The sequence below is a fragment of the Melospiza georgiana genome, chromosome 8 (genome assembly GCF_028018845.1).
Source record: "Melospiza georgiana isolate bMelGeo1 chromosome 8, bMelGeo1.pri, whole genome shotgun sequence".
Classification (NCBI taxonomy): Eukaryota; Metazoa; Chordata; class Aves; order Passeriformes; family Passerellidae; genus Melospiza; species Melospiza georgiana.
The window spans coordinates 18,894,688-19,037,658 of record NC_080437.1 but is presented as its reverse complement, the minus strand read 5'-3'; the positions used below and the strand labels follow the sequence as shown (position 1 = coordinate 19,037,658).

General features: G+C 41.3%; 3 protein-coding genes across 6 annotated transcripts in view; all 3 read left to right on the top strand.

The window, feature by feature from the left end:
* Positions 1–18,888, top strand: part of LOC131086405 (WASH complex subunit 2A-like) — a 34,150-nt gene extending 15,262 nt beyond the window's left edge. For 2 of the 3 annotated variants that reach the window (XM_058029409.1, XM_058029407.1), the window contains 12 exons: positions 401–517; positions 1,903–2,066; positions 2,501–2,612; positions 3,344–3,439; positions 4,552–4,734; positions 6,848–6,976; positions 7,187–7,282; positions 9,417–9,533; positions 11,885–12,097; positions 13,833–14,435; positions 15,071–15,245; positions 18,400–18,888. In XM_058029409.1, the coding sequence (XP_057885392.1) occupies positions 401–517; positions 1,903–2,066; positions 2,501–2,612; positions 3,344–3,439; positions 4,552–4,734; positions 6,848–6,976; positions 7,187–7,282; positions 9,417–9,533; positions 11,885–12,097; positions 13,833–14,435; positions 15,071–15,245; positions 18,400–18,536 (2,142 nt within the window). In that variant the 3' untranslated portion in view covers positions 18,537–18,888. The remainder of the gene's footprint in view (positions 1–400; positions 518–1,902; positions 2,067–2,500; positions 2,613–3,343; positions 3,440–4,551; positions 4,735–6,847; positions 6,977–7,186; positions 7,283–9,416; positions 9,534–11,884; positions 12,098–13,832; positions 14,436–15,070; positions 15,246–18,399) is intronic. The other variant, XM_058029408.1, reaches the window with a different exon arrangement.
* Positions 18,889–22,156: 3,268 nt separating this feature from the next.
* Positions 22,157–41,767, top strand: ZFAND4 (zinc finger AN1-type containing 4). The gene is made up of 10 exons (XM_058029682.1): positions 22,157–22,290; positions 22,488–22,790; positions 29,894–29,969; positions 30,071–30,138; positions 30,680–30,866; positions 34,006–34,195; positions 35,013–36,191; positions 36,808–36,862; positions 39,133–39,247; positions 40,875–41,767. The coding sequence occupies exons 2-10, from the start codon at positions 22,607–22,609 to the stop codon at positions 41,008–41,010; spliced, it is 2,190 nt and encodes a 729-aa protein (XP_057885665.1). The 5' UTR covers positions 22,157–22,290; positions 22,488–22,606; the 3' UTR covers positions 41,011–41,767.
* An 8,678-nt stretch (positions 41,768–50,445) lies between these two features.
* MARCHF8 (membrane associated ring-CH-type finger 8) lies at positions 50,446–138,974 on the top strand. 2 transcript variants are annotated; one of them, XM_058029546.1, is made up of 8 exons: positions 50,446–50,508; positions 72,003–72,181; positions 114,451–114,501; positions 124,134–124,213; positions 124,522–125,367; positions 127,291–127,471; positions 131,087–131,234; positions 133,905–138,974. In XM_058029546.1, the coding sequence occupies exons 2-8, from the start codon at positions 72,086–72,088 to the stop codon at positions 134,207–134,209; spliced, it is 1,707 nt and encodes a 568-aa protein (XP_057885529.1). In that variant the 5' UTR covers positions 50,446–50,508; positions 72,003–72,085; the 3' UTR covers positions 134,210–138,974. The 2 variants fall into 2 exon arrangements, with proteins under 2 accessions (XP_057885529.1, XP_057885530.1); XM_058029547.1 differs by lacking the exon at positions 124,522–125,367.
* The last annotated feature ends 3,997 nt before the right edge of the window (positions 138,975–142,971 follow it).

The window sequence follows — 142,971 nt, the reverse complement described above, 5'->3', positions numbered from 1 at the left end:
AGTTGTTCAGCTCACTTAATGCCTGTCTTCAGAACAGGATTCATTCTCCATTTCATTATACATGTTAGAGACAGTGCCCCATTATGTTGGCTGCTGTGCTACACAATTGCTGAGTGGTGGTTTTTGGCTGCCGGTCACGTCTTGTGGTGGAGAATCTGTGAGCCAGAACCAGGCTATGTGCTAACAGGCTTCTGGTCTATCAAATGCAGTATATGTAGAATTCCTTGTACCAGAATATGGTGTTAAACTTGAATTTATCTTCAAAAAACACCATTTCTGTATCCTACTTACATGAGAAGTGAATGGCAACAGTATCTTATGTGCTGATGATTTCTCAATGAGCTTTTAATTGTGGCTTTGGCTTTTGATTTTTTTATACTATATTTTATTTTGTTTTAAGGATCTCTTTGCTGTGGGACCTGCCAAGAAGGACCAGGAAAAGACCCCAGAAGCAAGAGCAAAACAGTCAGGGTCTCTCAAGAAAGCTTCCAGCTTATTGTTCAGCAGTGATGAGGAGGTACTGAGGAATGAGATTTGGTTGAAAATAGTTACTGGGCTTTATGCTTTATAAAACTTTTGAGAAGGGAACCACAGACCAACTCTGCTGTGTCCACATGCCATGCCTGCCCAACCCCGTGACTTGTTTGCAGCTAAGGAGGCTGATCCTTGATCCAAATTTTCACAGGATCTAGGAAACAGAAGTCATGTGGAAGAGAAAATCAGTATTTTCAATGTAATTTATAGAAGATTTTATAGCAAATGAAGACTGTTGCAAACAAATCTGACTTAAAAACACTAAAAGGGAAAAATTAGTTTGTTCTTATTGCTTTAAATTCTATAAGGAAAGTTTAGCAGTTCTAGATAGATGTGTTGAGGTTTTCTTTGTTTTGACGTGAGTTTCTTTTGTATGTGGTTTTGTTTATTGGAATTTTTATTTGCTTAAGTGTTGGTGGATTTTTTCTTTGTTTGGATGTTTTGCTTTTTTAAATCTAGGGATGGGAAAATGATACATAAATAATTAGGCTTTCCATAGAGCAGCCCTCTTCTAGGGATGGGCTAGGTATTGTCCTCCATCTTAAATGAAAGCCAGGGACACTAAAGTAAATTAAAAACTTAAAAATTAAAAACTTTTCTGGAAACCTCTGAATTAGTTCATATGAATAGGATCCAGACTCTTCTTAGTCCTCCTACCTCTCAAAATTACTCTGTTGCATAGACTTTATTACTTGTCCTAAATTGCTTGTTTAGTAGGCAACAGTAATATCTTTAGATGTATTTTTATATTAATGTAGAATAAGCCAAGTTCAAACTTTGTCATGCCTGTAATCCCTTTCACAAAGAGATCAAACAAAGGTGAGAAACTGGGGAAAACCACTTGAAATGCTGGGAATAGCAAAACAAACAAGCAGAAGTATCTTGTTTAGTGTGTAGGCTTGAATAAGTGGTAGATGTGGGAGGAGGTGGGTGCCTGGGGCAGAACTGTTGTGAAGGAAGTAAGTGCAGCATTGAGCACTCTACTAAAGGTGTCTTGGGTGTATATGTGGTGGAGCTTTTCTCTTTTTTCTTGTGTTTTCCCATACATCAAACTTGCTAACTATTTAAGTGGCTCCAGTGAGGTTGTATGGAGTGGCCCTACTCTTGTGACACTGCAGTTGACACTGACCTCAGTTGTCAAGAGCAGCTGTAACAAAATGTGTGTACTGTATTTTGCTGGATTAATATTGTGTGACCAGGCCCTTTGCAAAGCCTGAGCAATGTCCCATTGTAGTGGCTAAAATGTAGGCAGCTAAATCAGCTAGTAGAGAGATGAAAGGACTGTCAAGATGACAAAGTGTTCCTTATAAAGAAGATTGCAAAGTGGCTTTGACCAAGACAAAAGAAAACTTGTTCCTTCTTTTTAAGGAACATTGGAATGTCTCCAAGCCAGCTAAGCCTCCTTCTGAGGATGGCCGAAAAGAAGATCCTGCAAAACCAGCAAGCACTGTCAGTCAGGCTAAAGATGTGAAGACAACAAGTCTCTTTGAGGAAGAAGATGAGGAGGATTTATTTGCAATCACTAAAGAGAGGTGACAGTCCTTGGGAGGGGAATGGGGAGGCATTTATTCACAACAGCCCAGCAGTCCTTCCAAAACCAGATGGACCCAGGCATATTGCAAGTGTTGGTTCCTGGTACTGTTGCTGAGGAGGAAGCAGGGGTGTGTGAGTAGGAAGGGACAGTGCTGGGCTCTTTTGTAGCTGTGGTGGGTCATTCTCCTTGCCACCACTGAACTGGCCTTTCCATTTCTATGCCAGTGATATAAAATCCTCTTGACCTTTTTTTATTTCTACTTCTGCAGAAAGCTTTGTAGACAAGAAAGAGTGTGTTAGAATTATTGGGACAGTGAGGAAGCCAAGTGCTATATCTGGGAACACTTGCTGCAAATGATGGTCCTAAGTGATGCTTTTAAACAGATGCAGTGCATGGCCACTGAATTTTCCACTTTCTTCCCTCTCACTGCAGCCAAAGAAAGCCACAGAAGCCATCATTGTTATTTGAAGATGATGATATTAATGGAGAATCACTCTTCAGCTCCCAATCAGTGCTACTCCCTTCAGCTGCCAAGGTTGCAGTGGTAACTCCTCATTCTTTTAAAACTAACATGGAACACTCAGTCATTTTACAGTCTATCATAGTTGTTAGGTACTGAATATTAAGTCTAACTCATTTCACACAATGGTAACTAGCAAATTGGGAATGGGAACAGGGAAGACTGAACTCTTACATGTACACTCATACTGCTATTAGCCTAATGGAGACTTCAATATTTTCTTGACCACTTACCCTAAATTTGTTTGGTTTATGCTGAAAGCCCTTCCTAAGGATGTCCTGAAAGCTCTCAACATTAAATAACAGTAAAAGGAGCAAACAGCTTACTGCTGACTCAGTAGCCAGGGTTACCCTTTCATGTTACCCTACCCAAGATGATTGAGATGTGTAAACAGGCTTCTTACTGACCCTCCCTATTGTGTGCTCCTGCCATCCTCTGTCTTACAAGCTTAGCCTGGCTGTGCTTTGGAACTGAGAGTATGAGATGCAAGGGATTAATAGAGCTGTATCTGTAGTAGGGATTCATGTCCATGTGCTTCCTGGCACTCTTCAGCCAGATTCAAAAACTCATAGTACTGGAAGTTAAAAGTTACAAACCAGAATGTCCCATGGGAGGAAAATAAGAGAAGTCAAGCATGTTGCCAGTGTCCTAGACCTCTGTAGTAGGCAAACTGAGACTCTGCTATCCCACAGCAACATACACATTTTATATATAACCACCAATTCTGTATCATCAACATTCTCCTGATTTTGCAGGAGAAAGTAAAACCAGCTCACACACCACCTACCTTTAATGAAGAAGAAAAGGAGGAAAAGGAAGATCTGCCAGATGAAGCAGTGAAGTCTAACCAGGTAGAAGATACATTGTGGTATTCAAAAAAGCCTAGACCAGCTCCTGTGCCTCAAGGAACAGATGTTGCAGGGCAGCAAATAAAGGAAAAAGTGAGGGATTTTCTTACATTAATCTGAAGTTTGGTAAAGATTCAGTTAAAAAAAACCACAATCAAGTATTGCTGCTCTGGCACGGAATTATTTTTCTGGATTGGAGGAAAAAGTTCCTTTGTCTCCATTTAGAAAAATCACTTGTCAGCCAAACAGCAAATTGATTAAATGACATTTAAAAGTTGTTTCTTAACTGATGTCCTTGAGAGGGATTGAGTTTTTTGGTGGGGAAGGAGGTAGGCAGAATCTGTTTCCATTTTCCCTCCAGAGTGGGTTGGGTAATCTTCATTTACATGAACAAAGCTTTCCTTTAAAACATAGCCTATATTAATATACAGATTTTTCTTCAAGCTCAGTAACTTTATTTCACCATAATGAGTGATGATTTATAAAGTGATGAGTGTTATTGTGGCCTTCAGGATTGTGAATTTCTGCTGGGCAATACTGTTACAGAACAGTGTTGATGAGTATTGAGTGTATTTTTGCAGCGGCTTCAGCAGAACTGATCTTGGGCATAGTCTTAGTGAGTGATTGTTGAGGAATCACCAGCTGATGAATTTCCCTTGCAGTTCTTACTCTTCACACTTTTCCTGAGCACATTTAAGGTTCTGGTAGTGCTGTTCACTCTGAAGTATCCCAAGTGGTATGAGCTAGGTAACTCAGGGATAGTGGTAAAGCTATTAGTGCAGTCTTGTGGTGCACATGCAGCCTGACACAGAGAGGAGGAAAAAGCCTTACACAGGAAGCTGCTTATCAGTAGTGCCATGGGGTAGGGTACAGGAGGAAATTTGTCTTCCTTTCAGAGCTGAAAGGTGTTTTCTTTATCAACTGTCTCTTGGTAAGCTGCATATTGATATTCTGTCTGCTTGGGGAAAAATTAGTTGAATACAGGTACCTGCTTGGTAATGATTGCAGAACTCTGACCACTGGTGGTGTTCAACCAAGAAAGCTTAGCAGGACTTTTGGGCCAACCAGAAATAAATAACAGGCTGATGTGTTACTTTTGTTTTCCTTTGGTGGAGCCTTTTACAGTAATATCTTCAGAGCCAGCTGACAATTCAGATTTGTTTGCAACATCACCACCAGCTCTGGAGAAAGATGTGAAAAGCCAAGCTAAGAAAGTGTTAAGCTTATTTGAGGAGGAAGAAGAGGAGAGACTGGAAGATGATGATGGCATAAAAAATGCACAGAAAGGAGTTGATGTGGTGAGTGTAAGGATGTTCTTGAACACTGAGAAATGGTATTTCCATCTCTGCTTTTCTAGGCAAGGTTTTGTTTACATTTCTATATAGATGTTTCAGTGCAGCTACTTGATTTTTGCTTTGCAGAACTGACTCTTCAGTTACTCCTCAAGGTCAAATACACTAGGAAGTAAAATAATGTGGAGTTTTTAGCCTTATGGTTTATCTCCCTTTTTTTTTAACGTTGTTACAGTTTGGTATATGCCTTCAGACTTAGGTTCAACAATAATTACCTTAATCCTATGTTTTCTTCTGTTTTTGAGGTATGTGTATTCATTTTTTTAAAAAGCTTCCAGCAACCGTATTATTACTCTGGCTTTTCTGCTATAGTGTGTACCATCAAGAGGTGCACTTGGAATTTTCAGCAGCAATATCCTTGAATCCATGGCAATATTCTTGTTTCTACTTGATGCAAATGAACTGAAATTTTTTCTGTAAGTTTAAAGTAGGGTGACAAGTTATATACTATATACCACAGTGTACCACAAGGTTTTGTCATCTTAGTGTGACCATGTAAAGTAAGCAGCCAGTCCTAAAACCTATGTACACTTTACTCAGAAGCCCTTGGAACTTAATGAAATAGATGACTGTTGTAGAAAAACCAGTTTAGAGCAGCTTCTGAGTTAAAATGGATTATTAAGCTTGGGCCCTTGTTTATCACTTGTGAATGAATACTGTGTTTGGTTTTTTGTGGGGAGCACACTGGGAGATGATTGAAAGAAGTCACACCTGTCTTATGAATTTGGAAAAACAGAAATCTATTCAAATCTTTCCTTCAAAGTTCTCATCTTTCAGCATATAATAGTCACAAAGTGATTAAGGTGCTGAAGTGCAAAAATCAGAACAGTAATTTATGAATTTAACCTTTTTGATAGGCAAATCTGAAAGGTGCTTTTCTGGCTTATTTCAACTTGTGTGTGGATAATTCTAGATTTGCATTAGGTTTTCACATATCTGGGCATAAACAGTAGTTCTGGTGCTCTAAAAATGTTACCTGGCTTTTGATACGAAATTAAAGCTGGGGCAGAGAGAGACTGAGAATGTAATAAAGAAATTGCAGTAGTAAAAATCATAGGAGAGGTTGTATGGATGAAAAGTGGTGTACTGGAAATTAAATTTAGGCAGCCCCTTGGGGTTCATGGAGACTTAAATAGGAATGGGTAGAATCAGGCTTTACTCCTATAAGACCGCTCTTGCTGCCTGGATTTTGTCTGATGTCATAGTATTGGACAGCCAGTCGTGCTCTGAAGAGGCATCCTTTAATTTGAGTTGTTTTAATAGGGACAAATGAGTGGTAAAACCCAGATATGGGCCTTTACCTGGACATTTGAGTGGGGCCTTTGCCTTTGCACCTGGGTGCCTGCAATGAGCACGGTCATACACAGGCATTGGTTTTGGTGCTGGAGCTGATATTCATTACCTTTGCCAGGTAAAGGAGGACTTACAGGGTGATGTGGGTAACTGCAATCTTCCCCACAGCAGCAAATTTGAAAGTACAAGTTCTTGCCAAAGGCAGTATGTTCTGTTCCTCCATGTGGGTGTTTGCTTGCTTGCACAGGAGAAGAACGGGGAGTCTAGCAACAATAATAGCTTTACTGGCCTTTTGTTAAAAAAAAATCTATATTTTTATTCTTCTTTGAAAATATCACTTAGGAAGATAACCAAGAGATTCTGTTGCTTTTGCTACTGTGTCCTGCATCCTTAACTGAAAATTTTGAGAGATAAAAGTCTTACTGGAATATAAATCTTACTGTACAGTTATGATAACATACTGAAAAGTTTTTGTTTTCCTTTTGAAGGGAGCTTTAAAGTAAATAGTAGCAGCTGGATCTTAGATCAGCAGACACAGATATTGTGGTGAATGGCTTCTCATTAAATTGAACTGTAAATACAAATATTTACATTGTAAGTTTTGCAAATTTGGTCAAAATAAAACAACCAGCAGTTAAAGTTGTATTTTTGTTAGCAGTACAGGGCTGTAGTGTAGCCTCAGGGAATTGTAACCTGCCTTATCGTGAGGCAAATAACCTCCTCACAGAGGGAGTTTCTCACTGTGTGGACCTTCCCCTCCTTCCAGGCTTCTGAGAAAAGTACTGGGCCCAAAAGCACTGGGGTCTTTCAAGATGAAGAGCTTCTCTTCAGTCACAAACTTCAGAAGGACAATGACCCAGATGTTGACCTCTTTGCCAGCCCCAAGAAGTCAATGGTGAGTTCAAAGCCCTCCTCTGAACCTCCTGTTTAAAAACAGTCTTTGGAGTGCTCAGTGTGCTGATGTTCCTTGTTTGGACACAGCTTAGAGGTCACTGATTTCCAGGGAGGGCCAAATGCTAATGTCAGTTATATTCTGGCATCATGGGCTGAAAGGGATGAGCTTTGGGTCTGTGACACACCTTTTCTTTGTCCTGTGTTTCTTTAGTCTGCAAACCGTATCCTGAAGCCGTCACCTGGAGGAGGGCTGTTTGGGGATGATGATGAGGATGATCTCTTCAGTACTGCTAAAACAAACATTCCGGTACCTGTTTCTCTATTGTAAATGGCATAAATAAAAGAGATGGGAAAGAAGTGTGGGGAAGGGATTTTCTCCATTTGTATACCCACAAGAAATTAAGTGACTTTTCAAATCTTTTTGAGAGAACAGAAATGGTCATTGTGACCCTGAAGACATAGGGAGCAAACAGATGATGCCTTGGGTCTCTCAAAGCTGGGATGAAATAATTGGATTCTGTTTCCTTTTATGCACACCTGGGACTGGCTTAGGTGTAAGACAGCACACCTGAGCAGAAATCAGAGTAGTAGAGTTTGTTTTGTTTAATTGCTTAACTTGCTGATATTACTTCCCTGTGCTTTATGCATGACTGATGAGCTGTGCTTTGAGAGTTGTGTAATTCAAGTTTCTGCAGGTTTGATCTCAGGTAATGATGCAGTGTTAAAATCCTCATGGTCACCCAATTGTTTTTAAAGGGTGAGTAGGTGCAGTAATGAGCTAGACTGTGTTACTGGTGATCTGAGGTCAAAGTCCTAACATACATTTTAAACTGCTACTTCTAAATACAGTTATCTTAATTAAATTGAAACTAACTTTTACTTTAGTCTATATTCATGTCTATAGCTGGAAGTTTATCTAGAAAACTGACAATAGTTCCTGAAAACTATTTCTTTGAGGACTCTGGACAGAGTAGTCTTAAGTAATTAGTGCTTGGGAGACTATATATAGAGCCTGGTTGCTCCATAAAATATAAAAATAGCACAATTCCTTAGCTAGTGTTGTGCTTTTATTTTCTCTGCTGTTTTGTTCATGAGGAAATATGAGAGTTTATTGAAACTCTCATTATTAATTGTTAGCACAGACAGCAAAGGTTGAGGTAGACTAAAGGAATGGAAGGCCCTTGCTTTGCAGAGCCATAAATCAATGACTATTGTTGTAGTCAGCTGACCTTGGCAAGATGCCAGACACTGACAAAGCCCCTCACTCCTCTCTGCAGCTGGACAGGGGAGAAAAAATATAACAAAGTTATATATTTTATATAAATGAGTTGTGATAAGGACTGGGAGAGATTATGCACAAAATACTTACACAGGCAAAACAGATTTGAATTAGAGCTATTAATTAAATTTATTTCTATCAAAATCAAAGTGGAATAATGAGAAGTAAGATAAGACCTTAAAAACACCTTTCTCCCATCTGTCTCTCTTTCCCAGCTCTACCTCCTATCCCCCCTGTGCAGGGAGATGGGAAATGGGAGTTTAGGTCAACTCATCACACCTTGTTTCTGCCACTGCTCAGAGAGGGGAGTCCTTCCCCTGGTCCAGCATGGGGTCCTTCCCACAGGAGACAGTTCTCCATGAACTTTCCCAGCCTGAGTCCATCCCATCTCTTTCATGGGGTGCAGTCCTTTGGGCATAGCCTGGCCCAACCTGGATCCCCCACAGGGTCACAAGTCCTATCAGGAAACCTGCTCCAGTGTGGGCTCCTCTCCCACAGTTCTGCAGGTCCCTGCCAGGACCCAGACCTCCTTTGGGTTCCCAGCCTCCTCTCAGGTACCCACCTTCTCTGGCTGGGTCTCCTCCACAGGCTGTGAGTGAATTTCTGCACCTGTGTGGATCTCCATGGGCTACAGGGGCACAGCTGCCTCACCATGGTCTGCACCACAGGCTGCAGGGGAATCTCAGCTGCAGTGCCTGGAGCACCTTCTCTCCCTCCTTCTGCACTGACCTTGGTGTCTGCAGGGCGGTTCCTCTCCCGTGTTCTCATCCCGCTCTTTTCTGGCTGCAATTACATCTATGCAATAACTTTTTTTTTTCTTAAGTATGTTATAATGGAGGGGTTACCACTGTTCCTGATTGGCTCAGCCTAGGCCAGCAGCACATCCATCTTTGGAGCCACCAGGGATTAGCACTGCTAGATATGGAAAAAGCTTCTACCAGTTTCTCACAAAATCCACCCCTATAGCTCCCCACCACCGCTACCAAAACCTGGCCATGCAAACCAAATACAACTATGCACAGCAGGATCAAAAGATGTGGCCAGTTTTCTGTTTAAAGATTTTTGCCTGTGTTCTTTTGGGGTTTTGGGTTTGGTTTTTTTTGGATCTGCACAGCATGCTTTTTACCCCTTTCATGTTGACTTGTGCCCATAATGCTTTCAGAAAATGGCCGAGAAGAAAACTCTTCAGACCAGTGTTGGCCCTTCCTCAGTGAGCAGTAACTTAGAAAATGCTTTAAGTGCCAAGCAAGATGAGACTCTGAAGGCAGCAACTACAGAGGCAAGTACTTAAATCTTGTGTCTTGAACAGCATGCAAAGAAAAAGGAGATGTATAATCCTGTTTTAATTGTCTTGGAAAGATGAAAAGTAATGCCTGGATTCACTGGCTGCCAGGCAGCAGTGTGTGACCAAACTGCTCAGCTTATCACCAGATGCATTGTTAGTAGCAAGAAGTTTAAATGTTATTGATGTTTTATTCATTGTACATGCACATTTCACTTTAAAAAGTGAAATGACAGTGAAGAGCTACACCCTAGGTACTGAAAATTAGTTGTTTCTTCTTCTCTGAAGTGCCAGTGTCTGTTGGTGTGAATGTGGTCTTTAAAGGCAGCCTTTCTCAGAAAGGAGATCAGGGCATGCAGCACAAATCTGTGTCAGTTGAGACTCCTATCTTGGAGTCTCTTTGGTGAGTAAACAAGACTCCTGTCCTTAATCTTGCAGAATCAAGAGTCTCTGGGAGAGGTGATCTGGACCAGAGTTCTGGTCTGTGTCTCACCAGAGCTGCTTGATGGATTCTCATGTGTATAAGATTAGCTTTTTGTTGTAGGGAGTGAGAGTTTCTTTTTTTCCCCTGGGCTGAAGAACACAGAGCACATCTGTAGAGTTAGTAATTAGCATGTCTTCCCTTTTTGTAAAGTGTTCCTTGAAGTTTAAAACCACGCTCATCTTCCTGGTTTTTGTAGCTACTGTAGCTACAGCCAGCTTAGGAATGGTTTCAGCCTGTCTGAGGTTAAGCTGAACACCACATGCAGTTAAGTAGAGAACAATCTCCTCAGATGCTAGGATTCCTCTGTCATGCTCTCAAGCCCTTCAAACTAGTGTTATAACTCTTGCAAAGTCTCAGTTACTTCAACATAGCTGAAGGAGCTCTGACTGCCCAGTCATACCAACAGCACTATTACCTAACTCACAGAACTATGCAGACTCCAAACTTGTGGAGAGCAAGCCATGGGAAGTGCACCTTAGCTGATTTGATTCATTCCTTGAGTCCTAGGATTGGCCCACGTCTTCAGACCAAACAGCTGCTCCTGTAGCCTAGTCTTCTTTCTAGCACTACTGGCCTGGGTTTTTTTAGAGGAACGCTCACTTCTCTGAAGCTGGTTTTTTTTGAAGTCTGAGTGGAACAATTTTGAAGCTCTCTTGGCTTCCATGTGGGCTTCATTGAAGTCTGTAGCCCTGTTACAGCCAGTCACAAAGAGAAAAGTTAGATCATTGCCTGGCAATATGGCTTCATATCACCAGGGGACAGAATAAGCAAGGAGAGGGAAGGTAGCTGTCCTGCCTGAGGGCAGCTGTCCTAACTGTCCTAGTGATGGCAGTGACCTGGAGAAGATGGATGCTGTTCAGTTACCATGGCAAAGTGTAATATTGGGTAGAAGGATGGGTGAATGAAATGTAATGAAGATGGGGCCATCGCATGTGGGAAGCTGAAGCTGAAAACTTTGTGACTATAGCTATAATGGTAGAATGTTATGATAACAAGGTATCTTCAGAAAAAATTGGTAAGCAATTAGCTACTTTCTATACATGTATTAAAATGAAAACTATGGTTGGTTGATAACAACTTGTCAACTTGTTTAATCCAATGTAATTTTGTGCAGAAATCTACAGGTCCTGTTCCCATTAAAATCAAAGAGCCTTCATCTCGGATTGGAAAGCTACAAGTAATTAACTTTACTGGCACTTTAACTTTCAAAATAAAAAAGAAAATCTTCCTTGCCTCACTGATAGCTTTCCCTGAACCAAAATCTTATTGCTTCCTTACCTTATTCTTGCAACATTATTATTTTTTTTCAGATGGCATATTTTTGATTGCTTTTTCTGTATCGCATGTTTAATATTATTTCCTCCTTCTGTTTCAGTCCTGACTCTAAGCAGCACTATTTACTCATGCTGGGGGGGCAGAGGGTGGGCTCCACTTTGAACTGCTATTGTTCTTAGCACTATTAAGTAGGTTTAGAGACTCTTAGGGGGGCACGATGGTTACATCCCTCTTCTGACACAAAATGACGAATAACTGTCTATATCACAGTACCATTCAAAGTCAGAATCATTGTCTCCTCAGACAGAATATTGATCTACGTAGGTGTTTGGTCTGGCATAACTTGACCCTGCTGTTCCTGAAGCTCTTACACAGAATAATAGTGTTGACCACTCCACAATTTTAGTGAGACTGAGCTTGTGGGAGACACAGAAGTTCTTAGGTCTGAGAAAAGCCAGGTACTTTAGAAGTAGAACTTGTTTACCGAGATACACTAGTTCTTGCTGCTTCTCTGGGGCAATGCCTGCTCTGGAGCAGTAGTAATGTGATCTCTCTCTGTGTGTATGTTTTTGTTGTCCCTGTTTTGTAGGCTAACTTAGCTATTAACCCTTCAGCCTTACTACCTGGTGCAATGCCTAAGGTTTCCAATCTCAAGTCCCCCTTATCAGTGCTGGACACTCCATTACATGAGCCCAAGGAGGTGCAGAACAGCGAAACCTTCTCTGCCACAGGAAGCAATGAAGAGATGGGTGTAAGCTTTGATCAGCCCATGCAAGCAGACACCTTGCACAACGCCAATAAGGTAACCTTGGTATTTAGGATAAGAGGAAGGGGGGTTATAAACACAGTCTGTCCTCGTGCAGGAGTTTGTTTTGGTATGCAAGTTCTGCTAACAGTGTGGTTTATCTGAATCTAAATGGGACTGTGAAAATCTAATCCCTTCTCACTTCCGTGGATCACTGAAGAGAAAGTCTAGCTTAGCACCTATACTTAGCTCAGTGAGGGGCTTATGCATATACCTGGTGCCTTTTAAGGTACATGAGTACCTTTTCCAAATACTGGATTTCCCTGTTGGTTGAAGGTATGTTAGCATAACATCTTGTCCCATCCCAGGAGACACCAACCCAAAAAAATATTTAAAAGACATCTTGCTAGGCTAACTATAAAACAGGCAGCTGCTTTCACAAGCTATCCAGAACACATCACTGATGTAGGGTGACTTTTAACTCCTCTGTGGATAAAAATGTCATACTGTCCTGAACTGTAAGTCTCACTTCTTTTTCAAGGAAAACTTTTGTTTTCACACAAAGGAAAACAAAAAGAAGTGTTACAGCTTTTGATGTGGCACATCTCTGCCTCCTGACTCACTTGTTTTTCACTCATACTTTCTACTTTATGGACTGCAAAAGGCATATTCTAATTAGAGACTTAGTTGTTCTTTTAAAAAATGGAAGTGTCAGCCATGTAGTTAAGATTTCATCTAGGTGCCTATGATTTTGTAAGTCTGGCGTTTCCTGACAGCAGCAGTTTGAGTAAGATAACTTAAGATTTTAACTTTGATTCTTTCTTCCTCTGATGCTGATGAGGCTGTTCATTACTAGATGAGTAGCAGAGATGACTTGGAAAGATACAGCAGCCACCAACAACCAGGGCTGACATGACCCCTTAGTGACAGGGTTTGAAGCTTGTACATCAGCCTGGTGCATTACTATGTAGGCATAGTTGTTTCCAATAGCAGCGTGTTCCAACAGACAAAGCTCTCTATTATGATACTTTTAAATAGATAGGCCTGCAAAGAATAGACTGCCTGTAGCTGCATATTATCAACCATGAATGCTGATTTTTAGTGTAGTGATGATGCATGTTTTTTTACATAAGTAATCTGAGAAGAAGCATCTTGGTAACTATAGAGTGAATGTGCTTTGTGGCTCAGGTTAGATGCTATAATTTTGGCATAACATTGCTTCTTCAGCCTTTCAACTTTGAGTGTAAATATATCCAGTCAAATGCACTTTTTTTCCAATGGCTGGAACAAAGCAACCTGCCCAGCATTCTGCCCTTTCAAAGAACAGTGCATGAAGCAATTAACAAAAGGGAAGAAGTTGTAGTGATCTATTTCCTACCCATGTAAATACTCCTGTCCATGTGGGATAGGGGAGAGGCTGTAATGGAAACTTGCAGGGGGCTTCCTTAAAAGCGGCAATTAACTGCAACAGGCTACACATAAAATGAAATTGCGTGGAAAATACAATTAGTCATGGCTTGAACTGCACTGTAAAAGCCCCTAGATTAGCAAGGTAACAGGCTGACTAAGGTATTACCTAAAGCCAAGGGGCTAGAGTGGCTTGCTGACCTGTTGTGACTCCATTTGCAAGTGCTATTGCTTTTGTACACCAGTTCCATCGCTGTGGAAAGGGCAGCAAATCAGAAATCCTAGGTTATATTTCTAAATCTTTCTCCTAACTACTCCAAGCTTGAATGTCCTGTGGGGCTTTTTCCTTATGTATGACCTGCTTTGCTTTTCTCCTTCCTTGCAGACCAGGATCAGGGTTCCAGGGAAGCGCAGACCCCCGAGCAGAATGGCACGGCGTCTGGCTGCCCAAGAGGCTGAAGTGAGTGAGGACATGGACTCTAATAAAGAGCCACAATTCTCTCTACCAAAACAGATGTCAGCAGTAGAGAGCATAAAGGAGCCTCTTGCTGCTGAAGCAGAGTCCAAGGAAAATGGCTTTCTCTCTAGCTTGTCACTACCAGCTCACAGCAGTGTTTTGTCTGCTGGGACAAACAAACTCCTTCCTCCAGAATCCACAGAAAATGGGGATGATCTGTTTGAATCTGAAGACCTTTTTGCAAGCAGCTCAACATCCAGACCAGTTACACAACCAAAGCTGAAGGATGGAATGCCAGACAGTATGGCTAACAAACCCATAAAGGGCAGGGAGAAAAAGCCTGATCTGGGTGACCAGGACAGCAATGATCTCTTCCAGCCTGTACAACAAAAGTCTTCAACAAAAAGCAGCCCTATACCTTTTTTGGAGGAAGAGGAAGATTCTCTCTTCACCTCTCAAAAAACTGGAAAAAAGGAGTTAAAATCTGCTGTCCACCAAGCAGTTGACCCTACTGCCCAAGATATCTTTGAGGTAATGTCTGAATCTGCCACGTTGTTTTTTGTTTCCCAGGTTCATATGTAGACCCCTCTAAATTAGACTTAATGGAGGCTGCTGAATAGGATGGGGTGTGCAGGATAAGGGAGTGAAGTAAACTCTCAATCCTGCTCCACTGCTGGGATATAAAAACTCTTTGGTTGTTCAGCCCCTGACTAGCAGCACCAGTAGTTTAAAAGGTAGAGTGTTAACACAGAGCTGGCATGCACTGAATGTGCTGTGACAGCATACCTTTTTCAGAATAATAAGGTATTTGGTTCTTATTTATTAACTGTCTGTTCAATTCCCAGCAACTAAATAACACTTTAAAAAAAGGAATAAAATTGGTGGGCTGGGCACTTGATACAGGCCTCTGTGAGCGGTACTTGACCTGTGTACAATCCACTACTAAGGCACTTTTGCCAAGTCCCCCATGAGGAAAAGGGTCTCACACTTCTTGCTAGTTAGGTTGACAGATTGAAAGACCTCTCAGATTGCTGAGTTCAACCTTTGTCTGATAAGCCCAGGAAACCCAAGCCTTCTAAACATCTCAGCTGCTGTGTACAGATAATTTGAGTATTCTCTTGAAGTGTGTTGTGAATTGATGAGATCTTTCTCTATTTTTCTTCAAGGATGATATATTTGCTACTGAGGCAATTAAGCCAGTGACCAAAATTAAAGAGAAGATACCAGAGACAAACCTGTTTGATGATAACATTGATATTTTTGCGGATCTAACTGCAAAACCAAAAGAAAAGAAGACCAAGAAGAAGGTGGAACAAAAATCCATATTTGACGATGATATGGGTAAGTGTATGCATAAGCAAAATCTTGCTAGTAGTCTTGTACTATTGTCCTGAATTGCATTAATCTCAGATGTTTTAGGACCTTCTGCTTTTCAACTTCTCTGAAATCTCTGGTCATCTTTGGATTTTAATCTTGGATGAGAATTTTCTAGATTTGTAGAGCTAGCATGGCATTAAAGTAGTTTAGGAGAGAGTATAAAATTGTTCTGAGAAAAAGTTTAATTCCTGCAGGGAATTACTCCAGAGAAGTTTCTAAGAGACTCATCTCACGTTATGGCTCTGAGACAGATTCCGTATTTCAATTTGCTCAGCTTTTTGTATTGCATTTTCAGATGAATCACTGTTACAAGCAAACTATCATCTCTGTCTATCCCACCTTCACTATTGTGTTAACTACCTTGGAGCCCATAAGCTTTTGTTTACATTCATGTACCCAGGACAATTTACAGATACTACACCTGAAACCAAATGTTTGCTATGTAAAATTTGTTGAAAAAACAGTGAGTAGTAATGTGAAATGATGCACAAAGCATGCTCCTTTCTTCTCCATCAGCAGAGATACTGAAAGTAATGTGATTCTCAGCTCTGTCTCTTCTCAGACTCATCATGTTCATAGCTCTTTGAGATTGCATGTATTTCTTTTCAAAGACAAAATTTCTTCCCCAGCTTTGGTTCTTGTCAAGTCTTCATTCCCTCTGACTTACTCAAATTGAATCTGACTTACCACTGTTCTACTTGGACTGCTGCTAAGCACTCTAGCCTGATGGCTGAAGTCTGTAAATGTGCTAGAAAACTTGCTGGAGAATGAGCATCTTGAGATTTCAAAATCTTCTTGATTGATATAAAAAATAAGACTTAAAGGTTTGTTAGAAAGGTATTTGAAATACATATTGGATGAATTTTTTTTTAAATCTTGTTTTAATAACTTATATTTTTTCATGTAGTCTGTAGTAAGTGAAAAAAAATTTGCCAAGCAGTTACCCCTTCCAAATATTCAACAGAAAAATCTGAACTGAATGTTGAAAAAAACAGTTGTAGAGTCCCACTTGAAAGTTAGCCACAAAAGAACCTGTTGTTTGTACTTCCACTTTTGTCATCAACTCTGGTGCTAGAGCTTTGTGTTCGATGCCTAGCTGATCTTGATGCCTATTGCACCTAAAGTACCTGCATCTGGTGGACTTCATCTTCCTGTAGAGTGGTGACTATTCAGTGGTACAGCCATAGGTATGCAGCTCCTTAATGCCCATGGAGCTCCACCACACCCACAAGAGTGCAGGGGGATGCCTGAAGATGTGAGTGTTCTGCACTAGAATTGTGGAACTGGCACTTGCCTACATTTCATGTTAAGGGCTGGCTTAAGTGATGGTGGTAGCACTTTTACAGAGCTGTGTGTGTTTGTCTTAGGAGAACCTTTCTGCTGCAAATGAAACAGTAAATTTCAGCTGCAGTTTGAGAGGGGATGAAGGCTGCAGGCTGTTTTCTTTCATCCTACCACACCTTTCAGTCACTAGAGTCCTTAATCACCTTATAGCTGATGTCACCTCTGCCTGTCTTCAAAATGGTCACTGAGTTTTCTTGCACTCTGACAAATACTGTTTTCCCTGGGCAAAATGTTTGTATTCTTTAAGCCTCTTTATTAAAAATAGGAGTGATACCTCTACAGCTTATGGCAGTCTCTGTACTTCCCCTGTGCTGTAAAGCTAATCCATGGAATAGCTTCTTGCTTTGGAGTGATGCCAGTAGGGGATTACTCTGTTTTGCTGCCTTTCTAAACTGCTCTTGTGCTGAAATGTGGTCCTGGATTATTCCTGTGTAATCCCTGTGATCAGCACAGTAGCAGACACATGCTGAATTGGAAGTAGTGAGAAGAGACAGGGAAACACTTTTTGATAGACCACATTGTGCTTGGCCTCTGCTCAAGGTTAGGCTGCGGGCTGAAGATTGAAATACTATACTCTGGGTTTCTATACTCTGGATTAGTAATTCATAAAATATTCTGAGTTGGAAGGGACTCACAAGGATCATCAAGTCTGACTCTTACATGAATGGCCCATATGGGGATCAAACCCACAACTTTGCTGTTATTAGAGCTATGCTCTGACCAGTTAGACTCAGTGGCTATATTAACCTCTATATAACACCCATATTTTCTTCATAGGGATTCAAGACCAGTTATGTGCTATTTACACTGGCCTTGTGAATCACTAGTGATCCTCATATCTAAGGCTTGTAATTTTTTTGGTTTTATACTCCGACTGCCTAATCTGAGTATCCTAAATTTCTTAGTTTAGAGTACAAGAGACACTGTTGTGTACACTCAGGAAACCTCGTGGTAACCCCTCAGCATGTGTATGGTAGCAGCTTCATCTCTTTCATGAGCACAGTCCTGAACACAATCAGTTCTAGCCACAGCAGGACTGTGAGCTCTGCAGCTGACACAGGCTGTCTGTGTTGGGTGATTTAATTTCTACGTATTGTTGTCCTGTGCCTTAATGGCAGTGTGATATTTGTCCACTTTGTGATCCTGGTTATTCACAAGAGATATGCTTGTATTGAGGGAGGCGGTGCAAGACCTTGATTCAAAACTGTACAGACTTCTTGAATGTTCATCAGGATAGTGGTTATAGCTGTCTGCCTCATTGCATCTTAGCAATGGTCTGTTCTCAGGGGATTTATATTATGTTCTTACTGTGCTGTACACTAGACTCACGGTTAGTGAATATCACCACAGTAGTTGCTAGCAACCACCATCTTTTCCTCTTTGGATTTTCTTTAGCAACAACCTCACAGCTCTTGGATCTCTCAGGTTCCTCAGACACTAATGTTGTAGATAAAGAGGGATGTTATCTGGCACTTGCATGGTAGAATTTATTGTGGAGCTTTAATTTATTAGTACTTTACAAATGCTTATGAGAACCCAAACATGTTATAAAATACAAGTATTATGGTGTCTACTAAGAAGAAAAAAAAAAATCTTAACAGCTCCCACATATGTCCTTACAAATGCATTCAGAATTGCAAGTAGCAGGAAAGCATTTGTTTATCACAGAATGTCCTTGGCAGTCACTGCTGTGTGATGGAGTCTCTTGTGTACAATGTTGCTTCTGTTTAATAGTCACTTCTCATTAAAATCTATTTTTTGTTCCCCTCTTTAGATGATATCTTCTCTAGCAGCCAAGTCAAGATACCTACTCCTAAACCCAGATCTTCCCAAGCAGCCTCAGAACCAAAATCTGAAAGCAAGATCCTGAGCACATTTGATGACCCGCTGAATGCCTTTGGAGGCCAGTAGTCAAGGGGATGTGTTGCAGAGAAGCAGCCTTCCTTAGCCCTGTCCAGTACTAATACTCTGGATTCTCTAATTCACTAGAACTGGAATGAGATGGACGTGGATATTTAAATGAGATTACCCATTTAAAATGGTTAGTATTCTCTTGTGCTAGTCTAATTCTGCTAAATTATATATTTTTTAAAAAATACAGTAACCTCCTGCTATCATGTTTCCATGGTGCCGAGATGAATACAGCCTGTGCAATACCTGCAATGAAGTAATCTATACTATAAACTATAAAGTATAGTTTGTTTTATTGAACAGATCTATAGATAAAATAATTGATAAATAGTAAATGGAGTCTGTTAAACTTGATCTGTCTGCACGTCTTACTTTCCTCTTTACTTCTTGCTTAGAATGTGTGCATCATGACTTGAATGCTACCAAAACCATTACTGTGCCTTGTCTGGGTCAGCTGCCACCTACTGAGCTAGTGGGAGGGTAAGGCTGGGTTCAGTACCAGGTACAGCTTCTCTTACAGATGGAGCAGTTAGGAAATCTCAGAGCAGGACTTGACACCAGCTCTAATGAGGTATTTCATATAGGCAGCTAATGAGGGTTGTAAAAATAACAACAGTTAATGCTGCTTTGCCAGGGAGAGTGTGTTACAAATGAGCACCAAGCGGTCCATGAAGACAACAGAAACCTAAGTGTCTTCTGTTCAAGCTGTAGGCCATTAAATGAGATTTTTCACCTGGCAGCATGGAGCTGCCAGAGTTTTGCAAATAAGTGTTTTCACAAAGTCCATCTGTCCAGAGCACGCTTGGTCACTTACAGGCTGACAGGCTGACTTTGTGGAAAGACTCTTTTGTGCCTAAAGGTCTGCTTTCCCCTCTCCTCCATAACACAGTGTAGGCTGTATACAGGAGGTTGCTGCTCTGGAATCCCTCTAACCATGGAATGTATTTGGTCTAACTTTGCTCCCTGTATTTTCTAGATTGCCTTCTGAAACAGATGCCATTAACTGTACTTGATACCCAGTGGTAGACACTTGCTCTCCTGCATGCATACAAGGAGAGCAAATGCATACATGCAGGAGGATCAAATGTTTATTTTATTGTACAAGTGACTGCCTGCAATTCTGACTAGATTCACTGCTTTTATGATAGTGACTACTTTATCTTGGACTCTTTAAGACTGTTGTGCTGTGAATTTAAAGCATGTGCTCAGAGGACTTCTTTGAGATCAACTCCCACTTGCACTGCAGTCCCCATTCTGAGACACCTGCTTCAGTCCCTTGTTTCTCAAGTTGAATTTCCTTTATCAGGCACAGTAAATACTACAGCTGAAACATCTAGCACTAATGAGGGTAAAGCAGAAGGAAAGGCTGGAAGGGATAAAGGAGAAACATGATGTATTGATTTGCACCATAGGTGGGCCTGGCAATGATTCATGTTAAGTGGGGATTAAGCTGAGAGTAGCAGCTTGAAAAAGAGTGTGGGGGCTATTTGCAAATGGGTGTCTGCAGTGAAAGCACTTGAACTTTTATTTATAGGCATTACATCTGCTACATATGCCTTGTATGTGATCTGGACTGCTTCTTTACTGCTTTCTTCTGTGCTTAGAAGGGCTTCAAAGATATGATGACTAAGAAAAAGATGGTAAACTCTTCTGTTTCTTTTCTGCATCTTTCTTCTTGGCCCTTCACATTAATAACTTCCATTAACATTGCAGAGAGGGCTGTTCACAATCTTAAGAACCCTGAGGGCTAAAAGACCTTGGAGTAGGAAAAAAAAGCTCCTGCCTTAGTGTTTCTTAAACTTTCATGTGAAAGCTCAGCAGAGAAAAGCTCTTCATAGTGCAAGTTTCTATGATGTAGATCAGAACCTTTGTTCCCACCTAGTCTTTCTAAACTGGCAGACGGAGAGTGTTTGTGCCTTTCCTGGTCTCTCTTCACATATTAAAATGAGGTCTAGGCACTTCACTTCTGGGAGGGCTTGGTCTGAGAGGTGATAATTTTGAACTGGGTTTTGGCTAGACGGTTTGGTTTTGGGTTGTGTTGGTTTTCTGGTGATTTGGGGGTTTTTTGTATGTTGCTTTTCAGGTTTGGTTTTTGGCTTTTTATGCAAATTTGATAAACCACAGCTGCATATTTCTGGAAGGGCAGAGCTGAAGGCTCAGTATTACAGCACCCAGAAGCTCTGACAGGTTCCCATACCTGCTACGTGCTTCTCAAAAGTCATCATTTTAACTGGGCCTGAAACCAAACAGTGAGTCAGGGTAGGTCTTGCATATTTTAAAACCTAAATGGAAAGTAAAGTGGTTAATGTAATTAGCACCTGCTAATAGGATGAGCTTGTTTTCTCTAGCCTGTGATCATCCACGGGCCCGCTGCTTCTGGAGCTTGGCCTGGCCCGCCTCACGCTGAACTGGGAGCGCAGTGGAGCGCTGCCCTTCAGTGACGGTGCCCCAGAGCAGTGCCTGGCCCTGCTAGGGGCAGTGTTCGTGTCCTGGCTGGGAGCAGCGGGGCGGCTGCCCGGGCTGGGAGTCGGCCCCGTCCCTGCCGCCCGGGGCCAGCGCTGCGCTCCGACACAGCGGCAATGGCTGGGAGCCGCTCGGCCGGAGCGCAAGGGCTCGCTGCTGCCTCTGCGGCTCGGCCCTGAGCCGGGGCCGCCGGAGACACCTTAGCCTTAACCTGCCCGGGCCGCCTTCCGGCCCCGCCGCACTCCGTGTCCCAGAGGGCAGCGCGGCCCCCGCCGCTATCACGTGTCCACTGGTAGCGCTGGGGGCGTTGCACAGACTCACGGAGCGGTTTGGGGCGGAAGGCACCTGAAGGCCCATCCCGTTCCCCCCGGCCCTGAGCAGGGACACCTCCCACCGGAGCGGGCTGCCCGAGCCCCCGTCCAGCCCGGCCTTTCACACTGCTGGCGATGGGGAAGTGGATCCGGGTCCTTCCCTGCGCACGCGCTGCCGCCCCGCGTCTTAACGACCACAACAAGCGGCCCGGCGGGCGCCCGCCCCTGAGGCGCCGGGAGCCCCGCCCCCTGCGGGCGCTGATTGGCCGAGGTTCGTGAGAGCGGCCGTCCCATTGGTCCGCGGGAGGAGCTGTCACAGGGCGGGGCGGCGCGGGGGCTGCCGGGCGGCTCCTCCCAGTCGTGCCCCCGGCGGCTCCGGCTGCGCTCCCGGACCGAGCGTCCCGCCGGGCCCGGCCGGCTCCGGCAGCTGCGGCGGGCGGGGCGGCGCGGGGGGAGAGGAACCGCGTCTCCCCCCGAGCGGGCCCGGCGGTGGCAGGTGAGGTGAGACCCACCTTCGCTCGGCGGGTTCCGGGCCCTCTGGAGCGCCGCCGCTGCGGGGACCCTGCGGCGGCAGCGGCGGGGCAGGGGGCCGTGCTCGAAGCGCCCCGGGCCCGGCCCCACCGGCGGGGCGCGCGTCCCGGGAGGAAGCGGGGCCGGGGCAGCGGTGGTGGGGCCCGCGGCCAGCCCGGCGTGCGAGGCCGCCCCGAGGCGCGGCGGGGGCTCGGCAGCTGCTCGCCGTCCTTTGTTCGCCGGCGCTCCGCTCGGCTGCCGGGGCCCGGCCCTGCTCCGCTGCGGCGATGGACGCCGCTGGCACGGCCGAGCTGCCGCCGCCAACTGCCTTTCCTGAGGCCGGAGCAGTCCCTGTTCGTACGCCTTGCTGGAGTTCTACTCGAGCTCTGACACTGCGGAGGGCTCAGCTCTTATCAGGAGGCATTGGGCGTCTGGTTGTCACGTCGCTTGTGGAAACAAAAATAACAAAGGTAGTGGGTTGCGTCTGGAATGCTGACTGGAACTAGAGCCCTAAAACTACAATGTTGGTAATATAATTTGAGGTTATCTTGCCCTGCCTAGGTAATAACTTCATGTTTCTTAACGTCCATTTTAGACAAAGTGAATTTAAATTATCTTTAGCAGTTACGTTTAGATGTTGTCAGAACTATATTTGTTTGCTTTATAGGTGAAAAATCCTAAAGATGAACAGCAATGCACTACACGTGTCTTCAAAGCTGCCTTGGCTAGAAGTGGAATGTAGTTTCCTGACAGATCTTCTTACAAGGAAGTTGTAAATCCGTTCTAATGGCCAACAAGAAAGAGCCTCCTTTTTTTAATAAAGATAATATGGGACCATTTCACTACAAACTTCCTTTCTATGAAACTATGGAGCTCTTCATTGAAACGCTTACAGGAACCTGCTTTGAACTGCGAGTTTCCCCCTTTGAAACAGTTATTTCTGTGAAAGCTAAAATTCAAAGACTGGAAGGTACTATTCTCTCTTATTTCAGTGTAAACTTTATCGCTTTAGAAAAAGTCCTGTTTTAAAAAGCATAATTGCTGAAATCAAACCAGAAAACTTAAATGTCATGTTTAGCAATATGTATGAAAACTAGGTGCTTAGGTTTAATTGAAGTTGAGTTGTTTTTCTGTTCTTTCTGTTTGCTATAAGTTCATGGCTTAGGCTTCACTGCAGTTGGTATGTATGCGGTGGGCTGGTTGGGATTTTTTTTATGTACAATTATTAAGGTAAATTGTAAAACGTCTGTGGATTCTCTGACCCAGGTTGTTTGTTAACTAGGAAGGTTATGATTTGAGCCATTGAATATATGTATATTGTAACTGAGCATACTTTAGATTTGCTGCTCTGTTTGTTGCTGGTCAGGTTAGTCAGTTTATGGTTTTTTTATGATACTGCAGTCACAAGAGCAACTGCAGTGCAGGCAATTCCCAAAGGCAGCTTTAAGTTACTTATTTGAATTTTGTTTAGGTGAGTGATCTTTTGCTGGTAGACATCTGGCTGAGCAATGCTTTGTCTTAAAGTGATAAACTTGACACGTTTTGCAAAGTGAAAATCACCTTTAAGTCATGAGGCCAGTCCTGATGCTTATGCAAGAAGAGTAAGTGTAGGTTACCTCTCTTACCTCTTTTCCTCTATGGTGAGGATGACCTTGCATGAGAGAATGTGATTTGAAATATTTGTGTTCATACTCTTAAGTATTGCATCCTCTTATCTTCTTTTTCACTTTGGAAGGGTTAAAGAACTGTACAGCTGTAGAAGCTGAGAGTATCAGAGTTGCTAATTTTAAGAAAAGGGATCCTCTCCTTCCCTAGTCCAGCTGTGTGTGTTTTTCATCCTTCTGTCTGTGTGGAACCCATCCTCTGGGAGATGTAATATAATACTGTTGACTGGAATCTAAGATAACTCTCCTCCTCTTATGGAAATCTGCTCTGGTGGATGAAAAAAAACCCAGACAGCTGGCACAAGTGTTAAAACACACAAGCATTGCAACAACAGAGGAGACTGTTTACTGGTAGGATGCACACAGCAGAAGCTGCACTGTGCAGTGACTGGATCTTACATCTGTGGAGGTGCAGCAGTGCAGCTCTGGGGGTGGTCTTTTGTTTGCTGTGGACAAAGCTGTAATTAATCACAAGTCAGAGAACGTGTCAAGATGTTCCTGGAGGCTGGAGGTGACACAAGAAAAGGAAAGGGGTTTTCCTGCCTGTAATTGAATATAGGTGCAGGAGGCATGGGTAGAACGCTGACTAGCAGTGAATTAATAGGTAGCATAGGCAGTAGAGAACAGAAGGCAGGCTATCTGGGCAGGATCAGTGGTGCTTTAAGAGATCACTGGGATATGCGAGGAAGAGAGATTTGAATTCCTTGCAGTCCAAAATGTGAGACTGTGATAGCCATATTCAGTTATACCTACAGCTTACAAAAGTATCCTCATTTCTTAATAGAAGACGAGCTCAGTAATGAAGTTATAATCATGCTTATCTGGAATTTCGTTTGCATGTTGTAGTTCATAGGATGGTAAAGTAATTATGGCTTGGCTGCCTGCTGTATAGAATTAATAGTAAGTAAATTCCATTAAACATGGGAGATGTGTTCACTGGTGCTTATCGTTGAATTGTCAGCAGTCAGTTGAAATACTTTGATACTTCATAGTAGAGTTAAAATATTTGTATTGCCCTGATTAACGATTTGTGGAAGGCAGAGTGAAAACAAATTGATCAGTTACGTCTGGACAAAACAGATACACAATGACAAATTAATTTTATGTTGCATTTGGGGTTGCTATTGCATGTAAAATAATAATTAACAATTTTTCAGTGACAAAGTTCCTATTATAGTGCACAAGTTCAAGCAGTAAATCACCCAGATGGAGCAAAAATTCAAAAGTAATTTTGTTGTAGTTTAGCATGGGAAGGAGAAAGCTTATATCTGTTCCTGTTTCTGCTGCTGGTTTTCACTTTTTATTATTGTATTGTCTCACCTTTCATGGGATGTGAATCTCTCTTACTTAAGCTGCACTTCTGGTTGGAGAATGCCTCCTACAGTGCTGAAAGACTGCATGAGGTCCCTAGTTACGCATATTTTCTATATTTGTTTGTTGGATATGATAGTATATAAGCTAGGGGAAAAAAAAGAGACATTTTGAAAAAATGAGCTGAAACCTGAAAGCTCCAAGAAAAAAAATCTTGAATTGTGTCAGAAGTTAACAAATTGTTGAAATATTACCGATGCCTCTAATTGTAAGAGGCTAATAATAAAATTAAAGAAAGACAAAATTATCTTTGCCAACAGCTAGAAAATCAGTATATGTAGACTGTCTTCACTGTAATAAAAAAAGCATAATATGGATGGCATGTTAGGAATTTTGTCTGCTTCAGATACTGTTTGTCATTCTTGATGCCTGCTAGTGATCTGATATGGAAAGGCTTTGTTTAGACAGCTGTGCTAGACATTGGTACCTTACTAAGAAAGAGCTCCATGTTTTCAATGGTTTTAGTCAGTAAAGAATATACATAAAACTTACGGGTTCTAACACATCTGAAATTTCAGTGCAAGTCTTCTACTCATAAAATGAAGTTCTAGCATATCTGATGTGTGTGATGTGTGATTATAGCATATCTGAGTGTTATTGCATATCAGATCCAGGTATTTGTCCTCAGATATGTCCTGTGTGAAGTAAGCAGATTTGTTATAGTGCTGGCTTTGGAGCCCAGGGGTAAATCACTCCTAGTCTCAGATTCACTGACTGAGCCCTTTAAAAAGGTTACCTGAGAAGAAATAGCTCCCTTTGTCTCTGCTGGTCCATAAAAGCTGGAATACACTCCCAGTGCTGCTAGCAGTGCTACCTACTCCATCGGTTTTACTTGTTAATCAGTGTTGATGGACATGGAGAGGATGGTATCTGACTTTCAAGGTGGCATGAAAGACTGAGCTTTAACATGGGTACTTCTTGAAAAAATCAATGTTTCGTTGAAAGAGGAAGTAATGGGGCTTTTAAACTGAGTTCTCTTTGCTTTCTCCATTGCACAAGTCCTTGTAGCTGCTGGGCTGGGTAGAGTTTAGTATTCATTTGGAAACACGGTTATTACAGTGTTTTATAGACAGAGCATTCAGGTGGCATATTTGTAGTAATGGTTAATTAATCTGTTAAAGAATCATAGATAATACCTGTAAGCATGTTTATTGGGAAAGATAGGATTGAGTCTCAAGGGAGGAGGTGGACTTTGGATTTGGTAATGGCAGTGGTGGTATTATTGTTGTTAGCTTGCAGGAATTTTAATTCTTTGGTATGGAGTGTTAAGGCATTCATTTATGTAGTTAGCTTTAAAATAAAAAACAACTTGGTCATGGTTTGTTAGGTGAGTACTTGCAACTGAATTTTATGAATTTTATGATCTATGTACATTGAAACATTGACCTTGTTAGATGAAAATTTAGATGGTCTCTTTTTCTTATATTATTGTAAAGGGGAAAAAGAGAACGAGCTTTCATAGCACACCTTGATTTCAGTGTTCAGTAGGTGTTCCCTTGTGTTCAGCAGGGAATGCTGAACAGATGCAGCAGTAATTTTGTTGTGTATGTGTGTACTCAGTTCATCATGTCAGTTGTTATTTTTCTTTGGTCTTTTTGCTGTCATTATTTTGCTGCCTGTGTACAGCAGCTTCGCGTTAAAAAAAAGGAACTAGAAGAATGTCAAGCAGACTTCATATGGATGTTGTAATTTCTTTCAATATTCTGTGAATTCAGAGTATGTCATAATGACATTTGTCACTGTTTGCATTAGAGAAAATAGCTGTGCTTCTGCCAGGACTGGAGTAAGTGGATTGCACAAGTGTCATGAATTTTTAACGGAACCAATCCTGCTTTTGTCTGTTACTTTTCCCCTACATCTTCTCTTTGCTTTATGATTTGCCTGTTTACTGTGCTGATAGAGAAGTTCATGAAGCATTTTTAAGCTTGTACCTTGTCTGAGCTGGGGAAACATTTCTGTGAGTGCAAGACTGCTCATAGCAAATGGCTACCCAGAGCAGCACCTGGAAGCTGTAAAGTAAGGTCACCATTGTCAGGAAATTTTGTTGGCCTGAATTCAGTTACTGGTGATTTGCTGTCTGTAGTCTGTTCTTAGTCCCTTTGACAAAGAGTAGGTCAGACTAACTCTGTTTATGCTGCCATAGTTACTGTCATTCAAGTTAATGCTGGGGGATGTAACAATTAGGAAAATGGTCTTGCCACTCTAAGTTGTGGGCTTTTGCACCTCTTACTAATATAGCCAGTTTGTGGGGGAAATAAGACAGTCAGCCCAGCCTCTCTGTAAACAGAGGCTTCATCAATTTCAGCATTGAATGAAAGATAAGTGCAGTTTGAATTTTTACAGTGAAATATATGTGGCATTTTTAAACATAGGAACTTTATACCCACAGCATAAAATCAAGGGTTTTTTTCTGAAATCTACAGGGATTTTTTTTCCTGTGTCAGACTTGACAATATCAGTTTCTGTGGTGAACCTGCTTAGAATGCCAAAAAGAAGAGTAAGGGAGGGAAGCTTAAGGCTGTATGTGATATGCTGATTCAGAGACAGGATAGGGTAGCTGCTTCTCTCCTCTCCTTCCCCTGTGTTGGTAGGTCACATTGTCAGTGCACCTGCAGCCATTTCAGTAGGTACTCTGCAGACTCTTCTGTCTCCTGTAGCATCAGCTGGCCAGCTCATTTCCATTTGGGCATTGAGATGTAGCTTATTGCCATGCTTACCTCTCAGTATGATTTGGGGCAGGCCAGTGATACCATCATGTGCTGCTTAGGGAGAGGGTATAGTGGATGGGTATCTCACAGTTCTCATTATTGTTGGCAGTTGTACATGATGATCTCATGTGCAAATGCCTCCTCAAGAAATCTTACTATGATCCAGAAAAGGGTGATGAATATTTTGCTGCCTCTGAAGCTATAAAGCACATACTATTTCCTCAGTGTATAAATACAGAATTCTAAGAAAGCAGTATAAAAGGGAATAAGTAATAAAGATGTGTCTGTTTCCAATTACAGCGGAGTATCCTCTTTTCATCTGTTCATTTCATCAAAAATACATTGTCATTGTTGAATGAGCAAAACCATGTTTCACTCCAGTACTGCCAGCTGCAAGCCAGCCTTTTTAACAAATGCTCTCTCAGTTTATCACAGTAATTGGAAATTGCTCCTTGGAGACTGCTGAAACCATAACAAATGCAGACAGTAATCAGATTGTTTGTAATCAGAAGAGAGCAAAACAACACAAAAAACTTTAATGGAGACTCACTGGCTATTGCCAGCTTGTTCTTTTGCTTACACTGCTGACTTGTAACATAACCAATAACCAGCTACTAAATAGCCAGCAGTGTAGTAGCAATTATGTTTGTCTACTGTATGAGCATTCTCCTTACAAGTGTTCTGTGGACTTCAGAGGGTATAAGATTCCTGTTAAATGCAGTCAGGGGGAGTAAAGTTGTCTTGGTTGGTCAGAACAGGGAAGATCTGGATATAAGCTGTGGTGAGAAGAGGAAATTGTCATCTTCTGTAAAGCCTAAAGAAAAACAATGACAGTTCTTCCAAAGTGCACTCCCCCTTCTGCACTGGGGTGTCTGCTGCTTGTCTGTTAATTGTGCTTGGACTTTGATCCCCTCTTCTTCCTTGCCATTGATGGGTATTGGGAGCTTTGTGCCCTTCCTCTGCCTAGCAAGGGACTACTTTTCTGATCCCTGCCACAGGGAATGCTTGCTGAGCATTCTCACAGGCCTTCAAAAGCTTAGATGTTTTTGGGAACTACCTGAAGGACTCTGATCTTTGTGTTCCCTTCCTGCCAGATGTATTTAGGGAAGTCTTACTGTGTAGCACTGCCACTTGCATTTCCTTTTAGTATCTGAACATGAAATGAATAAAAATATAGGATAGGATTATTTTAATGTAACCTTTAGGAAAATACATTTATAGATTTTGTTTCTTAGTATGAAAAATAGTGTTTAGGACTTCTTGAAAAAGTAGTTCTTGATCTTTATAGATATAGATTTTAATTAATATTTGTCATGAATATACAGTGACATCCTAATTACTTGGGTTTCTCTAGACAAATTGAGCAACTTCCTTGTGATGCTGGATGCTGACTTTTTTTTGGTGGTCTGACATGTCCCATCGTTTTGTAACTGTGTTCATTTTTATTCTCTGCAAAATTTGGAACATGGATGTAAAAATGTGAAGACCTCAAGTTGTACCGGCTTTTGCTTATTATCTTTAATGTGTATTACATCTGTATCTAACTGAATTGACTATGCAGGCAAAAATTGTGTAGAATTTGAATTCTATTTGTATAGAACACAGATTTTTAATAAGAACAAATAGTCAGTGTGCTTACTTTCTTTTAACAAAAATAGCCAGATCATCCCAGAATTTGAGTTGAAAGTGAGTATTACTGGACATTAGTAATAACATTCTGATGGCTTGAAAAAACACCCAGAACAAAACAAAAGTGTTTGTAAGATGAAGCTTAATTAACTGCTGTGGTACTAAACTGTACATGCCAACTTTGAGGTCCCAAACCAAGCAGGGATAAGAACAGATTTGCACTTCCTACCAGTGTAATAGAGCTGGCACCAGTCACCTTAATGTGATTATGTCTGTGCTGTGAGTAATACAGAATACCAGTCTGTGATTAAATTATTCAGCAGTTTTGTAGGTAGAATTTTATCCTGTTTTTTCCATCAGTAGACATAAAGTTCTGAAGTTCAGATAACAGGAAAAAACCTTCCTTATCTGATGACTGAAAAAAGCAGGTGTTCAGTGAGCCTGAAGCAGTTGAACACTTCTACACACTGTGCTGAGCCAAAAGGTTGAACTTTGTGTGTGAGCTAAAGCCTTCTGAAAATCTTCGGTTTTAATAACTATATGGAGGTTGGATGTCATGGCTGAAGACTGCTCAAGTGCCTGTCCTTGTCCTGCTTCTTCTCTTCTTTCTCCTGTAATCCAGTTTCAATCAGCCCCACACTCTTCAAAAATCCACAGAAGTCTTCTTGCCAAGACTTAAGTCATTTGTTTCCTTTGTTTAGGTATTCCTGTCTCTCAGCAGCACTTAATTTGGAACAATATGGAACTAAAGGATGACTATTGTTTGGATGATTATAAGTAAGTATAGAATAAAATTATGTTTCTAAATAATGTTTCTAAATAATTGTTAGCATGAACAACAGCAAATGCTATAAAAATTTGTTTGTTTTTATTTATAGCATTTCAGAAGGCTGCACTGTGAAGTTGGTTCTGGCTATGCGAGGTGGACCTGTTAACACCAGAAGAGGTAGGTGTTAAGGAAGTTAAAGGTAGTGATTTTCATGCATTGTCTCATAACTGTAAAGAGCTTAGGTAAGCATTCTCTTAGGTGAGCATTTTGGACAATGAGACTTCAGTTCCAGATGGAAAAATACTTAACAAAAATGGGGGGATTTTTTTTTGCCATCTTCTCTTAGAATATAAAGTTCACTTTGTTTACTCTTAAATTAAGTATATTTGTATGTACAAAATTGTCAAGTCATAAAATCAGCAATTCTTCACTTGAAGAAAAAATTATCCTGCAATGTCATTGTACAAATATTTTTTAAAATATGGTCATAAGAATTAGACTTTGCTACAGTCAGATGATAGACTTGGTTACGTGGGCCATCTGCATAGGAGTAAAAATGAAGAAATTCCCTTGATAATTTTCTTGGGAAAAATTAGGAAAAAACCCAGCCTATCTTCTAGGTTGGGAATTCCTATTATAAACTGAGCTGAGCACTCAGAGATGATCAAAAGAACAACAATAATACTTTGGGTTCATTTTGGTTTTTTTATGTCCTTAGTTCCTGTGAAAGATCCTATCAGGGAAATGGCTGAATACATGGATCCTGCTAGAGACAAGGTCTGGGAGAAAGGGCCGTCCAACAAACAAGTCACCTTCCTCGTGTATCGCGAAGGAGATCGCTTGAATTTTTTCCGTGTGGTTGACCGGGGCGATGGCACTTTAACACCACTGTCTGAATCTTTGAGGTAAAGTTCATTTTAATCTTTGCATTATTCTTCAAGAGTGGATTGCTGTGTAATTTTCAGCTGTATTTGTTGGTTTTATCAGAAGAGTATCTGGCATATTGAAAGGATTATTCCCTAAGGGCTATTAAATTGTTGTAACTGTCTGAGAGCACAGTAGTGCTTTGTGGTCAGTGGTTGTGCTGATGGTTCTCTTATCACTGTGTGCATTAATATAGTGAGATAAAACTTACTTCATACTTCAGGCAATTCTCAACATTCCAGCCCTTTCTGAAAAGGAACATGTTGCAGGAGAGTCAAATCAATATTTTATTAGATATTAAAAACTTCCATTAAGCACTTTCTCTAACATCTTAATGCATTTGTTTAGTTTTTTAAACATTTCCCCGTTCGCATAACAATTTTTTTTTCCTATGAGTATGACTGGACTAAATAATTAGTCAGGAAAATAGTATTTACCAATACAGCCAGATTTTGGATGTAATTAGGCCTCAGGTTAGCTAGTGTTGACGTGCCAAGCTTGTGTCAATTGCTGTCAGAATCCAGTGATCTTATCATCAGAAGGACAGGTGTATCACTTTACCTACTACATTATAATTGTAGTAGACAGCTGGGTAGTCTTTTTTCCTAAAACTATCAAAATGGATACCTTTTAAAAATTATTGCATTCTATTTGTATACTGCAGCTTTTGGGTAGGTACTTTTATCCACTCAAGAACTTAACATTTGTACAGCTGTGAGGAAAGGAGTCCCTTTTCTGGAAACTAGCTGTGTTTTCTGCAAGGCTAAGGCTCAAGCTTCTTTAAGTGACTATTCTTGTTTCTGTATGCAAAGGGAAAGCAAGAGCTTTGTGCTGGGATTTAATTTTTTGTGTTCAGTGATACTACTCTTAAAGATTTTTATAAGACATCTATACCTAAAAACTACCAATGGAAAAAAATACCAAAGCTGAATTCCCACATTCAGTCAAATACATTGGGTTTAAGAAATGAGCTGGTCAAGTGAACCAGTTGGGTTGGAAGCCACCTGAGTTGAAAACATTCAGCTTGAGTTGTTTCTGTTTTTCTGTGCTTGCTATGGGAGTTCACTTATTAGCTTTTCTAGTAAGGCAGATAGTAATTTGGAGGGGAAGGAAATCCTAATTCTTGAGTTGGTTACCATGGCTGGGTGAGACTGTGGGAAATGGAAAAGTAGCAAAGGGAAGAGAGAATGGAAGCAAATCAGACCTTTTTGTTTGATCTTTATAGACTAAAGCTGTGGGTCACTCTGAATACTGCTGAACACTGCTAGTTTTCCATGCTGACAGGTGTGTTCATATGTGTGGGTATATTGGAGACTAAGCATTTTGAAGCACATGTTTATCATCCTTTCTCACATTGCTGATACCTGCAGCAGAATTCGACTGAAATTTAGAAATGAGAAGTTGATTTTGGTCTTGGTTTTTACAGTTCTTCAGATAATTTTATTTTATCTGTGCTTGAGTTACTGGGTCAAACTTAACAAAAGTATAAATGCATACAGTGACCATTGTCACTAGGTAAGAAGAGCATTGAAGCATTGGTGGAGGACTGGTGCCAAAAGGGTTTCAGCAAGCTAATCATTTTTGAGACATGCATTTTATTTTGTCACTTTTTTTTTTTTTTTTTTTGGTGTGTGTTTTTGGCCCCTGTTTGTCAGAAAGTGGAACAAAAAGATAACAATGATTTTTGCATTAAAAAAATCAAAAACCAACCAAACATGAGACATACTGCTTTGCTTTCTGTCCTTACCTAGCAGGAAGGGACATTCAACAAATTATTTTGACTTGGTGATGTAAACCTTTGTGAAGATAAAATTTTGAAATTATTTTTTAGTGTTGGGTTTTTACCAGGAGAAATATGTATATGTAATAGATATGCTAACTGTTCCCGTTTGGAATTGCTCTGGTTTTGGTAAGAAATGTCTGGTCTATTTTGCTGATTCTTGGTTTGAATTTGCTGCTTTCTTGCTCTTCACACCATCTCCCAGTGTCTCACTGTCTCTCCATTCCAAAATGCCTTTGGAATTTTGTTACATTTTAGGAACTGGATTTGGAGAGTCAGTGCAAAAAATGCTGGCTCTAAAGGCAGCAGAATATTTCTAAGGATCAGGTAAGATGCCAGCTCTAATTAGTGATATTTTCTTTTTCCACATGACTTTTAGTTCTTCCTTGATCTCTTTTGGACAGTAGAAACTTAAGCTAAATCTACTAAGACATATGTATGAATGCAGGAGAATTAGGGGAATTGCCTGATTGTCATGATTTCTAGGTGCTGACAATGTAATGGAAGAACTATAACACTCTTTGAAATGTACTGCCTACAGTGTTGAAAATGCATCAGTTTGTACTGAATTGGACAATCCTAATGGTTCTTTCATTTCACTGTCATATGTTGAATGTGTTACTGATCAATGCTTTGTTGCTTCATAGGAAAAACAATTAGATGCTGATTTTTTAACCTTGAGGTTTAGCATTCTGTTCAAATGCGGAATGGAAGAAGGAAATATCATGCTGTAAACTTCCCGTGATTACTGACTTAAAATATTTTGTCTTGGGACTAGCAATTCTAATCTATTTATTTTTTTTTCCAAATGTGAGACTCTTTGGAATCTTTGGGAACCTAAACTGATCTTTTTTTTCTTTTTTTTTTCTTTTTTTTTTTTTATTTTGAAAAGGAGAAATAGAATATCACATCCACATGGGTGAGCCCTCCATTTCCATTTATGGTGAGAACACCCCTCAGGATGGATAGAAATTTGGACTTTTCCTTCCATGCCAGTGTCTGGTTAATTGGAAAACTGATCAGCTTGTTGTCTGAGTCACACACTTAACAGCTTTGGCCATATCTTCAGGAGACATTTGTGGAACTGGATATCCCCTCTGTGGGGAAAATATATAGTGAGTGTGAACCAACTGTATATGCTATAACAACTTCCCAGAAGCGTGGCTGTGTACAGATTTCAGCGACATGTCAGCAACTTTGCCCTAATAAGGGATGCTTATGTGGAGAAATGGATTTGAAATATCTTTGCATACAGTTTTACATAATGTTTTGTCAACAGATCAACTACGGATATGACTTCCTAGTTGTGAGAATACTCTACATTGAAAATGTAATTAAATTACTTCATTAGAGGGTGAATACAAACTTTCTTTTATTTTCAGCGGTGGTTCAGTTTATAATTTATATGCTGATGATGAAGATGAGACAGAGGCATCACCTTCTGGCCAACAGATTATTGAGAATTCAATTACTATGAACAAAATGAAACTGCTCAAGGCAAAGATGGAGAACATGAATCTGAGTAAAAAGGTGAAATTGTGATTTCAGTTTTTCTGTCATGAAATGGAGTGGGCTTTCCTTGTGCTGCCTTTTCTAAAAACTAGACCAGATACTCTGCCATACTGAGAAGTCAAGTTATCATGGGTAGATGATTTCTCAGCTATTGTTTATGTAAATACTGTTGTGTAAACATTTTGCTGAGGGACATTGGCATTCCTTGAACCTACCTGCCTTCATTCAAAGAATTGATTACTAGTCCTGAATTTATTTGCAAGGGTAGATTTTTTGGGTTGGTGGGTGGGTTTTGTGGGTTTTTTTCTTCCGATACTTTAAGTAGCATTGTTTTGCAGTACTGCTCTGGTAAAAGTCAATGTTTCTCTTAAAATGAAATTTCATTAGATATACTCTAACTGAAAAGCCTATAAAGTGAAATATGGAAATTATATTATCTTGAAAATAAAACATTAAACTGGTGCTCACATGTGACTAGGTTACCTAGATGTAAAATGAAGAGATTATACTTCCTTACATTTTTTGTTCTGTTTGAGACCTGAAGCTCCTCTGGATAACTTTGATGGCTTTCTGGTTTCCTTTTTCTGTTTCTCTGATATATCACCTATTCAATGAAAATATTTCCTGATTATAATCTTTGATTTTATTACTCAGATGTTGGGGTGAAGTCTTGAATGGCTAGTAACATATGAGGGAGTAGAAAGAATGGCTTACAGTGTCTGAATTCCTCAGAATATATTTTCAGTCAGGTCTTTTCAGTGCAACTGGAATTCAAATACTAATTGTTGTTTTGTCTGTGATTTTTGATTTTGCTTGGGCTTTTTTTTTTTAATAGCCTAAGAAAACTGTCAAGGTGAAGCCTCGGCCTCCCATGACTCCTCGACCATCGAGTGGCTCGGTGGCTGCTGCCCGTCACCGCTTCCTCAGAGTGCTGCCCCACATCGGACAGTCGTGCCTACCTCCTCCCGGGCATTTGCATCAGTCAGAGTCTCCCCAAAACGCACTTTCAGCACTGGCTACCTTGGCCACTGCTGGTAGAACAATGCCAGCCACTGCTAATCACTTCCTTAAGGAAGATGACACTTGGCAGAGCAGCTCTTGGTCTCAGCCAGTCAATAGCATCAGGTTACCACCGAAAATATCTCGTGTTGAACTAGAAAATGCAAAGCTACCTACAAATAGTATTCTGACTCCTGTTTCATCCCTCCCTGCAAATTCAGAAAAAGCACCTGAAAATCCAACCTCAGCGAGTGAGGAGGATGCTGTTTTGTTTCCAAACCTAACAAACGTGGAACTATATGGAAAAGAAGAACATCTACCTGAACCAGATGGTTATGCTTTTTTAACAGAAGGAAGTACTGCTGAACAGTGTAGTGAGATATATGACATAGGAAAGGTGAACCCAGAGCTTGAACTGCCTGATGGAGACAAAGATTCTAAGGTTGTAGAGCAGCATAGCAAACCTCTTGGCAAAGTGCTGAGCACTGCAGCAATGGAGACTGGTCTTCTCAGTACTCGTGAATTAGGTCCTCAGAAGAATCTGCTGTTGTCTCCCCTGCGGTATTCAGCGCAAGTGGCACATCACAGTGCCCTGAAGCCACAAGCACAGCCCAGGTGCTTTGAGGCTGGTAACTTGAGATCTGCAGCCTCCCCAAATGTGCTTCGATCGTTGGAAGTACGTAGTATAGCAGACTCCTCTTTTCCTAGGACCACTAGATTTTGTAGTGTGAAAGTAGAGTCACTTGGCAAAAGACCTGATGGAATTTCTAAAGCAGAGACTAGGGACATCACAGATGTGGCTAGCAAGGCACCCAAAGAACCTGCGAGTTCTGTAAGTAACTTAGGATTTCTGGCTTCGCTGGCCCGAAGCACAAACAGGGAAAGTTTACAGAGTTCCTGTGGGACTGACAGCTTTCGGACTTCTGGTATTGCACTACCTGCAAGCCTGCAGCATTTTCAGGAAGAAAGCTTTAGGAAAACTGCTCCTCCAAATGAAGCTGCTGAATATATTCTAGTGAGTATGCGCATGTCCAAAGAAATCAAAGTTTTCCTGTTTCTGTGATACTGATGTTACAAAATTACTGTGTGTGTGTTTGTGTCTTGTCAGGAGAGGCAGATGGATTGTAGGAGGTGTATTTAAATCTCTGAGTGTCCTAAACTGTTTTCTGAATGGCTTATGGTATCTAAACAGCCTGTTTGTCTAAACAGGTCCTAGAACTAATTTTTCATTAAGATTAAAGTGGTTATTCAGTTCACAACTGAAATTATGAGTTACTGTACTGATAGATTTATGAGTGTGTGTGTTAGAAGCATCATCTGGCTTCTGCTGCTCACTAATTGTCATTTATTCCAAAGTGTGCCCAGTGACTGGCACCATATGTGCCAAGCTTCTGCTCTCTAATGTACTTTGTTGTTTCGGTGTATTTTGGAGTGTGGGGATGTTTATTAAATAGCCATTGATTGTAAGGCTTTATGTTACAGAGTTGTACCTATGTGTGCAGAAGTTGTCTTGGACTCTATGTGGGCAGATTGATAAAACATTGATATCATATAAGCTGATAACAGACTACCTACTTTGCCATTTAATTTCCATGTCCTAGTAATTTCCTTGTGGACATTTTTTTTTTTAGTCTGCGCATGGGCTTGGAATGAATGGAAGTATGGCAGCTGTAGGGAAAAGAGTAGGTAAGTAACGTATAATAATTAAAAATGACTCTTTAATTTTTCCTGGTACATCACACATATAGAGGACAAAAATAATTTATCTTTGTAAGGCATTTGGCTTCTGGAGTCCTTGCTGTATTATGCTTCTATAGTTTGGTTAGTCTTTTAATATTTTAAGCACTTCTTAAACAAGCAGATGGGATCCAGATCTTAGATGGACCATAACTACAATTCTTCCTTTTTAATACTTAGTGAATCCTGCATATCATCTGTAGATCTAAATGGGAGCTTCTGTGCTGAAGTTTCCAAATTGTCAGTTCTCTGAATACTTCTGAGTCTGTTAAAATCAGAGCCAAATTTATCAGTAGCATTGTCTTTAGTACAAAAACAGTGGGGAGGAAGCAATAAGGGCATGGATGCTGCAGAACACTGATACAGTGCAGAAATTTTACTGGTTTTTGTGCTTGTCATTCTTTCCACCCTAGCCTTGGTAACTGTGGAGTGCTTAATGTTTGACATCTACTGAAAAAGAATGTGTTATGCATAGATATTAACTGCTTGTGTGATTAATTCTACTGGGAGAAAAGGAATTGTCTAAATTAATGCTTTAAAAGCTCTGAAGACAATGAGCTAAGAATTTTCAGCACATTTAATTTTTCTTCTATGTATCCTTGACTTGCAGTTAGCAATTTTTTTTTCTTTCTGTATGACCTTAAGAAGAGGTAGGCATGTATTGCAGATCCAGGTGTAGAAAATGAGCTAGACAGTAGCTGTTCAAATAGCAGCTGCAACAGAAAAAATTATGTAATTGTAATGCTGGAGCAAAAGCTGCTAACAGAGTAGGTTGTGCTGTTGTTTCACAGCTGTGGGTGCAGCTTGGACTTGGCAGTCAGTAGACAGGTCTGTCCTTTTGCTCCAGAGGTGCTACCCTGAGAGCCTTGTCTGCATATGGGGAAGCCTGCTAATACCCAAGTCACTTTGGATAGGACTGTGAAGAAGACGCTCCTCTGGTGAATCTTGTGTTGAACAAAAGTGTATTTTCCAAAAGATGCCAGATATGAGTTAGTGTGGTCATATCATGCCGGCTCTTGAGAGAGATGTGGTAATGATCTGTTAGAACTGGCCAAAGAACAGATCACTTTTCACTGCAGTTGCTGTGGGGATGTAAGTGTGAAGACAGGTGTATTGTTTTTCCTGTCCAAGTAGGTCCACAGGGCCAGCTGTCCTCAAGCTCTGTCTCTTTCACAAACTGGGCTAGCCAATGCTTCTGAAATTGTGTGCTTTTAGATGAAGAAATTGTTAGCGTGGACAAATGTTGCCTGGAAATTTCAATGCTAAATAGGAATGGGGTGGGAGTGGTTGGTAGTGATGGCTGTCATGTGTAGTGACTGCCTGGGGCTACTATTGAGTGTAGTCTGCTGCATTTCAACTAAGAAATGACTGTTGGGATTAAAGCTGTGCTGGACAAAAAATACTTGAGAATTCATGAGATAACTTTCTGGGAACATCTTGCCAATAGAGCAATAGAAACACTGAAAGAATTTTTGAGAGGCTGCATCACTCACTTTACTGATCCAGATGTGGGAAATATGCTTAAGCAAGTTGTGGAGAATGAACTTAATTCCACAGAAAGAAGGGAGGAGAATAAGAAAGGAGAAGCCTTTTCTTTACATGATCTCCAGTTAATAAAACAACAGCCAAGAATTACATGGCAAAAAGTAAAAATTAAGTAAATTTTTTAAATGTAGAAAATTTACAAACATCTGCAAAGTGTCTAATGTAACCATATGGCTAAGTAGAGGCCTGTAGTCTAATACTATACTTTTCTTGCAATTATGGAGTACCAGCAAGATTTTAAAATGTTGCAGTACTTATTTGGCAAATTAGTATACTGAATATATTGGATGCTAGGTACTGGAGTGCCCAGTTGATTCTTTGTAAAGCCATTTTGTACAGTGCTTTCCCAGTGACACTCTGTTCATTTTACACCTGGGAAGACCATTAAGAGATGTGTTTCTTGATTTGTTCTGTAACTTCTTGCTTATGTGAACTTTTGATTCTTGTTCAGAATAACAGTTCTGCACATTGTGATGCCTCTTCCAGGGTTGGCTTGAAGTGTGTTTCCTGTTTTGGCTTTCAGGGTTTATTTTTCTCCTCTCCTTTTAGACTTTGGGTTTCCCACCTGAAGTATCCTAAGAAATGCAAAATAAATTTTCATTTCAAAAGATAACATTTAACTAGTTTGTGAATAAGTTAAAATGTCTTTGCTGTCTTTCTACTTCTGAAAGCAGGTGAAGCAACCCATCTTCCACCTGTGAATGGCTTAATTCAAGCAAAAAAGAAAATTTCAAAGCACTGCTTTCTTTGTGGCAAGAAAACTGGATTGGCAACCAGCTATGAGTGCAGGTAGGCTGAGTATATAACCAGATGTTACTTAAAATTGATAGCTGAGTTAACCAAGAAGTTTTCTTTCCTGCATTGTATTCCTTAAACATAGCAAATCAAAAGGCAACCTTCAAAAAAGTTGCAATTCTCAGTTCAGCAAAACTGCAGGAATTAGAAGTCAGGAATGTTGCCCCTCTTCTGCTCTTGAGGTGTATGTTCTTCCAGGAAGGTCAAGAAATAGAAGGTAATAGAATGAAAGATAGCAGGAAATTAATAAGATTACAAAAACAATGACACCTTTTACTGGTTGGAGAAGAACTTGTTACAGATACACATTCTGCAAAGTTTCTCATCAATAATGACACAAAAACCACAGGGAAAAAAACAGATCTCTCTGTTAATCTTAGTTTTCAAGGTATTTTTTGCCCACAAGGTATTTTTTTCTTAGTATTCTTTCCTGTGGGCTAGTCAGTGTTGGGAACTGCTGCACTGTGTGGGCTGCATTTGGAGTTGATCTTGGTTCATGCCAACAACAGCAAAATGAAAAAGAACTTCTGCCACTGGGGAATCGTATAGAGAGTTTCAGGGTGAGGAATTGTCTCCTTACTGACTCTTCAATCTCTGATTTTGAAACAGTTTTGTACACTGCTCACTTTCCTGATGAGCAAATAGCTGCAACCTCTTCTAAAAGTAACTAAGCAGCTTGCTTAAAGTTAAAAATGAAGGGGGTAATGGCTCATCTCCAAGAATAGCATTTATTTTGGTTTCAAAAGGAGCAACCATAGAACCTTTTACTAGAAAGCAGGGTAAACCAAATAAAGAATGCAGTCATACGAGAAAAGTTGTGACTATGGGATCAAGAACCAAAGGAAAGCAAATTTATTTCCAGGCACACAAAGCATCAGGAACAGCTGCAGAGTTAATTATGAACCTAGATAGATAAATAAATAGGGGATTATAGTATACAACGTCCAAAGTATGCTTTTCTCCTGGTAAGACTCTTAGCTGGAGAACTGTCAAGTTTAAAGCAAAAATCCTGATCTTAACTCATCAAAATTGCAACTGATACTGGGTAGATGAACCCTATTAAAGTCCTCCAGGAAATTATGTTCCCTGTAGTTTGTCTGATGCCTTAACAGCTGACTAAATCTGTATTTATTAATCTTAAATGGCTAATTTGAGTTTATGCCAGACAGAATTGAGCTGAAAACATCTGTTTTGATTGTCTGAGTGATGCAGCAGTTTTGAATTGAAATGCATTATATGGATTTCACCTGAGGGAATTACTGTCCGTGGTTTTGTCCTCTGAATTCTACCAAATAATATTGTGTGAGGTCCTTAAAAAAGAAAGAAAGTAAAACAAAGCTCATTATTCTTAAATTATAAGTGTATTTGACTCCTTACCAGCTGGTTCCTGGAGCACTGATCCTGCTTAGCTTCCCAGCTGAAGAGAATGTTGGGTCAAAACTAAAACATTGTGTGAAAAATGTCCTTCTGTGTACCCCACCAGTTAATGTTACCAGTCAAGGATGGTAACAATTCAGACAGCTCTGTCATCTAAGACATGATTAACCAAAATGGCTCCCAGCATGTCAGAGTATTAAAAGCTTCTAAAAGCTTGTAACTTGTAATATTCTTGATTCTTCAGATGTGGAAACAACTTCTGTGCAACACACCGCTATGCAGAGACTCACACTTGCACCTATGACTACAAGAGTGCAGGACGGAGGTATTTACAGGAGACCAACCCCATCATTAGTGCACCAAAGCTTCCCAAAATTTGACATGGTTGTGCTGCATGTGGCCGCTCTGCTGTTGAGGAATTGTACTGAATTGAGAGAAGCACTTGCTTAAACTGCATCATTTTGCCATGCTCCGTATTTAAAGATTTGCCAAGTAACAAAAGCACATGAGGATGCATCGAAGAATAATGTGAACACTACTGCAGTTAAAACTTTTCTTCTTGAGTGAATGAAAGGTTAAAAATTAGTTTCTGAAAACTTACACTATGATTTAACTGTTACTGCACGTGTTGTGTTTTATATTTGGAAAAGCTATTTCACTAGACAAGTCTTTAAAGATGCACTTTACTAACTTTACTGTATAACCAGAGTTGAGGGGGTGTTGTAATGAGGGTGTCACGTAATGTCTTCTGTACTCTTGTTTTTGTCCATTGTGTGGTATCTTCTAAGTTATTTCACTAGAAAGATCCTCCTCCCTCCCCTTTCTTCAAACAGCCTGTTTTGAGATTTTAAGGGGATAGTGTGTTCCACCCCTCTGTTTCATTCTGATTGATATTTGTACATTGTGTGTCCATTCTGAAAATTACATATCATCTTAATCACATTTTCTTAAAATAATGCTGTTTATATGACAAGTTTGTTTTTAAATAGAAGGTTCCCTGTTTGTTGCCATTAAATATAAGAAACAACTTATTTTAACTTTTTTTGTAATCCTAGATTTTTTTAAGACTTCACAACTTGCTTTGTTAAGATGTTGAATGCTGTTACTGGAAGAAATTCTAATAAATATTAAATTTTATTCTTGTTTATGCTGTCATAAATGCAAAAAATAACTTCCCTCTTACAGTGTGTTCCTAAATTAAAAGCTGGGTTCTGTTGGGAGGGTATATCTATTTTCTTTTTTAGTGTGACCAACACTGTGTGCTTTAAATAAACCTGAAGTCTTACAGGTGTACCAGCAAAGACTAAAGGGATGCACAACAAAGGGCTTGTATTAACCTTTCTCCCCTCCAGCTGATAAGAGTATACCAGCAGTTCAGTAAATGCATGAGACACTTCTAGTGATTATGTAGCCTCTGCAGAAACTGCTTTTGGAGGAATATACCTACTGAAATACTTTCTTCTTTCATCCCCTTAATGCTTGTGAAATATTTTTATAAGCATAAGTTGCATTAAGTGTTCCAGTATAAAAATATTAATAAAAATCCTACGACAAACCACCAAAACAAAAGAAATACCCCCCATTTTATCTAGGTAGTCAAATGTCATTGTCCCTGTCTCGTCAAAATCCTCAGCTACTAAGTTGGTATTAAAATGATCTGTGCTGCATTCCAGTCAAAGGGTAGCAGCTTTAGAAGAATGATATTCAAAAGGTGGACAAAAAAAGAAGAAAGATGACCACTGAAAGAGGGAGAAGTAACTTGTAGAATCTGATCTTTGGAGGAAATCCATTTTGTGTAGCCCACTTCATACTTCTTAAACCTGAAGTTTTCAGAGTGATGAGCTTGGAAAAAAATGTTCACAATCATTCTTCTGGGTATTGATAAGATAAAAATATCATTCTGTGTGTGTGACTTCTGTGCTTGTTATAGCTGGAGGAAGTTCCCCTGATAGCACCATTGTGTTGTTACTGAGCCATGCTGTGTACCATGAACTGCCTGCAGTTTTTTCATCTCCAGCAAGGGACAGTGTTTGATGCCAAAAGAAGAGAATAAGGAACATGACAAATGCACAAGTGTTTTCACAACAATGACAGCAACATTCTTGAGACAGAGATATTGCACTTCTTGTAGGTACAGTATAGATTTGGTAAGAAGTGGAATTAAACTTTGGTCTCTGATCACTTAATCTGATTTTGCATAATTGTCAGGAAATTGTTTTGCAGTATATTGGAATAGCCATACTCAAGTTTTAGTACAACTACACAACAGATGTGTGGTTGGAAGTCACATCTCAATTTTGACTCTCCCTTTCTGCACATGTGTAATGAAGTGCACATCAATGCTTTTTGAGAATATGCAATGCACTAATAGTCTAATTTCCCCGTGTATAGCTTCTTATCATTTTTATTATATCTCATTTTAGTTATACTTAAAACAAATCCTTCTTGTTCAGAATTCTACTGGTTTTGTTCCCATGAAGTGTTACAGGCATTAATTTCCAACCAGTAGTACAGCCGCAAGAGAACTTTAATTTGAAATTAACTGTTTCAGTCATTAATTCAGATTATTGGCTTTTGCCAAGTCCTGTGTTAGTTTCTGCTATGGATTAATTACTGTTTACTGTGTAAACTTACCTAAATGGTTTGGGGTTTGAGTACTGGTGTACCATGCTGCTGTGCATCTGCTGAACACAAATGTTTAGCTTTTCTGTGTTCGTGTAATTAGATTATTGTATTATAAAGAGTTTACATAGTGGAAGTTGAACAGTTACTTTGGTGTGTGCTCTTCTATACCTTCCTGCCAATTTTTTTTTGCTTGTTTCTTTTATGTGTGAGGCAAAACTAGGCTGGTCTCTTGTTGAATGCTCTCCAGGATTCTGGTGTCAAATTGATAGGCACCACAGAGGTGTCAGAAATGATTTTGGAAATACTTCCTTTCTCTGGAATCTCTAGAAGCCCATGGTGATAAAAACCTGTCTGCTTACAATTTATTTCTGTCTATTCACTTTGCAATCCCCTGGGATGTAATTGCAGTGATGCCTTCTGCTCACAGTCTTCAGTTGTAGACAAGGCCAGAATTGTTAATTCATATTACAAAATTTTTTTTTGCGCACAATGAATTATGCACTTTGTTTCCTTTCAAGTCCTTCCAGCTTTCATAATGGGGCACCATCTTTTGGGTGTGAATAATGGCTTTGGCATTGCTTCTGCCCATAAGGAGTTGCTTCCACCTGCAGCTTTTGTGTTGGGTCATGTTTTTCCAATCTTTATGTAAATCAGGTTCATCTTGAGATGCATTTGACAGTTTTTCTGGTATCTACATTAGCACTGAGCCACAGCTGCTTACATGAGAACATTTATGGAGCTGAGAACCACATCTGGAAGAGAATCCACTCGTTCGTGCATAACTCCTCCTACACAGGGACGTTGAGGCAGATTTTGCTGGATTTCTCTTGCGTTCGTTTTGTGTGTGAAGCTACAGAGAAGCAACACCAGAGGGCAGCAGAGGCATTTAACAATGCCAAAAAGTTTTGGGTTTTTCCAATAACGAGAAATAAAGTGTGTTTAGTTGTTTATGACCCTTACTCAGCCTGCTCTGAACAGATCTGAGGAGGTCAGCAATAGCATACATTCCTTTTCCTAATTCCAAAGGTTTTTTTTAAAAAATCTGAATGGAAGAGTACCTCAAAAACTTGTTTCTATGCTGGGTTTCATGCTGCAATTGATTAGGTAATGTTAATGTATTGAAGACTAGACAGCCTTCCTCCCTTCCCACTAACCCTGCAAGAGTGGATTTCAGAGGTGTCTGTTAGCCAAGCCTGTTGGATGGTATGTTTAGCTAGGTTTACCAGATATGTCTGGTAAAAATACTGCATGTCCCTATAATTTCTTACTTTAAAAAGACAAGTGTTGCTGTTTTTGTTCTTATGGGTTCAGAATGAGGATATCAAAGCATAAATTCAGTGGTGTGTGAGGAAGGTATGCCAGTAACTGCTCAAGTGACCACTCTTTACTGTCTTGCCTAGCCTTGCAATTCAAAAAGCTTTACAGTGGCAGAAATTTATTTCTAAACCACACTTTAAGGCTGTTTCAATCCTTTTTAATCCAATCTTCAGAAAGACTGATTACTATGTACCATATATATAGGAAGTGTGTATATATACCTCAATAAGAATTACATTCTAATCACATCTGGATGGTGAATTATTGCTGAAATTAGGTGTTCTGCCCAGTACCAGAAATTCAAAACAGTACCTAATCACAAAAATAGTATTATTTACATGCTATGTGATTAAGAGTGTTAATGAGCAGGAAATGAAAACACTGAAGTTTTCTAAAAGGAAAAATTGGGGGGTTCAAAATGCCCTCTCTTCTTTCTCTCTTTGTGAGGAGTTTTTTTAGCAAATGCATATGATTTTTAAAAAGTGAATAACTTTTTATCTCTCCCTTCTATTCATAAACTTTATTTTGCTTGAATCTTGTACTTAAGTGCTGGAACCATTGCCCATAATGGGCCTTGTTTACTAAAAGCCTGCACTGGCTGATGCCAAGTTACAACACAGATATATAATGAAATACCTTTGGTTTTATATGTGGTCTTGAGATTGAGAGTTGAGTGACAGTTTCTTCTTAGCATCTCCTGTCTTGCCAGCAATTACAGATCGTTTGTTTTGGGGAGACATAGGACTCATCAAAATAGACTGGATTAGCCTGAGATAATCCAGCCCCCCATCTGTCTCTGGGAATAGGAGGTAACAGGCACTTCAGAAGGTGCAAAAATTCCCTAACCAAGTATTCAGGAACAGGACACTGGATCCTATGCTAATGACTAGTCTGAATAGTGAAGAACTTCCTATCTCAGTGTGATATTAATTTGGAGGTCCATAAAGATCTAAAACTATTTTTGAATCTTGATAGATTCATACTTTCACCTATTTATATAGGTGATGTGAAAGGAATTTTCTTTCACTGCAGTTTTGAATTTCCTACTGTTTTTAAATTGAAATTCATTTGGTCCAGTGTTATGAGAAAGAGAGAACGGTGACTCCTGAATATTCAGTATGTTCTGTCTTTGAATCACATCCCCTCTTACTCATCTTTTTTATGGTAGCAATTCACTGTCTTTACTATTTCAGAGTCTTAATTATGCTTGCTGTCCTCCAGATCTCCTCTAATTTTGCATTATACTTTGTCATCTACAGTTCTCTGGTTCCCATTTTCTTGTATTGTTTGTTCAGCTATAAGCTGCTCAAGGCACTGTTACAAAGGAAGCCTCTAAAATTGTGATTAAAACAATACCAGGTGAAATATGCCCAGGGTTCTTCCAAGGAGGTCCCATAGAAATGCTTAGGATTATTAATCTCCATCTAGTCTGGACAGGATGCAAACAGCATTTGTATGAGGAGGAGGGCAGGAAAGCACTGTAGGGGGAACATGTGGCTGAGTTCAGCACAAAAGCTGTGCTGCTGAGGGAGATGCTGTATGGGGACTGTTAGACTGAACCACACTGCCTATTTTTATACCTGCACCATATCTGCATGTCGGTGGCATGCAATCTGTTAATTGCAGCAGGGAGAGCCAGAGCTGAGTATTGGCTGCTAAGAGGTAGACTTGGAAAATGGCATTCCTCCTCTGCATATTTGGGATAAATGACTTTCTATACATTCCTTAATGGTCTGAGTAACAAATGTGAAAGTGAAGCAAACTGGCCAGATCCTTTTTCCAAATTCTTGTCAGTAGAGGAGAAAGCTTTATTTTTTCTGTCTTTTTCAAAGCAGGGGAAGAACATGGTGAGCCCTAGACCAAGTTGCAGTACCACCTGACTTCTGGAGAATAATTACTTGTCCCTGAACTTCACTTTTTTTCTAGTAAAGCATATCCAGCCTTGAATAAGCATTAAATTGACTGGGATACAAAGAAAGGGCCAATGTACCTTCTGCTCTTTTTTATTTGGATACTAAATGACAATGACTTGCAGGGCTATAAGCTTGAATTGAGTGTGACTGCTTAACATTATGGATTGGATTTCTCTCAAGCCAGTTCACCCATACCCAGATGACTACTTTTACCTAGACAAATCACTTCAAAAGGTCAGTTTGTTGTTTTTGCCAGCCTTTAGTTTTGAGGCTCAGAAAGCTTCTACAGAGAACAGTGTTTTTGAGGCCTGGGTTAGGCTTTATTACTTTGAAAGCTTATCTGCTCTGAGACAGATTCAAAGCTGAATCCAGTCTTTTCAGCCTTCAAAGGCACCCTCACATGGCTGCTGAAGAGTTGCTGAAGTCTGTCCTAGGCCTGTTTGTCACACACCGTGCCATTAAACCTGCTGTGTGTGGGGCTGGCTGCAGCCACTGTCTGCTGCACCCACCGTGCACCTCTCAGCACTGCACTGGCAGAGGCTGCGGTTTGCTCTGCAGGCAGGGATGCTCTTTTCTCCTGCTCTTTTCCATGTGAGACCTTAATGGCACAGGCCACTCTGTCCCTGAGATGGGTTCCACATCATCATAGTGATTTTCAAAGGCCAGATTTTGGTAACATGTATTTGCTATAGTGCTGATTTATAGTACTGCATCTGAGGTTGAAGAAAGTTTAATAAATTTCAGGCACTTTGAAAAAGCATTTGTTAAGATGTCTCCAAAATCATCTTCTTGGTGCTCTGGCAACATTTTTGTTAAAGGTGATTTAACCTTAGAAATCTGGTGCTTTTCTGATAAAAGCTGATTCCTTAATCAGTCAGGAAGGATGTAAACTTTATTTTTATATCCTTTCATCTTTCTACTTGAATTCCCATCAGTTCTGTTCACCTTCCCTAATGACTCCACTTTTGCCTTCACCTACCAGAATCTGTTTTATTCACCTAGCACAGGAAGGAATGAACCCTGGGCTCACCTTCAGTAAAACATAAGGTCATTGGAGAACTTTTGGAGAAATACCGCTTTATTTTGGCCAGTAATGTGCATACAGGAGAGTGAACAGATGGGAGAACACACAGCTCAGGATATGCAGCTTGAAAGAACTAGAAAACTGAGCTGGCTTGGAGAAAAACTAGATCCAAAACACGGTGGAATTACAAAGTAATCCCTGAAATATTGTGGAGTTGCTATGGAGACAGGCAGGTGCTCAGACCAACACTGTAGACTAAAAAGATCATTTATAATTATCTGGGGAAAATGAATTATGCTTTTCCACATAACTACTGTATGTATTGTAATAACTAAGGAGGAAAAAGGACACAGTTATACAACAGTTGTTACTATTCAGGGTTTCTGCCCCATACCCCTTTCCAGGTCTTTGTGCTAAAAGGAGCAAAAGTATTTCTAAAAAAATATAGACTTAGAACCATATGCTAGATCTGTGCTGCTTCTAGAGAGGATTGGAGTCTCCTGGGCATAGAGAAATTTTGCTTTGTCTTTTTAAATAAATTCAATATAATTGTGTTTATTGTTGATGCCAAGTAAGGCCACGTGTGTGCTCACAGATCAGATCTCATGTGCAGGGCATTGGGGCAGCTCTCTGTGCAGATCAATCAGTTCTTCAGCTAAGTGTGATGTGCATTTCTAGGCACATATTCTCAAACTATGTTTTTTCTGTAACTCTGAGCTAGAGCTATTCAATTAGCAAAATTGAACTGTTCCGTTCTGTTCCCGTAATTTTTTAAAGCCTTGTATCTTCTACTCAGGTTTCAAACAGCAACACTAGCTGGAAGAATTTAATATTTCCATTTGACTAATGGCCTTTAGCTTAAGCTTGCTCATTCTTTCCTATTTCTGAAATTAGCAGCAAGTTTGAGGGGGAGAACATTTGCAACAGCTTAGGTTTGTATTTTCTACTGAGGGCTGAGAGACATTCAGGATATTCCACAGTAGTGCTTGCCCTTCAGTATCGAGGCTTTAGTCTCAGTTCTGCAGTCCTGTATTCAGGAGGCTGCTGCTGAGACTTTAAGCCAAGAACAACAATGTGTTAAAATACTAGACAATAAAATACTTTCTGGGGAAACGGAGACCATGGAGTAAGAATTGCAAAACACAGGGAAAGCTTAGATCTGCAAAGTGGTTTACTGTGGATTCTTTCATTTCAGGCCTAATCCTTAGTTATTCTACTTTGCCGGGAAAAGCTCTGTTTTGTGCAACCATTTTTCTGTATAATATCTACTTCTATTCCAGTGGTGTCTACAGGCCCTTCTCCTAGTCTGGCACACAGCACTGTGTGTGAGCTATGCTGTTCCCAAAGCGGAATACATTCCTAACCCGAAAAATGTTTAAAAACCCAAACAAATCACACAACAAAATGGATTGAGAGCATGAAGGAAAAAAAAATCCTCCCTTAAGAAATCCCAGTGGCCTCAAGATAAGCCAGCAGTACTGGTTCTCTTTACAAACCTATGCTGCCTATCAAGAGGACAGTGGTTATCATCACATATGCATGTTTCCATACCCTATTTTATGAAGGGATACAATCTAAGGTTCTTGACTTCAATCTACATAGGACTAAACTGGAGTTCTGCACACTCTCCTCTTCCCAGGAAGACACACCATACACGCTGGGTGGTGCTTCTCCCACCTTCACTACATGGGAGTGCTGGGTACCAACTCTGCGGTGTAATGAGAGTATTTCAGCCCAGCTTCTCTGTGCTCTGCAAACCTGATGTAACATTTCATTTTTCTGTAGGGAGTGATCTTTGCATGAAAAGGGGTTACCTTACTCATCTTTCGCTTTTTGCACTGTTCTCAGTGGGTACGTGTAATCTCCATGGAGCCCTGTAAATTATTGTGAAAAAGTGCAGATTCAGGAGATGAAAAATTCAACTTAGGTTTAGTGAATGAATTTTCATGTCAAGTCAGGAGATTTCTTTGTTTTCTCTTTTATTCTTTGAATAATATCTGCTTTCTTGTCCATGCTTCAGTGACAGAAACTGTTCAGTGAAGATGCCTACTTTCCTGGTTTTTTTCACTTATTCCCAAGTGGGATAGATATCATGTCTGAACACAGAAAACTCTCCCTTGACTTATTCTCATTCACTTTGCTTTTTCCTCCTGTAAATTTCCCCTCAGTATAGTTCACCTATTCCAGCATATCTCAGGAGATATCTTTGGGAAGAAGAGATTAAAGCATCCTGCTTGCATAACAAAAGTGTAAAATGGCAAGAGTGTATGGCACCCAGACATGGGTATGGGGCAAACGCGAAGCTTTTCGTTGACATATTTTTTTTTGCTGATAAATCAATAAGTGCAGGTGAGCCATGAATACAAAACACCTTACGACGATAGCTATTAGCCATCTTCAGGCTTTCAACATCCCTGCATTTTAAAAAGTTAAATGGCACCCTGTGAAGTTAAGATGCTTTATTCTATGTACTAAAGCGCGACCCGTTTTACCCTGAGCCCAGTGACAGCAGCATCCCCGCCTGCGGCTGCGGGAGGCAGGGCTGAGCCCGGGACAGCCGGACCGCACCCGTTCTGTGCCGATGGTCGCCTCCCGGTGCCCGCCGGTCCCGCCCCCGCCCGCCCGCCGCGCAGGTGCCCGGAGCGCGTTCCGGGGCAGCGGGGCCGCAGCGCCGCCAGCCCGAGCGCTCCGGGAGGCTCCAGCGGGCGGCGATCGGGGGCCGGGACAGCCGCGTCCCGCAGCGGAGCGGCCGCCGCGCCTGCCCGCGCCGCTCCGGGCCATGGCGGCGGGGGCGGGCCGGGGCGGGGCGGCGCGCTGACAGGCAGCCCGGCCGGGGAGCCGCGGTAAACAGGAGCCGGGGAAGAGCTGGGGGAGACCGGCCTCGCAGGAGCCTCCCGGCCCCGCGGCCCGCCGCCCCCTGGCCCCGGGCATGGGCAGCAGCAGCCGCCGCAGCCGGAGGAGGAGCCGCCGGCCCGGGCCCTGTGCGGGGCACCACCGAGGTAGGCTCGGCCGCCGCCCTGGCCGCGGGCAGCCGCCGCTTCCTCCGCGGGGGCCGAGCCGGGTCCGGCGCCCCTCCGGCGCCGCGAGGCCGGGTACCGGGGCTGGGTACCGGGGCCGGGCCCGGGGCGGGCTGGTGCGGGGGCCGCCTGCCCGGGTCGCTGCCCCGCGGCCGCCGCTCGTCCCGGCCCCGCCGGCAGCCGCTCGCCCCGCAGGGTCCAGCAGGTGGGGCGGGCCCGGCCCGGCTCCCCGCGGGTCCGTGCGGCGGCCGGGGCTGGGGGCACCGTGGGGCGGGCGCGCCGCGTTCAGGGCTGCTCCGCCGGCGGAGCTGGGGAAGCGGCACCTAATTCCCTGGTAAGAGGCTTTCCCACCTCCGCCGTCTTTGTCTGCACAGCCTCAGCTGCTGCTGCTGGCGCTGGGAGCATTAGTGTTGCTGCACTCGGGGAAACCGAGCGCGGATCAGCGGTGGGAACGGGACCGTGTTTGCTCCAGGTGTCCCGTTAGGAGAGGGACGCGAATTCGCGTTCCGTGAGCAGCGTGGAACAGAGATACAAACAGTGCACAAGGTGTGCTGGTAGCAACGCGTTCGTAAGGAATCGTGAAGTTTCACGGCAGACTAAGGAATGGTCAGAATTCCTTCATGCTTCTTGGAGCTAGTTGGCAGGCAGAGTAATGCTCGAGTTGTTCCAAACTGTAACACTTTAACTTCGCCTCATTTTGGTACGCTGAAAGTGCAAGCAAAGCGAGAATTACAGTGTGCCAATGCCAAATCAGTTGGTCTCAAGCTGCAGTGCAGGAGGGCACGGCTCAGCTCTGCAGTGGGCAAAGGACTGGTCTATTTCCAGGCATCGCGAATCTGTGTAATAACCCAGCAGCATAAACATAGAAAGGACAATTTAGCTGGAGCTTGAGTGGAGGTGGAAAGAGATACTGGAAGGAAGATGGGGGTGGGAGAGAGCCGGTCTGACAGTAACGCTTCAGCTGAAGCAGCAGCAGTCTTTGTGAATTTGTGCTTCTAAAATTGGTTTGGAGTAGTGTCAGATGAGGCTGAGATTGATCTAGCAATAGTCCTAGTCAAACATTTTCAGAGAAAAGTTTTCTTTGAAAACGACTTTATTTATTAGACCTAAGATATTTTGTTTGAAATCTGTCAACGTTGATCAATTTCTACTGATGCAGAGTTCTGCTAAGCCTGCCTGAGGACCAGGGTTCCTGGAAACATCAATGTTCCTGGCTCGAGGGTATGAACAATACCTGCTGGGGCTGTTTGCGGCTTCTCAGCTGTAGCCCAAACTGTTTGGTGCCAGATTCTCCTCAGAACAACTATGTAGCTGCCCAGAGAAAGTGAGACTTGATTCTGCTGCGGTTGCTGAAAATGGTAGAGCTGTGGAAGTCTGAACAACTGGCCTTTTGCTGGGAACTTGGTGTGACTTAGGTCTAATGCAAACTTAAGAAATTAACATTCACTCAATATTTGTTGTTGGGTTTTCTGTTGTTCTTTTGATTTTATTTTTTTTTACTTGGATTTCAGCTAGTCCTAGCCAGAAGTTCTGCTTATGGAGATAAACTAGTTAAAAGAAGTGATTTTCTGTTTTGGGGTGTCACATTGGAAGAAAAGCTGCATGCTTTTCGTGCTGCAGTATATGGATATAGGACTAGAATTGCTGGAGATGCTCAGGTGAGGTCTAGTGCTAGAAAATACACCTGTTCCCAGGCTGCTTTTGTGCAGTCTTAGCTGTTCTGAGGATACATTAATTCAGCATGCTGGATGAACTTTCTGTATTTTCAGGATGAGTTTGTTTTAGTTTGGTGTTTTGGGGTTTTTTTATTTGTTTATTTTTGGGGGTTTTTTTGTTTGTTTAATTTAAACTTATTTTGGACAAGCAACTCTCACATGTTCAAGGGTGAAAGGCCTTTCCAGCTGCTGAGGCTGTCACAGGTACTTTAGGCAATGTACCAAAGTGTCTGACAGACTCATTTCCTTGCTGCTCTTCCAAGCACTGACATCAGTGGGGAAGGCAGGGCACTGCAGGAATGTGACAACTTCCAGTAAAAATGCTGCTCAAGGAAGGAGTTGGAGGTGGTTGTTACAAGCCCTGAATTGATCCTGCTGCATAAGAAAAAGCAGTTTCCTGCTATGGATCTTTTCTGCTGTGTACCTCAGTCAGCCCCAGTGGGCCTGCCTGATAGCTAGCTTCAGAAAGTGTGAATAATAGAATGTGCGTGGCTGTCTGCCAGGAAAAAATGAAAACAGGAATGAGATATTTTCTTTTTTTTCCTAATTGTTTTTGATTTTGTTTTGCTCTTGTTCTGCCTTTCCACCCTCCCCTCCCCAAAAAAAAATAAGGAACTCTTGATCCTGTAGAAGTGTTTAACTGGCATTCTTTAAGAGCCAGTAGATGGACCATAAAAAATTAACAGGCATTGAGAGGAGGAACTTCAGGAGCCCTGAACAACCTTGTGCTTGGACTGTGTCTGTGTGGGGCAGACAAATAGTGACTATGAAAGCTGTAGAAGGCTATAAGGAATAAAAACTTGAAATATGGGGAAAACTTCCCTTGCAGGGCATAAGGTATTAGAGGGGAAATCTTCCTGGGGGATGAGTTCTCCATTTCCTGCTCGTGCCAGCTCTTTCTTGGGAGCATCTCGTGCTGGCTGCTGCAGGAGCTGTGTGAGCCATGTAGATTGCACATCTCATTCACTGTATTAATTTCCATAGTGATACAGAGCTCATGCAGGGTTTGCTGGGACTTCTGTTTTGCTGACTTGTGGAATGACTGCAAAGATCTGGTGGCAGCTCAATGTAGCGCAGCAGAGCTGGCATTACACTTGCTGGGTGGGCTTTGTTCACTGTGAATTTTCACAGCTCCAGATTGTTGAAATGCTCTTTGCTGAGATGGGGTCAGTTTTACTAGTTCTGCTTGGATTTTACTGAAAACTTCCCAAAAGAACTCTTAATTTCTAAACCAGATTATTTTTCACTATTTCCCACAATGTTTTTGTGGGATTTATCAAGGCATACACATTCATGTGAAGCATTAAAAAAAACCAAATAATGGATTACATAGTGTTTGTTTATTGATTCTGGAGTAGGTAAATGGACAAGAGCTCTTGGAAGCCTGGTCTTTTTGCAATTAAAGCTATGCTTTAAGAGCTTTGTTACTCTTAAATGTAACTCATCACCAGACAGCCAGACAGTTCACCAACAGCAAGAGCTCTCAACCATCAGCAGTTTCTAGTGCTTGCAATTTCTTTTCCCCAGGGACTGAGAAGGAAGGCTGGCCTTTATTATATGTTCTGCTGGTTATCCTGTTTGGGCTGATATAGATCAAAGGTGTTTGTCAATGACTATTAAACTTCTCTGTCTTTTGAAATGAGTGCCACTCTGGAGTTCAACATTTGGTACCTGCAGGCGAGGTGGGGGGCTTAGTAGCAAATTTTGAATTTGACCTGGCAGAATGTCGTGGTTGATTGGCCTCAACTGAAAACAGTGTTGGAAATTTTAGATAAAATACACATATATTACTTATGTGTAGTATGTATATATGTCATGGGTGGAAAATAGTGAAAGGTTCTAAAAAGTGTGGCTGAGATTTTCCATAGTTATATGAAATAAAGGCAGCAGATGAGCACTTTATCCATGGAGACTCATTTAAGGATCCCAGCTGTAAACCTTGCAAAATGCGTGGCCAAAATTCATATGGAATATAAATGTTGTATATTTTGGGGGTAGGTAAATCCTGTGTATCAATTGGGAATGCCTTGATATCTGCCCTTCAGAGGGCATCAGGACAGAATTACATGTGACCAGTCCATTTTGCAGGTGAGGCTGCAGGTGAACAACAGCACCAGAGTTTCTCCTTGGGAAAACATACATTGGACTTAAGAACATCCTTTAACAGGTCACTGCTGCCTCAGCTAAGACAGAGTTTGTCTCCCAGTTTGGGCTTCAGTAAGATCATGTGTTTATGGGCCATCCAGATAAGAGGTTCATTACAAGGAATGAAAATGTTGTCAGCTGTTCTTTCCTGAGCTGGTAGTTTGGCTTCTGTCAAACTCATCCTGTGTCCTTGACACAGGATGAGAAACTTCCTCCTTTGAATCAAAGGGTTAATTGGTTAATAGGGGAAGGTAAGGAAGCTAGAAGGTGACAAACCAAAAAAGGAAGAAAAAAAAGAATATGGTTCAAGTTTACTCATAAAGTTGCTCATTTTTTTAAAAGTGTACTAATCCTTTGTGCCTCTCTTTCTCTCAAATGTGCTTTATTTTCAAAAAGCTTTTTGGTTCCTCTTTAGTGTGTGTACTGGGCCTGCAAGGAAGAGTATCTGTAGGGAAAAGAACCCCAATGCTTCTGAATAAATAGCTAGGCTTCCCCTGGGTCTGATCTGTTGATTCTAATGACCAGAATAATTTGTCACTCAGACTTACTTACTGCTAATAACTCTGTGCTGTTGTGCAGCTTGAAAAAGGGAGTTGTGCCTCTGTTCTTGTTGCTAGACTTGAGTTTGAAGTTCTGCTTTCTCATTTCACAAGAAATTCCATGGGCACACCACGCCGATGTGTGAGGGTCCACACGTTGCCACGACTCCTAGGACTGAAACTAGAAACTGGCTTCTAGACATGGGAAAACTGGCTTCTAGACATGGGATTTAGGTGCATTTTGCCTCTAGAGGACCATTTGAGTACCATTAATTGAAGGAAGCAACAAATTGACTCTGAACAACCTCCCCTATAAATACTGAGGAAGTTTTCAGTCAGATCTTCTCCTGTAAGCAGTTCCCTTGGCAGTGGACCTGGCCTTTACTGTCCTTGGTGTCACAGGACTATTGGTGGGAACCCCTCATCTCCAGATTACTGCAGGGTTTTCAAAAGGGATGTCTTTGGTTAATGTCACCCATAAAGGTCTCCTAAAGCATTTCTTTGTTGAAGAGACTCCTTCAGCACCAGTGGGAGCTGTAGGAAGACAAAGCCTTCTCTGCCTATTTATATTTGCTTTCCCTGTCACTGGCTCCTTGTCTCATCCAGGACAGAGGATTAATCTCTCTGATCCCTCTATTTCTAGTTGTAAAAGCACAGTGTGCTGTTGGGGGTGATTCACTACTATGCCAATCCTTGTTATAATCTCTTGTAACTATGAATGCATCAGTCAGAAGAGAAAGGCTAATGGAAAAATGTGGCATATTTCTGTTTATGTATTTTTTCTATGTGCATATAAATATTTATGGGAAGATTCATGGATTAGAGAACAGGAAGTGATGCAATACAGGGCTCTGCCATGGTTTCATAACATGGGCCACATTATAGCAATAAATTCTTGCAAATGACTCCGTCTGACTGTAGTTTTGTCTCCTTGCATATTTTCCGTGCCCTCCTTCAGCAAACCACTCTTAAGGGGCTTGCATTTTACAGCATGATGAACTCTGCTACAGTGGATAGAAAGTGAAAGTTGGCAGTGGCTTTTTGGTTCCTCATACACAAGCGTGGTGAAGTCTGGCATACCAGAGGAATGTGAAGAGCCTGAGGTAATAGTTTACCATAGGTGATGACAGAGAAGAAAACACTCATGGGAGCAGTCTGACTCTTTCTGAAGTTGACAGTAGGCTTCGATTTTTCATTCTCTTCTAGTAAATGACGTGAGTTCCCCTTGCAGTTCTGCATCCAAAATGTCCTTTTAGCTGTGATTATTGTTAGAGCTTTTAGAATAATCATTTTGAGCTTGCATGCCAAGTCTGAGCTGTAAGTGCCAGGACTAGGGAGGACAGTTGTCAGTGTTTTTTCTCAAGTGCGATCTGTGACCATTGATTTACAATGAAACTGCTTCTATAAAAGGTGTCTCTGTGTGTGTATGTATGGGCATGCATATAATCCACAAAAGCAGGTGGGCTGAAGATTTGCTGCTCTTTGACATTGCAAGTGATCTCTAGAGGAAAGGATTTTTTACACCAAGCATGATAAATGCATACTGAACTAAATGCTGTCTTGTTTCAATGAGAAGAAAAAAATCTGCTTAGCTTTAAAAAGAAGAGGAAGTTCCCTTACAGCTAAAAAGGGGTTTTTTTTGTGAGAGACAGGAAATCTGAGTCTTTTTCCTGCTTCTGGCCTGTTTTTCCCGTTTCAGTTACTTCACCTATGCACACCTTAGTTTCCTGTAACTCAGCTGTCATCTGTATCATGATATTTGTAAGGTTCTTGGATTTTTATTTAAATTTTTTAACCTGTTCTCTAAGGGGAAGTGGGTTTATGCAGTCACACTGCCAGTAACTTCTGAACCTGTTGGCTAAATGTCACATAATTGCTGGAACTTTAGATGTGGCAGAAAGAATGGAATGTCAATTGCAATGTCACAGCTGAGAACTGCAGCCTCGCCCTGTGCTGAAGCCCATGGAGGTGGCACTCTCTAAACATAAGCTCGGCCACATGGATGAGTGGCCCCTATGAAACCATGGGACGGACACCAAATGCAGGATCTCAGACTGTGCTAATCCTTCTGCTGTGGAATGGCCTTCTTCCACTGCAAGGCCTTCTGAAAGCTTAGGAGAAATGCAAAGTATTGTTACCAAATTAGAGCTGCCGTGATGCATCAGGTTCTTCACAAAATTAATGTCTGAAAACTAAGGGGGTGGAGGGAGGAGAGATACCCTTGTAAAATTACATGATTCTTGTCAGGCTGGCTTGATCTTGGGAATTAGCAAAGAACAGTAGCAGGTTTGATTAAAATATGGAAGGGAGTTTTAACTTTGCTCTTGGCATAATGAAGCAGGAGCTAATAAAAACAAGATCAGATTTCAGCCTTTTAAACACATTGGTGTTCTTATGCAGTGTTTTCCTATTGAAGCCTTGAAATATCTTCTTTTCTGGGGGCATGAGAACTATATATTGCCTCTTAGCAGTTCCTTTGTGTGTGGGGCATGTATGTTGTTTCTGTGATTATTTTGACATCAATCTTCATCTATTTTGCACCCTTTATCTTAGGGTCAGACCTGACAGGGGAGGAAACTCGTACTGAGACTGCTCAAGTTGAGTGTTTCTGATGTTGCAGAAGTTCTCACCAATCATTGCAAAATGGCAAGGCTTGAAAGCTCTCTGTATTGTTCTGTGTGTGCTGCTGCATGCTTTGGCAGAATATGAAAAGGAGTCCTGCTCTAGTACACCTGCAGAGCTCTGCAGTTCCTGAGACCTTTTAGAGATAAGTATCTTTTTATGTGCCATCCTGGAAGTATAGGGAAATTGCCCCTGTGATGGTTTCCAGGGAAAGCATGGAGAACTTGCAACACTATTGTAATTTCCAAATGGCAAAAAGTTCAAAATTATTATTCTTTGACCTTTCCTAATCCATCTGATTACTTTCTTAAATGAAATGTGTGGCTTTGTCTCTAGTGAGGCAGTGTGCAAGTGGTATATTAGATCTGCAGCTTCAAAGCAGCAGGAGATGGCCCTGCCAGAGCCTTGTGCCTGGTACTAAGCCTGCCTGAGTGCTCCTTGCATTTTACCCCTGCTCAGTAAGGCTGCATTTGTGATGCTGCTAGTGAGGTGTGGAAGCATCTCCTCTGTATATTTACATACCAAAGGCAGTAGGGTAAATCTGACATGTGCTTTCCAGTCTTTTGGTGGTGTTTTTCTTCCCAGGATCTCCCATGGTGAGTGTCTGGTGTTCTGGGAACCCTGAAGCACTTGTATCTGCCCCAGACCTAGGCTTTTATTTACTGGTGGTGTTGGTATCAGCTTCTCCAACCACAGGGCAAGGATCCCAGCTCAGTTGCAGATGAACATGTGTGATTCAAGATACAATTTCTCACTCACTTTCCTTTGTTAGTGATACCCTGGCAAGCATGGCATCATGTGGTCCAGCAGCCTGAGAGCAAAGAATGCAGGATCAGTTCCTTACATAGAGAGGGAATTAGATACCTCATGCATTTTATTCTTGGCTGTGATCTTTCATTGTGTCTTGTTAGATATTTGTTATGATTGTTTGCTTTCTGTCTGCTTGAGCTCTACTTGTCAGCTTGGACACGTGTTCAGTCTGTCTCATCCATCTTTGCCTACTGGGAAGTTTTTTAGTTGGCATGTTCTCACTGAGCAGAACTCCAGGTGTTTTGCAGAGACTTGGTAGGGCTGTGATGCCCTGCAGGCATCGTGCTGCTTGGCTGTGTCAGCTGCCTTTTCAAGTCCTCATTAGCTGCTGCATTAAGGCTCTGTGCTCTGTAAGACCTGCATGGGTTTGGCTTAGCCTGTCTTTGCTGTCTGTGCCTTGTGGGAGGAGGCTGCAGGGATGGTTCTGCTTCAGGGTAGATGCTCTGCTCAAGGAAGGCGTGTTTTCCAGTTGCATCCTGATGCTCTGGTGTTATCTCCCTTTCCACATGACACTACAAAGCATACACTTATCCCTTGTCACACAGTTCACATTGCTGCTTCTATGAATGAGGGAAGAGAAACTCAGAGAGCTGATGATCCAACCTCTGAGTGATTGCTTTTGAGCTATATCCTGTGTGGCTCATGGGCAGGTCTTTGTGGTTGATGTAATCTCACTAATGCATATGAGAGACATCTGAGCCAGGAATTGGGAATTTAATAAGATGATGAAACTGTTGGGTTTCAAGTCTGAAAGTAATTCTTGTCAGCAGGGAATGGGAGTAGAAAGCAACTTGCCTGTACGCAGTGCATCCCGCCAAGGCCAGTGACATGGACACACTGCAGCACAGGCCTGCTGTTCTGAGGGGCTGTTTATTCCCTGTGTCCAGCGACCCCTCTGAGTCAAGGACAGTTGGCAAGTTTCTGAGCCAAGCCTTTCTTCTGCGGGCCTCTGTTTCTTCCTCTATTGTAACATGCCAAAAAAGAAAAAAAATCACTAGCAGGCTAAGTCATGCTTTAACTTGGTGAGCAATAAAAACAGTGTGTTTCACTGTCTCTGGGCCTTCTACGACCCCTTCTCGAAAAGATGCACTCCAGCATGACAGCTTGCAGAGGAATGGGTCACTCCAACTTGCAAATGCCTTCACCACTGGAGTGTGAAGATGGCTCTGCCTTTCCTGATTTCTTCATCTCCCCTAGCTGTTCTTTCTAGGCTTTGAGTGAGAAACTTGAAGATGTTAAGTACTTTCTTAGGTGTATGGTAGCTGCTTCATCTTTGCTAGTAGATGATAGCTTTTGAAGAGATACTAAATATTGTATTGGAAATTCAAGTGTAAAATGTAGTCTTAGAAAAAGCAGTAACTAATTTGCAACTGAGTGCAGCTCCAGCTCAATCAGACAATTGCTAAAAATAATCTACCTTCTAATTCCACTGGTGATCTCTAATTAGAGAAGTCTTCTAATTCATAACCTGCGTATACGACAAGATCAGAGACTGAAGTGGTTTTGCCAGTCTGGAAAGAATCAGTGTTTGGAGAGGTAATTCTAGAGGGAGACCAGCTGTTCTGACACTGATGGTAGCAACTTTGCTCTTCATTTATGCTGAGCCTTTACCCTAGCTAAATACAGTAGGGTGCAGTTTTTCCAGCAGTGTCTTCTTTTTAGGCAGAGAAGCTGCCCTCCTTGGTGGGCATCTGCTTCCTAGAGATTTTATTTTTCCTGTAAAAAAACCCTCACCTACCCCAGAAAACCCAATCCATGAGCACAGAAAGAACATTATATATATGTTGCATTGTTGTTTCCTGCTTGAAGCTGTTAGGTTGAGCATTTTAAGACGCCTATGTTGCTTTGCTGCCGAAGCAACAGAGCAAGGAAGAGGGAGCCTTTTTAGCTGAGGTATTTCACATCTCCTGAGATTGGGATCTGAGTACTTTTTAGCCATTTGTGGATTTTATTTCTTAAGTTGACTTCTGTTGTCTGTAATGAGGCAGTGAGAGATCAGCTCTTGCTGAGATGTGAAACTTCTAACAGGCCTTGCTGAGATGTGAAACTTCTAACAACTGCAGGAAATGTAGGGGATGTGAGCTTGTACCAGATTATTTCTTTGTAAGATAATGGTAATGTTGCCAGATAATTCCATTCACTGAATAGCATGTGTCCCTGAAAAACAGGGAGTGAAACTTCCTCTGAGCTCAAGGCTTTGTGCCTCTTCCAGAGAGAGCACAGCCCGTGGGGAAGCACCGTGCCAGGCACAAGGTCACTTGTGGCGCCGAGGGGACCGGGCCTGTTCCCAGGCACAGTGCTGCTGCCTGTACAGCCCAGAGACTGAGGGGAATGACTGGGTCCTCTAAGAGGAAAGCAGCAGTGTTTTGGTCACTTCAGAAATAGCAGAAGACATCTTTAGTCTTTATATACCTTGTGAACATCTTGATGTGCTGTACAGCCCATGTGTGGGAGCCTGTGCTAAAGATGGGACTATCTGGAATTGAACAAGCCAACTGTTTTAAGTGAGCAGAAAATGGAGGAGATTTTTGTCTTGACTTTGTAACTTCTGCTGCATTGGGAACAGGAGGTCGTTTTCTTTTTTTCAATTGAGAAAGAAAAAACAAACTTGCATTTGCCATTTAATATGATTAATAGAGAATCCTCTGTCCACCTCTCCATTAACCTAACTCTATAGATGTTCAAATTATTTGTCTGTAGTTATTTTTCATCTGCTCTTTGGGAGAGCAAATGTCCCTGAATATTATTGTAATTGTAGCTACTTAGAGAAAGAAACCAGAAAGTCAGCAGGAAACATGGAGGAGATTAGGGTGGAGTTCTGTGGGTTTTCCTCTCTGCAGTGAAGGATGCTGTTGATGTGAAATTCAACAGGTTCGATGCTTGCCTTTTTCTTCAGCAGTAGATTTTCCATGATGACTAATGATATTTTAGCTTGATAAATAAATAAATTTTTCCTTCTAGCTTTCAGTTTCAACAGATACCTGATCAAAACTACTGTTTCTTTCAGGTTTTATCTTCATGAGTGTTTCAGGTTTTACAGTAGTGCTTGTATGCACCAGAGTTGCACTGGCCTCGTTTAGCGCATTTGACTCATCTCACCGGCTCCTGTTTAAACTAATTTAAAGCAAAGACCATGTGCTTGAGGAAAAGACAGAAAAGCCACTTCTAAATGTGATTGGGTTGAAGAATGTGGCATGTCAGTTGGCATAAGTGATGTGGCCATGCTCCTGAATTTTATTTTCCTTTTTGGAGAACTTCATATAGCAGCTTCTTTTACTGCCTTGTAGATACGCAACAGCATCTCAGTATCCATTCCATTGTATTGCTCCAGTTGCCACCATGTTCCTTCAAAACCACCTTTTGTCCCACAGAATTTTGCTGTCTGCTGGCTTGGGCCTCCCCTCTCCCTTACTAGACACTTGGAGATTGCTTTAAAACACATGCTGGAGTAAAAACTGGTAATGATTTAAGAGTAGGTCAGAAGGGCGCTGCAAGTTAGCCTGTTCTCCATCAGTAAGGAACAGACCTGTGCAGTTCTGTGTTTCTCATTAGTAAGCACCATTTTCTGTACCTGGGTACTTCACTCTGTTTCAGTGGCTTTCTGCAGTGTCTGTGTTTGGCTGGCAATGAGCAGCTAGTGGATGATAGCTGGACTTTACTGCTGTAATTCTGGTGGTAGAAAGCTGTGATGGGTTTGCTTTAGTAGGATTCTATAGAGGGCTTGCAAGTGCATAGGAATGGATTGGTGGAGTTTTTTGCTATTTCTCTAAATTTCTCATAAAATCTCTAAACTTCTAAATGCTTTTAGAAATGAAGAGACTGATACTGGGTGGGACAGAAAGGGTCAACACTTTATTGCTGAATTGAGAACAGGGACAACGGGTGAGGATGCAACTGCTGGACACTGTTTCCTTGTCTGTGCAAGAAGGCAGTGATTTAAAAGAATCCACAGTCACGTATTCATCTCATGATTGCATCCAGCGGCTATTTTAGGTACAGTGGGGATGAATGGCTCTTTATAGACTGTGGTAAGAATGCCTTGTCTGTGGGTTTCAGTAATGCCATTCCCTTCGGGTGGCACAGAGCGCTGCTGTGGGGGCAGGACGGTCAGAAGCAGCGCGCACGTGCCAGCGGGCTGGTGTGCAACAGCACCCGCGCCAAGGGACTCGCTGCCAGCGCGTGTCCGTGTCGGCTCTGGCACAGCGAGCTGGGCTCTGACTGCTTGTCAGCCATCTGGAAACAGTTGTCTGGCCTTTAAACTACACCAGGGACACTTAAAATATGATAGACACATGCCAGACTTTTCAACCACCCAGCAAATCCCATGATAAGGTTGCAGCTGGAAGAGGCTGTCTTGTTCTGGCACTGGAAGGGATTTAGTTCAGTTCACAGACCTGGACTCTGTCTGTGGGCTTTATACAGCCTTACTTTTTAATGATAATGCTATGACACAGAGGTTCTTAAACTATAGGCATAGTTTTCATGTTGAAGTCTATGAGAAATACCGTGTTTGTCTGCCGAGCAACTTTCTCAAATCAAGATCTGGCAATTTTTGGTGACAATGCAGGTGTGAAACTGAGAGACTGACTCAGATGTGATGGCTGTTATTGCTTGTCTTACTGTAGCGCTTCAGTCTGTGCCGTTGGTTGTGCCAGGTGCTGTACATTGCCATGGTAAGGAACAATACCACCCCACAAAAGCTATCTGTGTGGCTGGAACAGCCAGGAAATGGGAAGTGGAAGCACTGTTATCCTTCCATTGCACAGAAGTGGCTAAACCAAAGAACTTCAATGATTTGCCTTCTTGAACCACAGCCAGTGAGCACACCTCTGTGTCGGTGATGCTTGAAATAAAGATGGGCAGCATTGTCAGTGAGGTGTGCACTCTACTCCCCCAGCACTTTGTTCCGCCTGGAGGAAAGTTCTCATGCACGTCCCAGTGTTGGTCCTTCCCACATTGCCTTTTCACAGGGGATTCCTGGACGTAGCAAATGTACAGAGAAGGTATCAAAATGGAAAAAGATAGAAATATAAAGCCTTTAAGGAAACATGCTATGCCTGAGTATATTCCTCAATAAAAAGTTCTCACTGAAGTCTGTTATACTTTAATGACTCATGGTATTTCTCTGTATTTAACATGTATTTAGAATTTTTAAATCTGGGGGATTGCAAATGATTTCTGGTAGTGAGTTTGGCATCAGAAATCAGGGTACTTTAAAATGTGAGAATTTATGGTTGAAATTCAACTCATCTGTGACATGCAAGTTAGCAGAAGAATTAGGTATACAGGATTTTTGGTACAGTGCTCTTTTTACTCTGCATTTGAACTTCTGCAGACTCTGGTTTTGGGCTCTCCAGTTGCTTTGAGCAAGTCCTAAAGAATGTGAGTTCAGAGCTTAAGGCTTGTCAGAGTGATCCAGAAATCTAGATTTTGTTAATGCTTCCGCAGCAAAAACATGTTGTAACTTGAACCTATAAATAAAGAGTTACCTGACATTTAACTTGTAAATCATTCAAAAGAAATACATTCTTATGTGCATGGCTTTGGAAATTTCTTACTCACTCAAAGACAAAGAAGGAATGATTTCACATTTCTTCAAAACACAGAATCATATAATCAATAGTATATTCTTTTTACTCTGCCTTAAGATGAGTGTTTTGCCTGGTAGCAGTTAAACAAAAGTGAAGAGTGTTGATTAGGTGCCTGTTGTTTGTAAATGGCTTTTACAACTGTTTGTCTCTGATGTAAAGAAAAATAAGTGATGTAGCACAGAATTTTCCTAAAAATACATTGTTGTTATCTCTGTACAATATAGAATGTGAGCAACGTCCTAACGTCCTCACTGAACAATGGTTAGACTGTTCTGTTTCATCAGTGTCTTGCATTGTAAATATTTATACTGGTTGAGAGACCCAGGCTTTTGTTGTCTTCAATGTAAGCGTATGCATTTTTTAAATAATCTTTAATAATTTTGAAGATAAAAATACAGTGAAATTTTTCCTTGGATTTCAGAACTGATTTAGAGTTTTATGAGCACCAAAATGGTTATTATGAAGAATGGGAAAGGATCATAAATTATCTATAGGTGTTACATTGTATCATGTGGACTTGTGTACTAGACTAGAAATTTACCTGCAAGCAATTGATGCAAATTCCTCTCTCTGGTCTATATATGTATAGTATGTCTCTTCTTCCACAGAAGATTATAATCTTCATTACATTTTCTTTTTAAAAATATCAATTGTCACATGGAGCGCTTTTTTTCCCCATAGATTTGGAGTTACTCTGGAGGTCTGGGGTGTTTCCTTGTGCCTGATATCACTTGCTGTCCTTCTGAGGCATGTCACAGTTTTGTGGGGTTTGGCATTTGCACATGGTGGGGATGAGGGGAGGGGTTCTGTATTCTGTAGCTGTACTGTGGACCCTTCTGTGCTGATTGCAGGATGATCTGCAATTGCAGTCAGCCAGCTGCAGCAGTCTTGGTGAGCCAGTCCCAAAGCTGTGTTCACACTGGAATCCATGTAGGTTACTGCTGTGCATCACTTTTGGACATGTAGTGAAAAGGGAAAGACAGCTCTTCTCAGAAACTGTAGGAATGAGTATAATACCGTGGCATGTTCTTCTCTGACAATGGGCATTGTAACGAAGCAAGTCTTCATCCATGTCTTCTGGAAAAATTTCAAGTTGTGTGATGAAGACATCCTAATTTTTGATCTGCAGGGTGGCTTCAGTGCCAAATTGGAGGGAAGAATGCCTCTTCTGGAGAGAGGCATTCATTTCCCAGGAAGCCAATCTCTACTCGTGCTGGGAGTTGATGGAATCATGGCTAAAAGTGATAAGGCAAGCCCTAAACAGGCTGTGGTGTCATGTCCTGCTTGCACAAAGCTGTAAAGACTCACAGTTTGCTGTGAGTGGGATTCATGTGCCAGACTTGCTCTGTTCAGAGGCAAGGTGTCTTTAATGTGAAGGGTGAGGAGAAATGGTGATTATTGAGGCAAGAGAGTGAATGGCAACCCATATGCAAATAGATTTGGGAATTCAATGGAGCAAGTAGAGGAATTTGCTGGCTGAGAAAACAGGAGTCCTGTCTATTGCTTCTCCCTGGCCTCCATCATTAGGACTTTCCAATGTAGAGAATCAAACTCTTGCTTTACTTCTTTTTCGTTTTGCTTGTTGTAGTTTGAGACTGTCCCAGGGATTGTTACTGATGTTATTATGATCTGTTTAATAAAAAATATACAAAGGGAGTTTCTTAAAAATGTCTGTGAACCAGCAGATTGCTGATGCTAAAGAGGTTTTGCATCTGTAGCAGGAGCTTACTGCCCCAGGTGTGTGTGGAGCACCTGGTGCTTTGTTTTTTTCCGCAGGACATCAGGATTGATTAGTGATGCTTCTGATGCACGTAAATAGCTATTAGTAACAGAGCAGACAAAAGTAATTTCTTTGTTTCTTAGGGGACTGTACTGACTGTACTATTGTGTTATTGTAACAGAGGGAAGTGACATTTGTTTTCTTGAATGCTAACCAAGCTAGTTCATAATTGCATTGATCAGCTGATTTAATTTGAAGGGAACAGTTTTTAAGGAACTTGTTTTTCAGGGTCCAGATGCTACTCAGCTTCCATTGAAATCATGGGAAGGGGTTGCTAAGAGCTTTGGGACCATTATTTACTGAGACTGTAGTTTAACTGCTTGCTTGTCTAGTTGTATTACTTTCATAAAAATAACTGTATTCTTATTTGGAGAGGACTTAGCCAGAGCTGGCAGATAGCTCTGTTTCTCTGTGGGTTATGTGTAGTCTACACCTGTATATTCCTGTATATTGAGAAACTTTCAAAGGGAAGATGGGGAACTTGCAGAAGAAACTCTTGTCCCCTTTTTAAGTCTTTCTTTTGATTTCAACTACTCAATAACATGATTTAAAAAAATATATTTGAACTTAATGAAGCTGATTAGCTGGGGGGCACTAGCTGGTGGAGGAAAGAAGGAACTGAGATAATAAAGGGAGAAGTTACAGCTAAGCTGGTAAACAGTGCAAGATGCATGGGCAGACTCAGAGCTGTAAATAGCAATAATCCAGAATTATATCTGCCTGGTCTGAATACAGGGACTCTTTTCAAGGTTAGTACAACATTAGAAGTGAAATGTGAAAGGTACTGCAGGAAAGGAAGTGTTAGTTCCTCTCCCTTAAGCTCTGTGATTAGATTTGTTTGTCAAGTTAACAAATGCATGTGAAGTGCATGAGGCTTGATAACATCTCTTAAATACTGCTGTTAACAAAGTACTGATTAAGCTACAGTAAACTAAACTGAAACGCAGATGCAGGATCCTCTTTTTGAAAATGCACATCTGTCATCTCTAGAAGAGCATTACGTAACGTACATTAGTAGGGGAAGAGTCCGAACAAGCTCAAAATGAAATAAATCAAAGCTTCAAACTGGAGCCAACACAAGCTAATAGGATTGAAATATTTGCAAATATGGAAAATGTAGTGTACAGAAAGCAGACATAAGCTATATCCATCTGAAATGTCAAAGTAGCTAGGAAAAGTTAAGATGCACACAGGAATATACTAAAATCATTGGATGAGGGCTTTTTTTATCTTCAGAGCAATGACAAAAACACAAAACCAAAGGAGTTTTTTTTAATGGAGATCTGAGATTTCATATCAAGACCTCCAGCAGAAAAAGATTCCAAATCTGCATTAAAAGATTGTTTTAAGTCTTATTATGAGCAAGTAAGTCAGCTGTTGAAGATGTTACACCATCTAGCAGCAAATTTCCTCAGGGAGTTTCCATTCCTTCCTGGGTTGGTCAGGCTTTGTGCTGCATAGAGGGGAAGTTTCAGAAGACCAGATTGCATGGCAGCGATCCACAGTCTCAGAGCAGAATTCTCAGCCTGCATCTGGAAGGTGCCCTGCAGTTTTACAGGCTGATTTATCCCATGGCAGGATTGTCACAGCAGTGGATGGTACTTCAGTGTCTGTATTATGTGGACATCAGTGATCTGCTGCTTTATTTTTAACTTGTCCACCCTGCTACAGACTGTCAGAGCACTGACATAGGTCATGCTGCTCACAGCCACTGCTGTGGGCTAGGGCAGTTGAAGAGAAATTAAGAAACCTTGGGACAGACCAGAACAACTCACAGGTGAAATTCTTTGCAATTGCCTTCTGTTAGTGACTATCATCTTCCCTTTGCCACAGGTTCCAGGGCATATCTTTCATGCATATAAAGACATATTATTTTAATCCAGAATACCTATTGTACTTTAAACAGGAAAGCAACTGACCTATGTGGCTGGTGTATTTTTCCCCTTTTGAGTAATACAAAGCATCTGTACCCACTTACATGCATCCTTGGGGTGCATTTCTTTTGGTAAGGCCTGTGTACATCTGCCACCAGTGCCACTACAGCTCCAGAGCTTCTGTTGAAGTTGTCCAGCATACCCTGTGTAGCAGGGGAATACTTTCTGAAGTATAAATGACCTAAGAGAATCTGCTGTTCAGATAGCATGTTTATAGGTAGGTACCAAACCACAGAAAGGAAATTATTTGTGCTTATTTGCCCCTTTTCAGCTGTGAATCTTTGGCAAAGAGTAGTTTAGCCTTTATTTTGGAAGATGTAATGGGCAGAGGGCTGCAGTAGGGGGCAGGTGAAGAAAGACTTCCATCTACATTCTTCCAATGGCACTTGACACCCTAACAACCCAGCAAGATCATTTGGTTCATCTCACGTTCTTGCTGTCACTTGGTAAGCTGAGGTCTTGACAGGGTGGATGATTAAAGCAGGAATTCTAAGTGGTTTCCACCTACTTCTGTTATACTGAGCTTTCTTGTTGTAGTTGTCCCTTCCCATTGTTGAGAGATACATCTGGTGCAGGTAGTTCAGATGCAGATTGACCTCTGGGTGAGAGCCTGAGACAAGAGGTCATGAATTGCCAACCTCTTGGACATCAAAGGACATGAAGATGAATAGTGCCAGTGAGGTGGGTGAATGGACACTGGGACACACATCCAGAGCAGGGACTCAGGATGAAGAGTGAGATTTGTGTGCAGGTACTGTGATGGGATAAAATCCCAGGGTGTCCTTATTTGGGGGTGCTCCTCGGAGGCACCAGCTCAGGCTGCTGTGTTACTGCACTGTGAATAAATGGTTTTGTGGAACAAGACATCTGAGACACTGCCCTGGGAAACCTGGGGACAAACCAGTAAGCAAACGTGGCCAGACTGTGTGAGTGGGGTGTGCAGGGAGTCAAGCAGGGGTCTCATGGGAGCCTCCTGCTTTGAAGGGCCTTCAGTCCCACCAGTGAAAGTCTCTGGTGTTGGGAGTGCAACTGCCAGAGTCACGTGAATGGTCAGACTGGAAGGTTTCCTTAACACCAAGTACTTCCTGCTCATAACCCAGAACTAATTTTCTGCTTCTGTCAGATGGATTGTTCAAGGGAATGCCCCAGCCACCAGGCCCAAGTCATGTGCATGCTTTTCCTTCCTTTTGTACTTCTCACCTACCTTGAGACACTGTCCTGTGTTCTCTGAATCTGGCTGATTTTGCTTTGTGGTTCTAGCAACATAATGAGGATCTAGGTGGTGTGGTTCCAGGTGTCTGCAGGCATTTTTAGTTACTGTTTTGCCTATCCTGCAGAAAGCAAAGCTGGACTACCTGAGTGGGTGAAATCTTCGCTTCACTGAGCTAAGATCATCTGAGAGGTCTGCAGCCAGGATTTTGACCTCTTTTGTATTTTGAAATGGCATTTGTTTCTGAAGACTCTCTGCAATGGCAGTATGGCTGGAATCCATCTTTTAGGAGCCACTGTGGCTATAGATAAGAGCAACAGCTGAGCTTCACGCTGTCCTCTGTCTTGGCATTCCCATGTGCCCCGGCCAGCTTTGTAGGAAGTTATGAACCAAATAAAACACACACAGTGAAGGAGGAAGCTGAGCTCCTACCTGGCACCTTCTGGGCAAGTCTACTCTGCTGTTGGATGGAGATGCTGTAGTAATGAGCAATTCTCGTTTTGTGTGAGGTATGGCCTAAACATCTAACTGGAATCCTGAACAAAAGGGATTATCTAGGGGCACTTCTTCCTTTTTGGCAGGCCCCCAATTTGATGTGCTTCAAGTTTGGATCCTACTCTGCAGGTGCCCAACTCCTCACCTTTGAATCAGGAGGAGGTGGAGTTAATTTAGCTGTGAGATATCCTGTGGAACTTGTCATAACTCGCTTTGTGTTGGCTTTGAGTGGCACTGCTTTTCTGGCATGCTTGTCTGTTTGTACTCGGTACTGCAGATGGTCTGTTCATTCACGTAACTTTATCCTTTAATTAGCCCTGTGGAGTTAAAGTGCTTTGGGTTGATACAGACAGAATTTGAGTTGTGTGCATTATTAGGGACCCAGCAGATTGGGGATGCGACAGGGTGGCATCTGGGTTTAGTTTACAGCTTTCTCTAAGCCACCCTTGAACAAAGGCAGGCTTTATTAGAGCATCTGCGAGGCTTCTTTACCAGAGGAGAGCTGTTTCACATCATCTTTGAATACACAGTTGGATTATATTCTGCTGTTTGAGCTCTTTCAAAGAATTCTAACACATGCTGTCCTTGAAATACCTGCAAAAAAACTGGTTTGACTTGTTTGCCATCATCAGAGAGGGTTAACTGTGTTTTCCAATAATTTTCCGTGTTCTCTTTATAGTCACAACTTGTCCTTGCCTGCAAGCCCAGAACCCTTTTCAAGGGGAGAGACAGAGCAGAACTGCTTCACTTTTGCTCCATTACATATTACCTGGCATATTTTCATTGAATCTTAATGTTCTCTGGATTTCCTTTCTCTGTGTTTTCTTGGGAAAATACCTTCCCTTCCTGCCTTGTTTATTGTGGTTTGATAATCCCATCTCAGCCCATGTTTATATTCCCTCTGGCTTGGCTCTTTCAGAGGATGTAACTAAGCACGTGTGGGGAGGATCTGAGGAGGTTCTGTGTTTCCTCTTTGTGCTGGGATTCAATAATGCTGGTAAATCTCATGTTTCCATTTGTCCTCCAGTAAGGAAGTGTCCTTGGTGCCAGTTTATGCACACTGATATATTTTACTTTTAAAGTAAATGATGCCTGAAAGTTACGGAGGCGTTGCCTTTAAAGCTCTCATGCGTGCTTTATGGTGCTGTCTTGGCCTCTCTGGGAGTAGCACAAATCCTGCCCACGTGTCACTAAAGCTCTTGAACTTGGCTGAGCACTCGAATGGGCAAACAGCATCAAGCAGCAGATGGAGTGTGTGATTGGGATGCAGCAGGCCTTGCTTATATTTTTGGTTTTGTTCATCATTTTCTCTACAACCTTTGATAAGTCTTTCCCCCTCAGCGAAAAGAGGATAGTGAACTGTCATCCATATAAAGTGCCTTGGAACTTTTTTTTTCCCCCTATTGTTTAATCAAAACCAGTCAAAATAGTTGATCCTGTTTTCATTTTACACAACTGCAGTATTCCTGTGGAGTCTAGTGGAAATAAGCCAAGCTTTTTAGGTTTTTGATTCCATGAAATATGCTGAATGGTCTGGTTCTATCTTCAAAACTTAAAATTAAATGTCAAATAAAAAATGTGTACAATATAAATTAAGGGTATGCACTAAGTGCTAAGATATACTATTTCCAAATTATTAAACAACATAATACATAGGGCATTTATCTAGTCTCTGTTTTTTGCTTTTTCAGATTCAGAACTAGACAAACCAAAAGTTGTTATGTTATGGAAACAGAGGAACAGTGCATAATTCAGTTGCCCTGTTTAATATAGTCCCTGCTGTGTTAATTCCTTTCTAATCTGTTCTTTAAACACAATTGATTGTGTCTCATTTATGGCAAATTACATTCCAAATAAACACGCCATGATATTACATGTTTCAAAAAGCTTTTTATTTATTTTAACTTCACTAATCTAATAAAAAGTATGGTTAGTTATGCCTGCCTTTCAGATTAGCATTGCAGATTTTGGCTAATTTATGTCTGTCACTATCTTTCCTATGTGTAATGCTTCCCTGTTACATTAGTAGAAGAAGGATAAAGTGTGTGTAGTCCTTCCAGTGAATTCACAATCCCTAGTGAGGGATTTTGATTATATTAATCTCTAATAGTCTTAGGAAAGGAACAGCTCATGTGAGACATCTTTCAACTGGTACAGGTTTATATGAATGACAAGAGCCAAATGCAGGCTATTGTCTGTTTTTAGCCAAAGCTGCAGCATTCAGGTGTGATGACTCCTGAGGCAATTCCATCCAGTGTGGGGGGTTGACAGTTTAGGAAACTTACCTGTATGAGCTTTGCTCCCTGCACCTCCAGGTAGCACACTCAGCTTGGAGAGCTGCTCTTCCTCCCTCTCCCTGTCCAAGCAAACTCAAGCATGATCCCTGCCCTCTAGCTCTGCCCTTAGAATGCTTTCAGAACTGGTTGAGAATTTATTTGTTCATTTTGCATTAATTGTGCTCTGACATGTCTAGTTAAAATTCTTTAAAATTTCTGTGTCTCTTCTCACCCAGCAAGGGCACCAGAATCCAGAGAAAAAAAGACATATGTCTTGGTCCAGTGGATGGCATAGCTTTGGTTTAGAAATTACTGCATTTCAAGCTACTTTAACATCATCTAATATTTTTATTTTTTAGTTGCAAGGCCTTACAATGGCACAGAATGAGCACTGCGTTCAAGCCTCCTTCCTGTAAATGATAGGACCAAACAAGGCGGTGTGATGAACATGCCACTGCATCAAATCTCTGTCATTCCAGCTCAGGATGTTACCTCTTCCAGAGCCTCCAGGAGCAAGACCAAAGAAAAAGAGGAACAGGTACTGTCAGATATGCTTGATTTTCACTGGAAATTATCTAAGTATAAAATGATAGGGGTTACCAAATCAGACCTGATTCTATTCCAAAGCCCCAACTCCTTGCATTACTGCTGCTTTTAGTGAGGACAAACACTACCAAATTATCTTCTTATTTTTGTGTTTGCTATTTAAAAGCAGCTGTCTGCAAAATTCTAGAGATTGTTGTTGAGTAACTTCTGCAAAATGCAAGCTACAGCCATCTATTTTGCATAAGAATTCAAGGCAGATAGAGATTTGGATGATTGCTCTAATACCATTATTGTAGAAGCTGTTACAGGTGTATTTAAAGAAAAATTATATGGAATGTGAACTCCTATATGTAGCCATGCATCCTGGTTTTCTTGGCTCTTGGTAGCATATAGTAGCTGTGCTGTATTTCAAAGTGACTAGAATATCACAAGGAGGGCTGTGTACACCATATGTATACATACTCTACTGTTTTATGCAATATGATTTGTATTCTTAATTTGGGAGTATGTGTGTGAGTGGAATCAATCTGAGGTCTTGCTGTGGTGCTAATGCAAAAATATCTGTAGTATCTACTGACTATAAGTCCAGTAAAATCCATTCAATACAATACTTAACAGTTTGTAATAGCATGTGAAGAAGACTAGGCTATGTCTAATCTTTGCATGTCAACCTTATTTATCTGGGCTGTGTCTCATGCAGCCCAAAAACCTTAATGTGCGTTGTGCTTTAGTGTACACTGTACTGCATTGATCTTGTATTATCTGTCAGTTCCACAGAAACATCTTTGTGCTTTTGTAGCTTTAACATAGATTGACGTCAGGAGAACTTTCACATCATGGTACAGCTACAGGGCTTGCTTTGTGGACTGCTCAGCAGTGGTTAACTCTGAGGAGACCTGGAGTGGTGCTGATTACAGATAGGGTGTAGCTTATCTATAAGGGACTAGAAAGGCACCATCATGTTACAGTAAGGGATTCACCAAAACTAACTTTGAGTAGGGAAAAAGAGTAATTTCTGACACATTGTGATAATTTGCCCTGATGACCCATCTCACCTGATAGCTGTCTAGATTGCACCTATCAAAGTCACCAGGAGAAATAAACTGTCCTAGTATTGACTGTTTTGATTTTTTTCCTTAGTAACATCTTAATGGATTCTAGCCCTTCAGATTCTTAAACCAGGTTCTTAATTAGGCTGGCACACTGCTACCTTTGGTTGCTAGAACTAGGCAAGAAGTTACTATCACAGAGAAGATGCTCTCAGTCCCTAAAGCACCTTGTCTCAGGAGTCTGCTGGGATCTGTCACTTCCCAGGTGTCACACAGAGTTACTGTCTGGGCAGCTCCCTGGGTAAGAGGGCTCTGCTGTTTCCTCCCTTTGGTGCTCTCCCATGTAGTAACTGTGGGCGCTGAGAGTAAAACAGCTCCTTTGTCAAATGCAGGGCAGTGCTGTGAATTTACTACTCTGCTTTGGGACAGTGGAGATTAGGAGGCAGATCAGAACAACTTGGGCCTCTAACCATGCAGTGGGCTCAAGTGAGAGTCTCAACTCTTCTTCTAAACATGTTTTTAGTTTCCAACACAGTGACTTCAGTGTTAACAAATATCCCTTGTGTTTCCTTCATGACAACTAGTTGAAATGTTGGTTATTGTTCCCCTTGCTGGGTTGCTGTTATATTTTTAAGCCTTGGCACATTAGAAGCAGAACAGAATACTTGTTTAAATATGTGCAGTGTTGAGGAGGAAGTGGGACCATGCAAGCAATAGATTAGACTAACTTGGAAACACTTTGTTTCCCAAGTCTTGTCCCTCCTGTCTTCATCAGCATATTCATTCATCTCCAGGTGTCCTGCATTCTGCCAGAACTACAGCTGGAACAGCTGGAGCTCTGGATGAGCTGTCAGCTGTACTGACACTGTGGGTGCTCCTGTGCCCATGAGCCTGGCTCTTATACTCCCTTCCTCACTCCTGCTTCTGGTGTTAACCTTTAATGCTGGATCTTACAATGAGCTGGAGGGCAATCAATTTGTTAATGTGCTGACTTTGACCAATCCAGTTAAACTTTCATATTGCATCAGTTAGGATGTTCAAGGATACTTTATAGTCAGAGTCCCTGTTAACTCCTGGATGCAGTCAAGACCCACTGGGCAAGTCTGAGTTTGCTCATATTTAAAGAATATAGTAAAGGGGAGATGGGATGCAAGAGAAAGAGAATTTCAAGATTATCCTTGCCATATTTTAAATCAGTTTTTTTTGTTTCAAAATACCTGTTTTCTGTTGAGATAGCAACTCCAAGATAAAGGGCAGCAATGCAGCTGAACATGATCCTGTATTGGGCAAATCTGCTGAGCAGTTGCAGATAGTTGTTGTGCCCTGGGCAGCATCTACTGTACAAGAGATTGATCCTGGGTAAAACTGAGAAAGAAGGTGTTCCAGTACAAAGTCAGTGTAACTTCAGTACTTTAATATTTCAGTTGCATAAGTTCCCATTAGACAATACAGATCACAGTTGTTTTCTTATGTTGTAGTGGGCCTACACAGTTCTTATGTCTGAAATGTTGCAGGTTTTTCTCAAAAACTATTGTATATTTTTGCACAGTTTGAGCCAAGTACTGTAATTTTCTTACCTTACCTTTATTATATAGTAAGAATAGTAAATTTCTTACTTTTTCTGTGCAGGAACAGTAAACTACTCAAACAAATGTGTACACTGTAGTCTTAAAATATTTTGAGTTGTACAAAGCCACTCAACAGTCTGAACAAAATCAAACCACAGTCAAAACCAATAGTACTGTTTCACAGATAAATATGTGGGTTTGCTTTGTAGGACCAGGCTTCTCAGACCAAGTGCATTTCCAGGTGTGCGCTTTATAAATTGAGCAGACTCAGGTACATATCTCCCCTGTTTATTAACAAGCTGTGGCTAAAGCCAAGGTAAATAAAGGTAGAGTGTCATCTAGCACTTGAAATTTTGTCTTGCTTTCATTTTTGCTATTTCAAACCAGACCTTTGGCTTGTTGGTACCTACATCCTGCATTGTAAGAAGTCCTTTGGAGGAAAGGCTCAAGAAGCACAGCAGCAGAAAATGAAGGACCAAGGTGCCTAGAGGGAGAACTCCACCAGTCTCTGAAAAACCAGTGTCTTTCCCATTTCCCAGAACGTGCTCTATATTCTGCTATCTTTTGTAATTCTGGATGTGATTAGTTATCCACATTTGTTGTAGAGCTGCACAGGAAGAATTCTCAATCTGAACAGTACAGATCTCACTACTTCTTCTCTTCTATGCTTCTGGTCAAGATGTAGCTCTTTTATTTCAGGTTAAGACTTGGTTTTATTCTAGCTTTTCTTGCTATGAGAGGAAATTTTCTGGACTACTGTTTTGTAACTAAATGAAGAACAGCAAGAAATCCTTACCACCTTTGTCATTACAGTGCAGTTTTCCATATTGAGTGATGTATAATAATACCTAGGCATGCTTAATGGCAGATTAAATTGTAGGCTCAATACCTGTGGAAGACTGTAGCAAAAATCTTATTGAATTTGAAGAAGTGTTATGGGGAAAGATTTTTGTCTACCCTTTCTGGTCTATGTCCTCAGAGTATGTATACATAAGAGCCCGATAGATTCAGGTCAATGTAATTTTCAACATTTAAAATAGTTGAAATCTGAAGTTAGCAGCAATATTTCATGAAACTTTTGTCCATTTCCCCAGTAAAATAAGGAAGGTTGTAAAGGGATTACTCTTGCATTTAACTCAGATGAACTGATAGCTTTAAAGGCTATTAATAACCATCATTAGCTTCTTACTTACCCTTCACTAGGAATAGCTTCATGCTTACCTGATTTAAGGGAGAGTTGCTCTATTGTGTGTGAGAAGCCACAACCCCCTTCCCCTGTTTGGTGGGCAGTATGCTGGCAGCAGCGTTTCCTAGTGCGTGCAAAAGCAAGCAGCCCTCAGGATTTCATGGGAAACGAGGAACGATGCTGGCATGTGATTGAGGTGGTGTTCTGCATTTGTTATACCATTGTCTTTTTGAGGGCTTTCTGCCTTCGTCACTGAAGCAGACTGATGTCTGCTACAAGTTGTTAGTGTTACTGCAATGAGCGAAGCTCCCTCAGCAATAGCTTTTCACCACTCTTCTAAAAATGTGCACCAGCCATGGCCTCTGGTGCTGTGATCTCTGCAGATCTCATAAGCAGATCAGGGATGGGTGGGATCAGTGATGGAATAAGAGATCATGAGATGTTGGTGCAAGTCATTTTTGGGTACAATACTGTTCCTTCTCAATAACCTCAACCTGGGAATCAATTCCGAGCTGTCATCAAAGATCACACAGCATTTATCACAGATGCAGATCAATGTTCTAGTCAGATTTAAACTTGCTGATTCCAGTTGATCAGCTGAAACTCCCTTCTGCTCACTTCTCTTGTTTTCTAAGTGCTATGCAGTAATACTGGCTGCTACATGCTCAGCAGAGATGCTGTCATTGTCCCTGACATCTCCAGGTACTTCTCAAAGCTGTCATCTGGAAGATACTGAGTGCCTCATTTGTGTAGATGGAATTCTGGTGAGAGAAGCACATTGTGATGCGTTCTTCATAAAGTTCTTCTGCCTTTGTAATGATCTGCATCCTGTAACAGGAAAGGCACTGTGGCCTATTGATTCAAATAACCCACGTCTTACTGTAAAAGCAGGACTTAGAGAAAAAAAGCAATTGATGCATTTGCAAGAGTTTGTAGTCATAGATCAGTATTCTCAAGGTAAAGGTGTGTGCTTTATGTTATTGAATCTAGAGTGACACTTTGAGAGCTGGTTTTAAGGTACAGAAGCACCCTGACTTTCTCCATTCACTTTTTGGACTTTGAGCTGTGAATGTGGTCTCTGAGTGGCTGAATTTGGCCCAGATACTCAGGCATTGTAAGGCTCTGTGTGGGTGTGTTTGGTTTTGCTTGCCCATTAAACTAAATCATTCATTAAACAACCAGGCTCAAAATCCTATGTGAATATTACCCCTTTTATTTTTTGTACATTGACTTGTGTGTTTATGCGTAGCTATGTCATACATTAACATGGGGCCCGGTATTTTTCCTTTCTGAAGTTTGCTTTGTATCAAAACTGGCTAACTATGGAAGGGTTTTTTTCTGAGTATTCTTTATCTTTCCTGTGAGAAGCAGAATGTACTTCTGCTGTACTTCTTGTAGGCATAGGCTCAGATTGGGTGGGAATTGTGAAGACCTTTCCTGACAATTCAAATCTTGGTTTTTACTTTGGGTGTTTATCAAAGGATCGTAAAGCATTTCTCAGAAGAAGTTACACTTTCCACTCTTCCTGCCTTTTGCCAGCTTAAGGGCTTTCTTCTACTGTCCCATGTGTTCCTGGCAAGAGCATGGCTTACTTTGCCTTTGGTCCCTGGAAAACTGTCAAGAAGCACACACAGTGAAGCCAGGCCTGAATTAAGCCAGGTCTGTAATCTGGGTTTTGTTTTTCTTTTACCACCTGCTAGATGGCATAGGGCAAATCCTTTGGGTTCTTGTGCTATCCTGACTCCCATCTGTGAAAGAGGGCTGGCACTGCTGACTAGCCTTGTACAGGACTCCAGGTGTATGGATAAAAGCTGAGGAGCTGGAAGCCTTTGTCACTAGGTCCTTTGAGATGTCTGCTTTGCCAGAGTCCAGATCTGCAGATGCTTGTGCTGCTGGCCCGAAGCTCTGCTGCAGAACACACTGGGCATGGGGTATGTGGAGAGCAGAGGGGCCTTCCTCCTGGTGGTGAGCATCGCTTGATCTCTGTTGTGGTGCATGTGCTGAATTTCTTCCGCTCTTATCGTGCTTGAGTGCAGGGTGAGAAGCTGGTCCTCCCTCTCAAGCCCTACTCTTGGAAGCTAGCACATGCTGCTTCCCAGCAAACCCCAATGAAAGGGGAAGAGAGGAGACAGGAAGAGGGAGGGATGGGATGGGATGGGATGGGAGGGAACTGCTCCTGCTTGAGTAGTCCTAACAAAAAGTCAGATCACGCTGTTTGATTCTGCATTGTGTTTGTTTTGGAGTGTGTACAGCATGTGTGTGTGAGGAAAGGAGCAGATGGCTGCTGAGTGGGGATGAATTACAAAAGGAAAAGTGTGGGAAGTGGTTTCTGAAAGGATTTTGAGGGAAAAAAGAAAACTTTCTTTTAAAAATTTAGTAAACATTATGAAAACTAACAGCAGTAGATACAGCAGCAGAGATTTAGGTAGGGATTCTTTAGAGAAGCAGCTTCGGCAGTTTCAGATTTTGCAGTTTGCTTATAGTCACTCATTTGTTTACAGTCTCTGTTTTGACTTTGCTTATTGCATGTGAACTCCCTACTTTGATGTCTTGAGACCAGAAACTTAAAGTTAATGATTATGATCTCTAGCAGTTGCATTAACCTGAATTTTAAACCACCTCTCCAACATTAACAAAATCTGTCTGGCTTTTATTAGCAGCTCACTTAAGTAAGCTGAGAGTCATTCCTCAGAAAATACTGTATTCCAAAAGTGCTGATGCAGTTTAATTACATGATAGTCATGCATGCTTTGGTGGTGTTTTGCAGGTCTGTTAATGTTCCTGGTGTATGTTAATGTGCAACAGCTTTCCATAAAGAGAGCCCTGGATGTGAGCTCGTGACTTTGGAGTTTATATTTTTTTTCTTCCCTGGCAGAAGCATGCCTGTTTGTTTGCCTTCTAATGAGATGTGTCTGTCAGTCATGATCCCACAGTGATGTATATGTGCATATAAATACCTGCCTTGATGAAATCACCACAGCTCCACAAAGACATTAGTCAAGACTTGATTGTAGTGTGCAGTGATTTTCATCATCTATTGCCTATACTGTTTCTTTCAAGTTAGGCTGTCAGATTCCTGCAGACTGATTTTGAAAGTTTGCTGTTCATTAAATGTAATTTCTGTAAATGAGACACCCCAGAAGTACAGATGGTTTTCCCTCCCGTAGGATGTTTTGCCTCATGCATTGGTGCATAAGGAATGACTTGGTTGATTTGATCTTTCAGACAGATGTTGCTTCTTTGCCTGGTAAAACAAAGTAGGTTGGGTTTGGAGTTTTTTTTTAGGGTATTTTGTTTTGGGTTGTTTTGAAAGAAGAATGAAGACTAACAATTCTGGCAGGAGGGCATGACATAGTACCCTTAATGTACTTAAACCTCAGGGAGTTTTAAAATTGTCTAGTTTTAAGCTGCTGATTCCCCTTAAACCCTGCACCCCAGTAGTTTATAGTTAAAACTTCAGCAAAATTATATGTAGGCTTAGATTTGCACCTTGAACTTAGTTAATTCTACTTGGCCTTTATGCCACATATGAATAATTCTTGACAGGGCCAGGGGAAGTTGTTCTTCAGAAGTTGCTCCTCCCTCATTTGCTGAAATCTAAGCTGTTAGGAGTACAACCTTCTGAGTCAATAATCCTCACACCTAGAAACAAAATCCACCTTTGGGATTCATTCAGCTTTCTTGGTCCCAGAAGTGATGGTCTCTCATCTGCTATTAAACATATTTCTCTCTGGCAGAAGACATAGCTCCTGTTTTAGGAAATTTCTTATGGAGATTTTTGCATGACAGCCACAAGTCAAAGCACACTTTTATTACTGAGCAAGCCCCTATGTGTATTCTGTGAGGTCGGTGGTTGAAATTCAGAATTTCATTTTTTAGGAGTCAAGAATTGAATTCCAAAAATGAAGGAGCAGAATTCACCTATTTGTCAAGGTTTAAGTTTATTTACAGCCCAGTCCTCTCTTCCTGTAAATAAGCACTACGTTGATGTTGATGAAAACGAGTACAAGTGGCCTGTTTATAACTTTTTTATTTGCTTGAATGTAGACCACATTTGATTCCTTGTGCATCTGGACTACAGGTGGCTGTTAGTGTCAGGAAGAGGGTTGTCCCATTTGACTTCACCCTGTGCTGAGTGAGCACTGCATGATTTCACCATGTTCTTAAAGGATGCAGCATTTCTGCTGTTCCTGGAGGCAGGAATCTGGGGCAGTGTCACCAACTGCTTTGAACACATGTTGAGCATCTGTCAGGGTAATTGGAAGTAGGTGTGTTTAGCACAAATATTCATATACTCAGATTCTATGGAAGCAATTTTTGGTGTATTTTTAAGATTAGAACATTTTTAGTAATAAGTTTGCATCTTACGCTTAGGTTTTTCAGAAACCTGAAAGTAATGAAAGGGGGTGTACATCTAAATTTTTTGTGAAACCTACTGAGGTCTATATCAAAGCTGGATTTGGAGTCATGGATTTCCAATATTCACTCTCTAGTGTGTAGTTGTGTTCATTAGTTAAGTGTATTGTATGTAATATCTCATGTGATAATTATGGATTCGCATCAAATTCTTAAAAGAAGTATGAGATTATCCTTTTCCTAGAATTTAGAGAGAGGAGCCTAAAAAAGATGTTTTAAAAGTTTAAAAGAGTCTGATCTTGGTGGTTTTGAATATCACCTAATCAATTGACTTATTTTTCCTGTAAAGTGGTTAAGGAGCAGCCTTGTAACACATTGATAGCTTTTGCTGAATGGAAAATTGCAAAATCAGAACTGTTTTAGCCAGCTGTGACTAGATGCACAAACCCCATGTTGGTTGTAAAGTTTCTTCTGGCAATCATATGCCTGCCTATTTCTAGGAATATTCCCAAGCAGTAGATGCAAGAGGACATGGGTAATGTGTTGCTCAGGTTGAAACAAGGTATGTTTACCTTTTTTACCTCAGACAGTGGCTGGCTTGTGATACTTTCTTGCTTCAGTTTTAATAATAACAGTGAAAACTTTTGATTGATCCCAGAGAATACAAATGAGTTGTTTGGGCTTGGTTTCCCTCCAGTATTCTTAGGTAGGTTTATTGTTATTCAGATGGCTGAAGCATGTTATTTGGGTAAAGATTGCAAGGCAGCCTTGTATGCAGTGAAGTGAAACATTTGCTAATTTTTGCATCTTAATTTCTCTGAGCTGGTTAAGAACAGTTAAGCAACTTCCTTCTGCATGAAATACTGGAATGTAAGGTCCTCTTTGGCTGCCAACAAGCTTCAATACTCCAGAGACATTGGAGTTACTCTGAAACATCCACAGGCAGATTTGTGGCAGTTACCCCTAAAGAGAGGGGTTTCTGTTTTCATGCTCCATGGCTGGGATATCTGGGAGAAGTGAAACACAGCTACTGCATACCTCTGAACTTTAAACCATAGCCATTTTAAGTTAAGGACTGAGAAGGAAAGCATTAGGAGAACATGGAGCATTAGGAGAACATGGAGCATTAGGAGAGCATGAACTCCTAGCATTAGGAGTTCATGGGAACACAGCAAATTAGGACCACTGGGTACTGCCAGTGCTGATTTGTGCTTAATCTAAGAGAAGGTATCTTCTCTCTTACAGCTGGGAATAGGACTGAGCTGGTTCTCTTCTGTGATTAATACAAAAAGTTTGACTGTTTGTCTTGTAATTACTCCAAATCAGCAACACTGTATCACTATACAGTGTGAAGTTCATGCAGAAGGAGAACCGGCATGTTGGAGTACAGATTAAAGTTTTGAACAAAACATCTATTTTTGTATGTTTTTAATATGCAAATCAGAATATACACACCTGCATGTCTGTATATACATTCTCCCCTTGTAATTGGCACTGGTGGGGTGACACCCTGAGTGCTGTGTCCAGCTCTGGCCCCTCAGTTTGGGAAGGACGCTGAGATGCTGGAGTGCATCCAGAGGAGGGAACGAGGCTGGAGAGGGGCTGGGAACACAAACCCTGAGAGGAACCACTGAGGGACCTGGGGGTATTTAGCCTGGAGAAAAGGAGACTCAAAGGTGCCCTTATCAGCCTCTGCAACTCCCTGAAAGGTGATTGTAATTAGGTGGGCTTGGTCTCTTCCTCCAGGCAGCAGCTGACAGAACCAGAGGACACAGTCTCAAGCTGTGCCAAGGGAAATGTAGGTTGGATATTAGGAAAAGGTTTTTTACAGAACGAGTGATAAAGCACTGGAATGGTCTGCCCAGGGAGGTGATGGAGTCACCATCCCTGGATATGTTTAAGAAAAGACTGGATGTGGCATTCAGTGCCATGGTTTAGTTGAGGTGTTAGGGCATGGCTTGGACTCAATGATCTTGAAGGTCTCTTCCAACCTAGTGATTGTGTGATTCTGTGTCTGTGTTATAGATATATCTATATATAGATAAGTCATTTTTAGACACTGGTGATAAAGGGTTAGTTGTCCTAATTCCTAGCTAGAGTCAACATAGAAGTAGCACCTCCCACCCCCAAAACTGTTTCACTGAAAATAGCTTGTTTTATTTTAATGATTCCTTTGAAGTTTGTAACACTGAAGGCCAGCAGGGTTAGCCACATTTGACTTGGAATTACGTGTGTTACGTTGCATGTAACTACCCCTGTACATTGAATCTGTAACTCATGGTATTTGGAAGTGGCACTTTAGCTTTCAGCCTTGATTTGAAGATGCAGGGTAAAGCTTCTTAGTTTATAGTTTGTTTCCATGCCAGCCACCATCACAGTGCACAGAAGTGCTTTGCCTGCTAGTTGCTAGCAACTCTTTCCTGAGTAATTGAAGCAATCTCCTAAATTCTGCTTTTGGACCTGTGTGTTGAAAACAAGTGGGGTCATTCACTTTATCTAAAAACTTACAGATAAAATTCTGGAGTCTTACCCAATAGGGTGTTTCCTTCAGCATTGTAAATGGGGCAGAGGGAATGAGGGATGGAAAGGTATCCTCTTGGCACCTCTCTTGTCCTGTTTGAAAGTAAAGGTTGGGACCCTGGAAAAGCAAGTGTCTTAATTAGAAGGCATTCTGTGCTGCTCTTGCTGCTAGCATTTCAGTGGCTTTACAGTTTTTGTCCTCTCTCAGTTCTCCAATTCTACCTTGGCAGTTCAGAGGGAAAGCTGAAAACTCTGCTTGCTCTAATGCAAGGGTGAATGGCATTGATCCTGTCCTCAAACCCCATTCAGGTTCTCACTTCTACTTGTCACTTCTCTATAGCTTTCTACAGCTAATCCTCTCCTGTACTTCTGCTTTGTAAGCTGAAACCCACATAATTTGCAATCACAGCCTGTGTGACTTCTGTGAAAATAAAAGGCAGTTTTAGTACTGTGGGTTTTTTTCCCCAAATGAGTTTCATATGCTCTGTATCTGTGAAGTGTCTGTAAGTTTCATCAGCCTGTTAAGCTTTGTGTCACCTGTATATATAACTGGCAGAGCATTTCCTATGCTGTTTTTTTAAATTAATTTCCATATTATTATTGAAAATATTGACTGGTGCCTGGCTTGGTACCAATCTTGTGAAAACAGCAGGGATGTCTTAATTTGAGAAGGCCAACATAAATCTGTCATCAGTCAGATCTTCACCAATGGAGCATGTTTTATATCAGTATCATTTGTTCCATTTTTAGATGGAAACATTTGAGAAGAGAAATAGAAGGAAACAGTCCTCTATATCAGACATAGTAAAGGTGGGAGTTCTACTGAGCAAAAACAGACCTTTAGAAAAATGTTAATAGGAGACAACAGACTGGCAAAAAAACCCCACCCAACAGATGGGATGAGCCTGATTGCAATAAGGCAGCTCTTCCTCCCAGTCACATCCTGACCATGGCTGCTGTAAGGGATATTTCTTCTGCAAGAGTTAGTGGGGAGAATTTCAAGAGTGGGTAATGTGCCCAAGTATGAGAGTTTCATTTACAGGGTTTGCTCTGTGTCTTTTGGAGTCTGAGTAACTAATGCCATTCTGAATGATGCATTTTAATGGTTACTGGAAGGAACTGACTGAAGTGTATAGGACCTTGCAGTTTCCATGGGAAGCTGGTTCTTTCCCATGAATTCAGGTGGGGAGGAAGAGAGACATCCTGGATGTCTGGGCTGTGTTGTCCCCTCAGAGCTTCAGTTCCAGCTGGATCATGTTCACACCAGACTGTTTAATCCTGGGGTTTTTCCCCTTATCATCTATAAACCTCTGCTTCTTCTTGAATGTAGATGCAGCAAAGAGCACTGCTGCTGTTCCTAGATGTATGAGCATTTTGAACTGCCCCCAGTCCAGCCAGTCCCATGCTGCGCATGACTGGTGGCAGTGCTTATCTCCTGAAAGCATTCCCAGTTTCAGCCTCTGTCCAGCCCTGCTGCTCTGCTTCCAAAGTGCCAGGAATCCTCATGCTGCCCCCAGGAGTGATCAGAAATTTCTATTGATTGTGCTAAATCTCCAGATTCAAATATTTGCTTTCAAGAGTTCTAGTATCTAGGTCTAAATATTTTAGCAGCTTGGTTAGTTTCAGTCAGAAACACAAACCCACCTGTAAACATCTAGAAAATAAATAATAACTACTAGAGCCCAGCAATTCCTTAAAGGCCTCTGACCTCTCTCTACCTCTGGTGCTACAGCTGCTCATATAAGGAACTACTTTAGAAGTCCCAGCCTGCAGCACCTCATCCAGTAAAACCCAGGTATCTTTCCTCTCACCCCTCTGAAATGCACTCTCATGGTCTGTCCTCTTCAAGAAGATGTTCTCTGCGGTCTCACTGCTCACACATATCCCACCAGGAACTCGGTGGCAGGCTCAGGTGCTCCCTCTGTCCCAAGAATGATGGAGGGGTACCCAACTGGAACGCAAGAAGTACATTGTTAAAGTCCTTCTTTTAACACTGACTTCTCTCTGCCTACCTGTAGTAAACCTGAGGCACACCCAAGTCTCTGGGTTGCAGAGGGAAGGCAGGCAGATGAGATCAACCCATATTTATAGCCTTTCTGGTTTTCAGTGGAGTCATTAGGACAGAAATAACTAAATCTGTTGTTCTGGTTTATAATCAGAATTTTTGGGGGTTTAATGCAGAACCTTGAACCCCTTGGCCTGTTGTCTTCCTTCTGGTGAATTCTTCTTGCATATTTGGGTAGGTTTTGGCTGTTGTGATTTTTTTAATCTGATGGGTTGTTTCTTGGGGTGAGTTTTTTGGGGTGGTTTTTGGTTTTCTGTTGTTGTTTTGGGGATTTTTTTGAGACACTTTTGAGGAAGCCCATACAGTTCCTCTTCATAGCAAAGTTCTGGTTTTCACTTTATTCTCCTAGATTTCTCAAATGTTCATGAAAGTGACTTAACTAGTTCCTGCCTGTGCAGTTTTTGTTGGGGAGAACTTGTGTGCAGTTCAGGTCTGAACTCAGTTCTATTTTATGAGGCCAAAAAGCAAAACAGAGTTAAAAATGTAGATGTGACGGGAAATAAAAGCCTTGCCAAGCCCCATATGCCCCTTACTTGCTTGGCCATTTCATTTCATGTTCAACCATCCAGTTTTTGATAGTCTGAATTGTTTTTTTGTGGATTTGGATTTTTGGTGGGTTTTGTTTTGTTTTTTTCTGTAGTCAGTCTTTTAACTCTTTTTTGAAAAATTCTTCAGATCCTACTGTTATAGCCCACTCTTGTTTTATAGTTACTTTATTAACACCCACAGTACTTGGGCAAGCAGCTCTTGATTGCTTTGCAGCATTGTGAATTGCCTGTTGCAGTATTTGAGTTAGACACAGGCATCAACAAAAGTCAGCTCCTTCCAACAGGTACTGCTGTCTTTCTGCCTTTTCCATAGAAGCATGGGTTGGAAGAGTGGCTTATGTGGAATTTGTTAACACTTGTTACAGTTTGGAGACTGGTTCTAAGTTAATTAAAAAGTGCTATAAAATCTTCACTACTTTTTTCTACTGTGAAATTCACATGCACAAGCACCTGCAGGATCAAAGTTCATTAGCTTGTTCAGAGTGTTTCTGATTGCTGGAACTCCCTTCAGCCTTGTTTGTTTGGAAGATGTCTGGTGTACCATTGGATCTGCACAGCCTGCATGTTTCACAAGCCAGAGAAGAGCAGAGCAGTGCTTGCACAAGCATGATTATGGGAATGCACAGGCAGGAAACACTGCCTGGTATTTAACATCTCCTTAAGCTATCTTTTCCCATTACACTTTATGCCATTCAAGCTGGTTCTCCCTTCCCTCTACCCTCCTTTGAGCTTAGGCCTGGGAAACATCCATCAGCTGTTCCTGGGCAGTACCAACTGAGATGTCAGCAAACACAGTGCTTGGACACACTGACACTCCAGAGAGATTAACAGGCTGAAAATGTGAGGTGAATTGCCCCTGGCTCGTGACTGTCCTGTGGCCAGGGAAGGGCCATAAGGGCTCATCCACTGAGAGTGTATCTGCTGCCTGAGGTGTGCTGCAGAGAACTGACCCGCTCGCTGCTCTTATTTTACTGATCAGGGATAACTAATCTCTTTGTACTGCAGGTTTTAATTCAGAATAGTTGGGGTTTTGTTCAGTCAGACATCAAAGAAGTTCTGATTGGCAGCTCAGAAATTTGTGTAAGGTCTGAAAGGAGGATTTATAGGAAATGAGCAGATGGTCTAGTAGAGAATTTCCCCAGGAGGCTGCAGTTATTTAAAAACGGGAGAAACTAAATAGACTGTACCAAATTTGACTGTAAAATAACCTGGCCAGCCAGTAGCTAAATACTTAACCAAAATTATTCAGCTTGGCCTCTAGCATAAGCATGTAATGAAGTGATATGTCTGTGAGTTTACTCTACACACATTATTTCAAGTTTCACCTATTAAGTGCACATGAATGAAAGATAATTTTGCTAAGCACTGTTCTGTGGGGAGGCCTTTCCTGCATCTCTTCCTTTCACACTGGCAACATGATTATTCAGGCATGCAGGAGAATGCTACAAAATGTTGCTCATATTAAATGAAATATAAAGCTGTTCAGCTGAATGCCTTTAATTTTTAAACTGCTCTTTTTAGCTTCACAAACATAAGGCTTAACACACTGGTTAGATTGCAGTATTTTGGAAAAAAACCCAAGCAAGCAGTAGCTTGCTTTATTTCGGGATGCAAGACTCAAGAGTATGTTAACTCTAAGTAGTCAAATGTTGCACATCCATTTAAAAAACCCATGAACTCAAGTCACTTCAGAGTTGTTTGCCACATGGCTTTAGACTTTCAGGATTCTTGTTTGCAATGTGTTTTGTTTTTTTTTTTTCCAGAAGCTCTGATACCTAGAAACCGGAGGTTTTGTATGGGAATGGCTGTCTATAAATGGACAAGCAGTTTTTTAGTGCAAACCCCATGATGTCAAATGAATGGATGAATTCAAAAACTGTCTGAGCTCATTATTCTTTAAAAACTTAGGAAAACACTTTTTTTCTTTTTTTTTTTTAGGTAAATCTCTCTGAAGCACCCTCTTTAGAAAGCAGATAGGCTTTAATTCTCTCATTACGTTTTCAGTTGAATATGCAGTGGAGAGAATGGTAATAAAATGTGTTTAATTACTGTCACACTCATCTGTTTATGTTCTGGTTTGCTTCTCCCAGAAACTTACACATAACACCTGGTGTCATGGGGGCAGTACCGTGGGCAACGTGCATACACAGCTCTGCTGAGAGTTCCCTGGTGTAACGCTGGTGCAGAACGTAATTACACCGTATTTCTCTTCCAGCTTGTTGTGTTTGCATAATTCTTTGTAATGGTAGTAATACACCTATTGAATTTAGAAACCAGCCTTCATAACCTTTCACCCAGCCTCCTGAAGTACGAAGAGGAAGAGGGTAGATATCCAAAGGGCTATGTGAAATTTTTAACTGAGCTTAGATAACATGCTTCCCTTTATAGAAGCCTTAGAAATATGTATTTATGGCATCATTTTCCCCCTCCCCTCCAGCAAATCATGTCCATTAGCCTCAGAGTTAGAGTCTTTGAAAATAAAATTCTCTGAATTCAACACTATCTTCCAGATATGAAAGAAAACATCTGGGTAGTGAATCCACAGCAGCCCAGGTTCAGCTGAGGCAGAAGTTTGATTGCTAACAAGATGTAGCCCTTTTTGGCTTCCTTTGCAGGGACAGAGGCTCTCTCCATAAAGTACTTCTGCATCTGTCGTGTGCAGCATGATTGCTTACCTGGTGTACAGGGCTGGATTTGTGCAGAGTCCCTGCTTTGTCACCGTAGGAAGCCCTGCTAATTCTCTGGAAGCTTCTTGGTTTCCACGTTTTAAAGCATAATGGAGGAGCCTGAAGGAAGACATTAAGGCCTCCGTTTTTAAATGTTAAGATAGTTTGCCTCCTTGAGGTTTGTTTATCTGTAGATATTGGTAAGTGAAGTGTCCCATAGCCTTTGTTATATCAGCCAAGAGCTGATAATGCTTATGTGGATTTGATTTAGCATTGGAGTTTTTCCTTTTTAAAAGGACTATTCTGTGTTACTGAGTGCACAGGATATGGGACCAGCTGTGTTGGATGAGACAAAATGTCTGTATAGTTCAGGGTGTTGTCCTTGACCTTGAGTAAGAGGGAGAACATAAGAAATTAAGTATTTTTACAGTGATCTTTGCCACCAGATTTGTACCATGTAATTTTGTGGTAAAACTTCATTTTGAATGGGATGCAGTCCTCTGAAAACTTCAGTTTAAAAGTTAATAGGAGAAGAACTGATGAGGGTAAAAAGATGGAGTTGGTCTGTAAAAAAAAAAAAAAAAGTGCAGTTGATGGAAAGGTAAATCCTCTTCTGTGCCTTGTGGTGTATCACATTCCTGAGATCACAGGGTATCACAGCAAAAGCACAACAATAAATGTAACTGTCTGGATAATGTCATCTAGAGAGACATAAATTTGATAAGTTTATGAGATTTGGTCCATGCAGGAGGATCACCTTTAGCAGAGGTGAAAGAGGAGTCCTTCCAAAGTAACAAGCAGTCATAACTGAGCTTCAGATTACTCTAATATTTTGAATATCCCTTTCTGTTTCTAGTCTCTGTTATCTTCATCTTTTCTCTCTCATCTTTTGTGTGAATTGGAGGTAGAAAGCAGGAACTGACTCTTTAGTTTTGATGTGACCTGAGACATGTGATTTCAGAGCTGTCTAGAGAAGGAAGTTATGCCCAAACTGAAGAGCCATGGTTCGCAGTTTAGGAAGCTGCATGAACTCTCTCACTGTAAATCATAGAATCATTTAGGCTGGAAAAGATCTCAGTATCTTGTGTCTAGTGATCAACACTTCCAAGTCTACCTCTAAAACACAGCCCTAAGCACTACATCTTTTAAATACCTCCAGGAATGGTGACTCAATCACTTCCCTGGGCAGCCTGTTCCAACAGTTAACAACCCTTTATGTGAAGAAATTTTTCCAAATAGCCAATCTAAACCTACTCTGGTGCAATTTGAGGCCATTTCCTCTGGTCCTAACTCTGGTTGCTTGGGAGACTGACAAGCCACGTTTCCTTTACAGGAAACTAATGGCTTTTGAGAGCCTTGTCAGTTGTGTTTGGACAGCAGTGTCACTCGGATTGCAGTGGGTAACTGATACAGGAATGCCAAATAACTTGATGTGTATCTAACAACGCAATTGAAACAAAATAATTCTGAGAAATAGACCTGAATCTACAAGTAACATTTGGCTATTGCAGTAACTGTGTTTGCAAATAAATTACCTGCAAATTACTCTTCTGTTTTTTCACTCTTTGGAATACCTGAAAATTATTTTTGTAGTTGGCTTGAAAAGTTTTACTGACACAGCAAAATTTTTTGCTTAAGAGAAATAAGCACGTGAACTTATCCTCCATATTAATCCACCCCCTAAGTTCTCCTGAACAATTTTTTTTTCTGTAAACAGGCAACTGAACTCGCCAGCTGCAGTAAGCATTTTTTCCACCTTCTTGTACAGTATTATTTTCTGGTCTGTCACATTCTTTTGCTGTTTTCAGTCTTCATCTTTACACAGCTTCTCTTGCATCACAACTCTAAAGAAAAACTAATTATTAAGCAACTGAATTTACAGGTGTTATGTTGTCCCAGAGACATGATTCTGTGCTTATCATGCCTTCTTTGACTTGTAGCTGTGTACACTTTTATTAAAGAAAAAAGAAAGTCACCAGCTCTATTTGACTAATGAGGAAGGAAAATGGATCTGGAAGGGTCATCCTCCTTGCTCTTTGGACATTTGGAGGATTGTTATGCTTCATAGCACAAAAATTGCTAAGGAGTGCTGTGGGGAATTGGGGAGAGGTGGACATCAGCTGCTGCAAGGAATGGAGCATGTACATAGGAGCTCTCATGCATTATTCATCACAAGCACTTTTCACTGTAATCAGCTGGAGGAAGTAGTTAGTCTAGTTTAAGCTACACTAGTATTTATATTTAGGCGACTTAAACAAGCCCAGGCAAGTACTGCACCAACTCTTTCTATTCATCTGCAGCCAAATGTAGGGCACACTGCAGCTCTGCTTAGACCCCTCTGTCTCTTTAGTCTGAAGAACAGGAGTCATGCAACCAGGAAAAGCTGCACTGAGGATACACACATGCATTCATGCTGGAAAATGAAGCTTCAGGTAGGAGAATGTCTTGTCAGCAGAGGAATGCTGTTGAGCCCTGCAAGATAATTGTGTGTCAGGGCAGCCTCTGCTAAGGGAGGCTGCTGGAGAGGTTCCTCCGTAGAGTGCTACCTTAAATGGTCCTTTTTAGTGTCCTACTTTGTTCAGTTCTAGTTATAAAGATGCATTATTTTCTTTTAACGTGTTTCCTTCATTCACGCTGACATGCTTCTAAAGGTGCTGGGGTTTAAAAGTAGGGAGTCAACTTGCTGGCTTTTGGAAATTTTTGAGTTTTTTTTCTTTAAGGTAGCTTTTTAATTTTATTGGTTATTTAGCACTTCAGTTTGGGGGGAAGGTAACCTTAAGAAATTCTGTTAAAACACAGCTGGATGTGATAAGCCTTCAGCTCCAATGTGTCTTTTCAGAGGGTCTGTGTTTGAATGGCTGCAATATCTGCTACTTTTAATTTGCTGAATAAAGATGCTTGTAAATAGGAGCTTCTGTTCTCAAAGCATATCTGCATTTTCTAATGTTACCAGTTGCTCTAAAAGAAATCCATAGTCTGTCTTTGCAAGCTTTGTATGTTTAAATTATTAAGGCTCTAGCCATACTGTTAATTCAGTTTTAGACAAAGAAGGCGATTTTGCAAAACCTTATGGAACAATAACAAAGAGTCTTTGTTCTGTGAGCATTTTTTGCTGTGTAATGTGTGGGTTTGTGCATGTGTGTGAGAGGGAGGTACACAAACACATAATCTCATTTGGCAAGAATGTTCAAATGTTATGTCCTTTGTTTGTCTGAAGTGTGCTTTTGTGTGTGTGTGTGTGCTGCCTCTGGCTGCGAGCTGCACTGCACAGGTTTGTGTCCTGCCTCTTGGGGATCTGCTTGAACTTTGGGGAGATTGGCATTTATCCATCTATTTGTTTGTTTATTTATTTATTTTAGTGGGCTGATAAACTTGACAGTGCAAAGATCAAGAGTCAGTGCTAGACATCAGGACAAAATGGTGCTTTGCTGTGCAGATTAGTTGTTTTCTTTTCAAAATGATAGCTTGAAGTCCAGCCCAGGATTTAGTAAATAAGCATTGCTGGTGGAAGCAAAAATTGTCAGCTTTATGTGAAATCCTCCAGGAGATTAATGATCACATGTTTTTGGTGGAGCTGAAATGTATGCTGCCTGCCAGTATGTTGTCTTCCAAGATGACTTGATCACCTAAATAAAATTTGCATGTACACAAGAATATGTTATTTAGTGACATTTCTTTTGTGCCTTTTAACAGTTGGGAGTTACAGGATTTTGTCCCACACATTATCGGTCTGTGGCTTTGGTAGGGGGACACATGTATGCTTTTGGTAGTCCTAAATAACTTGAAATGTTGACTCTAAAAGCTTGTTTTGACTTTATGTGTGAAAGGACTTTAAATTTATATGCTGTGCATACACTGAGAATTGCTCTCCTACTTGAATTTTGCAAATGCTTCAATATTTGCCATAAGAAAGAGAACTGGCAGTCTAATATTCTCTTACAACTAAATGTATGACCTTTCAATATGTAAGATCCTTGTTTCATAGAAGCTGGCTAGCAGAATTATTTATCTGATTTTCTTTGACTTAAAGGGTCTTGTGCATTCAGTTAATTGACTGAAGTCAGTGGAGATGTATTCACGATTATGTGACTTAAGGGTTTTTTAAACAAAGTGTATTTTACTGTTCTGCAGCTCAGTTACACCTAGAGTCCAGAGTTATCTTATCTAGTCATCAGGGTATGGGGAAGGAAGAGTTATTTCTGCACTTGCTTGTTTAATATATTGATAACTTAAAATTAGCTTTTCTAAAAGTGTTTCCATGTTGTTCTTTTTCAACTATCCAAATTCAAATTTCATCTGTACTCAGCCTCCACTCAACTGATTTTATTAACTCTTTTTTATAATCAAATACTATCTGATACTATCACTGTAGCACAAAACTACAAGTACAGCATGGTTTGCACAGGGAGGACTCAAACATGTTCACCCTGGCTTTAACCAGTTTGGGCCCAGGTGAAAGTGTCATATTTGATGTATTATATGAAAGTGGTTGGGCTTATGCCCATGCTTCAGAAGTTCCTCAGAATCTTCAAGAAACTGAAGATGGACTGAGATGGGAGATCTGGATGGACTGTGATCATAAAATCTCAGTCTTGGAAAGAGAAGCTTTATTCTGATTTTTACAATTTTTTAAAACTCAGCCATTGTTACAATGATGATAAAATTTCATGTGTCTGAGAATTGTTCTGGATTAAAATATCTTCCAAATTTGCCTAAGATATGCTCTATCAGCTAAGAGTGAGAAAAATATTTTGACTGAACAGAACACTTCAGGCATTACTTAGAGATACAGGAAGGTGAGAGATTGTACTGAACATTTAAAAAAAAGGTAATAAATAAGGACAGACAGGGCAAAAAAAGGCAGAAATCAAATTTTTTCTTATTTTTCTGTGTCACTGTGAAGAGCTGGAATCAAACCAGAAGAGGATACCCTCAGCTTAGGCTGTGGCAAGCAGCAGGGCTGAGACTTATTTGATAAAACTCCTTACCAGTTTCATCTCCTATCTCGGTCTCTCTTTGTAATGGAATATAAAGGTTTCTAATGGAAAAATCAGAAATGCAATTAAAATATTCCCTATTTAACAGCAGCAAGAAATGTCACAAACTGAAATGAAGAGTATGCTTATGTTGGTCTTAAAGCAGCACATGGAAGAGGAGTTATTAGTTATGTGATATAAAGGCAGCATCATATTGTAATAGCATTTAAATAAATCCATCTGTGATGTCCTTGGTAAAAGTAGTAGAAAACAGGGAAGACTCCCTCTTTTGCCAGCAGCAGAGGATGACAGTGAGTGCCTTCCTCCCATGGGTGTGGCTGGGAGGAGAAACAGAAGGCAGGGTCCTCTGCACCTCCTTGAGGATGGCAGCATGCCAGACTGGAGATCTCTGCCCCTGGGTCTGGTGGAGGAGGGCAAAGGGATGCCGTCATCATCTCCTTGTGCTTCAGCCTCAACACTGTAATGGGTTTGGCCTCTTCATCATGGGCCTGTCTTGGCCACTGGTGACAAGGGAGGGTCAGTAAAAGGAGGGACAGAGACTTGTTCTTGTTTCCCCCCACCACAGCTCCCCAAACTTCCACATCTCATTGTCCAAAAGGTACAGGATGCTCCGATACCTGAGCAGAAACAATTGAAATGCTGTTGCACGTTTCTTCCCTCCTGGGAGTGACTGCAGAATGGGAAAAAATACCAGTGGGGATGTGAGCTGTGTAGGGTTTGGTGCAGACAGAGGGGGAGCAGGCAGCCATGTGCATGAATTGAGTGCAGCTTGAGTGAGTCAGGGCATGACTGCCAATACAGACAAGCCCAGTCTAAGAGCTGAATGAGCACATCAGTGCAGAGATGTGCCAAGCTGCAGCTGCTTCTCTCTGAGCAAGTCCTGGGTAAAGGGCTGAGTGACGTGCTGTCTTGGCACAGCTCAGGCTTGGTCCAGTTTATTTGTGCATTCATATTAAAGTAACAGCACGTGAACAGACTGGAAGTGAAGTAGCATTTTGTTGTCTTGTGTATAATAAATGATAGTCATTACAGTTTAGCTTTGGACCTACCTGGCCATGTATTTGACCTTCAGCAGTGTTTAGAGAACAATCCTGAAGTGAGATGATTGCAGACACACACAACATCCGAGCTTAAAGTTAACAGAAAGGCATTTCAACACCATTTGTAAATGTTGGCCTGTTGATGCTGATGACCTCAGACCTTGGACTGAGATATAAAATCGTGAATACGCATAGGCCAGTTAAATCTCTCCAAGTCAGACCACCTCTGCGCTGGACTCTGCAGAGAGATTTAGCCACTGTGCCTTTCCTGTGCTCCCTGAGGAGTTTGTGTGAAGCTATTGAAGGCTGGCAGCTTGAAAGCAGAGAGAAAATGGAGGTCAGGAGGGAAGGAACAGCAACAATTGCAGTCTGGGATTAGGGGAATTTGGTTTTATTTTGTCATTTTTATAGTGTCATCCTGGGATACTTTTGTCTGACTGTATCTCTGCACTATAGTTATTTGAGGCACTAGCGGCATTTCTTTTTTCCTGTTCTCTTCCTATCATGTGTTGTTGTTTTTCTGATTTGCTGATTTTTTACTAAGATCTAAATTCACTTTCTGGAGATAATAATCTCCTGTATGGGAGTAGAAGATAATGTATTCTTGACCCCTTCAGCACTAAATGCAAATCTCATGAATACTGATTAATCCAGAGAACTGACTCAAAGACCCAAAGAGCCCCTTACACTCATGATAACCAAAGTATTAAAGTTGTCAACAAAGTTAAGACCATAGCTAGAATTGAGAACATAGGAACTGCTGTACCAGGTTGGACTAAAGCACCTTGTGGTGGTGTTCAACAGGAGGTGCTTAGGGAGTAGTGAAAAAGGAGGCATGTAATTATGTGATATGTCAAAAGTTGGCACACCATCCTCCATATAATAGTGCTTCCCAAATGTATTGGAAGATGGCACAAATAGGTACAGCTTTTGTGATGAGTGGTTTGACTGAGAATTGTCTCTGTCATATGCAGCATGACCACAAATATTACAGCTACTTAGTCATACCTTCTATATTTGTTAATAACATTTTGCATGCCGCTTAATTCCTTCACTGTGAGTTATGTCAAAGGACTACGAAGGATTTTGGAAGCCCAGGAGTCCTGTCAGCTGCAGTAGCAATGAGCCAGCCTCGATGGGGAAACCCTGCCCTTGCAATCTTAGAACATCTGGAGGAGGTCAAAAATGGGCAATTGTCAATAGACAGTTCAGTCAAACTTAAAAAGCAGAGCTAAACTTTGATAAGTTACTGTTGCATTGAGTTACTGAGAAAAACAAGACACACATTAAAGAAAAAAAAGAAACTTTTTCTGTATGATCTTTAACATTCATAAATCTGTAAAGAACAGAGAGAATTTCAGATTATGCTGTTCTTCCCACCTCCTCTGCTTTTTGATGTCTTTTTGTGACTTGCTCTCCTTCCCTTTCATGTCTCTACTTGATGTGGTTTTGACATTGGGATTAATTTTTGTTAAATTTCACTTCATCTAGTTATGCTGCTTTCACTTACAGATTCTTTCCACTTGTTACCAAAGTCTCTCATTTCTTTCTTACGGTTGCATTTCCTAAATATACTCTTGTAATGTGTCTTGGAATCCATGTTTCTTTGTTAGCAACATCCCTTTTCCATGCAGCTCTACAGGCGGGGGGAGGAGCGGCCTGAGAGCTGTTCCACAGAGAAGGATTGGGGTGCTGGGTGACAGCCAGATGAATATGAGCCAGCAGTGGCTCCACATGGCCAAGGGGGCCATGGGCATCTTCAGCAGTATCAAGAGCAGTGGGGCCAGCAGGACCGGGAACAGTGATCATCCCCCTGTACTCGGCGCTGGCGAGGCCACACCTCAAGTGCTGCCTTCAGTTCTGGGTCTCTCACTCCAGAAAGGGCACTGAGGTGCTGGGGAAGGACAGCAAGGCTCATGAAAGTCTAGAAAACTTGTCTCACAGGAATGGGGGAGGCAGCTGGGTTTGTTTAGACTCGAGAAGAGGAGGCTCCAGGGAGACCTCATCACTCTGTACCACTGCCTGAAGGGAGGGCACAGTGAAGTGGGACCTGGTCTCTTCTGCTCTGCCTACAGCAGGGACAAGAGAAAATGGCCTAAAGATGAGATAGGAGATTCATGTGAGAAAAAATTTCTTCACTGTTAAGGTGGTCAGGCATTGGAATAGGTTGCTCAGGAATGTGGGGGAGTCACCACCCCAGAGGTGTTTAAGAGGCATCAGGATCTGGTACTGAGTGATGTGGTTTAGGGGTTACAGTGGTTGTGCTGGGTCAATGACTTGATGATTTTAAAGGTCTCTTCCAACCTTAATAATTCTTAGATTCTATGATCTGTCTGCTATACTTGAATGAAAGACAAAATCACTGACTGGGACTGATTGAAAGTCACTTTCCTGGTGCTGCTTTATTATCTTAACTGCAAGGCTCACCCAGTAACTGGAAAATGCTGTTTATGTAACATAATGCTGCTGAATGTATTTGCTTGGTGGCTGTTACAAAGTGTATGGGAACCTTCTGTGGCTTAAACAGAGATAATCAAGAACAAGCTGTCAAACAATCAATGCTTCTGCCAGTTGTCTCAGAAAGTAAAGTTTAGAGGGTCAGATTGGCTAAAGAAAAGTAGGTCTCTGGAAACCGGTGTTTAAAGTTCTTTTGCTTCTCTCAGGAGCAAAACCTGTGAGCTTCTTGTCGTCTTTTACTGTCACTGACGTGTTGAGTTTTTCACAAGAGAGTTCCACAGTGGGTTTGAAGGTGGTAACAGTTCTCTCTGCCAGTATCACTTCAGACTCTGTTAATTGGGTGCTGCCCTTCTTGAAATGAATTAAAATACTCTTGCCCTGAACTTTGTCTTCTGCTTGGCAGGAATTTTTCATTCAAGTGCTTTCTTTATGAGCCTAGCTGTGAGGAAATCTGAAGAGCTCAACTCAAGCCTTTCATCTTACAGCTGGACAAAGCATATCCACCAGTGCTGTTTCTTCCAAGTTCTCTTATTTTGATGTACTGCAGGCACCAGAAGGGTACTGTAATGTTGTTCAGAAGTGCTTAAAAATATAGTATGTACTCCAAAGACATTATTGGCTTGGAGAAGGTGAGGTTGTGTAGAAGAGCACTGCAAGGGGATGATTTTCCCACTTCTTCAGTTTAGCAATTCAGCAGACTACTTAGATTATTTCCCCACCACACCCTTCCCCCTTGTCACGTCCATATTTTTTTTTCTATTATGCCTTTTGGCAAAGGACACAATGTCTTCAGCCTGTTGACTGGGTGATAACATCAGACAGCCTTGCCTCTCTGAATGGCAGCCTCATTTGGTGGACCAAAAACACCTTGAATTTCAGTCCCAGTAAAGAAAAAAAAAAAAAAACCAAAAAAAACAAAACAACCCTAAACCACCAAAACCACACAAACCCAGAAAAGAAACCAAGTCATCATCCTCACCCCTCCAGGGAAAAAAAAAAACACCAAAAACCCAAAAAACCCCCAAAAAATAAAACATACTGTTAGTTCTTTTTGAGATGTAAGACAATCAAAATCTAAACAGTGGTACCAAAACAATGAGTATGTTAAAAGAAATAGTAATTTTGTGATCTCTGCATTGAGCATTCCCATGTGTCTGTCCTGTAAATAACTGAAAGGAAAATAATGTAGATAAAGGTTTCTTGGTTTTTTTAATCTTACTCAAATTTTAAGTAATGCTTGAAATGTGTATTTTTTTAAGATTTGCTTCCTCTGCAGACTTTTTTTATCGTGTATTCTGGTGTACTCAGCTTCTGTGACAGGGGATGCATGCACTTGTTTTATAAATTTTAATCTAATTTCATAATTTTGAATCTTGAGTAATGGAGGGGGGTTTTTGTGTATAACAGCTCATTGAAATTGAATTGTCATTGCTTAAAAGGTGGCAAGCAGTTTGGATTCTGGGTACTAGAACCAGTAATGGTTCAAGTGGCAATTTGGTGATGAACTGACATGTTCCTAGACAGTCCTTGAACTAGGTCCTAGCAAAGACTGTGGAGATGCATTATTTTTTTAATTGCTATTATTATGATTTTTTAAAAGGGAATCTGAAGCTCTTCAGTGGTACAGTTTGGTAGTTAAAAAGAGAGGTAGCAGGAGAGTGTTGGGAGAAAATGTTTCTGCACCTTCTGATGGGCAGCTGAGATGCTGCTAACATGGGTTTTTGTGTTTCTCTTGTCCAGGGATCTCTTTTTCCCTCTTTCTAATATAATGCCAGCTTAGCCTAGTGTAACAGGAAGCAGTCTCAAAACCAATGAATTTAAGCTCCCTTATGCTGACTTGGTTGGTTGTTCCCATATTCAGGGCATTCTGTGGTTACCACACACTGTTACTTCTTTCTCTTGATATTAAGTTAATAGTTGGGCAGTTTTTACCATTGCATCTGGCTTCTGTTAACTACTAATTTTGTTGCTGTTACTCGTCTTCAGTTTCTCTCTTGCTGTCTAATGGAAAATTGGTGTTTTATGACTCGCTGGGGTACTTACTCTATCTCAATTGACAGTCAGTAGTTAATATTAGGATGTTGAAATATAGCAACACTCTTCCCCAAGGAATTATTTGTCGGTCTCAAAGGGGTCAGATTAGTTTGAAGAACCAGATGTAATACCTTAGGCTATTTGAAGCACCGGCTCTACTTTGAAATCCAGGCTGGGCCATCTTGGTTAGACTAATAATCCCTTTGTTTTCTGTCTGCATTGTTCAGGAACTCTGCTTCTGATATTTTACTTCTTAATACTTCCCTCTTCCATAGTTGTGGCCCTACATCCACCCTGGTCTTTTTGAGAATACTGACTGCATGTTGTTCTCCCTCAAAATATTCCTAATTTCAAGTGAAATTAGTCTCCTGACTTCTGTTGGCTTCTCATTTCCCAGGTTACAATTAAGGGTCAGAATAGGAGTTGACATAGTGATCATCTGTGCTGCAGTCTGGTACAGTTATTACAGTTTGACAGAAGCTCTTAAATTAAGAACCAAGAGTTTAACTGCAGTCAGCATCCCTGAAATTGTGTACAAAGCTTGGGAGCTGCTGCTTTCTAAAGGACAGTGGTTTATAACTGTCCCTGTTGTTTTTTATCAGCCTTAAAATAGTGAACTTTGGTGACAGGTTGTGACAATCCCTCATCATTGCCACATCAGCTTTTCAACTGAAAAGATTTTCACAATTAAAAGACATTTTCTACCTATTTTTCTTAGTGGCTGCAAGGGTAGGAGAGCTGTAAGCCCAAGATGTGCTTTGAAGGCTCATGATTTACTAAAATGCCTGTATTTGAATGGCAAACACACAGCAGACAGGCAAAAAAAAAAAAACCTCTGTCCATAAAGCTTATTTTGGTTGGCAGATTTTCACTGGCTGTGCAAGGCAGGGAGTTTTATGTTGGTATTTTGCACCATTGTTTTCATGACATACCTGTGGCACTTAAACAAATTACAGCCCTATCGAGGTCTTAATTAGGCATTGGGCATTTTCTCTTCTGCAAAAATGCTGTTTTAAATGTAAAGAAGAGTTGAAGAGTGGTCCAGGACCAAGCCGATTTCTCAGTAAGGTTGCCTTAGTCTACACAGTATGGTTTAAAAATAAAAGGATGCAAATCCTCCTAATGAACTGTAGTGTTATGGATACTGAGAAATGTAACTCGTTACAAGAAACCTTTCTTCTGCCTCCCTCAGCTGTACTGGAGCAAAGCCCTTTTAGTGGTAAGACTGAGACTATCTCCTGGTTACCTGGCATAAAGTACTTAGCTGTCCTGTGTGGAGAGGAACAGGCTTAGGACAATGTACATGAAAATTCAAGAAAGGCAATCTTCTTAAAAAACAAACAGAACAGAGGCCAAATTCATATTGAAAAATCAAGCTAGGTAAATGCAGTGATAATCTGGCCCAAATGCAGATTTTTGTCTTTTATTTCAGTCTTTTGATCAAGAAACTGTGTATCCTACGAAATTATAATAATATTATGGCAGATGACAGCTGGAAGAGACTTAGTGGTGGGAGCTGAGGTTCTTCTGTGTGAAAGGATTTCTGAGATGCAGCAGGTGTAGGATGGATGTTTTAACAGTCTCATTCTGCAGCCCATTTATCTCAGAGTCAAATAAAGTACAACAGGGACAAGAATATTCCTTGGGTGGGTACAGTTGGAAAGGAACTCTGCTTTCTCCTTTGCTGTCTGGTAGTCTCTCCCCTAGCCTATGAAAAAGCTTCTGCATCAGGCTCTTCAGTCTAGTTTTTCATGATGCTTCAAACCATTAATGGTTTGTGCAAATTGTCTCTCATCAGAAGACCTACATATCTCATCTGAAATTCAGAAAAGAAATGTAAGAGACATCCTGTCTTTAGAAAAACAAAACAAAAACAAGCAGGGGTGGAGGAGGATTATCTATTTTGGTTTTTTCTTCCTCAATTGTATTGCTGATTATATCGCTTATTATTTGCTCTGTCCTCCTTTCCCTTACTTGCTCTTCTGCTTTTTATCTAGAAGAGTTTTCACTTCTGCCATGCCATGCCATGTAGCAGCTGCTTTTGATTTGCAGAAGCACAAGTAGAAGCCTTCTCACATGTCTGACTCCAGGGAAGATGTTAACATGCTTTTCACTGAAAGGAAGACAAGAGTGAACACAGATACCTCTGAGATGAAAACAGAGCATCTGCAATAGCAAGAAGTGTGAATTTAACAAGAAGGAAACATGAGCTCCTGATCAGCAGTGGGAAGAGAATCTGCTCATTGTAATGCAAGCATTTTTGCAAGTTGTCTTCTTCTTTACCATTTTTAGATGTGAACCACTTTTACCTGTCAGTACTTTTCGGAGGTGATCTCTGACTCTGTCCCCTTATTTTCAGCTGAGCTTTGGGAAGGTTTAGTGTCCAAGGCCATGAAGGTCTGACTACAGAAAGTGCACCTCCCAGTTCCTCAGCCATTCCTCAGTGGTTAGCCCAGCTTTTCTTCTTTGCTGTTGTCTGTGGTACAAATAAAATCAATTACCTTGTCATTGAAATTGAGGTGACACTTGAAGGATTTCTCTTTTGAGAGGGTTTCTTTGTCTTAGTTTATTGTAGCCCTTGATTGGACCCTGTCAGTGCAGATGCTTTCCATTAAATGAAAACAAAATGTAGTTTGTGAGGGTTTTTTGCTGTAATATATAAGTGTATATGTCTGTGCATTTTAATGCATTTGACATAAATATGCCTCACAGTCTTTCTACTCCATTGAAACCTCCCATTTTTACACCAATATCCTTTCCTCTTAGTGCCTTTTGTTGATTGCTGCAGTTATCTTTTCTTGTGTTGGGTTATAAGATTTCTGAATCAGTTCCAGCCTTTTGCCATGTGTTGTATTGCTGAGCAGTACACAGCCCTGCTCCTGATTTTTCTTCTTTCTTGAAAGTATCAATTGAATTTGGCACAGTATTCTGATTTTTAATTACATCCAGACAGAATGTTCCAGTCATTCTAGGCCCTCCAGTATTTGTCACTCTTGTATAGTGAGATTACCTCCATATCTTTCAGGGAATAAAACCACCTATCTGTAAGTATTTGTTAGAGGGGTATGTTGAACTGGAATCCAAATCTAATGCTCCACTTCCGAGGAGTGTTAGCTGGCAGAGAAATAAAATCCTTCTGGATTTAAAAATTATTGCAATCCTATTTTCTAAAGCTTACAGGAGTTCCCCTTTGCACCCAGGATTAGATTTTATGAAGATGACTATATTTCTATCCATTCTAAATTCTTCATTTGGAAGTCCTCCTCCTTTGTATAACATCCCAAATTCTGTTTCTTGCATTGAATTAAAAAATATTTCCAAGTTATTGTAGAGGTGGGGAAAGATACAGAGAAAGACAATATAGATAGCAGCAGAAAGGAGAAAAAGGCAGGTTCATATGGGAAGAGCAGTATCTTGAGAAGAGTCAAGAGTGATAAAAGGCACAAGGAGACACAAAGTGCAGATGTGATGTGGGTTAAGATGGTGCTGGGGACAGTGGTGGTGGCTGAAGATGCACTTGATGTGGTCGCTGGCTCACTGGCTGTTCTCACTGTATCTGCTGCTGAAGGATACAAAGCAATGCTTACTTATAGGCAGTGTTTATGTGTGGGCTTTCCTGGTTTCACCCTGTCACTTTAGGAAGCAAAATGTTTTTTAATCTCCATAAGCCTCTAGTCTTGCACCAAAACATGCCCCTCCTGCAATGTAATCCTCTTACTTCAGTTACACTGCTATGCTCCAGTTATGCCCGTGTGCTTGGGAGCACAGGCAGCAGGGTTTCTGAATGTGTCAAAGGTTGGAAAAACTTAAATATCCAAGCACCTAGAGGAAGCCTAACTTTCTTGGGCAAGCTTGTAGATTTATTATGCTATGGGGCCTCACTTGCCAAAAAAAAAAAACAACAAAAAAAAAAAAAAAACAACAACAAAAAAGAGCAAACAAAACCAAAACTCCACCACAAAGCAAACAGAAAACCATAAAACAAATTAGGCATCTTTGAACATATACCAGTTTGCATCACCCTCAGTTTCCTTGCTTCCATGTGCAGGGGAATGAGGACATTGTGGAGCACCTTCTGTATGCTTGTGGACCATATGCTTAGAGAACTAAAAGTCATTATACAGCCAAGAAAGTGCAGTGACAATTTGAGATGAAATTTACAAGTGGTGGGGACAAATAAAAAAGTTTCAGCGGTGAAATGAGATTGGTGGAATGCAATGCATCACTGATTTAGAGGAAGCAGTTACTAAGAAGCATTCAGTGTTTTGCCAGGTGGTGGGCTCTGGGAGGCAGCTCCTAAAGCAGATCCTGAACTCTGAGACTCCATGTGAAAATCAATGCCCTGACAAGATCCAGCTTGGAGATTTACATTCTGCAACCAAGAAGAATGGAGGGGAGAGCTCTTGCTCGTGTTCTCCTTGCTTTGGCATGGTTTCAGTGTACATGAAACTCATCCTGGGCGAGCCACACACGCTGTTCAGCCACGTGCCTGTAACAGGACACAGCTGCTGGCTGTGACACTGAGCAATGCTGCATGCAGCAGTTGTACAAACAGGGGTGAATTTCACTCAGGGCAGCAGAACTTCCTTGTGCCTCAGGTTTCTCTTCTGCCAAGTGACTGCCACGTTTGCCTGCTTCAGGACACTGATATCAAACTCCAGGTGTGTGTTTTGAAAGAAGCTGTGAATTGCAAACGGGCCTCATCGTGTCTCTTTTACAGGTATCATCTTGTCCTGCTCTTGTCATGAGCTGCTGCCTAGTGCTGTTCAACACTGAACAACTGCAGTATTTCCTCTGGAGGGGGAATACTGTTTTGGAGGAAAGGTGATATATGAGAAATCACATGCACTGTGCACCAAAGTTTCAATCCTGTAGTACAGCTTGATTTACAGGGATAATGTGGGTGTTATCCAAATACTTCAATGTACTAAGAGAGGCTCTTCCAGTTTTATGTCCTCTTTTTTATGTCATTCGTTTTGTCATTTTGGGTACTAGCAGCAGATGGTGTTAAGGAACCTTTCAAGAAAACTATCAGCTTTTCTGAGCATCTCTGTAGAAAATTGGCCACTCATTCCTTTGAATTCTAGCTTTTATTATTTACCTCTCTGTTTTGCTACTTTGTTCTTAGCTGCAGGATAAGACTAGCTATTTCACTACTTTGAGATTCTAAAGCTTGGAGTTTTAAGTGACTGGAAGAGGTTTTCCCCAGCAACTTTTCACTGGAGATGAGATGTTTTCTTCACTTGTACACATTAAACAAGGGAAGCCTACAGGGAATATGTCCAAAGACTCACAGAATTTTTCTAGACCTGATACTTAAATACCTCTATCTCCCTGTTTGGAGGATTATTAAAACTTGAACTGTAAGGGTAATAGGAAACTGTCATAACTGCAGGGTGAACTGTTACCTTTTGATCAGTTGTAAATGCATTTTCCTTTGGGTTGATTCCCATTGTTCATGATGCTTGTTTTGTTGCAGGAATCCCTGCTCACCAGTCTCAGGTCTTGCCTGACCTAAAGAATCATTTAATCTCATCTATGAATTTCCTCCTAGATGCCTGTGAAAACAGGCATTCCTCAAAGCATAGCACATATGTGTAAGAAAAGATGAAAGGAAAACAAAGAGTTAAAATGCAAAAGATGATAAATGTATCTAACCCTTAGCTTTTCCTTGCAAATTCACATCAGTCTCACTCCTGTTTGGTAACTTTGTTTTGAAGCACAAAACCTGTGAATTTTAAATATAGCGGATTGTGAATGTGGGCTACAGTGTTCTGGTTTGAGTCCTTGTACATTTAAGTCTCTGTATTTCAGAGCCCAGTCCAGTTGTTCATGCAGGTTGCATCCTTATCCCATGGTACTGTCTGATCACTCTCACTGCCTGCACTTGCAGGATGCAGCTCAGCAGCATCTAATCCTTCCCCCTGCCTTTTCCCACAGTGCTTGTTGTGCCAAATCATCTGTTTTGTCTTTTAGAGAATGCTTTGCATATTTTTTTTCTTGCTGGCCGCCTTCTGAAGGGCCCCTTTAAAACTAAAATCTAAGAGAGATTTATGTTCCATTTTGTAATTTCCAGATAAGCAATATTGTTTGCCTGGAATTTGGCTTTTAAGAAAAATGAATTTCCGAAGCAGTTGTTACTTTTCTTCAATCTCTAGGAAGATGCTTCAGCAGTCATTTCACACTGGAAGGATGGTACTTATGTTCAGGGATGATGGGTTCTTTTTGTGTTTTTAAAACTAAGAGGAATCAGAAATAGGCTTTTTGGGGTGTGTGGACTGAGAAGTTTCAGTTCTGGATCAGAACTTTGTTTTAAAAGGATCAGTAAGCATGTGATTGGTGTGATGTTCCAGGTATAAAAGCTTGCAAACTGAGGATCCTACCCCCAAAGGGAATCTTCTCTGCTGGATTCTAGGACCAGTGGTGAAGCTCCTCTTTCATTGTTTCAGCTTTTCACTTAATTAGAGGTGTAAAGGCTAAGAGAAAACAGCCTCCCTTAAAGGTATGATTATATATGTTTGTAGCAAGTATACAAAAAGGCCTTTAATTGTTCATTGGTTCTTTGTGATGTTTGAAAAGTTAATTCAAAAAATTAAAAAATATGTGTTTTAATAATATGTATTGTTTTCTAAACCAGTTGCAGATTTCACAGATTGCTAGTGTGATTTCTGCAGATAATGAATGTGTAGAGCAGTGAGCATAGAAAAGATGGAAACTGAGGTTTTAAAATCTAGGTTTGGTGGAGGTCAATTTAAAGTCAATTTGACAAAAGTCAAATTGTATAAGTTAATACAGTTTTCCTGCTAACTTTGATGCAATTTCCTGTGACAAAAAAAGTCTTCAGTCAAAGCTTTAGATAAATAAAGAGCAGGAAATTTAATGTGAGTATGAGGCTTAGTTATAACCTTTTCCTCTTGGGAGGTAAACTTTACAAAATGCTGTGTCAGTGCAGAAATGCAGCACTGTCCCCAGTAGGTCAGCCAGCACACTCCACAGCTGCAGTTCCTTTTCTGTTTCATAGGAATAAACGAGTGAGACAGAGGAACCCAAAGAAGTGAATTGCTTAATATTGCTTGCATAATATCAGTACTTTTGAGCTGATGCATGTGTGTTTCCATAAAAAACTCCGAGACTGAGCAGGATTTCACTGGAACTGGAGCATGAGAGTTGCAGAAAGAGAATGAGTAAATGTCTTCAGTTAAGTGGAAAAGCTTCTGTTTCAATAGGCTAATGGCCCAGAGATTTTATTTTAGCAGGAAATGCAGGCGTTCCTGGGACGGTAGTGGTAAATTTAGTTCTTACGCAGCTGCTGGCATTTGGCTCATTCAGACACACAGAAGCCTCAGCCCTCCTTGTTAGACAGTGTGTGTGCCGAGTTCCCCAAATGGGTGAAGGGCAGTGCTCTCCTTCTCTTCAGCTGGTAGGTTTTGTAAGTCTCCCATCCAGTTGCCTCAGACAGTCTTCTGCTGTTCTCTAGGTTTTTAGGTTTTGAGGCTGCCCACATGGAGCATCCCCTTTCCAGCTTCAGGCACCATACTCTGTATCCACACCACCTGCCCCAGAAAAATCTTTTTTTCTTTTCTTTTTACTGTATGCTGGCCTGCAGATTGATGGTCATCCCTGTTTAATTTAGCCAACAGGGCTTCAGTGTTGCACAGTGTAAGCACTGCACAGCTGTCCCTTCCTGCACAGGGGTTCTTTAAGATGTGTTCCTGCTTCTCCCAGCTGATTGTGTAGTAAATGTAGATTTCCATGTGCAAAGGCAAACATGTTTTTCTAGCTGACTCTTAGTGCAATTTTTTTCGTCTCTGTTTCTCATGCCTTAAGGTAAATTAGTGTTTTTAAAACTACCTACTACCACTTGTAGCTATTGAAATACTTTTCTTCCAGTCAGGGTGTTGTAGTGACTCAGTCAGTCTTTGAGCCAGCAGTGCCCAGATGGCAGGAAGTACCTTTAGAGTGTGTTAAATCCTGTGTGCTTTTGCAGCCTCTAGCACTGTGCAAATCACAGGGTTTCTTGGTCAGTGAGAAATGACCATCTCAAGTCACTGTTGTTCGCACATGACTGTGAACGAGCAGAATGGCCCTGACAGACAGACGTGTAAAAGCAGGAGATATCATACCTTGGCTTCTTCAGCTCTTGAATTTCTGCAGGAAGCCCTGAATTTCACAGTTGCAGAAGTGTTCTGCTGAGCCAGGCTGTGGGAGGGTGTGGTTAACAGTTGCTTAGGAGGCTGGGGTGCAGCCAGATGTTTCAAAGCCCTGCCTTATCAGGTTCTTGCCGTGCGCTGTACTGCAGGACTGCAGCGACTTTAAATGCTCGCAGCACCAAACAGTGCAGAACACCAGTGCGTGCCCATGAATGATGCCCCAGGTAGCCCACTATGGACTCACACTAGCATCAGGAGAGGCCTTGTGTAAGAACAACTGTGCTTTCTTGACAAAATGATATAAAATGCTCTTGGGTTACTGGGTAGGGTAGCCTGCTACATCTCAAGGGGCTTTTGCCATTTGTTTCTGGTATCAGGGTGTGACTTTTGGGGAAACAGAGAAGATAGATGGCTGTATATGTGCTTTCTCTAGTTTTGTAGGGGTTTTTCTTAGAGGAGAAGGGGAGTGGAACTTTTTTAATTTAAAGAGCAGAAAAGTATGTAAATGTGGGCATTCACACATGCATGCATGTTCTTCAAATTTTTTGTGGTATATATGTTTGGAATTTACTGGATAATTAGTCAGGAACTCTGAAGAGTCATTTAATAAAAATTTTTATTAGCTCATTTATGCTTTAAAAGATTCTCATTTTGCAGTTCAAATGCTCTATCTTTTAAATAAAAAGTACATTTTCCCTTAGATGTGAATAATATTTTTTCCCAGAGCAGTGTTTTCTTTAAGGATGGCTGAATATTTTGCTTTTCTAAGACCCTATTTGTAGTGAGTTGTCTGAATTTACAAACAAATGTTGCTAGAAATATAACATGAATAAAACTCTCTAGAACATCACAATTTAGAGTCTTACAAGAATCTCAGTGTAACCAGTGCTTGGCTCAGTGAGTTTAATGGCGAATATAGGCCCTAGTTGATCATTTGCCTAAATTTTTGTGATTGTTCAATGCTAAGTTTGAAATGCTTCAGGCAGAATATTTTGCTGACTGCACTAATAAAAATGCAAAGATAAAATTTCAGGAAAAAGCAAGCTGGTCTGTACTGATTAGGTATTGCTAAATGTGTATGATGTCTACAAGTGCTCTTTCAAGAGTTCTTTTGTCATGTGCTTTCAGCCATATCACGTTAAATGGTAACAAAAATACCCTGAGCACTTTCCCAGCATCATTTGGGAAGTGATCTCTCCAATTTCTCTAGGGAACATTGTTTGCCCTTATGATCCATGCAGTCAGAAAAAGGTTAATAAGCAATCATGTTACATTAAGATGTAAAGGGAGGAAAAGAAGGTCAAATCTTTGAGCAATATAGAAACTACTTGAAGTATCAATATTTATTTGGGAAATAGACAGTTTTCTAGTGTTGTTCTGAATCTGATTTTAGATTGAGGAGGCCTTTGATAGCTTGGCTAGGAGATTATTTCGCTGTTTTAGCAGTATACTGTGGTGGTATGAGTTGAAGATAAAAGCAGCTTTGTGGACCATGTTAGATGAGCAGAGGCAGTGATGTGAGGAGCAGGTGCCAAAACATGGCCTGACACCTGCAGGGCCCTGCAGACACGGGGAGCTCAAGGCCAGCTCTTCTCACAGGCTCTCCAGGATGTAGGCTTCCTCCTGCCCGCTGGCAGCTTGAGAAATTCCAAGTTACCAGTTGCCTGGAGGTTTTTTTAATCGGTGAATGTTTAAAATAGTCAATTGATTTGGCATATTGACATGTTTAGTGTACCATGAGAATTCCAGCAGTTGCATTAAATGCAATTACTTTGTAAAAGATAGACTGTTATTCCTCTTAATGTGTTTATAATTGCAGACTTCCTCAGCGCCTGTCTCTTTCTTTCTGCTATTAAATACACAAAATTGTTTGAAATGGCATTTTCGCTGTAAGCTTAACATGTACTGCTTCCATTATCAAGAAAGGTGTGTATTTTTGGATCACGTCTTTTGTAGTTCATATAATTTGTTCCCTGAGGGAAGGATTCATTTTTTTGTGTTGCATCACATAAAGTCGTGCATCGATTTTAGGCAGGTTGTCTGGCAACAGCAGATAAGAACATCAGTAAAACATGTTGGGTGCCAAACTTTGTAGTCTACTTTCTTTAATTGAAATTGGGCCCAGGGGACATGCATGTAGAAAGTGTGCAAATTGATACATTTTTAGTGAAATGTACCAGACTGATGGTCTTGCACAGAAATAAAAATTTGTGCTTCCAGGTAAGGCAGCCTTTGGTCATCAAGAGGAAAACACTTATATCATCTTCTAGCTCAGACGGTTAAAGAAGGGAGATGGAAGTCAGGTGTCCATTTTGTACTAGCAGCTGGAGATGCAGGGTATCCATGATAGGAGGCACTTTGCAGAGTGTTTGCAAGTAAAGCAAAGCAATGCAAACCCCAGAAAAATGGTACGTTGAACAAAGCCATGGAGAAGAGGGCTTTTTGGAGAGAATGCTATTGTCACCTTATCCACCATCTGGCTGGAGGCAAGAAAGATTCCAGGCATTGTATCTCTCTCATAGTCCTAGGACCAAACTGGCAAAGCCAGGCACAGAACAGTACACAACAAGTAGCCATATCTGTTCCATGTAGGACCTGTGCCTGACGAGTCTGCACATCCATGGATGTTGTGAGAGCTGCTCCTCAGGCAGGGGGAGATGGAGTGCATGGTGCTTCTGTCCACACTAGGTGCAGACATGGGCAAGAGATTCCTGCTTAACTTCTGCACTCTGCTGTGTTTGCCTTGTTCTTTGAATTTCTTCTCAGTTCTATTTCTTGTTTGTGATCTGCTAGCCTCCTTGACCTGCCTCTCCAAACCCCCGAGGGCCATGGCCGGTTTTTGAATTCCTCAGTTCCTTGAACTTTGCCACTGAAGCCGTTTGGTCTGTTTGTTGTTTTCTGCTTTTGTTGGCCACTCTTTTCTGTTAGAGCCGTATGAGCTCATGGTTTTATTTCTGTGACTGATGATTTCAGGCACAGCTGTAAGTTCAGTGCCTGGAATAAAGCTTGTTAATTCTCCTATGTTTTACTTTCAGGCTTATCTTTTGCCTTCAGGTTGTTTTTCTGCATTTGTCTCCCACTATGTAAAGTGGCTTAATATGAATATGAATAAACAAGTTAGAGATCTCTCTGAATTATCCACAGTGAACTTGCTATAGATTTTCCCTTATGATACATCTGAAGTCTTACATTGGTTTTCTGCACTTAGCCATGGATTGCTGGTTGCTATGAATCAAGTGGGATTATCCAGTAACAGAAGATACTGGACTAGATGCAAGGGGCATGATTTGGATTCCTATCTCAATATTGATACTGTGTCTCCAGAAGCAAAAAAAAAAGGAAATAGGTGATGTGATTTCCATCACCCTTTTGCTTTCAAGTGTCAAGTAAACACTGCACAAGTATTTTAAGTTAATACTCCACAAGAGCAGAGATGCTAAGCATAGATGCCATGAATGTTTTTTGACCAGGCATTACTCTTGTATGGCATTACTCTTAATTTCATTTCTCTTCTAGCTATGTGCAAAAATCATTGATGAACCTTGATGATAGTTATTGCTCTTCCACAATGACGTGGTAACTACAAAGAAATAAAGGTCATAGTCAGATGATAAGATGCAAAGTACCATTTCTTACTTGAGTAATTATATGTCAGGTTCTGTCAGTGACAAGATGTAGTGCTGACAAAGCTTTTGTCACTTAACAATCCATTGGTTTTGACAGGTGAAGGAAATAATTGCAAACAAAAGTGTTCTCCCATTTCTTTCCTCTCATTCTATCTACTTCAGACAATTAAGTGCACTTGCCAGTATTATCAGCAGCAATTTCCTCTTCCCAGACTAAAAGCATATGCTCTTTTTAATATAAATTGTTCAGGTTGCAGAGCAAGATTTGCAGAGAAATTCTTGGAAGAAGTTGTCAGGAAATTTGACCCAGTCATGAAACCCGAAACAATACCTGGGTGTGTACAGCTGCATGTTTGTAGAACAGTGATGCATTCATGCTTTGGCTGTGGGACTCAATGGAAGAACAGAGTTTCACTTCTGCTTTGCTGCTTTGCCCTGCATGGATCAGCTACTCAGTACTTCAGCACCTCACCATTCCAAGCAGTGCCATTCTGTGTTCCATTCTGTAATTCTCATCAGATCTAAGAATGAGAATTGCTGTATGAATCAGAGCAGTTTTTACTTATTTATTTCTTCTGCAAAGTTTTTTATTAAGAAAAGCAACCATTTACCCAGAAGACTTTGTTAAAATTTACTGACATTAATTGTTGATAACAGTAAGTATTTTGCTAGATATCAATCTCATGCTTAATCTGTCATTGTAAAATGGAATTGTAATGCACAAAATAAAATTAAAATGCAGTTCAGAGTCCACATAGAAAACCACAAGTTGTCAGTGCTCTAGCCAGTCTGACCTGGTTTGGTTTTCTGTCTCTTTTGGGGTGAGACATTAGTACTTGCCTTGTAGGGGTGTCTCTCTCTGTGGCTTTGCAGTAACACAGTCCTCAAATAAATGTCTCTGCTCTTTGTTACTGGGATTTTAGATGGAGAATGCCTATCTTCAGATGAAGCTCTTAACCCATGATATTGTGTAAGATAATGTAAAACAGAACTCGTATTGCAGAATGGGGAATACGGTGCCCTAACAGGTCACTGATGTGTTAAAGAATGAAGACTTCAGGAAGCAAGGAATACCATCCTCTGGTGCCCTCTGTCCTCCTTTCCCTGATGGAAAGAGAATAAAAGTCATCTTGCTAACCCATTGGGATCTGGCATGCAGTTTCTTCTGCAGGTCTATGAGCAGAGATAAAAGATGGGTTTAGCATTAATCATAGGACTGGATTTAGGTGTGTAGTCACAGTTGTAACCAGAAGATAGTTGCACAAGCTATGAATCTTCTTCCTCTGTTGTCTTCTATTTGCCTGCCTTAAGGACTAGAAAGCAGAGTGTTGGAAATAGAAAACCGAATTATTTTAGTGATATATTGTTAACCTTTCATCTGGCCAAGATACTTAAGTTTATTTCTTTTGGGTGCCCACTTGCTGATGCTGCAGTAAGTCTGCAGCTAAGTTTGGAGAAAGGTCAGTTTGATACAGTGGTGTTCGGAGTGGACAAGAGCAGCTGTGGCTCTCATGGTAGGAACTGATGTGTTGGGGTTCACAGGAATTCTGGGCTTGGCTGTGTGAGCTATGTAGCTGTTGTGCTTAGTGGAAAATGGATACAGTAGGGTAGGGAAGCAAGGTTAAAATAACTTGAAATGCTGAATATATGAAAGACTGAGGCAAAAGAAAGGACAGAAGGGAGTTATCATCTTCTAGATATCTGAACTGAAAAGGCCTTGAGAGATGTCATGCAGCTAAGGAATGGTGGCAGAAGGGAAAGTGAGCCAGGCAAGATGGAGAAGGCAAAGTTTAGAGCCCTGAAGAAAGGCATATGTGAGCTGAAGCAGCTGGTGAAGGAAAAAGGCAGCTCTGTCACTCACAGTTGGGAGCAAATTCAAGGGGAAGGTAGAAAAAGAAAGGAAAGCTGGGAGGAGGATTCTGGCCATTGCAAGCAAGTGCATCCAGAGGACTGGGTAGCAATTTTTCTGGTTTTCAGTCATTTTTCTAGAGCCACACTAGCTGCTGGGGACCTCAGAGCAGCATCTGCTGGTGAATGGCTCAGGAGGAGTGACAAGCTTCACTTGTAATTTTTTCCTATCTGGGTGGAGTTTATTTGTTTGTTTTTTAAACACCTGCCAGGTGGTTCTAGTTGGGGAGGATGCCTTCAAAAGGCAGGATTCCCATTATTCCATACAGAAAAACTGAATTGCTAAAGGAGAGTGACACTTACTTTAACTGGTGATAATTGTAGGGTCCTTGCTTGCAGATGTTGCTTTTGTCTTGATCTTTCATTCAAGTGCAAAGCACAATGCTTTTGCATGAGGGAAGGAGAGCTTATTTGGAGCTCTGATTACCAGCCAGAATATGTCTTACTGTGCAGTGGGAACATACTAGAAATAATCTGAAGATTTTTATTTGTTGAGAGTACCATGAGAGTTTAGCCTTGCCATTCCCATGTCTGTGTTAATTTGTGCATAATTCTATAAGATCCCAGGACTGATGTAATGGTGATGGATATAGAGTGAAAAGTGAGATTTGTTTGTTTGCCTTTTAAATAGTTTTTATCTGTTTGATGTTTCTGTTCCTCATTGATTGTGCCTGCTATTAAAATCTACTATTGTGAATCTCCTGTTGATGTTATGGATGTACCTGCATTGTGTGGCTGAGAAACAGAGATGTTCAAAAGCACTTAGGTGCTTAGGAGTCCATTAGGAATGTCACAGATTCCTAAATATATGTGTGCATGCATTCTGTAGCCCTTATGGGAATACTTTTCAAGATTGTAATTTTGTTTTAAAATGGTCACTTTTTCAATAACAAAACAAATAGTTTGGAGTCATCTGCTGACTGAAACCTCTGATAGATATGTTTCCAACAGTAGGTGAATAAAGATAATATGTGCACCTGTCTCTTGGAGGCTCCTGGCATCTATCAGATAAAATCAGTTCTGGGAGCAGAGGCAGAGAGACAAGTTTGTGTGGCAGCAGCTAAAAGTCTGTTTACTCTGCATCATCTACTGTGTTGTGCAAATACAGGTCTTGTCTTCCAGCCTGTGATGCTTATTGAATTTCAGCACATCCTTTTCAGTGCAGGTGCCTGTGTAAATTCAGTCATGCTCCCTTGCAAGCATCTTCTTCAGCTAGACAGGAGTTTTGGTGGGGGGGAATTGAGTTAACATGAAGAAACCTCTGCTCTGTTTAATTTCATCCTTGTCTTTGGCACCTTGGGCTGGATTTGAGACTGTCACCTGTCTTGCTTCAGGGAGACTTCTCACCCAAGGGTTTCACTCTCTGCTGTCATTTTCTCTTGTTGCATGTAGCCTTGCTCTGTTTGCATCCCACACATCCCTAGGAGGCCAAGGACAGCCTGCTTCCCCCACACCTCACACAGGCAGTGGCAAGTCTTTGTGCTTGCCAACTGGTGTTGGTCTCTTTTCGTCATAGCTTGAGAACATGTTCCTGCCCCCTTTTTTCTTCCTCCTGTCTCCTGTAGCTTCAATGAATTTTTTTTGCCCTGTTGCTATGGTTACAGTGCTTTTGATGAAATCAGCTAGGCTGTCCCTTATGATTGGAGCCAGTTCTTACCACACAGGTTCTGGCAGTAGTCCTGTTCAACATTAGTCTTTCCATAAGTATTATGTCCATATTTTTGAAGGTCTTTGTGTGTTTGTCTGTTTTAGATGAAGCAGGTCTTCATGATATTGAGAAGTATCCTTTCTAAAATTGATGCCATCTGAGAAAAGGGCTTTACAGTACCCTCAGAAAAAAGAAATAACTGTTTTAGTATTTGTCAGTTTGTACATGTGTTGCCTATGTGATATTCTGCAAGGTAATATCTTGTTAAACAGACAAAGCAATTCAGTGATTATTGTAAATCAGGCTGATGTCAATAGAAGCAATGTCCTCAAAAGCCACCATCTGTAAGACTGTCTCCATGGAATTTGATTTCTAATGCCAACTTTTAAGTATTCTCATAGCTGTGACTTGTTGCTGCAGTGATCCTGTTCTTGCTCTTTCAGAACGAGAAGGCTTTGGGGCATTCCGTGAGCCGCTCCAGTAACATCTCAAAGGTATGTTGCTCCATGTAACTCCGTTTTGATAAACTTGGGGATACTGGGAATTCTTTCATTTCAAAATTGGGTGATACATTTGATGATGTGACCAGTAGAAAATGTTTTTTATGCCTGTCATTGATAGTCACTCCTGAAACATTAGAACTCTGGTGTTTTGCAGACTCTCTTTACAGGTCAAACGAAATGGAAGCTACAGTCGGTTTTCTCTTTCACGCTGTCAGCCTCCTTAGCTTGATAGGAGCAAGATAGATGACAGATGCCTGAGATCTTATCTTGGAGGGGAAAGTGGCTCCAAAAACATCACTCCAGTGTGTTGTTTTGTAAGATAAAGCTGTGTAAGATATGTATTGATGTGCATCCCCTGATATGTGTAGGATATGTGGTTAAATGTTATTCTGTTGTTACTTCAAGACCAAATTATTTTTAAGTGCCACGAGCTTATTATCAGGACATGACTATGTAAGTATTTTTAAATGTTTGATTTTACTGAGCCTGGTCATGTAAGGCAAGCAGGATGCTCCACCCCTTCTAGCCACTCTTCAGCATAGCCAGTGGGCACATCCAAAGCATAATTGCTTTGTTGTGCCTTTAGGAAAAAGGTATCTTCTGTCCAAGATAATTATTGCAATGCTTACCGTTCTTTCTGCATTGCACATAAGATTTTCTATTGGCTGTGTTGATTGAACAGTACTTTTTATGGGGTGTATAAGCTTCAACTCTTTGTTGCCACAGTTTTAAGTGGCTGCTTTTAGTTACTTTTAATGAAAGACTGAGTCATTATGGCTGCAACATAACATGTATTGTGAGTACTTCTGGATCTAGGGAACTGCTCATGACTGTCTGCAGCAGAGGAGACAGTGTCTGCATATAATATTTGGTTTGTATGGGCAGAGACAACTTTCACTTTGGAGCCAAAAGGGAGGATTACTGGGTGTCCTAAACAGTGAGCAGGGCAACTTCCTGGTGCACAAGGTGTTGACCAAACTGTAGGTGTTGTTATCATGGATTGATAAGAGATAATTTTGCATTTGGCATCAGAAAATGTGCATTCATATAAGGGGTTTTGAAATAAAAACTGTGTGAGTATAATAGTCATGTAGATTTTTCTAAAATGGGACTATGCTTATGCCTTTTTACCCTGGTTCTTGTCTTCTTAGGGATCTTTAATTGGATTTTCAGGTTTTGTTCAGCAGAGATAGTAGTTTTGCCATTAAGTATCATTGTACTTTTCCCAGAATGTCTCAAATCAGCTCAAACCTTTTGGCAGCAGCACTTTGGTACTCAAATGAATCTGCACAGTTCATTCTTAATTCATCAAGAACTGGTGGTGTGGCAGTGCAGTGGGAAGGACCTTGCACTCTGGCAAAGCTCTCCCTGGCAGTGCTGGCAAGTGAGACATCAATATTTACATTCATCTTGCAGTGCTGAAACGTTCAACATGACTGCTATCTATTGCAAAAGCTAAAGTTCTCAAGGGGATCAAAAGTCAGTCTTGCCAGTTTAATGGAGGAGACTTTTTGATTGCAAAATGAGCTTCCCAGAGGTGTTGATGTTCTTGCCGCTCTTGTGTCACCTGTGCCTGATCCATTCTGTGCACCTCTGGAGATAAGTTCAGGCACGTGCAGAGGGTGAAAGCCCCATCAGTGAAGTCAGCCCCTGATTTGCCTGCCTGTCTGAATGCTGCCTTGTGCATCCAGGCAGTTCAGTGCTAAACTGCAGCAATTATTTTGTAGTTGACAGGTGTTTTGGCTGTTGCATGTAATTTCAAATGACAAATCATGAAACGTTGCAGTAGTGGAATGCTGCATGAAAGCTTAGGTACATGAAAATTTTTTCTTTAATTGTGAGTTTGAATAGGAAAGGGCCCATTTTTTTAAATTCAGAATACCATAGCAACTTGGCCAATAAGGCAGATTGGGTACACATTTTGAGTATGGAAATGCTTGGCTGCCTGTATAGCCCTTTCTGAAATCCACAGGACTTGTTGATCCGACACCATTTGAAGAGGAGCTTTTTAACCAAAATTGGATTAAATCAATTACATGCTGCATTTCCAGATGTGTTGAAGTGTGTGTGAGTGTGTACAGAAATAATGGTCATGCTTTCTGCATGACTGTTTCAGCCATTGTTTTTCCACCCAAATCTAGCTTACAGAACAGGAACATAGCAAATCTGCCACAGATTCTTGGCACTGACACTTGAATCAAAACCTTACTGGTGCTGATATGTCATTATGAACCCGCTGTGATTATTACTGTGTATCTTTCCACTGCTCTCAGTTGCACAGTGCAATTTGAGTGGAAAGGATTGAGTCAGAACTCAGCCTTCAGCCAAGAGAGGATGCTGTGTTACTTATTGTGACCAAGGAAAGCAATGCCCATGGGCTTAAAGTGATCAGGGAGGGAGGCCGACAGATGGTGCTACTGCAAATGTAATCAGCTGGTAGAGGTAGCAGGACCTCTCTGAATGTAGACCCCCAGTGTCAGGGCCAGGTGGAGCTGTCCCCTGGGAGAAAGGGGCAAAAAGGGCACTTCTCCAAGAGGCAGATGCTGAGAGAGGCAGAGGAGATGCTAGTACATGTGGCCAAGCCAAGAAAAAGCAATCACCTGAATACTTGGCTGGGGATGGAGGCCAGAAAGAGCAGAAAAAGGAGCAGGGAATAAGATGTAGGAGGATCTTCATATGGTGTCATTAGGCCATATGCAGTATGTTGCACACTGGGGGATGTGGCATTCCTCCAGGCCCTTCTTTGCTTTTTTGGTATATATAGTTCAAACACTCCTTTTAAGTCTGCTACACATGAAACATTTAATTTTTTGAAATCTTTTATATTTGTTTTTAAAATTAAAAAAAAAAAAAAACATTGAAGGCAGATTTAATTTATTTAGTCATGACACTTGAACACAGCCCATTTTCCCCAACTTGCCCTGTTCAGACACATAAACAGCACTGATGCTGATTGAAACAACCCCAGTTGGCACAAGGGAATACAGCTCAGATCCACATCTCAGCTGTTTACCCTATGCCAGCATTTTTTCCAAGCAGCCACTGATTGCTGCAAAGTGCCTTCATCATTCAAGCCCCACAGAGAAATAATTAAGCTTTATAGAAGTTTTGTCCTCTAAATATAAAAGAAATTGACCCTAACACACAGCTAGTCACTGGGAGCAGCTAAAAGTGGGATTTTCACAGTAATGGTAATTCATGTCCTCAGTTCATAGATAAAGGAATTGTGCTTACAAGCAAATGAAATGAGGTCACTTACAAAGCTGGTCTCTAAATAGTTATTCTCAAATTAGTGCTATTGTTTATCTTTAAAGTATCTGATAAATCCTGAAACTGATGATGTGATGTCTGGAAATACCTTCAGGTCATCTGTGTGCTGTTCTTGTCATCTGATTGCTTTGGAAGGTTGATTCTAATGTAAAGGGGAAGCATTTTGTGGTCTTATTTTCACAGCCCTCCAAGGGACTATGAAACTTCCAAACTTTGAAAATGCTAATACTGGGATCACAGCAAAGGAATCAAAAGTGAACTCCTTAAAAAATGTAAATGCTTTGTCTTTTCTGAAGGCCTGTGTAGTTTTATCTTTTGAACAGAAGCATGCTGTAGAGTATTAGATTATTCTTAGGCTGAATAGCAGCCAGTGCAGACACAAAGTGGTAGCCTAAGCTTGCTATGAAATTTAAAATCCATTTAGGCTGTTCATCAGCTTGGAACAGATTGAGGAAAGCATATGAATACACACGTCCACTGTTGCCTGAAGCTTTAATGCATTCAGTGAGCATTTGTCTGTAGAAAGTAGTCCAGGTTTTTCAGTTGCAAAACTTAACTATCCTGCAGTCTGTCAGATGACCAAGGCTTACTGAAAAAACTGTTCCTCAGAGGTGTTCTGTTCGGGTACGTGAGCCTGGGGGTAGGGAAATACAAGTTGCCTAAAAAAACTCTTCTACTGAGTTACTGGGGAAGGAAAAGACATGAAAAAATCTATAGCATGAAGATTAAAGTATACTTTTTCCCCAGGTACAAGAGTAAGTAATCTCATGCTGGAGCACAGTGCAGTCATGTTTGTAAGGAATGTGAGAGTCTTCTGTGCTGTGATAAATTCCCTCTCCTGGGGCTGGATTCTTACATATAGGTATGAGGGCACCCCATTCAGGAGGAACCTGCAGGGGTTTCCTTTCTTTTTTTTGTTCTCTCAGTCCAATCAAGGTATTTTGAAGAAGATTTTTAAAGACAAAAAGCCATAAGTAATTTTTTCTTCTCCCTGCAGAACCTGTGTAGTTGTTACTGGGTTTAGTCAACATTAATCCTGTGGTATAGGCAGGTTGTATAATTCTTGGGGAGATTTTGAAGGGAGAGATAGCCTCCTTTCTCTAGTATCTTTAGCTCTGGAATCTCTAGAGAAAAGGTCCTGACACAAACCTCCTTTAGATTTCTTTGGAAATAATAAGGGGAAGCTGACTTTAGCTTTGCTTCTCGTTGCTAGACATAGTTTTAATTATAGTCATATCCATTATATAAAGTATGGAAGAAAGTTCTTCCAGCAGCTGACTGCTGGTTCCTATCAAATTGTTGCCAAAATTGTGTGGTGGAGTTGATCATCCTGAAATTTTCAGATGCCTCTTTCCCATATCTCCTCTGCAGTTTTTTAACCACTCTCCATTTTAATAATTTATCTTAACCCTCTCTAAAGACGCTTGATTTTAATATGCACTGGAAGTCAATATGGTGTGAATCTGGTAGGGAGAACTTACTGGAGAAGATCAGAAGTTGCTGATGGTTGATCCTGCCATATTGGTATAAAAGCTTTCAAAACCAGCCTGTGTCAGTAGGGCTGTCTGCCCAGTCTGTCCATGGTCGCCTGTTCTGCCTATGTCAGGTGTCAGGTTTGTCCACTTTGGTCTCCTTGCACTGCTGGAGGCCTCCTTTGGCATCTGCTCCACAGATGAGCTTCAGAGACTGTGGACCTGCTGTGCACTCTAGCAAGAGCCACACATGGAACACAGGACTTGCTGAAAGCACTCGAGAGCACATAAAATAAAGGCCAGCCCATAATCAAAATTCCAGTTGTGGAGTGTTTCGCTCCTTGCTCTATTGCTAAATTTGTATTTGCCTGAAGCTCCTTGTTCAGAAGTTCCTCCCAATAAAAGACTTAAAATTGAGCTTCTTTTCACTCTTTGTCTGCACAAAAGAGAGTTGTGTTCTGTTATTAAATGTGCATAGTTCTTTGTATATTAGTTCTAGATCCTTAGCTGAAACCTCTAGTTGTTTTTGTAGCATGAGTAGTAGGGTCACAGTATTATTCCTAATCCTGTGGCACCTACAAAAGACAAAGTTTGTATGTGTGGGGGAAAGCCTTTGTTTGCTTGCTTTAGACTTCCAATCAGTTGAAAAATTCTACAGGAGTTGTTTCTAATTTTTTACTTTCAATGAATAATTGAATAACGTTTTTAGGATGTGACAGGCCCTGTTCTTTAAAATGAGATTTAATTGCTGTTACTGAAGTGCAGCCTAGAGTGGAACAACAGCAGCTATACCCAGAAGTGTCATCTCAGATAAGCAGGTTATCTTGAAATATACCCGAGCCATCGGCATGTTCACTATGGCTCACTTCAAAGATGCCTTTATTTTCTTAGGCAGGAAGGGGTTTTTTGGGTTTTGGTGTGCAGCATGTAATCAAAGGTATGTAATAAGAAAAGGCTGAGTTCTCTTACCAATAGATAACACTGTTCATGTGGAGGCAGAATGAGAACATCTATGTGTATATATGCATGGACACCTGCATATAAGCATATTAAAACATGTATGTGCTCCTGAAAGCAACCCTTCAGAGAACGGTAGGAATCCCAGGAACTGTTACCTTCAAAATTGCTGTGAGTGTTGGAGTGCCAGTGCAGAAGGCTGTGCTGTGACCTCGGTGAATTGCATTAGATAGGAATGTCAATATACACAATTAACTAGCTATTGACCTTTAGTACTGAGCTATTTTAAGCAACCAGTCAGGCTGTACAGAGTAACTCACAAGCACATGGCTCCAAGGCTTGTCACTGGAGGTGGTGTTCCTCCATGCGAAGGGCATGACAGTCCACAGAGTTTCAGCAAGTGATTATGGGGTTAGAAGGGTCAAATTCAGGCTGTCAAGGCGTAGGCTACATGTCACATATCAACATGGCATAAACCTTCTGTGAGAAGGAGTGCTCTAAAACCAACTGCTGCTATTGCCATTATAAATATCCAGTTTGGCCAAAGGTGCTGCTACCTGGGAGGCTGCAGCTGGGGCAGTAAGAGTGATGTGTACCAGAAGCTACAGAGTGGAGAAGGCTTTGACTGGTTATTTTCCCAGCCCCTTCAGAGCTGAGCTGTGTGTGGGAGCAGCATCAGAGCTCCAAGATAGCTGGACCTGCCTGTTTCATTCACCCATCACTGCCTCTTCTTCGCTGGGTTCTGTCGCAAGGCTGCCTGTGTTTCTTCTTTTCTGTGGCACCTCTGCTGAAAGCTGCTGTGTCTGAGTCAGTAGAGCCAGGTGAGCTGAGAGGACTGGCCAGCAGCAGTGATGTGTAACCCTGCTTCTAGATGCAGCAGAACTTGGTACTTGGGCAGCAGCTTGCATTTTGCTGTGCTCTTGTCAGAGAGTTGTGCTTCCCTGTCAGAGACTCAGTCCTGTCACTGACTGGCATTCCTAGGGAAGTGACTGGCATTAAAGCAGTGGTTTGTTTTACCTCACCTCACTATCCTACTCTGAGTTGCAGTGCAGCTCTGTAAAGTTTCATCAGCAAAAAGCATGGGATGAAAGAAGGACAGACTGGGTGACTGGAGGCTCATTGAACCATGGCTTTTGGTGGTAGCCACTGCTCGTTTGAACCAAGGGTAGGGCATAACTTCCTACAGTGATTTGTTGTTCCTTTTTGTGGTGCCTATCCAAGTGTGTTAACTTCTGTTCATAGATTGATTGCACTTTCATTATGTATGAAAATAGAGAAAAGTATCTTTTGTTCTGAAGCAGAAAAATGGGGGGAAAGGAAATGTGCCTCAGATACTGAGTTTCTGTAAGCCACTCTGAGCAGTACTGGCATCTAGAAACAGAATACTAAGCTTGAAATGCAAATGAAATTTCATAATTTCTTTTTTGTCCCAGCCTTTTGATTTCCCAACTGGCAAGACTTTTAACACTCTTGGAACCAGACAATTGGATCAAGAAACCAGTAACATGGTTTTGGAAGGGAAATTTTGGATCATTGATTCTATTCATCTTCTATTAGACTGTCACATCATACATTCTGCTATCCTATTTTAGAAAAGTTCATTGCTAAACTGAAGCAGCTGAGAGATTGGATTCATTCTTCGCAGGTTACCTTCTGTGATTTGCTCCTAACATAAAACCTGAGACAGATTTATTAATTGATCCATGACTTCACTTCCAACAATATATAGCTGTGTCTCCAGGACAGAATGCAACGTGCTGTTTTACTGGTTTAATATTTTGTTTTTAGAAGATTGCTCAATACGTCTTTTAAACTATTTCATTTTTTTAGTTTTAATTTTTTGCAGAGTGAAACACTTTATCAGTAAATTAGTGTCAAATCTTTCATTAAATTGTCAGACTTCGAGTTAAAAAAAGTTACTGCACAAGCCCTACAAGATAGAATAGGAAGTCAGGTGTACCTGCTTTTAGGAGAGGTTAATCATCAAAGAGAGAAAAAATTTCCAACAAGTACCTGAATTCACATCACTGCATGATCAGAATCCTTAGCATGTGCAAGTGGTGTAAAATGTAAAGAACTGTAGTTTTCCTGGATAAAGCCAGTAATTGATCTTTGTCTGTAATTTGTTTTGTCACAGTCATTACATAGCTCAGTTTGCTTTCTGGGCCAAGGTTATTCTGCTGGGTTTTATTCTATACATGTACCCAGCTTTGGGTAAGATGGCAAATAACTTACAGTGTCTTACTAAGGGTTAAGAGGTGTGTGTCAGAGGTGGCTGTCTTGCTTTTGGTTCCTGCAGATCCTGCTGTAAGTGGATACCTGTTGTTTCAGTGTCTGTGCACCTGAGGTGTCCTAATGTGAGGGCAGACACATTGCTGTCTATAGTGCTGTTGACTAGAGAAACAAGACCTTAAAAGATGAGTTCTGTGACAAGGAAGTTATTGTTTTATCTGTATTTATAAAGTAGCATGTGTATGTATCTTCTCTCACTAAGAAATAAAGAGTATAACATGTGACAAGGAACCTTGGTTTGGTATGACAGTATAAAAGCCTGTGACAGCCTTGTTTAAATATACAATAAGGGCTTTTAATAAATAAGTATAGAATTGACAAGTCCCAAGACAGATGCAGTGTGTGTTGCAGCATGATCAAAGCAGTGATAACTGCTGGTGTCTGAAGCTGAAGCACAGGGCTGGGCACAGCATGCTTCTGTGGTAGCACACCTTTTATCACCTGAGGCCTCCCTGGTCTGGCTGTCTGCAGCTGCCTGACCCGGGTCTCTGCTGGCAGTGCTGCTTTCTGTGCAGCCCAGTATGGAGATGACATTTCTGTTGTTCTGCTGACTGCATTGTTCTTTCCTGGGTTTCAGGCTTTGCTGTGCAGATCAAAAGAGCTGTAAAGCTTTTTTGAATTTTGAAGTGCAAACAGTGTTTTGCAGCAGTGGGTGAGCAGTGCAGCCTGTCCAGCAGCTGTGGAACATGGGAGACCCAGGTTTAAAGATTCTGTGTAATGAGGTTATTAATGCAGGACTCCTCCCCGCAGATATCTCCAGGAGGAGTTGAGAAGTTTGTCAAAGTGACGTGCAGGATACAGCAGCAGAAAAGGTCTTTAATAACAGCCAGAGGAGTGACAGCTGAGACAATGCTTAGCATACTGAGTTCAGATTTGTCTATTAAGTGTTAAATGTGCCAAGAGCTTCACTTTATGTTTTTGAGTTAGTTCAGCTAATTCTTAATTCTTCAGTTATTCTATTTCTCACTGTCTCTTGTTGCAACTTACAAATATGACTGCTGCCATACCTCCTGTCCAGTATGGATCTTCCAGGATGGAAGATCCTGTTCAAGTAAGAGCAGGACAAAAGGCCTCATAAAGTACACCAAATACTTCAGGGAATGGTGTGGGTTGGCAGATGGTGCTCATGTGCATATGCTAGTAAGGAATATAAGCCCTCAGGTTGTGTTTGAGTTACTGAGTTACTGCTGGTTCTGTTTTGTGAAGAAAACCCCAAGCCTCTAATCTCTTGCCATCATTGTTAGAGGAAGGATTAGCTATTACATGGTAGCTAAATTCCAGCCTGTTTATACACACACTTCCATCTAATTATTCTAATTACTGTAGCATTGCTCATTTCCTGAGCTATTGTTCTGTGCAATGTTTGACAGCTGGCAGGTTCCACTCCAGAGATATCTGCATTTGACCTTGGGGTAAAACATTTCTGTTCTAATCACTACTTCTCCAGGGATGGGACTCGGTGACCTTTCTCGCATTTAACAGTAAAGTCACTTTCTTACAACTAGCCCTTGAGTATCTGCTATAGAGTGATATCTGACTCCATACGCTGTGTTTCACCCTGAAGGTAATTGCTCTGCATACTGACTCCTGACTTGAGGGTGTTTTTGTTTGCTTGTTTTAATTTCACTGCAGGCTGGAAGTCCAACCTCTGTCTCTGCCCCTCATAGCTTCTCTCGGACTTCTGTCACACCATCCACCCAGGACATCTGCAGGTAACGTGTGCCGTTTGCGTGGCTGCAGGGAGGCTCAGACAAGGTTCAAATTAAGGAAAAACAAAACTGAAAAAGCATGTTTGTGGGGAAGTAAGCGATGTGGGATTCCCACTTGAAGCATCCCATTTGTTTGACTCGACTGCTGTCTAACACTGCTTTGTTAAATCCTACTGACTGTTTGGCCCTGCTATGTTCACCATTCGCACACTAGCTGTAATTCTCATTTCTTCACTTTTAATTCTACATGTTCTCCTTTTTAATTGTTTTTTTTTGCTTTCTGTGCTTTTATTCCACTATTCTGCATGCAGTTCCAGTGCAGTGTTTTCTGAGTGTTGTCATCACAGTCCAGTGCAGTCTGCTGTTGTCTTGAAAAATCCGCACTGCCAGAGCCCTCTGACACAAGGGGTCACTGTGACAGTAATCTGTCAGGACACGGTACATGCAGCAAAGAGAAACTCCCGTGGGCAGGATCGGGGCCAGGCACTCAGGTCTGCTAAGAATGTAAAGCCCACCCGCACCCTGAAATTCTCCAAGTCCCTCAATGACGTGGACCAGAAGGCGCAGAGCACCAGCGAGTGCTTTGATTATGTGGAGCGGACACGCTCAGAAGGCAAACTGACCCTGAACCAAGAGCAGTGTTTAAGGATTAACAAATTTCATCTTAAAGAGAGGAAACCGCTGAATCTCAGGCCTCTTTCTTTTAGCAATTCTAAGCACTCCTATATCCCTTCCCTTTCCAACTACTCAAGTGCATCGGGAGGAGCAGAGAACCACAGCGCTGTGCATATCCCCCTGCTGGAGGACAAGGTGGACCATGACTCCTCAAGGAGCAAAAAACTGTTGCGTTACCTTTTTTCCTTCTCCCACACCTCCAGCATCAGCAGCCTGCATAAATTTCACGAACTGGAGAGCTATTCCAGTCACTTCCAAGCTGACAAATCCTCCAGCATGCTGGTGGAAAGCACAGACTTCTGCTCTGATGATATGGGAGATGATGACGTCTTTGAGGACAGCACCTCAGTGAAACTCAAACCAAAAGAGCAGCGGGCACCGCTCTGTTCAGTTGAGAAGGACAGTGACCTTGACTGCCCTTCCCCTCTCTCAGAAAAGTTACCCCCTCTGTCCCCTGTGTCCACATCGGGGGATACCTGCAGGTTGGTTTACCAGAGAACCACCTACCTTTTTAACCCTCCCATGTGCAGTGGTGACTGTTCTGCTTTCCCCTGCCTTTGTGCTGTTTCTGTCTCTTCTTTTACCCTGTCACCTTGCTAATCCAGTATGTGTGATTTGAAGCATGCAGCCTTCTCTCTGCGGTCCTGCACCCCTCTGATGCACTTAACAAAGCTACTAAGCAAAATAACTTCCTTTGGAGTCAAATAAATTCTCCTAAAATTTATTTCAGGTTTGGGGTTCTGAGATATTTTATCAGTGCCCAAACTGGCAATACTATGAGAGACACAGCTACGCATCATAAAGGTCAAGCTGAACGTGTTTTAGCTTTTAATGAGCAATATGTTGTCCTGACAGCACTGCTAGTTTGGTCAGAGAGGGGGAATCAGGAGAAAACAGACTGCTTGAAAATTGCTTGTGAGATCAGATCAATATAGCTTTAGATTTTTTTTTCCCCTCAGTTTGTATCCCACCACACTTTTTTATTTGTTACAGGCTTCCTGGTTTTCTTGGTCAAAGTGTATCTGAGCGCTGGCTCTTAGTGATAGGCCTGTGTGATGTCCATAGTGTGAGATTCAAAAATTATGGGTGTCATTATTCCAGCTGCAGAGGATTAATCATGTGCACAGGTGTCAGGAGCAACAAGATCTGGACTGTCTTCATGGTGACTTGGCTGCTGGTCTGCTCTCTCCCACATCAAAATTGTGTTTGAGGAGCAAGAGTCATCAAGTTCAGGAGCAAATGTCTTATCCCTCTACCTAGCATTTTTATTATCCTAGTCTTTCTCCTCCCTAACAGCACTTCCTAAAGCTGCCTTTGTTATTACTTTCCAATATTATTTGATTTCCCCCCCTCATTACCACCATATCTAGTTCTGTACTGGCTTACCATCAAGATACTGTTGTAATCCACCCACGCCTTCATTTCCACTTGCCAGCTATCAGCAAGGTCCCAGGAGGCAAGATGCTACACATCAGTACGAGATTTCAGCAATAGACAGGGATGGCAGCAGGCCAGAATTTACTTCACATATGCTTAGTAACTTGTATTCATTCCCTGTGCTCCTCACCAAACCCCTTTCAATTCATGACCTCTGCCCCATGGTTAGAAGGACTCACAATGCTTGATGCTACCCAGGGGTTGTGTATAAATTGAATCTGGAAATCAAATGTCAGCAGCTGGTAGTAACTCTTTATCAGATGTCTTTGCTGTTTGCACAGTTAGGCTGTGAGAAAAATAGGGAATTTTGCTGATGCTGATGCTTCCTTAGAAAGTCTTGCTAAGTCAGATTTGGAGAAGCAAAACCATGTAGAGTAAGTGTGTTTTGGGGTTCAGATTCAGTTCTGTAGTTTTGAATTGTGAATCTGTCTCTTAGGAATTTGCATTGGAATTAATCACTTGTGCAAAATACAGGCTGTCTAAATTAGTTGTTCATGATCCTGGGGTGGACTGTTTCACCACTGGTATTGGAATTTTGTTTTATCTTCTATTTCAGACCATAGTACATGAGTAGCTGTACCTCTCTGTGCATATTTTTTCTTGGGAAGTGCTGTCTGATCTGTTTAAATGCTATTTGCAGTTAAGTGCTATTGGTCTGGGTGAAATGTTGTCATTTCTTGCTCCGTTTTTTCTTTCAGGTACTGCATTTCTGTCAGGCTCTACATGTGTGCATCATCTGTGAGAAAGCAGCTGTCTAGTCATCTGTGTCTGTGCTTAATTATTTTGTGCCTGTGTATGTGCTTGTGCAGCAATTGAGTTGTTTAGTTTTAGCTCCTTTGTGGAACACATTCCTTTAATTTATGTCTCGGGATCCCCAGTGAACATCCATGTGTGATCACAGATATTACATGGCTCTTCCACATCCTTTCTGCTTCCTCTTCTAATGAGCAGCTTTGCTTCTGATCCAGGATCTGTCACTGTGAAGGAGATGATGAGAGCCCTTTGATTACGCCCTGCCACTGTACGGGCAGTCTCCACTTTGTGCACCAGGCCTGCCTGCAGCAGTGGATCAAGAGCTCGGACACGCGGTGCTGTGAGCTGTGCAAGTATGAGTTCATCATGGAGACAAAGCTGAAGCCTTTGAGGAAGGTAGGCACAGCACCTGCTTCCCCGAGAACATGCTTTGTTAAGCAGAGATCCACTCTGGAACAGGCTGTGCCCACGAGCCTGCAGCACCCACCATGTCTTTGTGAATGGTTTTGTAAGTAAGTCTGGTCAGTCTTGTATAGGTACAAAAGGATTTGAATTAACACTCCTCACCCTGGCAAATTCAACATCACAGGAATCCAGCTCTGATAACAGCTGTTACAGCCCAGCAGCTTTCTGTCTGTATATGTGTGTGTGTATATATATATATATATATATGCAACAATCTTATTTTTTTCTTTAGATTTTAGAGCACAAAATTCTACAGTCAGCAGTTTGTTTTTTTTTTATGGGGTGCTTTCTATTACTGTTAGCTGCTTTAGTTTGTGGCTCTAAGATCCAGATGGCTTTTAAGTTCACTTCAAAAGATGAGGGTTTCACATTAAATTTACTTTCAATCACACTTCTTGGATGTAATTTAGTTAAAATTTGTAGCTTTCCTTTTCTTTTTAAAGGATCAAGCTTACTTAGTGAGGATAATACATTGTAAGTAGAAGGTGGTTCCCTGTTAGATGTGTTTTCATTTTTACCTTTTCTTAGGCTGTGAAGGACTAGAACCTGTATTTTTGTTTAATAGATAAGTATTAAGCAAAATCTGGTGATTTAATGTATAGGTGCTTCTGTCCTCATTTTGTTCTCCCACATCCTCTGAGCTTCCAATGTCATTTGTCCTGACATCAGGATTTTGAGATGGAAGTTACTGATATTCTTAGCACAGACAAATCTTGCCATATGTACCAAAGTGGAAGAGGTTAATAATGATAACCTCAGTCTGGAACTAGAATAAATGAGAAACATTAAATTCAGTTATCATGAGCCTAAATCATGTAGGGTGAGAAGTTTGGACTGCAGCTATCCAAAAACTATTATGAGAACTTGTCCAAATCCTAGAATCCTGTCTTCTAACAGAAAATAGAGCAGATTTCAAACACTTCTTATTTTTTTAGAGACGTGTACTGTCTGCAAAGTGTAGAGCTTAGCATGTCCAGTGGAGGAGATGTCCTTTGCTTATGACTGTGGTGGATCATTGCCTACTAAAAATGCAGATTTTGGCTTCATAGCCCCTTGGCACAGAGTGTAGTTGTTTCTGAGCTGCAGAATTGGTCATCATAAGGTCTGTTGTCTGCACAGCCAATACCCTGCACAACCGAACCATAGGACAGGAAAGAAATTATTCCAGAGAATCCAAAGAAGAGTTGCTATAGTTGTCAGTTGACTGCTGTTTTTTTTCTGTGCTCCCTCTGCCTGAAGTGGGTGGTGAACATTTTCTGAATATTTGTGCCCTGTGGAAAAAAAAAGATGTTGTGCACCTTCAAAAATGAGTCACTCAACATCATTAGTTATATCTGAACAGGTCATCTGTGGGAAGCAGACAAGTTGCCAGAAAGCAGGAATAGAGCCATAAATAGAAGGATTTTGCCTCTCAAATACATATAGAGTCCTTTTAGGGGTTCAGCTGCAACAAAGAGATAAGATGCCTCTGTATCTTCAACTCAGCCCTTATGGTAGGCTTTCAGTCAGGAGAAAACAGCCTGGAACTGTGAGCATGATCAGGATGGAACAAATAATAGGACTTCTCTTTGTCTATAGGGTAGGAATGGAATTAAACTTCCTTGGCATCTTAAGGTTGTATTGCAGCATTGGGCTGTTCAAACACTAAGTTACTAAGGGAAGACAGTGAGAACAAAATGTGTCATGGCTCAAATGAAGATGAGGGCAGACAAAAGAGAGATGCCTAATTTGAAAATTTCAATTAAAAAAAAGACATTAAATTTTCCCCTGGGCTTTTTTTTTTTTCTTGTTTGTTTTAACAACACTTGAAAAGTCCAGAACTGATGACTATTTTAAGTGGGAAATGGCACATGCTGTGTCATCAGAATAATGCAGCGGGGACCCACAGATTTGAGTTTCCTCTCTGGGCTAGTGTGCAATTTGCAGAATATTTTCTGTTTTGCTTTGCAGTCATCTCTCTTGAAGCAGTGAGGTGGTGCAAGCTGGTTTTGAGATTGTGGAGCCAGCAGTTCACAGGAGGTATTGTCCAGCAGAGAAGCCCAAGCTGTGGAACAGAAAAGAGAACTGTAAATTAGTCAAAGCACAGGTCCTCCTAGCTCTGTAAAAGCATTTGCAAATAGATTTAACATGGTTGCTTTTTGGCAAAATAATTTGATTAATTTGTACTTCTATCAAAGGCAACACCTTTTTATAGAAGCAAAAGCAATTTTCTGTTTAAAATACAACATGCAAAGGGAATGTTTTGTCCAATCTTTTTCTAAAATGACTGGAAAATATAGCTTTCTAGTACAACAACTCTAGCATGTAATTCCTGGAAGTACTCAATTATTTTGCCGTGATGAGGTTGGATGCCCACATAACTGGAAATGTGGCTTGGGCTGGACAAAGAGATGTGTCTGTTGGCAGCACAGAGATGATCACAAAGTCTCTGTCTCATGTTTCAACCATTCTCATTTTTGTGGCAGTGGAAGCAATAATTCAACATAATGGATGATTTCAATCATACCATTCAGTTCATCCTCACCCCCTTCCACATTATGCTTCCTTTTTGAAGTCCTCTTTTTCTACAAATTATTCTACAAGACATCAGATGCACCTTTTTATGCATGAGATGTTTATATGTCCCAGCATGTATTTTGTAAAAGTATGAGAAAAGCCTGTCATAACTCTCTTCTGAGCAGATATGCTGAGGCATGTGTGTCCCACATGCAAAAACTTTCATCATATACATAGGCAAAATTACAGAAAAGAAATTTAAAACACAGCTTCTGGGTGTCCCAGGTATGTCTGGCATATTAGAAGCATCTATAATAATTGTCTGGTTTCCTTGTATCTTTCTGAAAGTACATTGGCCTGATTTTGTGGTTTTGTTTTGGGCTATATAAGCATTGTTGATAGATGCAGAACTCGGGATTTAATTTGCTGCATCCTCTCACTTAGAAAACCTCTCACTCCCATTCTGTATATTCTATGGGCATATGTATTGAAGTGCACTTGAAACACTGAAAATAAAGTGTGAGTGTCACTGCTATAAGTGGTGTTAAATACAAGTGAAGATTGAATGAAACCCCCAGAGGAGGAGGTGAGAACTGAACAGCCATGGGACTCTGAGAGCTCACCCTGAGGTGTCTTTACACACCCTGAATCCTGTGCCACTTCCACTGTTCTGTTGAATGCCTCCCTGAGCAAGGGTACCACTCCCACTGGAGATGCTCAGCTCAGCTGGGGGTACCCAGGAAGGAGCAGCGCTGCTCGGGCCCTGTGTGGCTAAGCAGGGTGTGATGGCATTGTGCTGAGGCACAGGGTGGGAGCTGAGCACTGAGTCCCCTCTGGCACCAGGATGGCTCCTGTCACAGCAGGGTGAGCTGCCAGCCCTCACACACGTGCTGTGACCAAAGCAATGATGCCATCTGACTTTCACAATCCCTGTTAGGAGGAAACTGGTCTCCTGCCTGGTTTTTGTTCTCATCAACGTTCTCTTTTCATACTCTCTAGTAACTACAATAAACTCCTAATCTCTTGCTCTGGTTCCTGGTTTCTTGCCAGTGGGAGAAGCTGCAGATGACAGCCAGCGAGAGGAGGAAGATCATGTGCTCTGTAACATTCCATATCATTGCCATCACCTGCGTTGTGTGGTCTCTCTATGTCCTGATAGACAGGACTGCTGAAGAGATTAAACAGGGACAAACTACCGGTATGTTACTTGCTTATCTTCTCACTTATTCTCTTGGAATAATTCTTTATCCTGATTGCAGAGAGGATGTGGAACTTAAGTGTTAAACTTAAACCAGTCAGCTTTACCCTGGTGTTGGTTTGGTTTAAAAGCAGAGTTCTAAAATTATTTAGCTAAATCAGTAAATTAACCAGTGAATTAATCCATGGGTACTTTTAAAATCTGTTTCAGGTCAATTTAGTTAGCAGTTGTGAAATGCATGGATATGAGAGCTAAGCCACTGTAGCCAGACACAAAGTTGCACTGCCTCAGCAAATTTAGGTCTAAATTTGCAGATAAGGATATAAGCATTTGTTTGCTGCTATGGCTACCTTTAAACTGGGCAAAACTGGAACAGTTTTAAAAAAGAGAAGAAGTAAGAGGAACCTAAATTCAAATCTTTGAGGTAAATCAACAGGGTTTTCTTTCTGCCCAGTTGTCTGTGGGGTGGGTTAGTCATCAGCGAGAGCCATGTTAGGCTGGGAAAACTTTCATGAATGATTGCACTTGAAGCAGAAGAAATTCAAGTTGAGTATTAGGACTCCAATTTGCACAAATGAGATAAGATGCTTGCAGTCTTATCAAGGGCTGCCGCCCCAGTGCACAGGTACCTTAGAAGGTTTTCTTTAGTATGCCAGTACAGGTTTGTCTTCAGTCAGTAAACGTGCCAAGCTGAAATGTGTTTACTCAGGTATGCTGGGCTGCAGATTTGCACCTGTCACAAAACTATTCCTCAGGCAGCTGTGCCTGAAGGTGGGGTAGAATGGATGGAAGCTGTTAGAAAGCAAGTGGTCCTTGCTTACAGAGCACTGCATGCCAACTAGACATGCAGGTGGAAATTGTTCTGCTGGGGATTGAACAGTGTCCTTTGGGGAGGTGGTTGAGCACTGATAAACCTGTAAATCCACAGAGTTGTTACAGTCTCTTCAAAGCAGAATCACTTGAAATTAAAAAGTTATCCTCTTATTTCTCATTTAGGCTATAGCTGCATTGTTCACGACTTCAGTCAGGAAGCTGCTTTCAGTGAAATCTCTTAGTTTCTGTTCCATCCAACCCCATTTCTTCCATGAGCAGTGAACATTCTTGGCCTTTCAAAAGTGTAAGGCTTCCATATGATAATGAAAAGGATATGTTTTCAAAGGTTATTTTTTCCTGTAAATATATTAGATGAACATAACTAAGAGGAATGTTGTGAATATTTGGTCCATATTATAGTGCTTTCTTTTCTCCTTTCATTTGGATTCTAAATCCAGGGAGTGCTGTAATGAGCTGAGGGGTGCAGGAAGTGTGTGTGGATATATATTCATATCCACACAGGGGCAAGCATGTGCTGTCGCTGCCTACAGACAGCATGAGACAGCTCATCTTTGAATGAGAGGGTCAGATATGAATCACAAGTGAGATTTCATCAGTAATAGAGCTGCAATGCCCTTTGTATTTTGGGACTAAAATATTTTAATTCTTCCCTCACTGCCATGCCTTTCCAAAACCACACCAGCCCTGTATCTTGGTTAAGATTTTGAAGAGTTGGAAAGATATGATTTTATTCTCTGAAAAACCTGATAATGATTGATTCAGCATAGTTTCATATCCATCTTGTGATGGCACTTATTTTAAAGGGGCTGGATGAATACAGGAGCTATGTAAGAATATGTATTAAATGAATAGTTTTTAATTTAAAAGTGGTTGATAGAAATGTAACAAGATCCCCTGTCTAAATGTTGAAGTTAGACAAATTTGGGCAAAGTGATGGTGATAGTTTTTAAGGGCAGAGGGTAAGCTTGGAATGCTTCAGCATCTCCAGCACTTGCAGTTTGTATCAGAGATGCTCTAGTTCAGATACAAGTTACTGAGTGTGATGCAGATAAAATTTTCCTCGTCTGCATAACAAACATGTCAAGCTATATGGTAACAATAATTCCTTTATATCTCCATGTGCTGTGTGATCACAGAGTGATCACACTTGCAGTTTGTATCAGAGATGCTCTAGTTCAGATACAAGTTACTGAGTGTGATGCAGATAAAATTTTCCTCGTCTGCATAACAAACATGTCAAGCTATATGGTAACAATAATTCCTTTATATCTCCATGTGCTGTGTGATCACAGAGTGGAACAGACTTGTTGGGTCACTGGGTTGAATCTCTGCTATGAAGAGGAAACCATGCCATAGAATCCCTTTCATAACTGGATCCAGTCTTTGTTTAAAAACAGGTGTAAAAGGACCTAAGTATATTAATGGTGGTTGCCTTGACTCTGTGATTGTACTGCATCAAGGCTCAAACACAGAAAATCACTTGTTTTGGTTTTTTCTCTGGTGGGGAAGAATGTGATACATGAAGCAGAAGTCTGTGTGTTTGACTTGAAGAAGAAAAAAAAAGCCAGACAGGAAAAATTGCAAAATAAGAATAGCTGGCATGACCCAAACTCTGTGACAGTTTCCTTACAGTACATTTTTGAAAGATCCAGTTTAGTCCAGCTTAAGAAAGTTTGGCTGTAGTAAATTAAGCTACTTTCATAAAGTTTGGAAACCCAGCATGACCTCTATAAAAACACCCTCCTGGAGTGGTGATAGGATAATTTCCAGGACCTGCTGTTTGACTGGCAGTTTCTGAGATGAATTTAATTCTTCTTTTTATATTTTTACTTCCAGGTATTCTAGAGTGGCCATTTTGGACTAAGCTGGTAGTTGTGGCTATTGGTTTCACTGGAGGACTTCTGTTCATGTATGTACAATGCAAGGTGTACGTACAGCTGTGGAAGAGACTTAAAGCTTATAACCGAGTAATATATGTACAAAACTGTCCAGAAACTAGCAAAAAGAATATTTTTGAAAAACCTGCACTAATGGAGCCAAACTTTGAAAGTAAAGAAATGTTTGGGGTTCACCATTCAGACACAAACTCTTCACATTACACAGAGCCAGAAGACTGTGCTGCAGAAATCCTTCATGTCTGATTGCTAGCTGGAAGGGGTATTTCCATATGTCCTTGAAGATTTGAATATCATTGTTTACTGCAAACTGCTCTACCTTTTTAACATCAGCAAACAGCTGAGAGCTGAGGGCTGGCGGATGAATTTTTTACTTTTTTTTTTTGTTGGAATTTTTAAAAATCCCTTAGGCATATCTGTCAATGTCATCATGGTTGCATACCTCTCAACATTTTGTGTCTCATACTGGCTGATCAAAGAGCCAGAGGATGAGGTATTCACAGGGTAGAATGAGCCTTGGGTTTGGTACCAAGGAAGCCGCTAGCGAGCTGTCACCAACTTCATGGAGTCTGTTACTTTAGAAGATGATTCTGAAGGGATTCTGGAGGATGTGTATTGTGGGGTTGGTTGGTCTGTTCTTTATGTGTGATGAAGGAGGTTGTCCCAGACAGTGAGAGAAATGAGAGGGAGTCTAATCTACCACTAACACTGCCACTAACATTGTGTCTCAAGCAGCAGGTGTAAAATTTTGCTTTACATATTGCGATGAGACTTACAAAGCATATAGCACTTTTAAAAATCTTTATTTTGTGATATGTATGTCAAATGAGAATGAAACTTGAAAGAATGTGTCATTTTTGAAACATTTCTTAATTCTTTACCCCATTTATTCTTCTGAAACATAAACCTCTTGCCTTATGAAAAAAAAATTAAATTTCAGCCTGTGATTTCCCACACACGCCCACGTTATCTCACTAAACGTAACACTAAAAAATTCTGCCTCTTTGGGATTACTTTGAGGAGCAATTTTCTTCAAAGGATATTGCACTTGTGACTTGTGTATGAGGAGTAGTGGATGTGTACAATGTTTGTTTTCAGTGGTTTCAGTGTTCTGTTTTGGGGATTGGTTTTGATTTTTTTTTCCCCAACAGGTCAGACCATCAACATACCTGCTCATATATACCTGAAGTAGCTTTCATTCCAAACCATTGGCAAAGGGTTTGTTGCTATATTGGTATTGATAAAAATGTGAACTGTTACAGAAAAAAGGAAACTTAGTCAATACAGCTGAAACTGGTTTTCTTTCTTTAATGCTGTGTCATGTGTGAATTACCCAAGAATATGATGTCAGAGGAGATGCTGACATACAAGTCTACGAAGTAAAAATCGCATTAAGTGGCTAAATTTAGAAATACCTGCTTGATGTGATGCACTGTGTGGTCAGAGAATAGTATATATCTGTGCTTTTGAATTTGGGACTGGCTTTTTAATCAGTCAGCTTTCATGCAAAGAGAGGGACAGCTTTAAAATCTGTTTGCAAGGCTTTTAGTTGCCCAAAGCCTGGGGTGTCTGCAGTTGATTTGTTTGTCCAGTCTGTTTCACTGCACCACTGTCCAGCTTTAAGCCCTCATTTAACCAAAGTCTCAGTGTGACTAGAGCAGAAACAAAGCCCCATGAAAAGTCAGCACGTGAGGCCTCTGCATTTGAAAGCTGACTTTCCCTACTTGAGCCCTGTCTACATCTCTGTCAAGTCAATGATGATAATATGGCTGGTTTTAGTAGGAGTTGCCTGGACTTCTCAGGTAAAAGTTTCTGTTTACTTGTTGAGATAGTGAACTAAATTCTTAGCTCTAGTTCAAGTTTCACTTAGTATTTTTTGAAGTACAACTTTGGGTACATTTTTTCATAGTAAAAGCAGCTGCTTTAAGACTTCTTAAAATATAACAGTAAGAGATCAGGGATTTTTTCCTTAAAATGTAATATTAATTTATTTCTAAATCAATATTTTAATAGAAGGCAGAGAAGGGACTCTGGTAAGAGAACACTCATCCCAGTGGTTTCTAGAAGCTGTTAGAGGAAAAGCACATGTGCCTCTGTCACTTCATGCTTGAAGCTTACTGTCTGTGATCTCCATGAACAACATGGTACCTTGTTCTTGAGATGTGTTAAAACATCCAGACCTCTGGGCAGTCCTGGTAAAGCTGCACTGGCATGGATTTGTGTACTGTACTAGCTGTCAGGATGTCCCACGCTTAAGTGATACAGGCAGACAAACGCTGCATACCCTGCTAGTATCAGGGCAGTCTTTGTGACCATACACATGCAGAGTTTGTTGCCTGTGCCTGCCATAATTCAAAGTGCAATTACTCAAGACCTTTCCTGAACTCTGCTGTAGGTGATCCTCTTCTATTTTGAGAACCCAGATAATACACTGTCTCGTTTTGTTTTCTGTTCTGTTCTGTGAAAGATTCACTAGATAAACTCACGTGGGTTAAGTATCTGGTCTTGCACACCTTCATGATGTCCTTCAGAAATGCCCAGGTGCACAGGCCTGGCTGTCTGTGAGATGCTCACGTTACAGCTGCGAGAGGCACAGGCTCAGCTGCCAAGCGATGCTGCGCGTGTGCTCACCCCGTGTGCGGCCGGCGGAGAAAGGAAGATGGACAAGTCCTGGATGAAACCTGGCTGTTCCCAGCTCACCTGAGCAGCTCTGCTGTGAGCAGTGTTCTGGCATGGCTGATACAATGAAGATGGACAAGTCCTGGATGAAACCTGGCTGTTCCCAGCTCACCTGAGCAGCTCTGCTGTGGGCAGTGTTCTGGCATGGCTGATACAATGAAGATGGACAAGTCCTGGATGAAACCTGGCTGTTCCCAGCTCACCTAAGCAGCTCTGGTGTGAGCAATGTTCTGGCATGGCCGATTCAGCCCACCACAACTTGCTGGTTCTGCTTCAGCCACTGTTGTACATAATTCTAGGTGAAACATGGCAAAATCTCATTCAGTGTTTTGGAAGCTGCATGTGGAGTGTGCCAGGTGTTGTTCAGTGTATTCAGGGTACTGAAGGTTTTTGCTGTGCCCCTGAGTATCTCAACTTGTGAAGAAAAATCATCTCCAGCAAAATCACTTGGGGAAAAATACTTGTGAATGAAAATTTTTTAGCCAGTGTTGCTGCTAACAACTCCCTCTCTCAACAGATCTTTTTGGAATGAAAATTAAGACAAATTATTTAAACTTTTTATATGGCTTAGGAATGCTCATACCAGGAAAGGCTGCAGAAGAGATCCATCTGTTGGGGGTTTCATTTATGCTGGTGACACTTCTCATGTTGATTCTTCCTTGGTGTTAATGTTGGGCTTCTGGAGATGTAGTTCTCTGCTTCTGCATGGTGCCATGAAATGTTTGAGAAGGCTGAATGGTGCTTTTTTCTTCTTTCTCCTCAAGAAAATACTATTGACTTTTTTCAGCTTCCAGCTGTGAGGCACTGATGCCAGCTCAGGTGAGCTCTGCCCTTTCCATTCAGATGTCAGTAAGGGGAACAATCACCCCCTGTTAGATCAGGCTTTCCAGTACTTCCTTCTGGCAGCTTTTGAAATGACTGAAATAGAAGCCTGGTCCTTGTACCTTGGCCAAAGTTAGCTTGGGTTACTGTGAGACTTTCCTGAGACCAGAACTTAAGTAGGAGGGAGCAGAGGCTTAATGCCATGTACTATAGTCCCTTCCCTAGGTTGCCAGAGCCTGTGCTGATATGTTCAATGCCCCAGATAACTGACCCCATTCTATTGACGGCACTCCTGTCCAAAAAGACACCATCTGGGCCAAGGAAATTCCCCTGCTGTGTCACATTTGAATCTGCCAGGTCATGAGCTTGCATGATGTTAGAAATACACGTGTGTGCTGCAGAGGGTTGATCCTGTGTAAGAGCTGATGAGATACTAAATTCCTGTGGATTCTCAGGACTTTTTTCAACTGTAAGCCTGTGTTTTGGGAGTGAGGGTGGTGTTTAAAATGTGCTCTGAAGAGATGGCCAGACCCTGGGACAGCTCCCTCTGGTTGAGTGTCACTGAGATTGGCTTTGCTTCAGCAAGGAGGCATTCAGTGAAGACTGAATGAGCCTGTGAAGGGTTAGAGAAGAGCTGGGCCTCTATGCTCTACCTGGGAGTTGCTGGCAAGCAGTCATAACTCTGTTCAAGCCAAGCCTCCGTACTGATAGAGCACGCGGCCCACTTGGTGCTGTAAGGAAGGGGGCTGCTTGGCCTGCCACTTCATGGTGGGAAACCTTGGAAGTGATGCACGGATGTCACCGTGCACAGGAGCTGGTTGCTTCTGCCCTGTGTGTGGCAGAATGTGTATCTATTGCAAAGTAGGAACCAGGTCCACATTTCTCCTAAAGCTGGTGTGTGTTAAGATACAGATTTCTGGTGTGGTCTGCTCTGGAGACTGGCCAGCAATGAAAGGGGGGAGGTCAGTGACTCTGGGTCGGGTCCCTCTCAGATATGGGTCAAAAAGGGTAAATACAAAAGCAAGGATATTGCTGGCTGGATTTCCTTAGTGTTGTATTAGATACACTAAGAAAATTTCTAGGTGGGACCTTTTATTTTGTGATTATTTTTTAGTTTTGAGATATTGCGGTGTCTGTAAATTCCAATGAAGTACTGAAAGCATTTGTCTTTGTATAGAAGATAACTGTTAAAAAAAATTGCAGCTAATCTTGTATTTAGGTAAAACATTTGTAGATAGGTGATTGTATAATGTTGAAGAACTTTACACTGGCATGTGTTGTATAACGTTTATACAAGACACTTCATACTTCGGCAGAATTTTTTAGTTATTAAATTTCTAGTAACTTAATGTATAGTTTTGTATCCTTTCATGTATGTTCGTTTTCTCAGTATTACCACTTGCAGAATTATTTTTAGTTTCTTAAACTGTAATTGGTTATTTGTGTGTGATACACAGGGTTATTGACTGCAGCAATAAAGTGTTTCTATAAAAAAAAAGAAAAACCCAAACCCCTTATAGTATCCATTTTGTTTGAACAAGCATGGAGAGAAAAATTGAGTGAGATGATGTTCAAAACACAGAACTTGATTGCTCTTCAGTGTAGCAGACAAGTGCAGATTTGATGACAAAATGATCCCTAATGATAAAGGTATTGTAACCATTGGAATAATTGGGCAATTCCTTCGATGCAGGTGCTTTGACCTCAAGTACAGGAATCATGGGAAGAAGTTTCTGGCTTCTGCCATGAAGGAGGTGGGGAGAGAAGATTTCCATGGGCCTTAAAATCTGACCTTCTGGAATCAACACTGCATGGGGCATCAAATGCTTCATATCTGAAGTCAGCATTTTCACATGCAGCTGTGTAGAGGTGCAGAGCAGAAGATGCTCATTGCTATGATTTTCCTCTAGGAAGAATATTAATTTTGTGCACAGAAGAGGAAATCTTTAGCAGTTTCACTAGAATACATTTCTAGCACTAGTAGGTCAAGGAGACAGCACGGTTGTGAGAGAGCTTGCTACAAAGGCATACACACCAAAGAGCAAAGACCTGGAACAGACACAAGGGGGCTCAAAGAAAAGCTTTTCATTTTCTTTTAGGTAAGGAAGGGAAGGAAATCTTAAATATGCAACCCTGAAGAGGTGTCTTCCATGCAAAACAAAAGTCTCTGTCCTACATTCCCTTAGTAAAGAAAGTCTGGCTGTAGTAAATTAAGCTACTTACATAAAGTTTGGAAATCCAGCAAGACCTCTATACAAAAATACCCTCCTGGAGAGGTGGTAGAATAATTTCCAGGGCCTGCTGTTTGACTGGCAGTCTCTGAGATGAAAAGCTGATAAATGGTTTAAGGAACAGAGCCCACAAAGCCATCTGGCTGCCAGTTAAAAAGTGTTCCTTGTCTTGGGCTCAGGCATCTCAAGTTAATTATAAATTAACTTACTTCCTCTTGTAAACTGTATTTTCATCTGAAAGAGTGTTACTGTCACTGTGTGAAGTGTGTCCATCTCTGAGGCACAGAACAGCATTGGCTCAGCAGCATATGGCACAGCTGGGAGGAACAGGAACAGGATTTTTAATCTGGTCCCCAGGAACTGGAGCTGGCTGGTGAGTAGTTACTGGCTGGCAGGACCAGCATGACTTTTTTCTTGGAGCAGGGCAGAAGGAGATATTTGGGAAGCAGAAGGGAAGCATTTTGCAAGGTCCATGAGTGCCCTGTGGAGGCTACAAAGGTGTCAGAAGATGCAAATCCAGCTGCCAGTTCTGAAAACCAAGTCCTCTCTCAAAAGCCTGGCTCGTGCCTGCACTGCAGCTCAGCCCCCTGCCCTGCTGCAGGACACCTCCCATCCCACTCCCCTGTGGACCAGTCTCCTGTCATCCACCCCCAAATTCCAGATTTCCCTATCCCTTATCCACCTCATGCTGTGCTTGTCCTTCTCCTTTCAGTCTATTGTGCAACCCAGATTTCCTTCCTCACTTGCCCCTGGGCCAGGCTGGCTGTGCGAATTGTGCTAGGATGTACCAAATTGCAGACAATGTGTGCTTGATAGGAATGACCACAGAAGTACCCAAAAGTGACACTGCAAATAAAAGTCTATGTCCCCTTGTGACCCCAGCTCTTCCTGTAAATCCTCTAGGCTCCAGTCTCTGATGTGTAGGATCTCTGACATTTTGGCATAGTATTGTGTACCACAATACAGCAGAAGAGGATGATTTTTCACTGCCTTGGGATGGATGTATAACATAAAATCAGGCAAGAATATCTCGATATAGAACAAGAATGGAACAGAGGAAAATTCATCTTGGCTAGATGGAGAAAGGAGGCAGAGGAGGTTTTTTTTCAAAAAAAAACAGAAATCAAAAGAGCTCTGGACAAAGGAAATAGGAAGCAAATTCAGTGCATTGTACAGGGTAGAGTAATTAGAAATGTAATATTGCTCAGGCAGGGTCGAGTGATGGCAAACTTGAGGAATACTCTTTAAAGTGCATTCTAGGAAAAGGCAAGAATGTGTCAGAGGAACTGAGATCTGAAAATAGAGAGTAGACTTTGAGATTATTAGGGAGATAAGTGAAGTTGTCTCAAAGGCTTTAACATCAGAGGAGAGTTTGAAATAACTGAATAAAACACCAGAAGGCTGTACAGAGCGGGGGGGTGGGGGGGAAGATCACCACTCAGGGTGTGCTCATTAAATCCTGAAGCTTCAAGGAATCAGGCTTGCAATTCCCAGCATTTTTAGACATTGCTGAAACAAACCTCCCAGTCAATTTTGCTGGCACTGCTGTGCTGGGTTGTTCTGATGCTGTCTCAAAGGCCACCTGCCAACAAGGCAGGCTTAGGAGAATGCAGCACTGTTAGAGCTGTGGGGTCTGGTGCTGGGGCAGCAGGTTTCTTTGTCATGGGAAACAGTTATCCTTGTGGTTGGGAGAGGACAGGAGATGTCTTGGGCTGGTGACTTGATCCCAGCTGTGAGAGCACAGCTGTCTTGGATAGTGTTTCATAGATCATGTCTGCTTTACTCCTGAGCATCCCAAAATAACTCACCAAGTACCATTCCTACAGATAAACTGAGGTCTCTCTAGAGCCTGGCTTGCCACTTACTTTGCTCTCATGTTTACCTTCTTGCTTTGGAAGTGCTGTATTAAAAGAGAACTGATTCTAATAGTGGGATTGTCTAAACCAATATTTCCTTATGCCAGCAAGTTGATGGTTTATTTTATCCCAAAACTGCTTTCAGGATTATGTTAAATTCATGGTCATATATAAGCAGTTGATGTACACCAGAGAAATCAGATGTAAATTAAATCAAACCATTCCATTGAGCAGCCTTCTTGCAGCCCTGCACCAAGTCAAACTGTGGTGGAAGTCAGAGGTATTATTTCAGGGATTAATTTGAACTTGCCTGATGTTGCACAAGCCTCTATCAGGATTCTACCTTTGCTTCCTGGCTTAGGAATTTTGCAGCAGTTTTCAGTCTCTCACTGATTTGCAGTTGTCACAAGTGTGCAGCCCAAACTGATGCCTAAAGAGCAGCCACTGATGCAGCTGTACTCCTTGTGTTTGCCTTGCCTGTGGCTTATCGTGTCCCTTGCCTTTGCTCTCCCCTCCTGTTTAGCACTGTTACCTGCACAGCCTCGAGCAGTGGTTTGGGGAGGGGAAGCCTGAAAGCACATTGCTTTCCCTCTGCCTCCCTCCTCTCCTTAAGTGTAGCTGCACAGCTACATCTGCAGAGGAAGGAGAGGATTTGCACATTTAGAGGAAGTGATGAGGTCAGGCAGTTCCAGATCCCATGGTCCTCAGGGTGAGGGAGGTGTCCTGACATCGTGTTAACTGGGATGAAGGATCCAAGGAACACCAGTCCATAAAGAGGGCAGGAGGTTCATGGGGATAGACAAACTCAGCCTCTTGCAACCTGGATGGTCCCTTGCAGAAAAGGTATAAGATACTGTATTAAGTGTTGATATAGCAGCCCTGCTGGGGTTTGTGAGAGAGTCAGCTGGTTCCAGAATTGCCACTGCCTGGATGGCAGAGCAAGGACACCGTGCTGAGCTTTGCAACTCTAGAGTTCCTTTTTGAGCACTGAGGTGGGACAGAGGCAGTTCCATGAACAAGGAGGGTTTTTTCTCCCCATTCTAGTGGAGTAATATGCAATTAGCATATTCCATATGTTCTCAGCTATTAAGCTCGTGCCCCTTAGATTATTTATGTAGCTTGGGAATTTCTGTAGGCTCTGCTGCTCCTCTCTGTCATTTGTTAATTGCTGCGTTGTATCATTCCTCCCTACTCCCAGGCCTTATTAACATATTTCAGGAGGGCCATCTGCCTGTCCCAACTGCCTGTAACCTCAGGAGGGCTGTAAGATATGTGGCATCTTCCCAGAACAACCTTGTTTCTCACTGGCACTGCAGGAAGGTAAAAAGGGACAGCAGCTGACTTCTGCTGTGAGTTTCCATGTAGTAAATCTGAGGGGTCTTTAGGCAAGGGGGAGCTGTGAGTAAGGAACAGCAAATCT

What these genes read in the sequence shown, in the direction of transcription:
- ZFAND4 (XM_058029682.1), top strand. Translation starts at nt 22,607, where the DNA reads ATGGCCAACAAGAAAGAGCCTCCTTTTTTTAATAAAGATAATATGGGA. An exon ending in CCACTGTCTGAATCTTTGAG is followed by an intron (nt 30,867 to 34,005) that starts GTAAAGTTCATT and finishes ATGTAATTAAAT; the next exon opens with TACTTCATTAGAGGGTGAAT. An exon ending in AAGCTGCTGAATATATTCTA is followed by an intron (nt 36,192 to 36,807) that starts GTGAGTATGCGC and finishes TTTTTTTTTTAG; the next exon opens with TCTGCGCATGGGCTTGGAAT.
- MARCHF8 (XM_058029546.1), top strand. Translation starts at nt 72,086, where the DNA reads ATGAACATGCCACTGCATCAAATCTCTGTCATTCCAGCTCAGGATGTT. An exon ending in AGCTGAAGCCTTTGAGGAAG is followed by an intron (nt 127,472 to 131,086) that starts GTAGGCACAGCA and finishes GTTTCTTGCCAG; the next exon opens with TGGGAGAAGCTGCAGATGAC. An exon ending in TAAACAGGGACAAACTACCG is followed by an intron (nt 131,235 to 133,904) that starts GTATGTTACTTG and finishes TTTTACTTCCAG; the next exon opens with GTATTCTAGAGTGGCCATTT.